Below are 115547 nucleotides of genomic sequence, written 5' to 3' on the forward strand. Positions count from 1 at the left end.
GAGTGCGGCACGTGGGCTGGCACGGCACGGCCCGGTGCGTCGGTCGGGCCGTGCCGGCCCGACAAGCCTCGGCCTAGGCACGGCCGGGCCTGGGCCGTGCCATGCCGGGCGGCCCACATGGCCATCTATACTTCTTAGCTTGATCGATGATCAGATTCGGACCAGAACTGTTTTCTTTTCCTTTTCGTTTTCCTTTTCTTTTCCAAATTCGAGTTTTTCTTTTTCAGTTTTGCTAAAAAAAACAAAATTTGTACAAACTTATTTAAGTAAAATATTTTCAAATGTAAATTTATATATAGTACTCCCTCTGTCACATTATAAGCGTAGTAATGAATTTACGTGTCCAATTTTGATCGTCTGTCTTATTTGAAAACTTTTTGAAAATAACCAAAATAATAAGTCACGCATAAAGTAGTCATGTTTTATCATCTAATAACAACAAAAATACTAATCATGAAAAAAATTTCAAATAAGACGGATAATTAAAATTGGACTCATAAATTCATGGCCGCGCTTATAATGGGATGGAGGAAGTATTATAGTATTAATTATAATGCAACTACACTATATAATAATTGTAACTACAGCGTAGCGTAACTGTATGATGGCTAAAGCCCTGAGCAGCTTGGGCCGAACCAACACATTCTGGCACAACATAAGTGGGCCACATGGAGCTTAATATAATCCCGTGCAGGCCCAGCACAACTAGTTGAGACAAGAGAGATCGTACGACCACCACCTCCGATCCCCTCTCCCGCTCTCACTCCATCTTAGCGGTGCTGGGGGGGGGAGATATCGCTACCACGACCACTAGTAGAAGCGGTGATGATCGCTACCACGCTGATTGAGGATTAGGTGTGTATGTCGTAGCTCGACCACTTGTAGAGATAGTCGGAGGATCGTAATCACGCTGGTAAAGAACCAGGTATGTAATCATATCTCGACCATTTGTAGAAGTGGTGGGATCACTATCACGCTGATCGAGGACTAGGTGTGTAGTCGTACCTCGACCACTCTTAGAGATGCTTGAGTCGGTTACTAGGTGTGCATCTTATGTGATCAGCATGACTTCACATATATTTTTTAACCAAATTATAAGTATATTGGATGTCCGTTCACAATCATACAATCATGATGGACAATCAAGCCGTAAACGATCGCGAGGAGATTGTTCCGTGAAATTACCTACGTGAGGACCGATGGATCGATCAACCAATGCGAACTTGGCCGAAATCACCAGCATTTATATATCGGTGCTAGTGTTGCATGCTTAGATTGGTCGATCGATGATCCGACTCGGACAAGAATTGGTTTTTCTCCTTTTTTTTTTTGGGAGTTTATTAATGACAAGAACTTGATTTATACTAGAAAAAATATCCGTCTATGCAACAAGAAAAACTAATGTTATAACAATAATTATAGTTTATTTTAAAAAAGAGAAAACATATTCTTCACTTATTGGATAACAACTTACAAATTCAAATTGTTTGGCATTTTCATGTATTCCTAAACTGTATGGTTGATTCCCACTAGCCAACATGATTTAAACCATCGAGGTTTTGGATTTTGTCACCCTCTTCCGATAGGAAACTATTTCTCCTGATTACTTTTAGAATATTTCACAAAAAAAATGAATTTAGAAAAAGAATAGATGTGACCAAATTTTGTTTAAGATTTTAAATTAATTCAAACCAAAATTACTGCAATTTCCAAAATATCGATCCTATCTGTGTCTGAGATAGGAATAGGCAAACCGATAGCACGCACACAAGCACACAACATCGGTGGTCTCGTAACCTAATTCTGTCTTAGCTCCTTGGATGGAGCATAGCCGATGGACCTACGTGTACGTGAACTGATCACGGTCAAGTAGTAGTAAAAAAAAAAAAATCAAAGTGAGGGAGAGACGAACATATGTGTGTTCTCTTAGCTTTTCACGGTTGCATGCAATGGGCCCTCCGGTTTGACAGCTCTGAGCTTCGATGCGTCAATGGTCCATAGACCATGTCTATGGCAGCACGAACCATTGCATCCTTAATTCCTTATCGATCTCTCCAGTGGCAGAGTGCTCCATATTCACGAATTTTTTTGAGAATTAATATTATTTTTATGGAAAATCGCAAAAGTAGTGGTCAACCGGGGAAAATCGCGAAAGTAGGTCCCTGTCGAACGGGTGCAGTTCGATAGGGCGCCTATCGAACGGTCAGAGCGCGACTGGCGAGGAGATCGGAAGGCTGCCGTTCGACAGGACCTGTCGAACAGCCCCCGTTCGACAGGCAGGGCTGTCGAACTGCCCCTGTTCGACAGGATATCCGTCGAACTGGCACAGTTCGACAGGGTCGCGTTCTCCATTTATTTGTAATAAGTTATTTTTTTTAATAATTTGTAATTTATTTTAGTGTGTAAGAAAGGAAAATATTTTTGTAATGTTATATGTATATGATTTAGGGTTTTGATAATGTTTGGTCAGAAATTGTAGTATTTATTTGTTGGTTAAAATATTTGAATTATTTAGTTTCATTATTTGTATATTTGAATGATAATTTGTCATGATTCATTCGAAGGGTATGCTACTGAGTAATTATCCGAAGAAGTTTATGAAATAGTACTGATAGTACTAAGTTAATCGTAAAGTGTTTCTCAAATAATACGGACAGAACTTAAATGACTAAAAGTTTAATACAAATAGATAAGTCAAGGACGATCAGTGCCTTTCGCACGCTTGCTAGGTCCTCCCTTCTTCCTACGCCTAATCTGTTCAGTGGGATATGTCAAATTATCAGGGGGGTGCCTATCTCTAGCTGCCTGCTGTGGTGTCACGTCTGGCCCCTGACCGGCCTCCGTCTCCTGCGTCGGCTGTGTGACCTGAGGTGTTGCGTGCCAGTAATCCATCCCTACTTCCCCCTGGGGAGGATCAGTGGAAAAGAAGTCCTCAATGAATGCTGTGCGAGGGGAGTAAGCAGGCATTCAGTGATGCGTCGACGCCGAACCGTACTCATCGTCTGTTTGCACAAGAGGGAGAAACCAAAAAATATGGCGTAGTTAGTAACGATACATATAATTAGAAACTAAAGCGTGTTATTGTTTAAAATGACTTACATGTGTGCTGTGTGTGGCCCTGCTCTGGCGCACGCGGAGTGATATGAAGTCCCCATGCTGGTGTGTTCAACACATTGTCCCCCGTTGGCATGTAAGGGAAGTGTGCCGACCCAGATGCTCCCTGCGAGGGGTGAACATAAGGCGGAGTTTGGAATACCTGCGGACGTGGTGGTGCCGTGCTCGACGTGGGTACCCCTGATCCGGCTGACCCCCTGGTGTACTCCGGTGCTAGGGTGTGCTGAAAGGAAGGACGACCGTGAGATGTGTGGGCCGCTTCGTACCCGCGACGTGAAGAGGATGGACCACTCCGATCCACGCTGGAATGTCAGGGTAGTGGTGGTGATGGCCGTCAGCCCGACGTCTGCACCACATCTGCCGCGCTCCGACAGGAGACACGACGTAGTAGTGCGGCACGGAAGTTGCGAAGGATGCTCGCCACGTCGTCAGGCCTGACGACTGGAGGTCTCGCCTCTCTTCTTTGCAGCAGGGTGTCGGACTCCACGTGAACGTGCTCAACAAATTCCGCCTGTTCCACAAATAATCAAGGCAATTAAAATTATTTAACCAGTTGCACATTTATTAAGAGTATTTAACAAGATGCATATTTGTTAGAAATAATGAACCAGTTGCACATCATTTATAAATACTGAACTAGTTCCACATTTATGTAAGAAAAGGAACTAGTTGAACCAATTGCACATTTATTAGACATACTGAACTACTTGCTAACTTTTTAAAAATATTGAACTAGTTGCTTAAATTCCACAAATAAACACATACCATTGAGTTGTAAGCTGATCTAGGCTGAGGGGTAAAAGTGTCAGTAATCGCTGCCTGGTGGGGGACGGTGCTATCTCCTTGTGGAGGAAAACACCTCCATCGTGTAACACTGCGGTACTAATGAAGGTAAGCTCCATAATAACTCCCATCGTCTGGAGGTGTCTGAAGTGCCAAGTTATCAGCTGCGTGCTCCCACTCTTGTACCGTCAGCTGAACTGTGGTCACAATAACTAGCTCGTAGGAAAGCCCGAGCCCCTTTCTGGAGTACCTGCACAACAATAAATTCACACATCAGAAAAAATGTTGTGCAGTGATTTATTTTAAAAAATGTAGGATTAAACAACTGTGATGTGAACTAACCTATGAAGACTATCAGCCAAAGGACGACCATCTCTCGGAGGGAAGTCCTGATACATGCCCAACTGTTTGAGAACCCTGTGGACATTGTGTGGCTCGACGTGCACGTTCACCATGAGGTGACAAGTCGTCATCCAGAGTTGCATATCTCGCGTGCAAAGATCCGCGAGACCGTGCGGTGCACGATCATTGACATCGTGCTGAGTGTAGGGAGTCCACCGAACACGGTCAGGCGTAAGCTGATCAAAGTCAGCTACAAACTGAGTGTAGACACGACGTGTCGTCCCGCTAACCCACTACGGCTGTAACAAGTAGTAGTTTTCATTAGTCATATAAGGAAAGTTTGTGAACTAGTATTCATAATGATAACATAAACGAATTTAACAAAAAATACCTCACGGTGTGTCCACAAGGATCACATAGTGGGACGATCGTCGATGTCATCAACACCAGACCTGTACATCTCTCGCAAACCGTAGTTTGCGTACGAGTCAAGCTGAGGCCTCCCAATGTCGAAGCGCTCGTGCGCCCACAACATAATTAGCAACGGGCATCCAGGGAGTGAACTTTGCTTGCTGTTCCTCACGCAAGCATCACACAGTCCGGCATATGTCGCCGCAAGTACCGCCGACCCCCAACTGTACTGTGGAATCTCCGCGATAGGTAACTCTGCAATCTGCTCCGCAAAGTGGATGAAGTGCTTGTCCACGGAGTCAGCGTGAGTTCCCGTGAACATCACCCATCCAAACAACCACAACAGGTAAGCGACTAAGTGCCGCTGCACAATCCACTCCTCCTGGTCATCAGGGAAGACATCCTATCGAAACTGATTCAACCAACTTTTCGTAGGCCCGTGCCCATCTGTGAGATCCTCCAGTGCAACAGGCAGCACACCACCAAAACTGGCCAGAAGGTCATCCGCCCATCCAGCATTCACCATTGTTGGGCCAACTGTTGGCCCAGCTATCGGCAGCCCCAACAAATAAGACACATCCTGCAGAGTGGGCACCATCTCTCCAACTGTGAGGTGGAAAGTGTGGGTCTCAGGCCTCCATCTATCCACAAGAGCACTCAGAAGCGCCGCGTCAATGTAGATTCGTTCGGACCTTGCACGTGAAGGCTCGACCAACCGTGCAAACGTCAACAACCCAGCTGCTCTCAGCCTACAACATGACAGGGCACAAGTTATTAATACATGAAAATATAAACACCTTGTATTAGAAAAAACAATATATTTTCACACACCTTGAAACCCAACGAGGATCAATACGCCAATATTGATCCGGTCCTTGCATCTTTAGCACATTGCAGAAAGTTCCTGTACTAAGACGTCGCGATCGATGGTTCCTATCGATCTCCTTGTCTATCAGCTGCCCATCATATTGATCAGCCATACCTGCGGATCGAAAACCATATTAGTACAATGCACGTATGGTAACAGTACAGTAAATGTATGCAACATAATTCAAGTAACAAATTTGCATGCCATTTCAATTTAAAATTACAGTACCAGCACACATAGATACAGATAAGAACAGTTCAGTACATTTCAATTTAAAATTACAAGCCCACGACACATATATTATGATATTACAAGTGCAGTGCAGTTCGAAATTTAAATTACAATTCCAATACAAATACATGACGATATTAAAAGTGCAGTGCAGTTCAAAATGAAAATTACAAGGCCATTACAAATAGATTCGGGTAATAAAAGTGCAAGAAAGTTCAAATTAAAATTACAGATGCACTAAACATAAATTGAACGATAACGATCTTCAAAGTAGGGAGTCCACCAAGGATAATAGCGAACTAAGGATTATTTTTCTTCTTCGACTTCCCCTTTGGAACGCGACGAACATCAGCGCCTGTGGCATCTTGCCCTACATTGTACATGTTGCAATCTTTACGGGAATGGTTCTCCCCGCAAAGAATGCAAGCTTTCTTACGACGAGAACGATCTTTCACTTCAGCTTCATCCATAAGGTTCTTGATCCTGCGCGACTGGCGACGACCCTTAGTATCAACTAATAAATTTGAGTCAGGAACCCAATTGGCTTGCCCTGGAGGAGGACGAGTGAAATCGCACACGGCACGCCAACCACGCAATTCACCACGCCAAGTTGCCTCCCACGATTCCTTTCTAAAGTAGGGAGAAACAAAAATGTTTCCATCAACACCCCCTTTTGCGGAAGCAGCAAGAACATGGGAACATGGCCGATGTAACAGGTAAGGCTTGTTGCAATTGCATTTGCAAGCGTGATACTCTGGCCACAACGTGCATTCCAATGTGATGTCAGTAGTCCCAATGCCGACACCACTCTTGTCACGAAGTCGTATCTCAAATAACAACTCTCTATTCCCAGCAGGCCACACTCTGTGGATTCCTCCCTTCTTACTTTTCTCATCCATGTACTGTGTAATAGCGGGGCTATACTTAACACTGGGTTTGCTGAGGTTCAGACTAGCCATGGAATACCTTTTACAGAGATACTTCTGTGTACCCCTCGTGATGCCCTCTAGGATAGCAACAAGTGGTAGAGGTCGTGTATTCTTCATAACCCAGTTATACACTTCAGCAAGATTTGTTGTCATCACACCATACCTCGATCCATCTGTATCGTACAACAACGACCATTTCTCCCTTGGCTCAAATTCTACCCACTCCGTGAAGCACTTCGTGGCCCTTCCACGCTTCCTGCGCCGAGTAATACTTGGTGCTTCATTAGGAATGGGTTCAAGTTCCTCCGGCTCCTCCTGTCTGGCAACTATAGGTTTTTTCCTAACCTCTTCCATGTGTGTAGTGGTCAAACGATCCAGTTGATCCCATATGGCATCAAACTTTCTTTGTTGATTCTGCTTGCATAACTTCTTGAACAGGTCCATCAATCTCTTACTCCTGAATTGTCTATAAAAATTAGCCCCAAAATGTCGCATGCACCATCTGCTATATAAATCTGGCCATGGCACGGACTGTGTGACATCTTCTTGAAGCTTCTGTATCGCTGATAGCAAACCGGCGTGTCGGTCATGCAGAACACACACATTTGGTCTGTTTTCAACAACACACATTTTAATGTGCCGCAAAAACCATAGCCAGCTTGATGTGTTCTCGCTTTCAACAAATGCAAAAACAACAGGAACGACATGGCTATCCGCGTCGACTCCGATCGCGGTTAGAATTGTTCCTCTGTACTTGCCTGTCATGAAAGTGCCATCAACACAGAGCAAAGGAATGCAATTTCTAAAGGCCTCTATCATGCACCCAAATGACCAGAAAGCCCGACGAAGAACATTCTCCCCATATTCATTCACCTCATCGAGAATAGCCATGTGTGTGCCCGGGTTTCTTGCCTGCATCACCTCCAATAGTGGGGGAAGATTGTGATAAGAATCCTCATAAGTTCCAAACCTCATCTCCAATGCTTTCTGTTTTGCCCTCTGTCACGCCCCGAACTAGTCCCGACCGGAACTAGCCCGTGACGCTCCAAATTAACCTGTTAATCGATACCAGTCCCAGGAAACAGTGCTGGTATCACAGGGAGATAGAATATCACAGCAACAGAGGTCTCTTTATTATAGAGTAGAGGTACAGTCATGTTGGGCTGCGGACAGATCCCGAGCTCACAACTGCATTACAAAAGGGAAACGGAAGCAGGACATGGACCAAACAACACAGGCGTGACTTGGGAACTAGGCAGAAACCCTAAAACTCATCGTAGCCGGCTTGCTCCTGAAAGAACTCCGCATCAGCAGGATCCGCTTCATCTTCTTCAGCAACTGGGGGGAGAATTATTTATATAGAGCAAGGGTGAGTACGGGAGTACTCAGCAAGCCATGGGAATTAAGTGTTTAATGCAGGCTTCAAAGAAAGGCTGATGTTTTTGCAATTGATTTTATTTGAACTCTTTTCTAAAAACAACTAAGTGAGTGCTTCTCAAACGACACGGATGAGACAGTGCGTCTCGTCCGGTCGGAGTTTGTGCAATGTATCAGTCTTTAGGATTGAAGCAAGGTTGGCACCCGGCCAACAGCTTTTCAAACGGCCACCCGGGCCTAGCTGATCCCATCAGCTGCAGATTTTTTTCAAACATCGAACCCCTTTTCACAACAGCAATTTCACAATCAGTAGTCAAACAAAACTACGCTAGGAATCACCTCACATCCGCCCATGACCGTGGGCACGGCTGTTCGAACAATTTGTTAACCTCTGCAGAGGGGGTACACTTTACCCACACGACATTACTAACCCGGATCACCCAGCCCGTGGGGATCAGCCACGTCGGGAGACCTCCAAGCTTTCATGACAAGGCATTTCCAAGCCGACACAGGTTTACCATATGCCGACGAGAGGGGTCCCAGACCAACAACAGGTTAGGTCCCAGACCATACTGTGCCAGGAAGCCCAGGGGTCCTCCCCGACACCACCCCGACGAATCCACATGTCTCTCGGCATCAAGGCTCCCCTGATAAGCTAGTTACTCAGCCAGGGGTGTCCCATTCCACCCATGTGGTCGTACTTGTCTTATGTTTGGATGAAATTCCAAGGAATCGGTCCTTAAGTGCGAGAGCGGGAAACCGTACACCCGGTACGTCCCCCGGTCCGCGGTTTTGGAAATTCATTTAGTTCGCAAGCACCGACCCAGGTGTCGGGTTTTCCAAGTCTTTTGTAAACCCAAGTTTTACCCAAGTTGTTATTCAGATTTAAGTTTGAAGGCGTCCGTCGATACTCGCACAGGGTGCACGAATATTGAGACGCAACTAGGTGGTTACAAGGGGACATGATGTAACAATTAACAAGGGAAGGATCAAATGCAACAAATTAGGTAAGTCCGCCAATCTGCCTTGCAGACGGGACAAACAGATTAAGTGCGATCCTATCAATGCATAATATTTTGCAAGCAATATAATTAAATTTCAAATATAGGCTCAAGATGTTCAAAGGTGGCTTGCCTTGCTCGAGATCTGGAGCTTGATCCTCGAAATCCTCGCACTGCGGGTCTTCGGGCTCCGAAACTACACGCGAAACGGGACAACTCAACAAACGGTGAAAATAAAGCCCTATTAATGACCTCTAAGCGTGCCATTAGATAGATCTCGAGATTTGAGGAATTTTGGAAGTCGAACGGAGTCAAACGGATTTACGGTTGGGAAGATATTGAATTTCTAAGATTATTGGATTTTTGGTCTAAAGGAAAAGGATTTAATTAAATCCTTTTTGAAAAAGAAAAGAAAAGAAAGAAAAGAGGGATGGAAATTAGACTTTTCCTCGGGCGGCTAGGGCGTGGCCCAAGAGAATTAGGGCGGTCCGGCCGAGCTAAATGGGCCGGCCGGCACAAGGCGGCCCAAGACGGTCGCGCGCGCGGGAGGGAGGAGAGAGAGCCGGTGGACCGGGCTCACCGTGCGCGGTCCCGGGTGGGACCCGCTTGTCAGCGGCTCGGCTCACCGTGCGGAGGGAGTATGCGGCGAACGCGCGCGGGCGGGGGAAGGACGCGGTGCACGCGCGCGGTCTGCGGAGGAACGGATGCGGCGGGCCCACGCGCAGCCTCACGGCTCGCGGTGGAACGCGCGCACGGGAGGGGCTAACCGGGGTCGGCCCGACCCGACCTCGGCTGAGCTGGCGCCGACGTGGCGCCTACGTGGCTGCCACGTGGGATGGCGGGAGGAAGACGAAGGCCCGGCCGTGAATGGAAGGCGGGCGGCGGTGGTTTCTCCGGGGCGCCTTGCGACGATGAGGGGCGACGGGGCGTACACCGAGACGACGAGGAAGAAGGAGAGGGAGCGAGCCAACGGCTTGGATTCGCCGGAGGGAGTCCGTCGGCGGCAGATTTCGGCGGCGGCAACCGGCGGAGAGCAAAGGGGAAAACGGCGACGAGGTCACGAGGGGCCAATTCCCAGCGGTGAGAGCATCTACGCGGCCACGGGAATCCGTTGCTAGCGTCGGATTGGGCGGAGCTACACCGAGCGAGGCCGGTGACGAGCGGGTGCTACGGAGCTCGGGCGGCGAGCCACGGCGAGCGACGACAACGGTCGGGGCGGCGCCGGCTAGCTACGGGGAGGCTACTCGTGCTACTACCAAAAACTAAGGGGGGGAGATAGAGAGAGGAGGAAGAACGGAGGGAGGCATCACCGAGATGAGGAGGGGCGCTGTGACGAGAGGCCGACGGCGCGGGAGTGATCTCTCCGGCCTCGGGCCGGGGAAGAGGAAGGAGAGGACGCGCCTGGAGTCCCCTTCCGCGTCCTAGTGCGCACCGGCTCCTCCGGCACACACGCGACGGCTGCGGTCGGCCAGAAGGACGGCAATGGCGCGGGCGAGAAACAGGGAAGATTGGGAGGGGAAAAGGGGAAGGGAGGGCGCCTGGGTTTATAGGGGGCGGCAATGTCGGTTTGGAAACCGACTTTGGCGGTCAAGGCGCGAGCTGGCGCTCCGGCTAGCGGCCAAAACGGCGACAGGAGGGAGGGAGGATGACGCCGGCGGGAGGAAAAGGGGAAAAAGAGGGGGAGAAAGGGGCTTGCCCCCTTGCCGATTTGGGAAAAAGGAGGAGGGGAGCGGGGGCGTCGCGGCAGAGGGAGGAGGGCTCGGCCTCCGTCCCTTGGCGGCTTGCGCGCGGAGTGGCGGGGCCGAGGCGATGACGACGGCGATGACGGCGGGGCGGTTTGAAGCGGTGCGACGACACGGGCGACAGGCGCGGGTTGGCGCGGCAGAGGGTGACGGCGGCGGCGACCAGACGGTCGGCCACCACGGCACGCGCGCGCGGCTTGCAACGGGAGGCGCGGCGGATGGAGTGGCGCGGCTCGGGCACGCGCGCTGGCGTGGCAGGGCAGCGGGGCCGGGCGACGCGGACGGCGCAGAAGGCGCGGCACGGACGGCAACCCCGCGGGCGCGCGCGCGCGAACGACGCGTGGGGAGCGGCAGCGAGGGAGCGGAAAGGAGGGCTCGGCTCGGCGCGGGCGGCTCACGCGCTCGCGCGTGCAGCGCGCGGGCGGAGCGGGGCGGAGGGAGAGGAGGGAGAGAGAGAGCGAGAGAGAGAAAGGGAGAGAGAGAGCGCCGGGAGGGAAGGGAGAGGGCCGGGGGAGAGGGGGAGATGGGCCGAGAGAAATTCGGCCCATCGACCCCGGGGGAGGCAAAATAGACTTTTGCGGAGGAATTTGATTTGGAAGGATTTGGATTCGGATTCGGATTTGAACTCAACGATGGATCGGGGATTGAGATCTTGAGATGGCACGGACACTAGATGACAAGCGAAGAAGCAAATTTCGCAATTAGTGTTTTTAAGAGATAATTTTCCCGCTAGGCGCCACGACGGAACGGGCGCTACACCCTCCAAGCCTTGTCGTACGATATCTCATATCCGTACTCTTTCTCAACGTCATGCATTATGGTGAAAGGGGACAAAGATGTTTTTCTAACCACCTTTGAATATACCATTTGTGCCACAAATGCCGCTGTCAGGTTTTTGTGCACCAGACGGGTATTCTCCAACAAACACATATGTTGCTCAACCCTCGAAGCTACCCATAAAGTGTCATGTTGTGGCTTGTAACCATGCACTCTCCAAGGACATCCACCCTGTATGCACTTCAAGTCATACGTCGTCCTATTTGAAACCTTCACCCTGAACTCACGCTTCTGGACAAATGCCCACCTCTTCACCGCATCTTGTAAGTGACCTTTGTCATGAAACATCTGTCCAACTTTCACCTGCTTACTATCATAACACCAGTGGGCATCTAAACCATCGTTTACCTTCATACGACTCATTGATATGGTCGTCCAATCATCGGGTATGTTAGTTTCGTTGTCCCACAGTGTTGTATCTTCTCCTTCCACTACAAGCGCAAGGTATTCCTCGTTTTCCACTTCCATCTGATCCACTACCGCCTCATTCTCCTCCGCTGCATCAACACGCATAGGCGAATCCGGTTCTTCATCGTCCGAGTCGTTGGCCTCACGATTAGTACCACGAACAAGGACCTCTCCTTATGTATTACCCTCTACTACTTCTTCCCCTCGACCTTGCTCAGTCTGCCAAACATTTTCAGCTTGTCCACCTTCCAACGGAGTTTCTTCCACCACGGCATGACTTGACTCCCCCGATCGATCAACACATGTTGTCTTCTGCACCACTATTGCCAAGCTATAGCCTTTCTCCCTTACTTTACTAACAAACTTCCTCCAACTCCCAGTTGACGCAACCTCCACTACTCTCCACTGCCATCCATGTTGACCCCTCACTGGCCACACGGCATTTATGACAAATTTATCGTGCACTGGATCTACCCCAAACATATTATACAACCACCCTAACACGTCGTTCAAACCCATATGCTCCGGTGCATTCAGACTAGTATCATGGAAGGCATATACAGTTAAATCCACCCCGCTATCACATATTTGTATAGAAGCATCGCCATAATACAGACGAATGGGCATATCACCTGACATCCTGATAAAACATGACAAATAGTCTCACGTTTAATCATTTAATTATTCGATAATTACCCTATTACAACTTATACTACATTGCCGTGTACTAATTTACAACTATTAGTAACAAACAACTAGTTTAATAATCCAAATAAAATATAACACCTTTGTACCTATTTTAACACACAACATATCAATAATATGTACTAACTAAGAACTAATTTAACCGTACAATTACTTAAATACCTCTACCAACATTTAGCAATAACAAATATGTGCTAACCTTGCATACTAACATCGAACAATGCGAAACAATTAACAACTCTTAAACCAATTTTTTATTAAACTTTCATATGCATTGTACTTAGGGATTACTAATGTATACCTTAACTTCACTGCTGGAGGGCGTCGCCAACCCTTTCCTCCCGGCCGGCGCCTCCTCGGCCTCCTCTCCGGCCTGCTATCCCCTCCCCTCGCTCCCTCCGGCGCTCACGGCGACGATGTGGCGACTCTCGGCGGCGGCTGGCGATGTGGTCCTCAAACAAATCGAACTCGCGGCCTGGGTGGACGGGGCTTTAAACCGGCCTGTCGAACGCCCATTGTTCGACAGGGTCGGTGGAGGGCCCTGTCGAACGCCCCCGGTTCGACAGGCCTCGCGGCGCCGGGTGGTGGGCCCTGTCGAACTCCCTCCGTTCGACAGGTGAGCGTGTCGAACGCCAGCCGTTCGACAGGGCTTTGTCGACTGCCCGTCGTTCGATAGGTGCCCTATCGAATTGCACCCGTTCGACAGGGACCTACTTTCGCGATTTTCCCCGGTTGGCCACTACTTTTGCGATTTTCCATAAAAATAATATTAATTCTCAAAAAAATTCCATATTCACAATACAAGACATTGCTATGAGTTTTTTTTTTTAGAACCAGGAATATATTGAATCTTAGAAACAGAGTACATATTTGAGGGTACAATTAGAAGACCTGAAGAGGTATTTTAGTCTTGTGGCATGACATTCCCTATTAGGATAGGCTATATGCGCAATATTTTGGCAACTGTGAGCTAAATCTCTTCTGGTAGAAGACTTAGCTTATTTTGCTAGTTTATCCGCCATCTTCTTAAATTATCTTGAGATCCATCGCACCTAAATCCTGTCAATAGGAACAGAGGAAGTGATTTGCGTCCAAAAAGGTCTAAGACTCCAGTGGCCTGGATCATCCATGAAATTCTTCTTCTTTGCTGTGTCCGCAATAGTAGTATTGTCAGATAGGTAAGTGACACCTGAAAAATTCAAACACATGTCAGTTTCCAAAGAAAGTTGTAAAGCAAGAAGTTCAGCTTGCAGAGCAGAATGAGCTTTGTTTGAACAGGCTTGAATAAACATGGCATTATGATTTTGAGGATTATGAAAAAAAAAAATTCCTATGCCAGTTTGTCCATTGTCCCAGGCTGCATCCAGGTAGCATCTGATTCCATTCGGAATTGTGTCCATCCTCCTTGTGCCTGCCTCTGATTGCTCATTATCCTGCAAGGCAAATTGAGAAGAAATCTGGGAAAAAGATGAAATCAGAGCATCTGCCAGGTAGCTAACTTGAGAGGGTTCCTTGAAGGTACCCTGAAACTTAAAGCCATTTCTGGCTTTCCAAAGTTGCCACATAATGATGAAGAGATTGCTCAAATTAATTCTACTTGGACCATTGTTAACAGTAAAGGCTATAATTAAAGAGAGTCTAGAGCTGGCCTGAAATCTATCAATATCAAAGTGATAACCAGAGATCATCCAAGTAAGTCTACTAAAAGGACATAAGAAGAAAAGGTGAAGATCACTTTCAGGCGTACCACATCTACAACAAGCAGCAGGGATGTCACTTATTCTTTGATTAAGTGTGAGAGAGGAGGGAAGAGCTTCCCTGAGAAATCTCCAAGCAAAGACTTTGACTTTGGGAGGAATGTTCTTGTCTTTCCAGGTGGCCTTAATAAGAGCAAGGGTTTGGGAATCTACCTGTTGAAGATTTTGATTATCCCTTTTGTAGAATTCCCTATAAGCACTTTTTGAGTTACATTCTCCATTCTTTGTGAATCTCCAACATAGTTTATCACTCGAAGTGTCCTGCATCAAGGGGATCTGCAAAATCTTTTGAACAGCTTCCTCTTCAAACTGGGAGTTAAGCTTCAAATTGTCCCTCTCTTTCTCATTATTCCATAAATCTGCAACTTTAACAGGTAATTGACTAGGCATGGGGTTAGTTTTTATAAAATTATAGATATCTTCATTAAGATCACACCATGGTTGATTCCAAGTGGAAATGTTTCCTTCTCCTAGCTGCCAAGTGACAGAATGTCTTAAAACCTTCCTAATGTTTAAAACAGAGCTCCAATAGACAGATTTAGAAATATTTTTTGGAGCATCCCAAAAGGAGGAATTAGGAAAGTATTTACCTTTAAGGATTTGAGCAATTTGTTCCTGTGGGTTTGTGATCAACCTCCAAGCTGAGTTAGAATTAAGCTTTTATTAACAGCTTGTATATCTCTAATACCAAGACCTCCCTTTGAAATGGGCCTGCAAATGTCCTTCCAAGCTCTCAAGCATAAAGGATTTTTGTCATGTCCTTCTCTAACACCTGCCCACCAAAGTTTTCTAATAATAGCTGTGATTTTATTAAGAATATTTTTTAAGAGAAGAATAGTAGCCATATAGTAGACAGGTAAAGAAGCAAAGACAGAGTTAATCAAGGTCAGACGGCATGCATGAGACATATTATTAGCCTTCAAGGTGGTCAGCTTGGCTTTGAATTTATCAATGATGAATTTATAGATAACAAACTTGTTTCTATTGGTGACAAAAAGAGGGTGACCTAAATGTCTAGTGTTGGCATCCATGAGATTGATAGGGAAAATGAGCCTTATAGCCTCTTGAATGTGGGAAGGGGTTTTCTTACTGAACATTATACTGGATTTATCATAATTTGGAGTTTGCACTGAGTTCCTGCAAAAGTTTTCAATGATGTTCTTTATCTGACAAGCTTCTTCAATATTAGCTGTACCTGTAATGATGAGGTCATTTGCATAAAGAAGAGAGTGAATAACAGGTCCAGAATCACTTAGTTTAATGCCATTGATGTGTTGATTATGAAGAACCTTATTGAGTTGATCAGAAAGTTCATTTAAAGCAAGAAAAAAAAGATAAGGAGAAAGAGGACAGCCTTGTCTTATACCCCTGTTAGCATTGAAAGAACCATAAGATTGACCATTAATGATTACAGAAAAAGAAGAGGAACTAATGTAGGATTTAACCAGGTTAATTAAATGATGATGAAAAATCTTTCCTTTGAAGAGCAGAGTCAATAAAATCCCATTCCAATCTATCAAAAGCTTTAGAAAGATCAATTTTAAGCATAAAGGCATTCTGAGAGTAAGAGTTCAGGCAAACATTGGAGCTTCGCTGTTTTGACACTTCTAGTGGATAACAAATGGGCCCATTTGTGTCTATGAAATGTGGGTCCAGTGTCATTTTAGAAAAGATTAGGGGACGATTTTGATGACAAGTTGAGGGGCCTTCGGTGTACTTTTTCCGCACACAATATAACCCTGTTCAGGCCCAACCGTACGACAACCGCCTCCGATCCCCTCTCCTCACTCCTTCTCGGCGGCGAGGCGTCTCCGACGAAAACCCTAGCACGCATCTCTTCCCCTCTTTCCCATGGTGAGTATCCACAACCAAGACCTCGCCGTTTCGATCCGCTCGGATAGTTGCTTCGTCGGCTCGGCTCCAGATCCATCTGACCGATCCTGTGATCCAGCTTGTTCTGCCTTTTGGGTGTTCAGGATAGACCACAGAGCTACGCGGGTTCAGCAAGAAGGGGAGCGGGTATGATTTTAGCAAGTATGTCGAGAGGGAGTTGATGGAGAACTCGATCGCGGCAACAGCATTAAGAATTTTCCTGGAGCTCCGGTGGAGGAGGATGAGGAGGGGGATGGAGTGTACGGCCTGGAGGAGGATGATGATTTTGAGGAGTTCCGGCTGCCGATGAGCCACCGTCCGACGGAGAACCTCGACACGGAGGTGCTGGAGCAGGCCTCCGTCGACACGCAGCTCACCTCCTCCAACGTCGGCTCCAGAAGATGGGTTGGAAGGGCAAAAGGGTTCGGCAAGCAAGGTTTTACTTCCTCTTCACTGTCATCTTGCTTGCTCCTTCTCCATACAGTTACTCGTTGCATCTCGTAACACTCCCTAAAAACATTATCATGTCTTATCTAAACTATAGTAGTACGGAGTATGTCGCAGTCAGGCAGCGAAAACTATATCTGAAGTCAAATTTTCAAAATTTTAAACCTGATTTGAAAACTTTCAACTCGAAATTTTGAATTTTTTAAGTCAAATTTTGAAAACTTTCAACTTTTCATCTCAATTTTGAAAACTTTCAACCCAGATTTGAAAACTTTCAACTCGAGATTTGAAAACTTTCAACTCAGAGTTGAAAACTTCCAACTCAAGATTTGAAAACTTTCATCTCAAATTTCAAAAACTTTCAACCCAGATTTAAAAACTTTCAACTCGAGATTTGAAAACTTTCAAGTCTAAATTTGAAAACTTTCAAGTTAAGATTTAAAAATTTTCAAGTCATGATTTAAAAAGTTATAACACAAAATATTTAAAAGCACTTGTGCTGAAATTTTTAAAAAGAATAATAAAAAAGAGCAAAATGAAAAGAAAAAAATCGCCAAAAAAAAGGAAAAACGCACAGAAAAAATCGCTAAAAAAAAGAGACCCGTGGCAGCGGGTGGAGGGCGCTCGCGCTAGATACGGATCTGGCGCGCGCACCAATTAGCAAAAGCCCATGCATGTAAGGTTGCACTAAGGACGGAGATGGTGACACAATCAAGGTCATTGTTGACAAAGATGTTAGACATTGATGGTGATGCTGCCAAAGCTGTTGAGGAATGACTTGGGAGCGCAATGCGTGGCATGGAGGGGAAAATGCTGCTGTGGTCCACTGGCTCTTGTCTTAGAAGGATGAATATAGTTGGTGAAGAAGGTGATGGTGCTAGCGATGAGGTGGGGTGGACGAACGAAGCAATGGCTAAAAAGTAAAAACAGCATGGAGTAGTTTTTGATTAAAAAAATGATTTCCCTGGTTTGTGGAAACTCAGTTTTCATTATTCATGGGTTTATTTATTTAAAACATGATTAAGGTAAATCAGTTTTATAAAATATGAGATGACAACACCTAATAGAAGAGACTATGGTTCAGAACATCTGATCCATGCTATGTAATTGAATGATGAAAGTTTTGTAATATACATGCAACATTAGTGATGGAGGGGGAAACATTACTTAAAAAAATTAATTATTGGCATATCACACTAGATGTTTGATGAACCATTTGTAACTGAAATGTGAAACATCATTTAAAACAATGCACAATATTAGCCAAACGGAAAGTTATGCATAATCTCTAAAAATAATTAGTGAAAAATAAAAACAAGAGAGTTTAATAGTCGAATGCAGTGAGTGCACCAAATAAAGAAAAGGAAGCAACACAAAGATGTTGAGGCCGCCATGCCTGTGCCACCTCGTTGCGGGGAGGATTGCCGCTGTGACGATCACCTCGTTTTTTATGGCGAGGGGCGAGAGCGAGGATGAAGAGAGGAAAAAATGGCCTGGGCGGCGGCAATCACGGATATTATGGTGGCGGAATTGGTGGAGGTAGCGCGTGCGGGGAAGCAAAATTGGAAGAGATACGTGCATGAGGATTGAGCGGATCTCGTCCGTTCTCCTGACCGTTCCATGAAGTATGATGTCTGTAGGATGTAGGGTAGATCACTTGGTAGATTATAGGGTAGATCACTTGGTGAATTATAGGGTAGAAAGATAGATGTATATCTCCTATCTCTTTCTTATTGACCTTTTTTTTACTTATATGTTAAATTACACTAGTATATTTTTCTAAAGGATTTAAGTAGACAATCAACTGTTTTTACCAAATTCTTCTATGCAGTGAGTACTAGAAAAAAAATACAGTGCATATCTGAAATTTACAGTGTAAGTTTTAAAAGGTGCGCTATAAATGTCCCAATTAGCCCTGGGTGTTGTGTGTGGGTCAGTGGGGATGTCCTGTGCAGCATTCATCAGGGTGTAGAATCTTGGTCATATTTTTTTGACTGAAAACATACACCGTGCAGTAGAACATGCCTCATGCTTACTCATGGATACAACAACACATGTCATTTATTATTATGCTGGTGTCAAGAGTTGACAAACGAATGTCCATGTGTTGCTGCAATCTGTTCCCGTGTTTCTGTTTCATGCACCGAAAAGCGAGAAGTCACCAAGAAAGCCTCATCTGTTGCTTAAGGATTGGCAATCAATACCATCTGCCATGTGTGCTAAGCACGCTGTTAGAGAGGTAGAGAGGGAGGGATTATTTCATTTAGGCATACTTCACCATTCATAAAATCCTTCTGTAGGGAATGCGTGCTATATCGTCCCAATTTGATCCCAAGAAAAGGAATTTGCAGCCAATGGATCGGAAGTACAGCAGAGATTTAGGTAGTTTTGGAAGGGACCGGATACTTCCACAGAAATCAAAATATAACTCCTTAAGTGCGGTGAGGTTCTCCAAGTTGTTGGGTAAGCTGTTCCAATGGCAGGAAGTAAACCCAAGGTAAGCTAGTGAAGTCAAGTGCTCTAGGATCCACTCTCCCCTCAGTTCCACCGAGTGTTCGAGCGCAAGCCATTTCAGTGATGGATATGCCCCTCTTGACAAAAGCTTGGGTACAAGGGACATGTCATCGACGGTTAGCCGAGGAACTGCGTGTGCTTTGCCGGCTACTTTCAAGTCCATAAGGCTGGGACACTTGATGATGGTAAGGTGCTCCAGGCTATCAAGATGGTTCAGGCCTTCCAAGCGAACTAATTGCTTACAGCCACCGATGTAGAGATCCCTAAGCCTCACTAGAGACCTCATTGTCTCAGAAGGTATCTCTGTGAAAGAGTCAATTTGACTTAGTTTCAGGCTACCCAGGACAGTGCATCCTCTCAATGAATCGCGCAGGACAGTGTCTTCGACAGTGCATCCTGTCAAGTGGAGACATTCTAGGGATGCAGGAAACAACCTTTGGTCATCCATGGATGTCACCTCCAAACGCCTGCAGCCGCTGATTTCCAGGCTCTTCAGCATGCCTGGAAGTCTTGGGAGCCTTGTCAGATTGGGAAGAACATTGAGCCTAAGCTTGCGAAGGTCAGTGAAGAGCTTGGCGATCTCAGGGAGAGTTTCCAGGTTGTAACACTCCCTGAGTTCGAGGAATTGCAGGTTACTGACGCCCCCATGTTCCCTTGACAGCCAACTTGGTGTTGTGCGACCCAGGTAGTGGCAGATGTTGAGGCATGTAAGTTGCTCTGGTGGTTGGAGGCCGTCGAGTATCTCCACTTGGAGCTGTAGATCCTTGTCAGCTTTGACATAGGATGCGTGATAAGCATGCCATTCAAGTGACAATGTTGTGAGGCACTTCTTCTCTGTCAGATTGGCTTCTAGAGCTTTCTCCTTGCTCTCAACACTCTCAAGGCCACTGATTTTCAAGCTGCCACGAAGGTTATTTTGCTTCATCAGCTGCTTTAACCGATACGCTTCCTCCTTCCTTACCTTGAAGTGACTTAGCTCTTGCAGTTGCTTTAAATCCTCCACGTAAGGAATTCCCAAATCAACATAAGGAGATGAAATAGACCGCAAGTTAATCAGCTGGCTGCTCATCCTTTTGACATTGGAACAGTTTAAATCTAAATAATATGAAAGAGGGAACTCTAGGTTCTGCAAATGGTAGAGTTTGCCAAATTCTGTTGGCAACTTCACCTGTCTTATATGGGATCCCAAAATGCTGAGAAAACGTAAATGCTTTAAGCCACAGGCTGACTCCGGGACAATCACTCTATCTTGATCCAGATATGTTTGCACCACACGTAACTTCTTCAATTCTTTCAGCATTCGCTCAAGAACTTGTTCTGTTATCCCCCTCGATCCATCAGCGCTAATGATTAATGTCCGGAGTTTCTTCATTTTGTAGATATCATGTTTATACTTCATTGCATTGCTGGAAGTAATAAACAGATGGCGGACATCGGAACGGAACACTTCCACCTCATCCCCCAGAACTCGTAAGCAATCATTTCCGGCAACCATCTCTGCCAATTCGTGCAGCATATCAGGTATAGTAAACCACTCATCGTCACTGTCAGCAAGCTTTCCTTCTGATTTTATAAATGACCATGACTTTAGGTCTTCAAAGTATTTTTCACCTATATCTTCCATTTTCTGTCCATTGCTAGTCTTGATAAACCCTTCAGCCATCCACAGCTTAACCAATGCATTGCGTTTGAACCGGTAGTTCCGTGGAAACATACTACAGTAAGCAAAGCATCGCCGGACCTGTTCGTTAAGTTTCTGGTAGCTCCGCCACTGTTCTTGTATGATGTCAGTACACGGTACTTCATTATCTCTAATTTTTTGCCAAGAGCTGGCATCTAAATTTTTGCATAGCCTGTCTCCTACTCGCCTTGCTGCAACCGGTAATCTTCTTAGCTTATTTGCGATCCCTCTGCCAATCGAATGTAGTTTTTGAAGTTTTTGGCTATCAAGTACTCTCACACCATCAAGTGCATAATGCATGAATAGATCAAGGAAATCATTATCATCCATCTCAGAAATTTCAACGGGGCTCTTGGCACCTAGGGACATGGCTGTAACGCCCCGATTTTCGTTCGGGAATAAAAATCAATTAATAATACATTTTCTAGAAATTAAATAAAAGTTAAATCAACTTAATCAAGTGAATTATTGAGGGAATTAAAAATTTCCTTTAAAAATCATTAGCTGAGAATATTTTGTAATATTCTTTGTGCCCTAAAATACTCTCCGGATTTTTCCGCAAATTTTCGGAGCTCAAGAAATAATTTTAAAGTCACAAAGATCATTTAACCAATTAAATAAAAAGAAAACAAATAAAATTCTCCTTCCTTCCCTTTTGGGCTTGGCCCAAGCCTTCCCCTCCTCTCCCGCGGGCCGCGCGCCTCCTCTCTCTCTCGGCCGGCCCGCGCCTTGCGAAAGTCTGCTTTACGTCCCCCAGTTTCCCTCCTCTCTCTCCATCCGGCCGACAGGTGGGACCGTGGGCCCCACCTGTCAGCTCCTCCTCCTACCTCTCGCCGGCCAACCCCAACCGCCATTGCCGCCCACGTCGCCGCAAAATCCGGCGCCCTCCCGCACCCGAGCTCGCATCCAACGACGTGGGCACGATCCCCTCCACGTCCTCCACCATTTTCCCCGCTCGTCCCACAAAAACCGGCGCCGGCCGAGCCACCACCACCCCCCGTCGGCGCCCCACTTCCCCGCCGGTTGCCGCCCCTCTCGGCCCTGTTTCCGCCGCTCCGACCCTATAAAAACGAACCCCGAAGCATCCTCTCTCTTTTCCTCTCCTCACCCGAGCCAGCCGCGCTCTCTCTCCCCCTCCCCACGCCGCTCCCGCGCACCGCCGCTTTTCGGCGAGCTCCGGCCGCCCGCCACCGCTGCTCCACCCACCGCCGCGCCAATCCGCCACCACCGTCGGCTTCGCGGCGCCGTGCCGCAGCCCGGCCTCTACTCCACTTCCCCTCTCCGCCTCCGGAACACCGCCGCCTCGTGCACCACCGCCTACCGCCTCCGGCCGCCTCTAGCCGCCATCCTCAACCACCTCAAGCCGCGCCACTGCCTCGGTTAGATCCACCACCGCAAGGGCAAGCCCAGCCGCCCATCCATTTTTCCCCTCCACTACCAGAACCACCTCCCCACCACGCCACCCTACCGGCCATTTTTTTTCCGTCTCCGGTCGCCGTTCGCCATCACCCCGGCTGCCGCCGCGACACGCCGGCCGCATTGCCTCCTTCGCCGCGTCCCGCTCTTCCCCGTCCGCCGCCCGGTCGCCGCCTTCCGCCGCCGGGAGCCCCTCCTCATTGTCGACCTGTGGAGCGCCGCCGCCTCCCTCCGCCGGCTGCTCTCGCCGTCGCCGTGCCCCTCGGTGAGCTCCGCCACCTCCCTCTCCCTCACTGCCCCCGTTTCCTCTCGCCGCTTCCCGCGCTGCGCGCCGCAGCTCCCTGCGACGCCCGGCCCGTGTGCCGCCGTCGCTTTGGTCCTGGCCGCCGCCGCCGCCAGCCTTGTGTGCGCGCTGGCCAGGCCGCGCCGCCCGGCCGTCCCCAGCCGTCCGATCGGCCTTGGCCGATCTAGATCGTCGGGTGCGCGGCCGCGTGGCCGATCGCCACCGTGGACTCGGTCCACGGTGGGCCGTGCCGCTGACGTGTGGGGCCTGCCCCCTTTGTGGACGTGGTCCGCGCCTCACCCCTTGCTGACGTCAGCGAGGACCATTTCCTTTGTAAAAATAAATAATAATTGCGCAATAAATCGAGTTTAATTCTAGAAATTCATTTAAATGGCTTAGAACTTCTAAAATTCATACCTAATTCATTCGAACTCCGAATTGAGCCATTCAACTTGCAAAATTCATCTAAAATTAAGCTCTACATGTTTGTTTAGTTTTTATGTACTGTTTTCTTGGTTTTTATTAGAGTTTTTCCTCGTTTTGCGTGCCAGCGTGTAGTTCCCGTCGTTTCGGAAGATCGTGTTCGCAAGGATAAGAGTTCAGAAGATCCAAGTGAAGAAGCAAGGCAAGTCACACATTCCCCTTGAGCATGTTGATCCCAATTTACAAATGTTTTACTGTTTGCAAATAAATATGCATGTTTTGCTAATTACATGGGGTCAGGGTTTTACCTATCTGCTCGCTTGTGCCATGTTTACTTGATATCTGTCCTTTGTCAACCATGGGTAATAAATCGCCTAGCTGGTGTTACTTTGATGACCTAGCTAGAACTATATGCTTAGCCATGCTTAATTACCACTAGCTCAGTCGATGGGATAATTGCAGTATTAGACATTTTAGTATCTTGGTGAGCTGCGTGCTCGAGACATCTGGCCATGCTTCATGGTCGTAATTATTCAACTAAAATGCGACTGAATGGTGGGCTGTGGGTGCATGGTTTTGCTGGTCGCATCCATGGCAGTTAAGGACCGGTTCGCGGGATGCCTTGGAAGAATTTATCGTACTTACCACAAGCCAGCGTGGGCAACGGCTGGGCTTGTAGCGTAGCTTTCCTCTAGCCGACGCATCCAGGCAAGGGTGGGCGTGATGGAGTTTGGATGGGCCCTGCGACGGCCTATGCGGCTTCCGGATTCACCTAGGCACGAGAGGGGACTGCCCGCTGCCTTGCGAGGAGTGGGGGTGAAACCTGAGGTGTGGTGTGCTTGGTTAGAGGGGGTTATGCGAAGGGTCCTGTCACGGCCTCTTTCCGGTATGTCGTGGTGGCATGTCGGCGCACGGAAACGTGTCGTGGGGCTGTGTCTTGTGGGTACAGTTGTACACCTCTGATCAGAGTAAAACTATTCGAATAGCCGTGCCCGCGGTTATGGGCAGTCGACCAGATTCACCGTGATTAGTCTCACACTTAATAAATCGACCCAATACACTGTAGTTTAGGTGGGTTGGTTGGGCCTGTTCAACGTGGTGTAGCGTTGATCAGTGGAGATTTAATGTTACTTTAATTACTCAACAGTTTTACTGTTTTGCTCAATAAAATGTTTTACAACCGCCTTTATGCAAATAGACACAAACCATCCTTGTATCCCCTTGCACGTCTGCATCGTTGGTGTGGCTTGCTGAGTACGGTGGTTGTACTCAGCCTTGCTATTATTCCCCCTTTTCAGAAGTGTAGTGCTTCTGAGCTGAAGATGGAGTTAAAGGACCAAGGCTCAGACCCCAGTTGAGTTTTGCCTGTGGAGTGGAGCTGAAGCCCCGCTAGGATCGTTTTTTTTTTCCGCTGCTGCTTTTGTTTCGGTGTGAGGACTAAGTGCCTCTTCTGTAAGTATTTTACGCTTATTTTACGTTTGGAACTGTATATTACTTGTCGTTTTGTGTACCCTGACTGGTCCTAGACAGGGATTTAATACGCAAAATAGTCTGGAAATTTGGGTTAAATTTCTGGGCGTGACAATGGCTGCATCTTTGGACAAAGCTGTAACTAGGATCTTACTTCCCCGCTTCCCAAAATTCAGTGTATTACGTACTTGGTCCCGTTCTTGCTGAGCAACATCCGACTGGAGACCATCCAGCGCCAGCAAGAACCTTTTGTCTCTCAATTCCGCTTTTAGCTTATTTTCTAGGGCATCAAGATTTTGGTACTTATAGGATGGTCGCCCAATGGCTCCTTCGAGCATCTGTCTGTAAATTTTATCCACACTGAAACTTTGAGAAACATCAACCCACATGACAGGTGAAAAATGGCCATCCTCTTTTTCATACTCACAGACATATTGTGCAAGGATTGTCTTCCCGGATCCAGCAATGCCATAGATGCCAATTGTTGTTGAATAACACGGGTTGTTGCTGGAGCCTGGTTCACCGTCCCCTGCTGCTTCGCGCAACATATTTACTATCTTTGTACGATCTACATCTCTTCCAAATACTCGCCCCGTAGCTGAGGAAGTAGTGCCCGACATCGTCTCCTCGATAGTTGTCTCCGTCATTAATAATTCTCGATTCACAAGCCCGCCCTTAGTTAGTTTTTGTAGCTTCTCTAGGCTTTTCTTCAGCTTACTGGTTGTGTAGCTTCTTCTGGCTTTTCTTCAGCAGCTCACGTAACCATGAGTCGGTATTAGAGGGAGAGCTGACCTGCATTAAGTTTAGGCATGGCAGAGTCATGTAACATGAAACGTGCTTATTGGCCCAAAGGAAAATTTTAGTAGCATATAAGTTTTTTTTTTTTGGACTTGTAGTTTTATGGCTCCTTCAGAACGCATGGATGGGCACATGAATCATTTCTTTCTATATAAGTACAATCCACTAAGTACAGTTATGGCAATAAAGTTCTATAAGTGAGCCATCGGAAGACGACTCACGCGTCGCCTCCTCTCGGGCGACACGGGAGGCGCCCAGCTCGCCGTCGCCCGCCGCTCCCTCCCTTCTCCTCCTTCGCCTCACCGCTGCCCGAGCGGCCGGCAGCAAAGTCGCGCGGCCGCAAGGACGGCGGCGACGGGGCTTCGCTCAGTCTCACCGCACAAGGGCAGGGGGGACTGCCGGCATCGGGAGGCGGAAACCGCCCAGATCCGTGCCGACCGGCTGGACCTGGCGCGGCGGTTGCTGGTGGCGGGGTACTTCGTTCGGGCGGTAGCATTTGGCGGGGGTGGCGGCGGAGTTTGGAGGCGCTGGTGGTGGAGGACGAGGCTGCCAGATCCGTGCCGGATCTGGCGGATCTGGCGGGGAGGCATCCGGCGGCGCCCGACGCTGGCGGGAGGATGTCGGCGTCTGCTGGGGGACGGTGGAGCCGGACGACGATTGGCGACGGGGGCAGCTTCTTGTCCGATGACAGAGGGTGCGGCTAGCGGCGACGGGCGCGACGACGAGGAGGCCGCGACGGTAGCGGAGGGGCACGAGGCCGCGCCTGCAGATCTGGCCACCCGGCGACCAGATCGGGCGGGCGAGCTTGCGGCGGTGGAGGCGGAGCTCGCGGCGAAGGGTCGGCAGCAGCGGGCGAGCGACAGCTGCGACGGGGCTTCGCTCCGTCTCACCGCACAAGGGCAGGGGGTACTGCCGGCGTCGGGAGGAGGAAACCGCCCAGATCCGTGCCGACCGGCCGGACCTGGCGGGGCGGTTGCCGGCGGTGGGGTACTGCGTTCGGGTGGCGACGTTTGGCGGGGGTGGCGGCGGAGTTTGGAGGCGCTGGCGGCGGAGGACGAGGCTGCCAGATCCGTGCCGGATTTGGCGGGGAGGCATCCGGCGGTGCCCGGCGCCGGTGGGAGGATGTCGGCGTTTGCTGGGGGACGGTGGAGCCGGACGATGACTGGTGACAGCGGCAGCTTCTTGTCCAGTGACGGAGGGTGCGGCTGGTAGCGACGGGCGCGACGACGCGGAGGCCGCGACGGTGGCGGAGGGGCACGAGGCCGCGCCTGCGGAGTTGGCCACCCGACGAACAGATCGGGCGGGCGAGCTTGCGGCGGTGGCGGCGGAGCTCGCGGCGATGGGTCGGCGGCAGCGGGTGAGCGACGGCGGCTACGGCGGTGCGCGGCTGGTGATGACGACGACAGCGGTGGCTGAGGCAGCCGCGACAGCGCCCGTGGTGGCCGGCGCGAGGCTCTCGGTGGCGACAGCGGCGCGCGGCTGGTCACGGCAGCAGCGGTGGTTGACGGCGCGGTGGCTATGGTATCTATTACTCTAGCGGGTGAATATCAATTTTCGCAAGCGGGACTAGATTTATGGTATTATCTGTAGCTATTTTTTGCAAATGGTGATTTTTCATAGTCCGACTGGAAAAATAAATGGTGACATTGGGAAAAATCGTTTTTCTGGTAGTGAAAAGTATTTGCAAGTTACTCTAGCGCCATCACCATTGGTGGAGGTTTTGCACATCTCAACATCATATGTCGGAGTTTTACTTAAGATTTTAATTATTTCTATCTAGAAGATTATTCTTCGTTATGAATTTCTAAATAATATTTATTGGCTTTGTGGTTACATGTAAAGCTACACACAATGAATTCGAAAACCTCATCTCATCGTCCCTTATTTAAAATTTGGGTTTATCCAGAAGGACATTTGTCTATCTTTTTCTTCGGACGAGTTTACGGGTCGGACGTCCGATCGGTTTAGAGAAAAATCGGGCGCCGATGTTAGTGCCCGATTTACGTGCAAAACTATTTTAAACTGATTTTTCTCTTAAATTACTTATCCAAATCATGATCCGATTGCACCATTAAATTTGTTACAATTAAATCTTCAAAACAAAACCACACATGGATATATTCCGACGAAAAATTTTTTAAGCTTATTATTGAATTATTTTTAAATGTTGCACGATGTTCCATTAGATATATCGGAATTGTTTCACTAAGTAGATTGAAAATGTTTCACTCGTTTGAATCGGGTGTCGTTTCACCTTATATAAAAACAATGTTTCAGCAAATAGCGAAAGAATGTTTCAATTCACTGCAACATTTGATCCATACATAGTGAAACATTATAAGTACACTAGGTGAAACATTTTTCGGTGGAACAAAAAATGAAATGAATTCTCTTAATAGGGGGTTTCCAAAATATGTGGGTTTTTTTTGTTGCAATGGAATATTTCAGTGCACTGCAACATTAGATCTATACATAGTGAAATATTGTGAGTACACTAGATCGGGGGGAACGCCCGATTGGCTCCACCCCCGTCGGGCTCCCGAGCCCTGTCATTCTCCTTTTTCTTTTCATGCTTTAGAATGCATCACATCCAACAATTTATTTTTATCTATTCGACAACAATGCGTAGGTTGTCTTCTAGCAATAGCCAATAAGGCTTTTGATGGGAATCTATGAGTAAAACAGATGATTGGAAAATATAGGTAAAATACAAAATTAACCACTTGGATAAACCACGTGAATTTTAGGGGAGAATTCTAAAAAATCCCCTTGTCTTGAACCATTCCAAATAAATTTCATATGATTTTTGGAAGTTCTAAATTTCAATCTTTTGTTCCAAACTGATCAAATACTCGGTAGAATATTTACTGTATGATTCAAACACTAAATTTCTTCCAAATGAGCCTTAAAAATTCCTTTCTACGATGTTTTCAAGCAACTTTGTACTAAAGCTTCAGCGTTTAATCTTGAAAATTAAATGAAAAAACAACTGTCACGTGTTTGAACTAACCATGTGCTTAAAAAAATGGCAAAATTTGCAAGCTGGATTTCACCGTCATGTCACAATTAATTACTTATATATTATTCCCATGCATACCCACTCTAGTCTCCAGGCCATTCTGAATACCTAAGCAAAATTGTAAAAATGGTACTCCCTCCGTTTCTAAATATTTGACGCCGTTGACTTTTTTAAATATGTTTGACCGTTTGTCTTATTCAAAAATTTTAAATAATTATTAATTCTTTTCATATCATTTGATTCATTGTTAAATATACTTATATGTATACATATACTTTTACTTATTTCACAAAAGTTTTTGAATAAGACGAACGGTCAAACATGTGATAAAAAGTTAACGGTGTCAAAAATATTTAGAGACGGAAGGAGTACTACTTTTATCTCCCCCAGTCCTGAAACTTCTTGTGGTGAAGGTGGAGGAGGGGGCTAGAAGGTGTAAAGTATACTACCATTGTGGACTAACAAGTTTATCTGAGCAAGGTCCAAAATAGAGTTGCTAATGATGGAACAATCTCCGAATTCAGTTGATATATCTTATCATCCTCAAGCTTGCCGGTCTTTTGCCATTTGATTTGGCCACGTGCCATGGTTAATCTATACTTTCTGTAAAGTTATAACCCACTAACTCTAAAGTTTCACATGCAACCATACCACATCATCACCCACTAACAATAATTACATATTCAACCTCATGCAAACATGCAAGAGCATCCACAATCTATTTAATTCTACAAATTAGCACGCAAGCATATTCAATCACCACATCTCACATCATTTCCACAATAGTTTTACAAATCTCTATTATTTTTATAATATTTAATATATACTTATAAACATGTTCTACATTAAAGTGCGAATTTCATTTGTTTCTTGATAAATATCGATAAGCCCTGAGATTTGATTTTTTTTCTTTTTACTCCTACCTGAATTGTAACGAAAAATAATATTGAAAATTACTTAGTAATTCCCACAGCAAACACGGGGAATCCCCTAGTTTTTAAGATAAATCATGGCCATGGGAATTATGGGCTTGTTTGGTTTAGTGCTCTACGAATACTAGTATTGGTAGTGCAATGTATCAATTCTTTTTTATTATTATACGGATAGTAAATCAGAATTTTTATTATAGTACCAAATTAGTTTTAATATATCTAATATTGAACGTATTTTGATATTTTATTTTTTTATAAATATGGTTAGTAATTTGAATTAGAAGGGGGAAAAAAAGGTCACTTGGTTTGGTTTGCAGCCAAAGCGACAAAGCTGCATGTGGAGGGCGAGGTTAAGGTAATCGTGGATGTCCACGATGTCCTCTGCGTCGTAGAAGGCAGATCTGAGGCTCTGCACCCACTTGTCCAGATACGGCATGGATGTCATGTGTTCCATCTGCCTACGCAGCTGCGGCTCAAGACATGCCACCAGGTTGCGCAGCTGGGCTTCTTGGTCGCAGTTGAGCAGGTCGATGCCTTTGTTCACCGCCTTGGTGGTCATGGGCGACACGATCCATCCGATCGTCCTGATCGCCCACCCAACCGCCACAACCTCCAACGCCATGACGATCGAGACTCAAAGTAAATGCTGCTTGTTGGTTAATTGAACGATCGATCAATATAATCGTCTCTCGTCGACGGAGTTGGAGCACAATGCAAGACTATATATGCTTGGTGCCGGCCGGATTTATGGAACGAGGACCTAGCTATAGCTTAACTCAAGTCAAGTCAACCCCGGCCGGTGCACCATCAGTGAGGCTATCTGTGGAAATTAATCTAAAGGAAAATCAACCCACGTGGGGTTTGGGTTGTTCCCCCACCTTATTTTTTTGAAAAGTACTCATTTTATTATATAGAAAAGACAGAGATTAGGGAAAGAATCCCCAGTACAAATTGATCATACACCAAACCATCCTTTCTAAAGATGAGACAGACTGAACTAAGGGAAACAAATTCCTGATGTAGCCATACAGTGATAATGGATGAGATCGACAGGAGTAGCGGCGTTGCCGTGACGACTACATCCATGGGCCTTCATTGACGTGCACACCGCTTGACAAACCGATAATCCCCTTTGGTTGCCTCCACGGGAACGGCACAAATTGAAGGTTTGTTGTTGAGTCGTAGATTTTGGTGTGAGCTTCACCGGACTTTAACAGTTGATTTCCACGGAGTTTATCATTGAATCTGAGGAGCACTGACTTGCAATCCTGCGAAACAAGATTGCTCGGACGGTCTGCCCTCAACCCGAACGACGAACCCAGCATGGGTACCACTGCATAGAAACATCAAGAAAGAGGTCCCCAAACTCCGGCCAACCTTAGTCAAGAACTAGGATGGCATTGATTGATCTGCTGTCTTTCTACTTCAGCTTGGAGCTCAACAAAGGAGGATGAGGAGAAATTAACCTGGTGGCCAGCTGCAATTCCTTGATGAGCAACTATCATCCCCAGCCCATCTACCAACAGATCATGCAAGCACCAATCCGACCAGCACCAACGCAGCATTCTCGAGAAGCACAGGCTGCCAAATATTTTGTTACCTGCTGTCCTTGAATCCGAGAGCTGTCGCCACCCCAACAAACACCGTCGCCGCCCCAACATCTGGAGGGGGAGAGGCCGGAGACGGAGAGGGTGGGTCATGGTGTCCGGGGACAAGGCAGCCAACGCCGCAACTGTCGTTGCGTGCCGGCCAGATGCAGGGAGGGGGCAGCGCCACCAAACTTGTGCTGGATCTGACAGGTTGAAGAAGTTCCTTTGACCGATCTGCCTTCCCCTCATTGCAACTCCTCCTCTGTTTTTCCAAACTAAACCCTCGGCGACTAAAAGCGACTCCTTCCGTCGCCGGGACGACGGTGCCGAACTCCGGCGATCCATCGACTTGAACAAACGGGAAGAACCCGACGACAGGAAGACCCGACTACGAGAGAAGACCAACACCTAAGCTAATAGATTACTAAAGGGACGAAAATCCCGCCCCCTCCCCTCACGCCGGCGATCGGAGGGTCGCCGGAGATGGAAGGGAAGGGGCCGGGAGAAAAGGGGATTTTTTTTTTCTCCGGAAACGCCTGTTTCAGGTTGTTCCCCCACCTGACACCCAATCCCTCCCTGTGAATCCCCCTCTCGTCCACTTGCGCGGGTGGTTGGTGGGATTATTAGCAGATATTATCCCTGGGTTTGGATAGAGGGGGATTAGAAGGGATCACTACCATTCAAAATAATTCAGAAATGATAAGAAAAAAAATTGATCATGAAAACAGAAAAAAAATCAATGTGCAAAATAATTGTAAAAAGCCCCCAAAAATAGAAAAACGTAGATTTACCACAGACGAATTCTGAAAAATAGTCCAGAATTTTTTTTAAAAAATCATAATTTTGGATAGATTAAATTCTACAAGCAGTAAAACATCCAAAATAATCATATGTTTTCCATAGATATGCTAGTCACAGACAAGAGATTGAGTTGTCATACTAGTATAGCAATAGATTGGAAATTAAGCGCATATATCGTCTTCCACATTCGGCCCTGCATATACTGATCTGTTGAAACAGTACAATTACAGACTCCTAAATCTGCAGTTCTGCTAATTGAATTACCATTCTACTACGAATAACAGTTCTGCAGGCAAACCCCAAAAGAACTGACGAAACTAAAACTAGTTTATCATCAAGCCCTTGAAAACAAACTTTTCCTTGTCTCCGAATTTTTCCCAAAAATAAAGAGAGTTCGGCAACTACCACCATCAGCTTCCAAATCCATCAAAAGTCATGTCTCTTAATCTTAAAAACCTGAAAAACAAACAGGAAACATTATGGACACCTGAATAGTCATATGAAAATTTGTTTGGAAAGTGACAATTATTCTGTGTTAATTTGGAAAACTAAAATAAGAAGTGAGTTATCATCTACAATTCTGGAACAAAAATATTTTTAAGACAAGGAAGAAGGTCAGGCACGATTAAGCCCAGTACATATACTCACAATTTTCAGCTTTTAAGCACTCAACCATACTTGCTATAGAAAACAAGGACTATTTGGACAGATAAAGTACTTACCCTGATATACATCATCTCTACTTGTCTTTGTCTGAACGGACCAGAAAGCCAGCGTCTCATTTTTCATATTGTTCTTCCCTGAAAGGTTAATCCTTGAATATAAGCACAGAACTTGCAATGCCAACAGTTGCAATATCAACACAAATGAGTTATATGTCGATTTGTCCGTACTCCGTAGTTCTGCACTACATATAGTAATAATTGAGCTAGTCAATGATATTCATGTTTTTGTCATATCTGTGAGACCATGGGCAGTGGCAGCACTGCTGAATGTGGTAAATTCATCAGATATATCATATAATTATTAATTATGTTCGTGATAGAGCAGGTAGCTCCTTGGAAAAAGAAAAGTATGCATAATACCTGTTATATTTGTGTTTCTTGGAGTATCAACCAATAATGTAGGACCTGTCCAGCAAAGAGGAAATCGGTCAACTTTAAATATCTATAACTACCTGACAAATTTTCACTCAAGTTTCATTTGCAATTTCCTTTGGAATGTATTACATTACAGAGAGTGCACTTCTAAAGAATTGTTGAATAGGCATTTCACACTTTTCACAGCTATTATCTCACAACATTTCTTCAGCTAAACTGTTAATTTTGTTGATCGAATCATATCAGGTGAACCTTCAATGTTGGAACAAAGCCAACGAAAAAATTGATCTTTGCAAGCAGCAGGACAAGAAGCTGTGCTCTGCACCTCTGCATGAGAGAAGCAACTGGAACAATGACAGGCTAATACTAGCACCTAACACTGAAATGGAGCTGTCTAATTTCACTTGATCCTGTCAACTGTCAGTATACAAAGGGAGATCGTGCAAAATCAGAAAGACTGGTTTGGCTTCTACTCGCTCATCTTAATGATTGGTGGGAGAAAGGACAGACACCGAGCACCAACTAGGTTAGAAATATGACTAATACTTCAATCCATACAGCCACTCAATACATCAACTAGCAACAAATTCATCCACTAGAAAAGTCACAAAATCTTTTCATAGTAGGAAAAGAGGAGATCAAGAATCAGACCTGCTTCTTGATGTCCGGGCTGTTGCCCTCGACCTTGCCCTCTCCCGCAACCGGTGAATCCGAAGCGAGGAAGGAGAGATGGCGAGCGGCGGCGGCTGTAGCGGGATGGAGACCGGCGGTGACCGAGGGCGGGAAGGAGACCAGTGGTGGCTGGAGATATGCTGCTCCCGGACCTCGCGCCGCCTCCAAACCTAGCGCCGTGAGGAGTCGAGGAAGATGAGCGCCGTGTATGCTCGGGAAGAAAAAAATCGTCTCCGAGACGATTTTTCTGTACCGGGGGTTTGGCATGGATCGGGTGGAGAATTTCCCCCACCCCACCTCGGGCCAGGCGAACGCGTACATGCACCACGGAAGAAAATTAGATCTGGCCGGGATGGCACACGGGGATTTCGGCCCATTCCCCCCAAACCTAGCCTATAAGAACGAGGCCTGAGAGATCTATTCTTAAATCATTTGTGTTGATCAGGAAACATGCGTATGGGACAAATTGATGTGTTCGCACTATATTATCTTCCATAGTCGACCTAATTTTTTGCACATTTAATTTTGGGGGGCCATAAACCTGCACGAACGGCGTTCACGAATCAATGAATCATGGGCTAACACTTGAGTAAGAAATTATCGTTGTTCTCAGTCAAATTATTTGACATTTGATTTTGTTTTGTATCCGTGCTAGTTGGTGGCTCACTACTGCTTCCGGTTCAAAATTTTCCTCTCGTTTTGTGAGATTGAGGTGACTAGACTTATGACTAGTAATTATTAAGACCCACTTTTGAATCAAACGGAAGTTGTAGGAATTTTGGAGAATTTTATCCTCATAGGATTATTTTTCTAGTAGATAGCTCCTTGAATAAAAGGAATAGACACAAATGAATCCTATGGAATACCTCTTCCATGCAAGTTTTGGAGGAAATTTAATATGAAGTAGAATCTCATGAAATTTTCTTTTGACTTTTTATCTCTCCTCTAATTCCTGTGTTTTTCTTGTGATCCAATCAAACGACCATTCTTATTATTTTTCTGTGTTTTGCAATGCTTTATTTCAGTGCCCCTTTTAATTGGAGGAAAAATGGAAGAAAAACAAAGAAATTAAAATCGTACACTGTTCATGCCTTTAATTGCTAGGAATGAGTAAAGGAAAAATGTAGGAAACTTTCCTATTCCTATGATTCTGGAGGAAAAATATAGGAAATTTAACATTCACTCTAAGCTAAAGTTCTAGCTATCTCGCTTAGGATCGAGACAAATCTAGTAGCTCATGGTCACTTTTCTATTCAATTAGTGTAGATTAGATATGTATAAGTAAATAACCAACTCAATTAACTCCAATAATACAGACCCATTTACGGTCCAATCAAACACTGTGTTTTCCAATTCTCTGTTTTGCATATGTTTCATATCCTATTTCTTTGTTTTTCCTATTCTTACAATTTTTTCGATCATGCATTTCAAAGGGATCCTCATTATTGTCAAAATCCTAAGTTTTTCCAATCCCACGTTTCAAAAAGGCCCTAAGTTTGAAGATACTAGAAAATTATTATTTATAGATTATTCTAAAAAGTACTTTAATAAAATTGAATATTTATTTATTTAAATATTATAACAAAAAATTATAGTAATATTATCAGTGTCAATGATAAGGCATACCTCCTATACTTTGGTTTATACTATACGGAAATACTATTTACCTAATTATATACGGAAAGGTACCCTTTGATTAGGGAAATGCAGCACATCTAGAAGGAAATTATCTTCCCGAGACAGAAAGTATCAGAGTCCTAGTCGGGAAAGATAAGGTCTCCTTAACTCGTATGTTGTCCTATATCTCCGAGTTAACTTAGAGAAGAAGGTGATCATCGCTATAAACACAAGGCCTCCTCGAGAAGGGAGGGGCATCGAGTTACAAGCTATAGTCAAAGCCACATCAAGATATAAATCCAGAGAAAGCCAATACCCTAGTCGTCAAATAGATCTCGTCGGGCCGTTCTTGACAGGTTCTGGTCAGTCATCTTACTCCATCATTGCATCTGTAGAGATTATGGATACCATATACCCACAATGATTGATTCTCCGACTGGTTACATGGGATAATAAATCATATGGTTAGAATATGTATAGGATAAGACTCGGGTATTGCGTTGTCTTGTGTATCAAGTAAATAACCTGTAATCTTAGTCGGTTATGATTGTAAAGTAGTTATAGAGATTTAAACCGTAAAGATAAAGTCTCTATCTTGTAATCCCAGCTTCTCCAACTATATAAGGAGGGCAGGACGCCTTATTGGGGGGCATAACCACAATTGAGATCGTCAGATCAATACCACAATCAGCGGAATATTTTCCCAGACAGGAGTAAGATATTACTTCTCATTGAGAGGGTCTGAACCTGTATAATTTTTTTTATCTCATAACCCATCTACTTTCCTACTTGTTCGCTACCCCTTTTAGTATTGCTGAAATATAGTTTTGACAGTTGGCGCGCTAGGTAGGGGCAGCGTCAAGTTTTCTCGCCGACTAGTGCGATGGGATCTACATCAGGCATCGACGACTTCGCCTTCCCCCAAGAGCAGGTGTATCGCTTTGGCAGCCTTGACTTCATCACCGACAATTTCGGCAAGATCTCTTTTCTTAGCTCGGATTCAAACCAGTCGGTAGGAGACAACCACTCCACTCCGTTTGGTTTATCAAATACGGCAGAGACCTACCCTAAAGTTTTCTCCCTTGAGTTGGCGTCAAACCACTCGGGTGAGATCATGAAGACCTCACCTTCTTCACCAAGTTCCACTTCAGACGTGTCGGCATACCCTCAAATCACCATGCGACTAATGTGGATGTGGATTTTCATTCCTCAAGAGGACACCCCTTCGTTTTTTTTAAATTACACAGTACAACGCAGATACTCACAACGCACATCCACTCACCCCTATGAACACACGCAAACCCTACCCCTACGAGCATCTTCGAAAACTGAGCCGGCAAATCCATCTTGGAGATTGACGAAATCACCACAGGCGCCTCGCTGTCGACGGGTACATCGCCTACCACTGAAAACACAAAGCCGTTAAATCCTGGAAAATTCGCTCCCACGAGGAGTCCAACCAGGACCTAAGGTGCTACTGAGACTCTTGTAACCACTAAATAGTTATCAAAATATTCGAAAAAAATTGACAACATAGATTTATATGAAATATATCACTCCACAAACATGCAATACCAAATTCAACTTTTATAATTTGTAAAAAAAACTGAAAATAGTTATTGTACATTCTCAGCTTTATTTGTTATTGTACATGCTGCTGCTGCTGCTGATTCGACTCGGACAAGAAATGCTTTTCTTTTCTTTTTTCTTTTCATTTTCCAAATTCGAGTTTTTTTGGAAGTCCACCAAAGTCGAGTTCTGGCGGGAGCCGTGGTCAACGTGGGCCGAACCAACACGTTACGGCCCAATATTAGTGGGCCGCACGGAGCACAATATAAGCCCGTTCAGGCCCAACCGTACGGCAACCACCTCCGATCCCCTCTCCTCACTCCGTCTCGGCGGCGGCGGCGGCGGCGAGGCGTCTCCGACGAAAACCCTAGCATCCCTCCCCCCACCTCGCGTCTGTCTACGAAGCCATGGTGAGTAGCAACCACTCCCACCTCTCCGTTCCGATCTGCTCCAGATCCATCTGACCGATTTCTGTTGTTCAGGAGAGGCGAGATCGCGGCGGCGGAAGCAGCAGCAGGAATCCTCATGGAGCTCCGGTGGAAGAGGAGGAGGAGCTGGAGGATGATTTTGATGAGTTCCGGCTGCCCATGAGCCACCGCCCCACGGAGAACCTCGAGACGGAGGGGCTGGAGCAGGCGTCCGTTGACACGCAGCTCACCTCCTCCAACGTCGGATTCAGGCTGCTCCAGAAGATGGGGTGGAAGGGCAAGGGGCTCGGCAAGAACGAGCAAGGTATAAAACTTCATCTTCTCTACCTCGCTCACTTGCTTTCTCCATCTTGTTTACCTCCATTGCAGTACACCCCTAACTTTTCAAACTACACTGTCAGCAACAGCTTAATGTTTCAACACTTGGCTCTGCCATCTTAAGCTTACCAGTTTCCACAATCCTTATTGAATTCCTTAGTTTTGTAGTTGTGGTTTGTGAGCGTAGTAACTGTCACTACATTTGCATGCATCTCTAATAAAATCTTGTCTTAGGCTAAGTTCAGGTTTAATTTCTTCATGCATAACATATTATGGTATGCATGGCTACGAATGGAGAATAACTGAATTGGCAAGGGATAGGAGATTTAAAGGGATGTTGGCGGTTCTTGCTTCTGTCGTGTTCTAGTTCTAGGTATTCTAGTTCTAGGCTTACGACCCCTCCTAGTACAACGGATCTGGCCAAAGGGCTATCCAGATTCGTGGTACTAGGATGCGACCCCTCCTAGGTTGGCTTCTTTTGGGACAGAGGGAGTATAGCATTAGGTTAAGGTTAGTTGAGCAATTTTATGAGATGATTGACTGCCAATCTGTTATGCTTCATTTTCCGTAATTATCACGTTGTTGTTTGTGAAGGTTGCTCTGTTGGGAGGCACTAGATTGGAATATCTGGTCTTTCAACAGGCTAGTTTTATAGGTGTAAACTAGGAAAATCTATCAATGCAATGACTTGCTGTAGTTCCTATCAATGCAACCTTTTGTTCTTGGTGATGTTACTTTACTCTGTTTTCCTCTATTTTGTTTTGTTGATCAATCCTTGCTCCTTCCTCATTCTTCTCTGAACCTTCCCCCTTTCTCTCTGCACCTTCTGTTTGAGCAGTACAAGACTAGTCATAACTAATCACCATGTCTGTGGCATAACGACTTGACTGAACTATATGATTTAACCTCTTTTGTTAGTTATCCCTTTATGTCTATTCAAAATTTTTAACTATCATTATGTTGAGTTCTCTCTATTTTTCTAACTAGTTACTATCATTGATTAAAAAAAAAACAGTCATCGCTTTAATATTTTCTGCTAAAATTCTGGCACCTTCACGACAATGCCCTTTTCTCTTTAATGTTATATAGGTATAACAGAGCCAATAAAAGCTGGTATCAGAGATGCAAAATTGGGTGTGGGGAAGCAAGAGCAAGATGACTTCTTCACATCAGAAGATAATGTGCAAAGGAGGAAATTAAACATAGAGCTTGAGGAGACTGAAGAACATATAAAGAAGCGCGAGGTGTGCAATCGAACACTGATTCCTTAATATTCTATTTCTTCAGGGTTGATGCTTGCACTTTGAAATCTTATATCTAGCTGTTGGCATTACATATTGATATTTGTATCTTATTCATGCAAGAGTTGCTAGCATCAGCCCTCATGATCCTTGAGCATTTTGGGCATTTTTTATTTGGTGGTTCTTTTTCCTGCTTGGTGCAAATCATGACAATCCAGGTCATAGCAGAACGCGAGCAGAAAATACGTAGTGAGGTCAAGGAGATACAGAAGGTGTTCTTTTGCAGTCTCTGTAACAAGCAGTACAAATTGGCGCATGAATTTGAGTCTCATTTGAGCTCATACGACCACAATCATAGGAAGGTAATGTGTTTACTTGGTGCAGCGAACTTCTCTTCTACTGCCTTTTCTTTTGTGAAGTATGGGTGCACATACATATATTCCCCCTTCACTCTTACATATTAATTGTTCAGGACTATATTTCTGATAAGTTCACTGTGGTTACAACAGAGGTTCAAGGAAATGAAAGAAATGCAAAGCAGCAGCAGCAGCAGCCGTGATGACAGGCAGAAACGTGAGCAGCAACGAGAAGAGAAGGAGCTGGCAAAATTTGCTCAACTGTATCCATCCCATGTTTTAGTCAATAACAATGATAACTCAATGATGTGCTAACTATGAACAAATGTGCTGAATGTTTATTGAACTTGCAATTTCCTTAATGGGACTTCAGTGCTGATGCTCATAGAAAGCAGCAGCAGCAGAAGCAAGAACCATCAGAGAGCTCATCAGAGAGAATTACAATGAAGAACTTGCCTAACCCTTCAAATCAGGATCAGCGTAAAACCTTGAAGTTTGGCTTCTCCAAAATGGCTCCTTCCAAGGTACCCCACATCTGAACAACATATTTTGTTAAACTGATATGACCATTTATGGAAGTAAAGTAGTTGTGTGCTTGCATGGAACTCTGTGAATTTGTTTTATCTTTTCTATATTCTCCATTCTTTTTTCATTGCTCTAGTTTGCCGTTAAGTTGAAACTTTCTTAGGCTTTTTTGTTAAACTGTAATTTCCTCTCAGCATATGTGCTCTTCTAGAAGCTTTTGACACATTAACTTATTTGGCCTAAAGTGAGAATATAATGCATATACTACTATCCTTTCGACATGTCAACCGGGTCGTCTTTGTGGCTTTGTGCACCACCAAACTCCATTATACTGTAGTGTCATGGGAGCTCCAAACGTTAGGTTGTTTTTTTAAGAAAAAAACACTGTTTTATCGGTTATTTTTTGCAGCAGTATCTAATTGTTAACTTGGCTACTCTTTTGCACGGACAGGCTCCAGTTGGCAATGTAAGCAAGAAACCTAAGGTTGCTACAAAAATGTCATCGGTTTTTGGCAATGAAAGTGACGAAGAATCATGATCTTTGCCCGCCCAAGAGTGATTGCACTGAAGGAAATGGTCCTGTAGAAGAGAATTAATTTTGGGAACATGCCATGCCATGATCTTGTCACGCTCTTTAATCCTGATGTGGATGGTGGCATCTCCTGCGTTCTCATATGAACATGAAATGTTGAAATGTTAATTGTATGGAGTCGAGGGTACATTGGAACAGTAACTCAGTTTCCCCTACACATGCTGGATATGGAACTTTTGATTCGTACATTCTGTCTTAAGGGCTCAGACAAAGCCCATGGGACACCTTTGTATTATTGTGTTGGCTTTTATTTAGTACCTTTCAATTCAGACCTGGGATTGCATCTGGGTAACTCGTGGTCTGGATCATGTCTGGCAAAATTTCTAGAAAGCTTGTCCTTGAGGGCACTATTCAACTGTAGCTGGTTCCTTGCCTTGGTGTATGAACAGTTGAACACTTAACGAAACCGCCGGTTGTTTTTCATTGTCTTGTAGTATCTGGAATTAGATTAGTTCCTTTTTTTTTCCTGAAGACAATCTCAGTTTTATGGATAGAATAAAGTTCAGGGTAATCAAAGTGCAAACAGCTTGTTAATGGAGCCCACGATGGAGCAGTTGGCTGGATCCATGGATCTGTGATCCATAGAACAGCTGCATATTACTGCAATGGGCTTCAGAGATCAGATCATCAGAGTTACTCACATACATGTGGATCACCTGCCTGTACTACCTTTACTCCTCACATCTCCACAAGTTAATGCACAGATCTGCTGCTGCTCTGCGCCAACATTTGCAGAGCAAGTCAGTGCGTGCAGTGCAAGCATGTCAGATGCTGATCAGATGCAAACATCACCATGCATTTGTCCTAACAAATAACCCAATCCAATTCAATTATTGGAATTTGTTGTCATTTTCCCTCTCAGAAGTACAGGTTCTGAACCCATTTCTAGAAGAGGTTAGCAGGCTGATCAGATAATCAACAACCATTGGTACAATTTTCATGTCCTCCTTACTTTTATTTCCTTTCCCTTTTCTTCCTTGGATGCATTTTGGTTGGGGATTTGTTGTGAGAAAATTGGTGCCATGCAAACCAGCTGCTAGCTCACCCTGAAGATGCCTCATACCTACCACGGACTCCTCCCTCTTCGCTGTTGCTTTCAGCTCATAAAAATAGGAAGGAAAACCAGACAAAATGGTAGCATGCATGGTTGGCCAGAAAGCTCAAGCATCTTATGTATATCTCACTAGCATTAGCTCTCCCATGTTACCATACCATGCTTGTCACTAGCATGTCAGCATTTCAGAAATAATCTGTATATTCTGTTTTGAAGCAAGCATCGTATTAGTTTCAGCCTAGATGTGATGTAATGCAACTACCTATAGTTCAGTTGGTAATTAAGATGCTAGGTTGCTTTGGTTCATTGGTTGAAGAATAAAGTTTGATCATTGGCGATAATCCACGTAGGGCATGTTTTGTTGCTCTTGTATGAATTCTAAAGGCATCACATCTTATTTAAGTAGTTTACATTTGCAAATATAGTATGCTTGTATTCATGGACAAGGTCACAAGGAGTCCTGACATTTCGTCGCCATGTGGTGTTGCTAACATCTGAATCTTTTCAATCCAAATTATTGCCAAGAAACTCTAATGTTGCATCCAATAACTCCAAATTTGAGAGAAGACACATATATGGTAGATGATCCTGACATTAACTAATCGTAGAGAGAGAGAGAGATTATAGCAAGGAAGAGAAAGGGACATGAGGACATGGATGAAGTGAGAGGGCAGTTAACCTACTTGAGGCAGGTAAGCAACTGAGAATAGCATACTAATTTAGTACTTAGCAACTCCCTCATCCTGTGGTGTGATGGGGAAGCTCAACCTCTCTCCTCTGTATTTTCTTTTCTTTTTGAGAGAGATAGTTTCACTTCTGAAATGATCAGATTTCTTTCAGATTGTAAAAATAATAATAATAATTGCGATCATGGCTAGCTTATGCATCAGTTTTTTCACCAATTGATCTGGAAATCTTCCAATATCTATCAGAAGCGTTATTTTAATATATTAGGCAAACATTCGACACTAGCTGTTGAGACCTTATCTCGTCAACAAATTTCTCACCAGCACACTAATATCTGTCTGAAGGACTTAGCTTCTGAACTCCCCAGCGGTTGCAGTATGTTTTTGAAATATTTATAAATTATGGTTTATTCATGCAAAACGGAGAAAAAATGGTTATTTTACAGGAAAAAAAAGAACATAGTTGGACACAAGCTCATCTGCAAGCAACTCTCCCATTGTACTCAGGAACATGTTCACAAATAATGTGTTGCTCTTCCAATGAGATTGTGGTACCAATCCATGCAAATGTCCCTTACCAGGCTCCAATTGATCACATTGTTCTTATCATGGAACACACAATTTCAGTATGCAACCCAAAAAGAGGGGATCTCTACCCATTCTGGTACTAGCTACTCCACAACACAAGATTGCAGGCCAAACAAACAGCTGTCCTCTGAAACTGTCCCACACTCCTACCACTTGCAAAAAAATGAATCAAGCAGGCAGAAATCATCGAGATCGATCTGGCATTCATGATTCAAGCCCAAGAAATTCAGTTTCTTTCCTGCGATCTTTCGCGGTGGATGGTCGATTTTTCAAACACTTTTGGTGGTCAAATTTTGTGGACCTAGATAGCTAGCTCTCATTGCTGAAGTTAACCAATCAATGAAAATAAAATGGTTGCTGAATTCATTGGTACTTAGTGACAATATACTATGCACTATATATGTACCCCCCCCCCCTTTTTTTTTCTCACATGTTGTTTTCAGAGAAAGTAGTACTGTTTTCTCACCTGTTGGTGGCTAAGCTAACTATGATGTTGGGATGTCTCATGCAAGCCTGTACCTACAAGGAAATGTCAATAGGGGCGATCTTTGCTGGAGAGGACAATACAGTTTATCAATATTCTATATTTCTTCTTTGAAAAGATGTGCGCAAACCATTTTTTTTTCATTTCTGTTTGAGAATATAGAGTAACAATTCTAAATGTTGACAAGTTAACTTTACAATTGGTCCGGTACTTATGATCATATTTACTTAATGACTATGTGTTTCAAAGCAAAAAAAAGAAAAAGAAAAAGAAACATTTACTTCATTGATTTAGTAAACAACAATCGTGGAATCACATTTTTGACTCACCTACCAGGGATCCAATAGTTCTATACTTTTTATGTCTACTTTACATGGTTTTTTATGTGCTGTGAATATATTATTTGCATTCCAAACTTGCAGAAAATTGAAATTGCATGAATTACAAATGCAGATAAAAAATTGATTTTTCAATGGGCCGATTACCATATACTCGTTAGGGTTGAAGAGAAGTTACAATACAGTTTGGGATCAGGTTCCTCTGACACAAAAAGTCATATGACCTTGTCATTGACATATAGACCCGAGGTAACATGTATCCACATGTCAGAAACCAATTCATAATCGTGACTTCAATGATCTACACCTATTTAGAGTTGCTATATTTTTTACATAACTCTATTAGAGTTGGCAATGGATGCACCATCATCTATGATCTACACGCTATGTTGTCCCAGGTAGAATGAGATGGCACCCCAAGTACAATACAATGCGCTGTATATCTTCATTATCTCTGTTAATTTACCACAACACGCATTTCAACAGTCATTACACTGTAGTACTTTGCTGAATGAAAGGATCATGAACTCAAACATTTCACACTATGGTCCAGGGGTATTTTAATAAATGCATCCAACCCCACTACCCTGGTCCTGAGGTTGCATTAATGCCCACTTCTCCATTAATTTTTTTCAGATCCAAATTTCTCACACAATATCCACTGCCATATTAATTAACTACATGGGAACCCACGTGTTGCTGCTGCAGAATTGCGTGAAAATATAGTAGATACAAGTTCTAAAATTTTCTTTCTTATCTACTATACGATTTTTTTCATGTATTTATATATTTTTTACCTTTATAAATTATCCAAAGGTTATAATGATTGGATTGTATGGTGTGTCTTTTGAAGGGATGAAATGCAATTTACACCCTCAACAAATCATCCAAAGGCTAAAAACAATTAAGGAGATGTGAGGAGATGCAATTTACATCCTTGATAAATCATCCAAAGGCTAAAAACAATTAAGGTGATGTGAAGAGATGCAATTTACATCCTTGATAAATCATCCAAAGGCTAAAAATAATTGAGGTGATATGCATTAACTATACTTGGGGGATGGGATGGACTTTATAGATATATATGATTTCTTCTCTCTCTTTTTTTCACAAAAGAAATGTTTAATAGGGTGGAGAGCTGAGCCTTGATATATATCACACCTTCTCCCATGTTGCACTAACTAGGAGAGAAGAAAATTTATTAGTACCACCTCGCTTACCAAGCTAGTATCCCCTCCCCTCCCATGGCGCTCTCCACTCTCCTCCTCCCCTCCTCCTCCTCTTCCTCCTCCAAGACGGCCACTGCCACCGACACCTCCGACCGCCGCCGCCACCACCACCACCACAACCACACCAAGCGCAAGAAGAAGCCGCCGCCGCCGCCGCTCTCACCGACGCCGAGAACGCCGCCGCCTGCAGGGAGTGGAAGCCACCGCGCCATGGCCGCGTCGTCCAAGAAGAGCACCAAGCAGGTCGTCGTCGCGGCCAAGACGACGACCGGCCACCGCCCCAAGAAGGCGGCGGCGGCGCCGACGACGCCGTCTCGTGGTGCGCCGTCGGCGTCGGCCGCGCCGGTGTCGTCGTCGTGGGAGCAGCTGAAGAGCCTGCTGAGCTGCCGGAGCGCGACGGCGGCGGCGCGCGTGCACGACCCCGCCGCGCCGTCGTCCGCGTTGTCGCGGCTCCGCAGCCACGGCGCCGGCGCGTGCGGCGCGTCGCTCTGCGCCATCCGCGACGTGGTCGACGCCGCCAGCTCCGCCTCCGCGGCGTCCACCGCCGCCGCGTCCCTCGACCGCGACACCACCCCGCTCACCCGCTCCTCCCGCCGCGCCCACCGCGCCGCCACCTCCTCCTCCGGCGGCGGCGGCGGCCACCACGCCTCCCTCCGTGGCCTCTCCGGTTGCTACGAGTGCCGCGCCATCAACGTCGAGCCCATGTCAAGGTCTCCTCCTAATCCGATTAATTACTTAATTAAGCTCATAATTAACTTGATTAGCGAATAATAATCTGGTGTTAATTAGGAGGTATCCGAGGCCACGGGAGCTGTGCGCATGCTCGCAGTGTGGGGAGGTGTTCAACAAGGCCGACAGCTTGGAGCACCACCAAGCCATTCGCCATGCTGGTAATTAACTAAATTTTGATGAAAATTTCTACAAATTTCATCAACTTTACATAAACCGTAAACGATATTGATATCAACCATCTCCATTCTAACGAAAAATGACAAACTGAGGTTCATGTTGTGTGAATAGTAGTCAATGCTTTTGGGGTGTAGAACAAGTTAAGATAGTACTCCTAGCTAATCCAAGTTAGTAACACTAATGAGGAGGCATTGAGATCTGCGTGTGTGGGTACTATATATTGCCCAGTCAATATGATTGGTTTACTCATGACAAAATGATGATGGATATTTCCACATAGACACCAATATTGTGATAATTATTATTATAATCTTAGTGGAGTGACAGTGTTATTAGTTTACTAGTTTCTTGGCACATCAAACCATGTGAGATGAGATGAGATGAGAGGAGAGGAGACAAACAGAAAGGAGAAGGAAGATGCTGCTCATCAAAGCTATTAACCCCATCTTTCTTTTCCTCTTTTCCTTTGTCTTTTGTGGGTTACAAGGAAGCTACTGTCTTGTGCACATTAATCATCTTTGGTTAATTATTTTAGTTAAGATTGGATGGCAAAAATACATCAAAAGGTATCTGTGCCTAGCCATCTTTTGCATGCTTGCAGTCGCATCTGCATCTCCATTTGTTGAAGGTAGATGGGTAGAAGCTTTCTGACTACTGATGGCATCTCAATGCATGTAGGATACTGCATGCACATGATTAGTTATTATAAAGATCATTAATTAACAGCAATGACAGTACAGTGCCTGATTAAGACAATGCACCAGAAGCAATAGAATCAATGTAGGAGTACTAGAAAGAACTGCAGAGTGAGATCCCAGTGCTTCTACAACTACAGTAGTTGGGCAAAGTATCCATCCAATCTGCCAATTTATTATATTAGTTGGTAGCACACAGGATCTGCATGCACTTTTGTGTACCCTCACAAACACGAACACACTCACAATTTGTGAAATTAGTACTCTGAAAGGAACACAAAGTTTCAGATTGTTCAGGTGTCGTTTACTCCTTCGGTTCCATTTTAAGTGTAGTTATGAGTTTCGATATCCAATATTTAACTGTTTGTCTTATTTTAAAAAAAATATAAAAAAATTAAAAAAATAAGTCATGCATAAAGTAATATTCATGTTTTATCATCTAATATCAATAAAAGTACTAATAATAAAAAAAAACTTTCAAATAAGAAGGACAATCAAATGTTGGACGAAAAAACTCAAAACTGCACTTAAAATGAGACAGAGGGAGTACTTGCTTGTCCTTTGATGCCTTTATTTTTTTTATGAAGTTTCTAGGGCAGCTATAGCTCCTTATAGAATTTCTCAGCTTTCGAAACACATCAGATTTTCACCCAAGTTTAAGAATATATAGTTATAGAATTCAGAAAATAAATTAAACACCAGAAGCCAGGAATCAAACTTTAAATTCTCAATAGCTTGCTACTCCCCTCGTTCGATATTTGTTTAGAAAATGATCTTTTTTCTGGTACGAACAAGCTACTTAGCAGAATCTCAAGCTTCCAAATAGATGCAGAACATGCATAGCTGATTATACAGCTTTAAACTGCCATGGGCCATGGCAGCCACTAAGGTTAGTTAAGTGATCGATGTGCTTGCATGAACATGTACATCATCCTCTTGAACTGTTTAGGTCAATTGAAGTGTCCTATCACATGACAGTGCTGCACTATTTGCAATGCCATTATTGTTGTTGATGCGGCCGAGATGAAGTACTGATCTCCTGAATTTCAGTGCCTTGATTGCACACTGTCTGCTATGATAACTGTGAGCTTAGCTTGCACATGCTGATGCACTCACTGCATTTAATGCACTTAGCTAGCTAGCTGTGCGTGGTTAATCTCTCCACTAATTACATTACATTACGGTAGATCCAATTAATTAGCTTGCTCCCTGGAGGATTAGCGAGTGATTAATTTTGGAGTGCATGCAATGCATATGCAGTGTCGGAGCTGGGGCCGGAGGACTCGGGGCGAAACATCGTGGAGATAATCTTCAAGTCGAGCTGGCAGAAGCGCGACCGTCCGATCTGCCAGATCGACCGCATCCTCAAGGTGCACAACGCGGCGCGCACCGTGGCGCGCTTCGAGGCCTACCGCGACGCCGTCCGCACCCGCTGCCGCGCCACCGCCGCCCGCGCCGCCGCCGACGGCAACGAGCTCCTCCGCTTCCACCCCGCCGCCCTCGCCTGCCCGCTCGGCCTCAACGGCGCCACCTCGCTCTGCGACGACGACGACGCCTGCGGCGTGTGCGCGGCGATCCGGCACGGGTTCGCGCCGTGGGCGGGCGCGCACCCGCTCGGCGTGCGCACCACGGCGAGCAGCGGCCGCGCGCACGACTGCGGCGCGGCGGCGGCGGCGGCGCAGCAGGCGGGCGGGTGCCGGGCAATGCTGGTGTGCCGCGTAATCGCCGGCCGTGTCCGCCGGAACGACGACGATGGCGGTGCGGAGGAGGAGGAGGGAGCGTTCGACTCGGTGGCCGGCGACGAGGCGGCGAGCAGCGTGTACGGCAACCTGGAGGAGCTGTTCGTGGCGAACCCAAGGGCCATACTGCCGTGCTTCGTCGTCATCTACCGTGTTGTCCCCGAGTGAAGCAGCAAACAACACTCAAAATCAATTAATTGTATCAACCTTTTGTATTAGCATAATCGTCCAGCAATTTCAACATCATATAAATGTATAAATTAAATGCATTTTGAGGGAGAGATGAACTTAATTTTTGTCTAGTTGCTGTTCCAGTGTAGTATCTGTTTGTATTGTAGTGTTGTATATATGGACAAATAATTAAGCCACTTGATTAGACAAATCTTCGATCTACACGCTTCTTCAACTAATCATTCATTCAGGTTGATGCTTCTTCATTCGATGTACGTTTAATCATAGATTCATACTATGTCGTCGTATTATTCCAATTTGCAACTATTATTTGCCAAGATACGTATACGTAATCCAATACCATTTGACGCATCAACTAATTGGTGAAGGTATAACTTTGACATCATATGTTCATATGTACATGAAATTTCTTTTGTGATTGCATTAGTTGGGCAATGCACATCACCATCTTGTTTGCTTAACTAGTCACTTAACAGTATTGGTGGACCTAGCTTAGCTTCTTCTCAACTGTGATGCATGATCAGATCAATCAGACATGTATCCATGGATTCATGCAGATCGAGAGACAGATAGAATCTCACCTTTGCAAGATGTGATGCATGCATGCATATATGGATGTGGGTACGTTTGCTGCTAACTTTTGACCAAATTTTATCATCTGTCATATGTTAAAAAAGTCAACCACACATGGTTGTCTTCACCTTTTCCATGTTGGATCAGATCAATGATTGCTAGAGGTTAATTTTTGTGGTGACTTGACTTGCAAATTTACTTGTACGGTTAGTTCATTCTCACTCTTTCATACTAAGCATGTGTTTCGATTCTAACTTTTTTCTTCAAATTAACTTCCAACTTTTCCGTCACATCAAATGTTTGGCCACATGCATGGAGTATTAAATATGGAAAAAAAAACTAATTGTACAGTTTGCATGTAAATTGCGAGACGAATCTTTTGAGCCTAATTACGCCATGATTAGCCATAAGTGCTACAGTAACCCACATTTGCTAATGACAGATTAATTAGGCTCAAAAGATTCGTCTCGCAGTTTACAGTCGGAATCTATAATTTGTTTTGTTATTAGTCTACGTTTAATACTTCAAATATGTGTCCGTATACGTAAAAAAAAATTGGCACCGAACTAAACACGGCCTAAGTTATTTTAGGGCTTCTACAAATTGTAGAGAACAATTTGAGGATTCAATTCCTATAGGATTTGAGTACTTCATTCATTCAGTTTGGAGGAATTGGTACTATGAATTTGCATTCCTGCATTCAGAATAAGCCCTTAGGTTTGTACTAAATCAAATGCAAATTTTGCTATAGGATACTCAAAGTTTGTGACATTTGCTGTGAGACACCCAAAGAACATGTATCTTCTTGTGGACATTGCAAAAATATGGTAATTAGCTGCTAGACACCTGATGCATTATTTTATTATTTCCGGTGAAAACAGAGAGAAAAAGAGCATTGAAAGTACCGAAATGCCCTTGGACATTGTTCTTCTTCGGCGCGGTGGCGCCGCCGCCGCCTCCGCCTGTGTAGTGAGAGTGAGGGGAGGGGAGATGGGGAGAGTGGAGAGGATAAGGCTATTACTTAAAATTTTGTGGCTCTTTTAGATCTTCTATGGGCTACATTTTGAGATTTAATATACACCCTTCGGCACCCCACGGGTGAAATGCCTCACCTGTCCCCTCCCCACAAAAATGCGGGCCCCCGGCCCCACCTCCCCCGCGGGTCAAAAACTGAACCCGCCCCCGCCCCCGTAGGGGACCCGGCCCCACGGGGGAAATTGCCATCCCTAGCTGAGACAAATCCTTGAGCTCCGAAAATCGTGGATGTTACATGAGAAGGGGTTGCCATTGATAATCAGCAATTACTTTACTATGTCAAAACGCTTGTTTGTTAAACTTAAATGGGTCTCATTTAGTTAATGTGACACGATTATCAAAGTTTGATTGCTCACTAGGATTAGAAAGTCAACGTCCCGCAATGATGATACTTGAAAGTTGAAATTAACCAAACAGAAGGCAAAAGTCAAAGATCCCTAGCTAGTAGCTCTCCAATTCACCTAGAGCTATAGTGGAGTAGTTGCTAACTGAAAATAAGTCGTCATCTTTGCTTTTAAATTCTTCCCTAAATTTATAACACATTTTCATCTGTTTTATTTGTTTTCCTTTAAAAAAAAACTCATTTCTTTCAATGTAGCATAAATAAAGAGCAACTAATTAATTGATTTGAGTTATTTTCTTATCACATCCTTTTGATTCTTTATTATTTCTTTTGAACCTTTTATTTTTTCATTTCAAAAGTAAACTATTCCAAAACTTATTTCTAATCCAAACCTTTTGGTCACACCACCCCACTTAGGTGAAACAACACTGTCACGCCATGATGGGTTGCACATGGTATTGTTGTCTCGCCATGCCAAAAGGTTCATGTTTAGAAATAAGTTTTGGAAGAGTTTATTTTTTTAAAATCCATCCTTGTATGATTAAAGCGACTTGCATTTACAAGTATACCATCAGGACATGATGAGATCCATCTCTGAATGTTCTAATTAACCTTGTGAGTTTTTTATTAGACTAGATTTTGCCAGAGTGGGTCAATGTCTTAATACATGCATGATCATTATGTTGTCAATGTTCTATGCTGTTGCCTTCCTAGCTATGCCCATTTTAATTATACTCCCAATCTAAGTTGTACCATGTTATTGAGCCGGCCTGTGACACGTGATCTATCTCAAATATTTTCGGTGAAAGCTTCATGAAGTTGTCAGTGTGTTAACTATTAGGTGAAATATGTAGAAGATGCATTGTCGTGTTCTCGGTTAGCACTGCCAAACATGAAGACATGGCTAAGTTTCAAATGGAATCATGTGCGCTATTGTTTCCACTTGATGCAGTTTTGACAAATAGTATTAATTAAACGTGCCATTTGCGTCATGCATATGCTTGCAAATTAACTATATATCTTTAATATAATATTTTTATATTAATTGATATGTATGAGCTAGCTAGAGCCTAGCTAGAGTAGTATATATCTAGGCTTAGCATTTCTGATGGTGTCTTCAACTATATATATCATGTTATATTAATTATACACATGTCCTCTTTTGAGTTGGTATACATGCTGTATTTGTTAAATATTACTCAAGGGGGCTTGTTATTTTGTACAGTTTTGTTACACAATAGTGTGAGGTTCCTTCTCTCTTCTAAAATAGAACTACAATTATGATATGTTAATTATTCCGATTCTAGCTAATCTTATTTATTTTTCTTTGTGTCTCTTAACATTTTTTAACCAATGATATGATATTATTTCCCTCTTCTTTAGAAAACATAAAAAGAGCTTATTTCATACATTTCTGCATTTATCTTTAGAACCAAAGCAATCTTTAGAGAAAAGCCCAGGGGTACTCCGGCCAGTTCCACATGGTGGTGAGCTAGCCGGCCTGAGTTCGAAGACTCATCCCTTCTATTTATTTGATATTAGGTCCTTCCTAATATTCGCATTTTTTTCCCAAAGCAATCTTTATAGTTCCACATGGGAGTTTAACAATTACAACAAAAAGTTTATTCAATAGTACCACCATATATAGTTTGTATAATCTCGCTGCACTCTCATGTTTGCATTTTACTCTAGCGATCTTCTCAATCCTTTGCAAACTTTTTTGAGGGTATTCCTTTCCAAACTTAAACAAATTAACATTTATGCATGAATTTGTACATACATACATACATACATACATACATACATACATACATACATACAAACACACATACAGATATATATATATATATATATATATATATATATATATATATATATATATATATATATATATATATATATATGTATGTATGTATAAAAGTTGTTTTATTTTGGGACGAAGGAAGTAGATGTTTAACAATGGCATTGGACACACAATGTAAATTTAACAGCTCAGCGAGCAACATAGGCTGCTGCGTGGGGCCCACCCGCAAAGAAAAAGGTAAATAATGTCGGTTCACCTGCTCCTTGTCCAACTCATGATCCTGCATGCTTTTGTCTTGCCGTACATATATACTAGTAGGACACATGCATCGATCAGTATTTTTAAATACGTTCTGTAACACAATTAATCGTAATGCGTATATGGATCAGATGGATCTCTAACTAATGCAACAAATGGCTGGCAAAACTGTGCGAATTTGCTCAAATCAGATCACCTAGCTTTCCTGTAATCTCCTAGCAAGACTAGGATTTGCATTGCATCAACCATCACTTATGAAAGAAAATGCAGGGTGCAGCCTACATGTTGCCAAGCTTCTCGACCTGCTGCTTCTACTCGTATAACTAATGGCTTCTCTAGCAAGATCCAATGTTTCCTGCAAAGCAAGGATGTAGAACTGGATGTAATTTGAAGCCTGTTTTGGATATAGTTGAATCAAAGGAAATTGTCCCTTCTGAAACTAGAAGGAAATTAAGGTGCTACTGTGTCACCATTATTTTTTAAGTCCAAGTTCTTTAATCTCCTGTATCTTGAATTAATTGTAGCTACAAAATTAGGATAAACAGGGAAAAATGAAGACTGGAAATCTAGTTTGAGGTTTTCTTGAGTAAGCACTGAATTGGAAAAAGGACTGTATTTTTGCTCTTGTATTTCGCTAGTTATGGATTGTATTTTTAATAGGTGCAGCTGTCTGCCAAAATGGGCCTAATGTGTGTATTCATACAGGCCCAGCAAACACTAACACCTGGGATACACCCCAAATCTTACTGCATGCCACTCTCCACTGCAATATTGCAGAAGGTTTCACTTCAAAACAGAGTATCATATCACTGCACAAGTACAAAACACAATTACTAATGGTGACTGCTAATTTGGTTGAAATGCATCTTAATTCATTGATCAAATCAGTCAGACCTGAGGCTTAAAAAAAATCTTGTGCTTCTCCCTTTGCACATTTTGAAGCAGAGAATAAACTAACAAAAGAAATGCGGATTTGATAAGGAGTGTTTGTTAAAGAAAATTTACACAGGCATATCATGTGTTGACTGTGGAGTGCAGAGCAAAATATACAATACCTTCAAAATGACAGAGCAACTAATACATACATTTGCAGCATAGAAAATATATGTCACACTCACAATCATCATCATTGTTTCTGTTCATACAAGTGAAGTAATTAGGAGTACAAACTCGGTCAGTCCACATATGCTGACAAATCACACGAACACACACACACCCACAAACAAGTGCACAACAGCAACTCGGCTGCACGAGGATCACCCAATGGATCTTCTCATGCCGCTGAAGCTGATGATTTATTCGTCGACCTCTAGGAAGCACACCACACCAGAACGGTGCTAGAGATCAAAGTTTTCACATATACATGTATGATCATCTATCCAGAAAGATGAAGCATACGTAGTAATCCGATGGATGGATCGGTCGAACAAGCAGATCGACTAACCGGCCAAACGGAAAGCAAGCATGTATGGAGAAAATAACTTAGCAGATAGATGCAGAGCTCACACACCAGCTGGCAGCTGAGCATCCATTTATTAATTTTCACACAGAACAAAAGAAGCAGAAATGAACAGAATCCAAGCTAGTAACAAGCAGATGACGAGCGTCTGGATGCCGGCCGGAGATGTACTTACTCATCATGCATTAGATATTGTTGCCGTTGCAAATGATATGATGAAATGAGCGAGCACTTTGAACACCAGCCCCAAATAAGGACATATATAATAGAGATAGAGCTGAAGAACTTGATGAGCCACTGGATGAGGGAAAGGGAATGATACGTAGATGATTACAGTATCAAATATGTAGTGTATGGACGTATATATCGATCACCTGAATTTAAGAAGAAAAGAAAGCACGCCAAGTCAGACAAAATTAAAAAAAAAAGGGAAAAGCTCGATCATATATATATATATATATATATGATGGAGTAACTAAAGTACTGAGCTATATAAGTTTCTACGTATGTATGTATGTGCGCGCAAGGAATGATACCCAAGTAACAATCATGTATGCACACAGACATATGTACATACCTGAGCATGGAACCTCTGGGCAGTTTCTTCTTGTAGTAGCGTGAGTGGGTGGGCACATAGAGGGAAGGATGGTGTCCGTTCTCCAACCCATCCCACTGCAGGCCATCCCACCATTCCTTCTCGCAATCCACCTTGGGCTTGCGGGTACTGTCAAGACCAACAGCCGGTAGGCGGGTGAGGCTCCAGCAGCCTCGGATTTTGATGGTCTCGAGCTTGGGGGCCACAATCCTATGCCCGCAGATGCGTTGCAGAGAGGGCAGCTCGTGCAGGTGGATGTGCTTCAGCTCTTGAAATTTTATAGTTTTTAGAAGCTCTTGATTATTATCATCCACTCGGAAGACATCCTTGAGGTCACCACAACACACGATCTCAAGGGTTTCCAACGCACAGTATGCATAGGAAGGACTGTTGTCATATAAGGGAAGCACATATATCAACCTGGGGCAGCAATTTAGGTGTAGCACTTTCAACCAGAATGACGAATCTGCAGGCTCAAAATGTATCTGGCCCGTTGTGCTCCAGTCCCAGATGTGGCGCGCCCTTGCTAGTTGGGATGCCCAGAATGTCTTTAGGTACCAGAAAATGCTGTTACTACCAGTACTAGGTGGAGTGAATACAACGCCTTCAATGTTAGGGCATCTCTCCACTCTGCACCACTCTAGGTTATACCATCTCCGTGCCTCATTTGAATGGCTTGTGATACTTGCGACAGACAAGCTGTCATGCACGTGCAGGCCTGAAGCTCTTTCACAGATGGAACCTGGCAAAGATGGCGACGACAATGGTTTCGTCTGCATCCTCTTATCATCTTGTAAGCTAATGTAGTGAGAGGTGCTGCCCTCCGATTTACATGGCCACATCCAGTTGCCGTTCATGGTTGCTTGTAGTTGCAAGTGCTGGATCGTGGAGTCGACATCCGCATATAACTTCTTGTGGTCAGCAGTTGGTCGTCGGCTTTTGGTTGACATCAACCAACGTTGTTCAGCCCTGCTAATGGCAATGGGCCTTCTCTTGCTTATTGTTCCGCCTAATTCAGAACTATCAGTAGTAGCAGTAGCAACACTAGCAGGAGGGGATGAGATCTCGATGCATGGTGCATCCAAGGGATATTTTGTATCATTTAGCGAGCGAAGGAGTCTTCTGTCCCTCACTGAAATATACCATTTAAATTCAACGGGTGAGAATGATGATGATTCAACTACACCTGTAGCATGACCAAGTTCAGTGCTACTAGTGTCGATGTGCAGAACCTCCAATGATACATCTTGTTTTGGCCATAGTATTGCACGAAGCTCCTTGCATCCAAGCAGTAGGAGCTCCTTGAGAGACCAGTTGCCTCGCATTGAACGTAGGTCGAGGGTTTTAATACAAGTGCCTGAGACGTCGAGTTGCTTGAGCCTCTCAAACACTCCTCTCAAAAGCACACTCTTCAACTGGGTGCATCCTCGGAAGGAGATGCTCTCTATCTTGGCTGTGACATCAACATCATTGTCATTGCTGCTGCTAGAGAAGCTAAATGACTCGAGTGATGGCGGTAGGTCATGAGGGTCAATTCGCGTCAACTCAAAACAACCATCCAGAATGATTGTCTTGATGATTTTGCAGCTAGACAGGTTCGGGAATAATGTTACTGCTACTTGATCTTGCTGCAATACTTGTGACTGATGTTGAACTTCAGTTATTGGTTCGGTCGCGACTTGGAGCTTGACAAGGTTGAGTAGCCCAAGGGGCTTGGTGCTGCTTCCGACACCAGTACTAGAATTGTTGTCATCACGGAGTAGATGGCTTATGCTCCAATGCTTGACCCCCTTCACATTTAGCTCCCTAAGCTCAACCATTAGATCTTGTGCCTCTACTGATAGCAGCCAATACCAGTCTGTGTAACTCAGGTCAAGCACCCATAGCTTCTGGAAACATGCTCCACTGCTAATACTAGTCTCCTTTTCAGTGTCTCCAGCACTAGTACTATTTGGTGATGAGCCTGAGCAGAGCTTGTCTTTGTCTTTGCAACGGTCAAGTAGGAGGAATCTTAGGCTGCTACAACCGAGGAAGGGTGGAGATGTAAAACTGAATGTACACTGGGAGAGATTTATCACACGCAGCCTGTCTACAGATGAATGTTGGAACATTCTGGCCTCCAGTGATTCTTTACAGCTTGTAGTTGCTTCCTTGTTGCTGTGAGATGTAGCCCAGAAGAATGATGCCTTTACAGAATCACAAGGCACTTGTAGTGGATCTAGTTTTTCCTTATTATTATTCAGACTATCATCCCAATCCAATCTCAGGTTGGTATGCAAAGCTTGGGCAATCTCCCATGCTGACGTATTACCAACGGATCGTATGATCCCGCTGCATACCCAGTAGTTAGCCGCGTGGGTGGCCCAGTCAATGCCATGGTTTCCATCTAACAGCCTCACCACCTTGTAGTACATGATGCACTCCTTGACAATCTCAGGGCTCATGCCAGGTTTTGGGACACCAGTGGACCTAGCAACCTCCTCAGCCTCTTCATGCAGCAGGGGTTGATCATCCATAGGATCAGCAAACATAGCGACATCGCTCGGTCCGGCAACCATGTGCACATCGCCTGTGATCATCCAAGGCCCAAACCTGACCTGGGATGTCCACAGTACCCTTTTGCCTGAGAGTCCCATATTTATAGGAACACCGCACTCCTGCACATCTATGTGCGGTATCACTCCTCTGGCACCGTGGTCCACGCCGTCGAGATCATCCTCCTTGTCACGCTGATCAAACATGGCCATCACCGACCGAGGAAGCTCCAGCTCCTGGGCGATGGCCTTCTGCAGGGCCCTCTTGCTCTGCCACAGAGAGCAATCGACGTGGATGATCTTGTCCAACCTCAGCTTCAGCTTCAGCTTCTCCGGTGACGACGATCTCAGTCGTTTGGCCACCTCTTTGAGGACGGCCGATGACCCCAATCCTCTGCAGGCCTCAAAATAGATCACCGTACTTCTGTTGTTGCTCGTATCGTCCAGGAAATCGATTATCTTCTTTGCTGCTTCATCGATGCTGCCTGCTACGATCCTCGTCCACTGCAATTAATAAGTACTAATTAATAATATAATTAATCAGACAAACCTAGCTAAGCTTCGCCTTCTACTGTATATATGCTTGCTGTTTTTTGGTACGTAGAGATACACCAATTATATATCGTTTTCTCTGAGCGTTGAGCTAGCTAGTTAAATTCGGTACTACATATACAGGGAGTGTCTTTACAACTTTTGACAGTTTTTGGGTGGAAAACTTTCAAATTAATGATACGTACTATAGTATAGTTAATTAGCTAGTGTTAAGGTTTAATCTCGTTGTTGTTTAAGTGATCTTTTGGTTTGAGTTATATATACTAAGTCTCGTGTGCGTGTGTGCTAGGAGCACGACAGTGCGTGCATGTGTGAGTTAATTAGTGTGATATCAGTGAAAGCCATGAGTTGTATGTAAGTGCCTGCATGCAGTAGATGTGTCAAGTAAAGTGAGTCTCGTGGCGTGAAGTGTGTCAGTAGATATTATACTTAAAGAACATTTGATGATGAATCAAGTCACAATAAAATAAATGATAATTACATAATTTTTTTTGAATAAGACAAATGGTCAAACGATGGATAAAAAAGTCAACGGCGTCATAAATTAAAATACGGAGGTAGTAATTAGCAAGTGTGCATGTGTGTCCATGCAGCTGAAAGTTTAGTTTGGGTCGTGGAGTTAGATATGGGCAAGTTTGTTATATATGGCCTGCGTGGGGGTGTGTGGCTATATAAGCTAGTAAATATATTTTGAGTTATGTACTATAAGTCATATATATGTAATCGAAAATACAAAAAGATTTTGCCGGACTTCTATTTGAAAACCAGTGAAGTTATAGAGAAGACCACCAAACTGAATAAATTAATGACACTCCTGGGTCTAAATTAAAATATACCCCATATATATGTAATGAATTAATGAAAGTGTGTTTGAACAAATTAATAGCATCCAAATTGGATGCATACATGCCTGCCTAGCTAATATATACTTTTCTCCGTTTCATATTATAAGACTTTCTAACATTGCCAATATTCATATATATGCTAATAAATCTAGACATATATTCATTAGCATTTATATATATGAATGTGAGCAATGCTAGAAAGTCTTATAATATGAAACAGAGGGAATGCCAAATTTTGCATGCATGGTCGCTGAATAATTTCCATTCAAAATGAAAAGAGAAAAAAATATAATGGCACATTGGCACGGAGTGAAATATATACCTCATCCGCTGGCATGATGAGTCGATCTGTTGCCTGGATCTCTTGCTAGCTAGCTGGATCTTCAATTGTTGAATTACAGTCTAGGCGAGCAGCTCCATCATATCTTGATCAGTCGATGTTCTTTGAATCGCACGTACGTTACAAAATCTAGAATATGTTCTTTTAATTTAATTAATCAATGATTCTATATGAATATAAATTGATGATATAAAACTAAATACAAATTAGCTGGAGTATATTGAAACATGCATTCAAGAATGTCCCTTGCTAGCTCGTTGAAAACCAAAACTCCAGAGAGATATATAAGACTCTTATATATCACTGTGTTGATTATTTGTACATATATAAAACTATGGATGTTGAGAAAGCAAGCTGCATTCATGTAGCTTACCTTGATCACGATGTTGAGAAAACTGGGCGGCCGGGAGTGAACAAACTAAGCCATGCTTGCACGCATCATGGGAGCATACAAAATGAAACGATCGAAGAACTGAATGCAAGATGATGTTTGGGGAGAGCTGATGGAGCTAGCAGAAGCCTACATAGAATGCGTGCATTACATGCTTGGTCGTTTGCTTTGGTAATGTGCTTTTCGGCAAAAGTGTCCCAAATCGATATACTATCTCCCAAGCTGTGCGCTCCATCAATAATCATCAGATTCGTTGCTTGGACTGCCACTGATCGCTGCTGGGCCCTCCTTAATTAAAGAGCATGCATAAAGAAAAAGATATAAAGCGAAAGGAGTGTTGTTTGCTTCATCTAAGCTAATATGCCTGTCAGTCCAGGCCTCCAGGGTGACCCAAGCTATTCTGAGCGAAAGCAATTGTATCCCTGTTTATCCTAAAGATAAAATGCCCTTTTATATATAAAAATACCAGTAGAAACCGCCTCATCACTGTAACTTCCTTTAGAGAACGAATCATCGATACGGTAAATTAAGGCCGGGCTATCGGTCGTGTTATGAAAATAGATGCACAACGGAGACATGGAAAACCCTTGCGGGAAAAAACCACGGGCACCGACCGGCAATGATCATTATAGAGGAATCGGATACAAACGCAGGGGATACATTGGGCTGTCGCACCCTCTCCGTGCGGCTTACAAGTGATATATATAGGAGAAATCTAGGAGTCCTAATAGGAAACTAATCCTATAAAGTAGAGTCCTATTACATAACTAATCCGAATATATTGTGGGCCCAAAATTCAGATCACATATTTAACAATCTCCACCTTGAGACGAATTTCCCTTGTAGCATAAAAATCTTCAACCTCTAAACAACCTCATGATGATAAAATCAATGTGCGCCAAATAGTCACTTGGACTATAATCCATAACACCCTTGATCCAGAAGAGGTAGACCATACTTCAAACTCGCCATTGGGAACAAATCCTGAATCTGCTGGTATGACATCGTGGAACCCAGCAGAGACGCGAAACTGATGCACAAACTTCAAACTCGCCATGGGAATAACATCCTGAATCTGCTGGTATTAATTTCTGGAATCCTAACAGAAACGCAAAACGCTGTGCATAAAACAAAGTACTTAGATCTCCTTATTAACCTTCCGGTGTGTTAGGCATGATGGTAGCAAAATTCGCCGGACAATTTGATCACCTTGTGATCTAGACAGGAGCGAGGCTCCCTCTCGACGACTTGAATGTGTTGCCTTTTTTTTTCCTCTCCGGTGTACAGCAATACTTGCTTCTCCTCCTCGATGGCTACGCCAACTTGCATCTTCACTTGCCATAACGAGAATATTGCATCTCAATCCAGGAGCGGTAGATTAAACTTCAAACTCGCCTTGGGAATAAAATCCTGAATCTGCTGGTATAAATTGTGAAACCCTAGCAAAAACGCGAAACGCTCTAGGTGCATTAAATAAAACGAAGTATTTGATCTCCGTATAGAACCTCCTGGTAGACTTGGCTTTGTGAACATAGCAATTGAATGTGAATTTGAATTCACCTGAACAGAACCGGAGCATTGCCACTGAATTGATTCCCTGGTACGAAGGGCGTGTGCACGCAGCAATTTCCAACCGTGAAATAAATTCACGTGAACAGAACCGAGGCAAGGCTGCTGAATGGACGTGCTGGTAGATGGCTCGGTATGGACATCAGATGACACCGACTGCTGCTTCCTCGACGCGTGCGGCTGCGTAGGCGTGGACGACGGCTGCTGCATTGCCTTTTTCTCCTCGCACAGAAAACACCCACTCCGCGTCGGACAATGATCACTGTAGAGAAATTGGATACAAACGCAGGGGATACATTGGGCTGTCGCACCCTCCTCGTGCAGCTTACAAGGGATATATATAGAAGAAATTTAGGACTCCTAATAGGAAACTAATCCTATAAACTAATCCGAATATATTGTGAGCCCAAAATTCGGATCACATATTTAACAGGTCGAGGTGGCCCATTGAATAGGGCCCACAATTTTTGGGCCTCCAAATTAAGTATATAGTATTAATTTCATTAAGTATATATTTCTATATACTATTCATTAAGTATATAGTATATATATATTTATAGGCATTAAGTATAGTATTTAATCAGATAAAAGCACATCAAATCCATTACGTATAGAAGTTGTGCTTAATCATTGGTTCGTAGCTCTCCGAGTCTCCCGTTGGTTAGTCTCCCTAATTAGATCACTAGTAATATGAGTGGTAATGCCACGATGATATTTGAAATGCAAACCAAACATAAATGTGTCATGGTCAGGATTACGTACGTATCGTCGCAGAGGCACGCCGGCTCAGCAGGACGCGGCAGCAGGGAGCGCAGCGCGTCGCGCCTGATCAGCCGCGCCGGACGGCAACAGTTCTATCCGCTTGCAAATTAGATAAAGTTTGTTAGCTCTTTTCCTTAATTACCAGTTTGTTAGCTATTTCTTATAGTAATTTGGTTACCAATTGTAAGCCTATTAAGAGGTAGCATTCGGATGAATAAAGCAAGCAAATTCAATCTACAATTCTCATCTCCGATTCTCTGTTTTCTCATCTCCTGTTGCTGCCGCCACGGGTCGATGTTCGACCAAGCTTCCATGTCCTCGCCCTCCGATAACCCACTGATATCCCATTAGATTATGCGCAGGGGCTCATGACAAAATGTAATATAACCGAGCTTGAATAAGATATATTTAAGATTGATGAAAAATGAACGATATCGATACCAATGCTTTGCCTAAAGAAGGCTTGAACCTATCGATGCCATGCGACATCAAATTGCATGCTGCTATGCAACACCTTAAAATTTTCGAATCTATAACAGAAAAACAAAATTTGAAATAATTAAAAAAACTTTTCTAAAATATCATCTTACCGGTATTTTATTGGGTTTTCCTTTTCTTCTTCTCAAAAGGCCAGTGCTGAAATCTATTCGAAAGTTAATTTAAGGGCAATTAAATTCACATTCTCAAGTCAAACATGAAATTCAAAGGCAAAAGGTGTACTGTGTTTTTGATAATAAAGAAGATAGTAGGCTCTGTGTGGACTGCAAACTGCAAAGCAAAATATACAACCCCTTCCAAATAACGGAGCAACTGATATACTCTCCCCATCTTCCAAAATGTCTGGTTTGCCCTGACGACGCAGCCGCGCCTTTCCCAACCCGTAATGGCGGCGAACCCTACGCCGTGATGCCGCGCGGCTCGTGGCCGGGCTCGATCTCAACTGCCTTTACGCAATCGCTGGTGATGGCGATGAACGGACCTCGACAGCGACGAACCCTAATATTGACGGTAGCTCTCCTAGGCAACGTACGGTGACGAAACCTCATCAGTCCACAGCGACGAAGCCCAGCGGAAATGGCGTGCCTCTCCCGGGCGACGACGACGAACCTCTAGCGATGCATCTAATCAAGAAGCTCAAGAATAAAGAAAGGTTGCGCCGATAACCTCAAGAATCTCGATCGTTGGCTGGAATTGTAGTCGATTTTACACACACAATGAAAGAACTAGCACAAGAAATATCTTTCTGATTTAGAGTACTCTGATACTCTTTCTGAATGTACGTACAGAATAAAGAGTATATGTGCCGAGTACTGATTTTTCTTTTTTGGAATTAGAGTACTCAGAAAGTCAGAAGCTTTGATTGATTTTTTCTGAATTGGAGTACATGGAAATCTTGATTCGATTTCCTGAATTGAAGTACTCAGAAACCTTGGAGTAATTGGACTGGAGTATTGACTATTGAGAGACCTTGATTGATGTTTGAAAGGAGTCCAAAAGTACATGGTATTTTCAGTTTAGCTTCAGTATATTCAAAAGCACATGATGCTCATGAAGCATCAGATATTTGAATATAACTTCATTATTTTCAGATTTCTCATATATATAACCAGTAGTTTCAGTATATCTTTACCTATTATAAAACTTTAAGATGTTTTTGCCAACTTTTTTCGTACATTGTCCTGGGAGCGGTCCAATTTCCTCCCCGTACGCGAAACGGACAACTCTAGGGTTTGCTATATGGCTTAATTCCGAGGTTGATACGATGCGATTTTGCTCTAATTCTAGAAAAAACGGAAAGAGGAGATAAGCATCAAAACCCCTCAATCAATTTTGGATTAGCTCTATGGATGCGGACAGATTTCACGGAGGGGACAGTTTCCGGCGGTGTTGGGAAGCTGTGGAATCGAACGGAGGTAGGGGACGACCTGTAGCACTGGGACCCATGCGACAGTGAGAGGAGAAGGGACGCTGATTAAACTTTGTGGTTGCTTGATGGGCTGGATGCGCGCTTGCAGGCAAAGGTGAAAGGGAGGAGAAGTCAGGTTAATGGGCCGGCTCGGCTACGGGCTAAAGAAAGAATGGGCTCAAAATGGCCCAGGGAGAAAGGAGGGTTTTCATTAAAATAAATGCTAAAATAATGTTTTAATTATTAAAATTAGCAATGGTGCTCTGAAAATACTGAAAAAATTTCACATAGTGTAATTAATCGTGGAGAGTTTAATAAAAATTAAATCCAGCTATAGTTTATTTGGAAAATTTTATTTTCCACATTTACCTTGATTTTTACGAGCCTTTTTTCTTCAACATCGTATACATGTATACATGTATAGTTGCGATTTTATATTTTAATTAATTACATAATATAAATATTTCTTAACCTTTTCTTAAATTTCTCATGTTTTTTCCTATTGCAGCGCACGGGCATTTTTCTAGTTCAAATATTAAGTATAAGAGATAATCCCTTATATGCCACTGAAAATTGGTCTAATCCCTTATATGCCACTGAAAATTGACTCTTCCCTTATATGCCATTTGTAACACCCTGAAAATTCGACAAATAAAACGAAACTCAAAATTGAGTACTTTCAAAAACTTTTAAATAAATTTGCATCATGCCGATGTTGTTGGTTCTTTTGTTGTGCATCATGATGGATGTTACGGTCATTATTGCTTGCCAAACTATAAAATGTCGCAAATGAAAATTAAGCTAAAGCTATACAACTAAGTAATAGTTATAAAATTATGATATTTATTATGAACCCTACATATAATGGAGTGTTTCACTGGAATAATTAAGTTGATATTTATAACTTGCATTGAGGCTCTCATGGAATAAAATTTACTCGCATAAAATAATTAGTCATGTAAATAAATTGAGTTCTATATATAAAAAGGGCTTATATGAGTACTCGATTCAATATTTAGACCGATATTGCACCAAGTCTCACAGTGCCTTCATGGAGTAAGAATTAATTAAATAGATTAAACTTATCTATATGCAATACTTTGCCATACAAATAAACTCGACCAATGTGCTAATGTATTATTAAAGGTCACATTGGAATATTTAATTAATTTTTAAGGAATATCAAAGCCTAGAAGTTATATTGGATAATTTTTGGATAATATAATGGAAAGCAAATTCATTTGGGAACTAATGAATAACAAAATAAATATTCAAATCAAACATTTGAATTCTCAAATACAAAATATATAGAGCTACATTTCATTCAAATTCCTATCCAAGTCACTTTTACAGATTAGCCCCCTTACTCTCTTCCTTTATCTTCTCCTTCCTTTTCTTTTGCTACTGTTCATGGGCCACCAGGTGGTCGACCAGAGACCTAGCCCGACCGAGCCGCCGAATCCACGCGCAAAAGCTGAGCCGCCACGAACGCGCCGTCGCCATCGCGCGTCACCCCTAGCCCTAGCCAACTACTACCTTAGCTCCCATGTGCACGCATCGCCATGGCCACGTCCGCCACCATGCGGATGCCGGCGGGTAAGAACGGAGCCTTCCTCTCCAGCTAGGGCCGGCTAGAACACACAGTATAGACAGAACCTTAATGGAGAAGGAATCTAGACAGCCATTGAGTGCACCAGCTGCCGATCCTATCCTCCACGCCATCCTGGCCTATCCCCAAGCCAAGCCCCCATAAAAACTTCATCCCTATCTGCCTTTTCCTCGAATACATTTCATCGAACACCTTGTGTGCATGCTTCATCATCACCGGTTGGAGCCGAAGCCGGCGTAGCTGACCGCGGGAACCGTGGCTCGGGCCGCCTCTACTTCCTCTGCTGCCTTGGATCAACGTCGGGAACCACGCATCGAACACCTGCAAGCGTCGCCGCTAGCCGCCCCTGTTTCGTCCGCACTGAGCTGCGCGCCGCCGAACTTCGCCATCCCGCTGTCTCTCGGTAAAACCTCACTCCTATAGCTCCTCCTAGTCTAGTACGGAGTAGAAGCTAAATCCCCCACCAGTTTTGGCGATTAGCGCCCTTCGGCGTGCCGTCCCGGCCGCCGCTTCGCCATCGGCGGGCTCGCCGTGGGTAGGTCACCTCGAGCACTCTCCTTCCCACCTAGCTAGCAAAACGGAATCACCATAAGCTGTACAAGCTCTTGCGCCAAACTAATTGGTTAGAGACCTCGCCATTTGCCGAGTCCCCTTGCACCCTAGAGCTCGGCCATGGCGGCCATGCCGCGCCGCCCTGTGCTGTGGCCGCCGGCGGGAGGTCGCCGGACCCTCCTCCGCGCCTCCCCTGACCGCCGCCGGGTCGCCCTCGTCCGGGCTGGGCCGCACGCGCTGCGCCTCTGCTCTGCTCGATGGCCGGCGCGAGGTAGAAGACGATGGGGAAAAAGGAAAAGAACAAGAGAGAGAGATTATGACATGTGGGACCCACATCTACTTAGCGCACAGTAATTCTCTTCCAATGATGATTATACCTGTCCATGACGCGTGGGTCCGGATGATTAGAAATTTAATTAAAACCAATATTAAGTTTACTCTCCATGACAAGCTGGACCCACTGGTAATTAAAACAGCCGGTTTGGCCCTAGTCAACCTGGGCTGGTCCCACGTGTCAGCCAATGTATCTTATGGATAATGCCATGACTAAAAATAAATCAATTATGAACAGTATCATTTCACAATTATTGGAATTAATTCAAATTTGAATCTTTAAACAAGTATAACTCACTCATTTTAGCTCGGATTTGAATGAAACTTGAACCTAAATTCATATAAAATCAAGATCTAGCTGATGGAATAACTTTTGCTATTTATTTTTGTACTGTTGAATTTTGGTGATTTAATTTGAATTCTAGTTGAATTCAAATCGAATCTTTCGCACGTACATATAGATTCCGAGGGAGTGGTTGAGTTAACTGCAGAACAGGGACATCAAATCTGTGAGCAAGGCAAGTTATCACTAATCTTTGAGCATGTTGGACCTATTGCGAACTTATTTTGATTTAAATAAAGTTTGCATGCTATTTATATGTGAATGTCCTACTTTGTTATATGCCATACCTTTGATATTGATTATCCATATAACCTTTGTAATCCATGATATCGTGTGTCTTTAGTCAATATTTGACAAATGCTTAGCCCATGCTAATTTAGATCCATGCATATTCATATTTATCAAAATGCTTTATGCTTGGGCAATTACCTTAATTAGGGAAGGTAATTGACATACGGCATGTGGAGACATGAGCGCCACATTGCCATGATAATGATGAGATGATTTGTGAAAGAAAATTAAACTAAACAAATGTTTTCGACTGGGGCGGCTGGAGGACTTGGGTGGTGTCCGATAAAGGCTAGTGCCGTCCCTGGTCAGTTAAGTACCGAGCCATGAAGTTAAGCATGAAACGATCCTAGTACAGCCGTACTTCTCGAATGGGTATAGACCTAGTGGAGTAGATAGCCAAGCGGAGGCAGTACCCCTGCATAGTGGTTTCACTTAGGTGTGTGGACGAACAAGCAGTCTGCTGGCGGATACCCGATACGGATGGCCAGAGACTGACTTGTCAAGACTACAAGACTACAAGGAGATACCCAAAAGAGGACAGCATGGATTGGGTTCAACTACAGGATGCAATGTTAGGCTTTCGTGAGTTTTCCCCCTAGGGAGCGCCAGAACTCCTCTCACTGCTAGAAATTTATGACGCCTAGAGTGCATGAGGACTCAAGTTCATGGAGCGGGTATTGCCAAAGTGAGGTTGTTGAAAGGCTTTGCCGTGGCAAGTCTCATTCGTTGGGATGTAGGCTCATGTGTTGGGCAAGTCGCGTAGTACGGGTAAAGTGTACATCCACTACAGTGTAAGTAAACCAATCTATTCGAATAGCCGTGCTCGCGGTTATTGAGCACCGGGACATGTATTACACTTGGCTAGACTCTAAACACTTAAAATGATGGGTGGGATATGCATAATGATTTTTAGACTGGTGGATCAACTTCTCGAGAGGCGAGAAGGGGTAGACCCCAGAAAACTATGACAACTAGTGGCGGGAAGCTATCCTTGGGAACACAATGGATGGTGGACAGAACCGTCGCTGTATAATGAACTACGGAGATAAAATTTGATCAGTTATGCTAGGTCTTAGGCTTGTGAAAAGAATTGCAAAATTGGCTTTATGCAAATAAACCATTAGCCTTTCATTGAATATCCTCTATCATATGCATCGTTGTTGTGGTGGCTTGCTGAGTACGGTTGGTACTCACTCTTGCTATTTACAAATTCCATCAGAAGCCGGTGATGAAGTCTCGGATGACCCATATGCTTACTACCAGGAGGGTGAAGAAGATGGTGGCGCTTAGTAGGTCTTAGTTACGGTCGTCGCCTGTGGCAATGGCGTCGCCGCTGCCTTGATTCCGCTGCTTATCTATTTCTCCTTTTGGGATGTATTCCGGACCGTTTGGTCCTATGTTCTAGACTATGCCTGCGGGCCTATGATGTAATAATTCGCGCTAGACAATCTATGTATGCGCACTTGATATTTCAGCAATGTAATCGTGAGTACCAGACTACTTGATCTAGGGAAATGGTACTATTCACACGAGTGATTCCTGCTATAAAAACGGGGGTCTACACCATTGGTCCAAATTTGCACACCCTCTCATGCCACTTCCGTCGGTTGACCGTGTGTTGACCGTTAACTCTCAAGTAAAAAAAGACATATTTGTCCTCTCTGAGTTGTTAGGCATGCCCTATACTCAGAAGGGTAAATACGGCTTTTTTCCTTAAGAGTTAACGGTCAACGCACGGTCAACTGACGGGAGTGGCATAAAAGGGTGCGTAATTTTGGACCAATGGCATATAAGAGAAGAGCCAATTTTCAGAGGCATATAAAGGTTCAGACCACTTTTTAGTGGCATATAAGGGATTCTCTCTAAGTATAATTCAGATTATTCCAATTTTCATCACGAAAAATTCAGATTGTCATTGTTCCAACTGTCATTATAGAAAAGTTCAGATTGTTCAGATGAACAATCTAATCTGTCATTCAGAGCAATGCAATGGCAATTGGCACTTGTTTAGACATTCATATTGTCATTTAGAACAAAGAAAACATCTGTTAATCAAACTGACATTTAGACTCCATCTGAACAAAGCATGATCCATCAGAACAAAGAAAACATTGTAATCCATTATTCCAATTGGCATTACAGACACAATACCAATTTTACTGACACGATACAAATTTGTCATGTTGACAATGATTCTACCGGCTCTACGCTAGAATTTCTTGATGGAATTCAAATTTGTCATGCTCAAATGGCAAATTTCTACCCCAAAACAAAGACTTTTCCTAACTGTAGAGTGCCTGGAGTGTCATCGACATAATGTCACCGCCTTGGATCACCACACGTTGGATGTGGCTCGCCAGGACATCAGAATCCAGTGTGGTTATCAGGAGGTTGACTTGGTCTGAATTTCTTAATCTACGAACAAGACTAAGCTGAGAAAGATGCATCTTGAAACAATAAGCTAATTTCTGCTGGAGTAGAACTACAATTCACAACTAGAGAATCATCAATGGATTTCCTGTAAGAAATTTACCTCATGTTAAGAAGACCTCATATCTGAAACATCTCTGGAGCTGGAGTATCAAAATTCACAGCTTGCAGTGTCATTTAACCGAAGAAAGGTGTACTCTGTTTCCCTTATGTGTGAGCTATCAAAACTATTTGTACTCTATTTGAACTTACGGTGAACAAAATTCACAAGCACGAGATCCAACATCCATCTGATTCATCACGATGTCAGTTTATTGCAGGTACAAAGAGGATGGTACTGTAAAACAAAATTCAGAGTTCAGAGCCAGCAGGAGTATCAACTTCAGAGAAAATAAAACATGAGAACAAAATTCACAATGCAGGAGAGTGAACCTTGGTGATGCACAACGATGCCAGGTTCGTCGATGCCAAGATGATGCTTACCAGCCCCATATCACTGGGTTATCTGAAACAGCAACAGGATAATCAACCTCCCATCACCATGGTAAGTTGAAGAATTTTTGAGATTTAGAATGTCGAGAGGAGGATTCTTGGGTGTGTTCGGCCGCCATGGCGAAGAGAGGCCGGTGGTGTGGATCCTTTCCCCATCTGTCGCCTTGTCCATAGCCTCCTCCGTCTTCTCAGATTCCAACCTGGTCGGGGATGGCGATGACGAAATGGACCCTCATCCGTTGTGCTGTTGTTGTGCACGAGCAGGGTTTGCAAGTTCGGTTGCCATAGAAATTTCGGTGGTTGCCGAGAATTTGAGACTTTCGTGATTTTCGGACCGAAATTATTTAAATTTTTAACATATTTTGACTGAATTTGAACAAATTTTGACAAATTTTGCAAATATTTGACAAAAAGCCAAAAATTCGGGGAAGATTTGTGCTTGCCGGTGGGGGCCGAAAATTACCAAAATTTCAAACCATGTGCATGAGTTGGAAGAACAAGGAAGAGAGGTGGCTCCGCCGTGAGATCGAGCAACGGAGGAGGCGGGGACGAAGGCAACGCACGAGAGGCGGAGATGACAGCGGTGGAAGGAAGGCGGGGGAGCAGAGGAGGAAACGGTGGCGAGAGAGAGGAGGCGGCGGTGGCGGGGAGAAGGGCAACGATGGAACTTTGCAGTCGCACGAAGGAAGAATTGAACTTCGGCATGGATAAAATGGAAAAAAAATGAGAACTGAAAATCTGCTTAGGGGTTTCCTTGTGTAAGCAATGAATTGGAAAAGGACAGGGCGTTCTTGTGTTTTGCTGGTTAAGGACTGTATTTTAAAAGGTGCAGATTGTCTACCAAAATGGTCCTAATGTGTGTATCATAGAGGCCCAGCACAACACCTGGGGATACACAGAATAGCATGCCCCAATGCTTACTGCATGTCATCTGTATATCCTTATACTGCAACATGGCAGAAGGTTTTCACTACAAAACAGAGTATTATATCACTGCACAAGTACAAAACCCAATTACTAATGGTGACTGCTAATCAAGTTGAAATACATCTTAATTCATTGACCAGATCAGTCGACCTGAGGATTGAGAAAATATTGTGCTTCTCCCTTTGCACATGTAAAAAAGAGTTTCTTTAGAGCACACCATACTACCTTATATTAGTGGGTTAGAGGGCTAATCCAACAGTTTGGATCCATCCTATACTTACCCTCAAAAAATAAAGAAAAGATTCATCCTATACTAATGAAATTTCCACAAGTAGTACAGATTAGTACGCAGTAGTATGAAGGAATTATGGGAAAAATAAAACAATGGCTTATATGTTATTTGTTTGGTTCACTTTAAGATTAGTGCACTGAACCGTTAGGAAACGATAAGCAAGCAAACGATATAAAAACAATAGATCAATCACAGAAGACACGAGATTTAACGCGGAAAATCCTCTCAAAACAGGAGAGAAAAAACCACGAGCGTCGGCCAGCAAAATATCTTCACTATATCGGGGTGAGGTTACAACGTCGCACGGCGGCTTACAAGAGGTATATATATAAGGTGGAACCCTAAAAGGAATGACGACGTTCCGCCTACGTTCCGGCCCAGCCTCTGGCTTCTACTGGGCCTCCGCTTCGCTCCGGTAGAAGATGACCTTTATTAAGTGCAAATTAATTTGGATCACTAACTCAACGTAATCTACCCCTACCCCTACCGATTCGTTCGATGAATCCCCAAATCCCAATCGACCCGATCGGGATGCCGTCGCCGCCCCGTGCTCCCTCCCACAAAATTTAATTAAAACTGATCCACCAGAGTGGCCAAGTATGTACGCTTCATCGAAGACAAAAAAGCACATTCAGATCTCCGTGCTTATATTAGTGCAAGCATTAGTAATCAACAGATCAGAATGCAACAATAGCAATGCCAAACCACTCAATTCCTAATCTCGCATACATGATGAAACCACACTGAACGTTTGCCTTTCACAATAGATTAGAAATTGTGTGGTGCTAGTTGATCAACTAATAAATTATTAGTAGTAGCACATAATAGAGAGATTACTAAGGACCATTAAACATTATATGCATGATCCACCAAATCTAGTGAAATGTTAAGGCCCTCTTTGTTTAGGCTTAGGCTTATTGGCCTAGACTTTTAAGTCAGCTTATTGGCTTATATGATTTATAAGCCAGTGGATTTAATGTCCTAAGTTTAGTGGTGGAGTCATACATCTATCTCATATAAGCCAAAAAAGCTTCTCCAACCTAGCTTTTGGCTTAATAGTGTTAGAGTGGCTTATGGCTTCAAAAAAGCCAAATAAAAAAGCTGCTTGTTTGTTTTGGCTTAGACTTTTCGACTTATAAGTTGGCTTATAAGTCTTAACAAAGAGGGCCTAAATATACTGGGAGTGTTCTACGCATCACCAAATCATTCATAGTACTTGCAGCTACAGATAAATTCATCAGAGTCTGTGCCTCAGCACGAAGCGTCCTCCATTCAGGAGTCAGGACTGGAATCCTCGCAGCGACGAAGAACAAACGAGATAGAAAAAAAAATGCCGATTGGATTTCCCTTGGTGGCATTGGTGGGAAATCTTTTTAAGTAACCAAATCAATTAGTATAAAAATAACCACACAAATAAACGGCTGGATTTCGTCTCTATCACTAGCATGGTGTACTGTAAAAGGACTCATAAGGAAAAGAGTAAAAGCTAACCATAAAAGGCAAAAGGTGTACCGTATTTTTCATAAAGAAAATACTAGGCGTCTATGTGGACTGCAGACTGCATAGCAAAATATACAACCCCTTCCAAATAACAGAGCAACAGGTATATATGTTTGCTGCATAGACAATGTCACACTCACAATCCTTAGCATCATTGTTTCTGTTCATACAAGTGAAGTAATTAGGAGTACAAACTTAGGTCAGTCCATAAATGCTGACAAATCACACGAACACACACGCACCCACAAACAAGTGCACAACAGCAACTCGACTGCATGAGGATCACCCAATGGATCTTCTCATGCCGCTGAAGCTGATGATTTATTCGTCGACCTCTAGGAAGCACACCACACCAGAACAGTGCTAGAGATCAAAGTTTTCACATATACATGTATGATCATCTATCCAGAAAGATGAAGCATACGTAGTAATCCGATGGATGGATCGGTCGAACAAGCAGATCGACTAACCGGCCAAACGGAAAGCAAGCATGTATGGAGAAAATAACTTAGCAGATAGATGCAGAGCTCACACACCAGCTGGCAGCTGAGCATCCATTTATTAATTTTCACACAAAACAAAAGAAGCATAAATGAACAGAATCCAAGCTAGTAACAAGCAGATGACGAGCGTCTGGATGCCGGCCAGAGATGTACTTACTCATCATGCATTAGATATTGATGCCGTTGCAAATGATATGATGAAATGAGCAAGCACTTTGAACACTAGCCCCAAATAAGGACATATATAATAGAGATAGAGCTGAAGAACTTGATGAGCCACTGGATGAGGGAAAGGGAATGATACGTAGATGATTACAGTATCATATATGTAGTGTATGGACGTATATATCGATCACCTGAATTTAAGAAGAAAAGAAAGCACGCCAAGTCAGACAAAATTAAAAAAAAAGGGAAAAGATCGATCATATATATATATATATATATATATATATATATATGATGGAGTAACTAAAGTACTGAGCTATATAAGTTTCTACGTATGTATGTATGTGCGCGCAAGGACTGATACCCAAGTAATAATCATGTATGCACACAGACATATGTACATACCTGAGCATGGAACCTCTGGGCAGTTTCTTCTTGTAGTAGCGTGAGTGGGTGGGCACATAGAGGGAAGGATGGTGTCCGTTCTCCAACCCATCCCACTGCAGGCCATCCCACCATTCCTTCTCGCAATCCACCTTGGGCTTGCGGGTACTGTCAAGCCCAACAGCCGGTAGGCTGGTGAGGCTCCAGCAGCCTCGGATTTTGATGGTCTCGAGCTTGGGCGCCACAATCCTATGCCCGCAGATGCGTTGCAGAGAGGGCAGCTCGTGCAGGTGGATGTGCTTCAGCTCTGAGAATTCTATAGTTGCCACCAGAAGCTCTTGATTATTATCATACACTCGGAGGACATACTTGAGGTCACCACAACACACGATCTCAAGGGTTTCCAACCAACGGTATGCATAGGAAGCTCTGTTGTCATTTATGGAAAACACATATATCAACCTGGGGCAGCAATCTAGGTGTAGCACTTGCAGGTTGAATGGAACTGGCCCCTTGTGCAGCAGGCCCCTTTTGCCCCAGTCCCAGATGTGGCGTGCCCTTGCTAGTTGGGTTGCCCAGAATGTCTTCAGGTACAAGAAAGTTATGCCACCAACAGGACTAGGTGGAGTGAAAACAACACCTTCAATGTTAGGGCATCTCTCCACTCTGCACCACTCTAGATTATTCCATCTCCGTGCCCCATTTGAATGGCTTGTGATACTTGCGATAGACAAGCTGTCATGCACGTGCAGGCCTGAAGCTCTTTCACAGATGGAACCTGGCAAAGATGGCGACGATAATGGTTTCGTCTGCATCCTCTTATCATCTTGTAAGCTAATGTAGTGAGAGGTGCTGCCCTCCTGTTTATAAGGCCACATCCAGTTGCCATTCATGGTTGCTTGTAGTTGCAAGTGCTGGATCGTGGAGTTGACATCCGCATATAACTTCTTGTTGTCAGCAGCTGGTCGTCGGCTTTTGGTCGACATCAACCAACGTTGTTCAGCCCTGCTAACGGCAATGGGCCTTCTCTTGCTTATTGTTCCGCCTAATTCAGAACCATCAGTAGTAGCAGTAGCAACACTAGCAGGAGGGGATGAGATCTCGATGCATGGTGCATCCAAGGGATATTTTGTATCATTTAGCGAGCGAAGGAGCCTTCTGTCCCTCACTGAAATATACCATTTAAATTCAACAGGTGAGAATGATGATGATTCTTCTACACCTGTAGCATGATCAAGTTCTGTGCTACTAGTGTCGATGTGCAGAACCTCCAATGATACATCTTGTTTTGGCCATAGTATTGCACGAAGCTCCTTGCATCCAAGCAGAAATAGCTCCTTGAGAGACCCGTTGCCTCGCATTGCATGTAGGTCGAGGGTTTTAATACAAGTTTCTGACACGTCCAGCTGCTTGAGCCTTTGAAATAGTCCTCTCAATAACAAACTCTTCAACTGGGTGCATCCCCGAAAGGAGATGCTCTCTATCTTGGCTGAGACATGAACATCATTGTCATTGCTGCTGCTGGAGAAGCTAAATGACTCGAGTGATGGTGGCAGGACGTGAGGGTCAATTCGCTTCAACTCAAAACAACCATCAAGAATGATCGTCTTTACGATTTTGCAGCTAGATAGGTTCGGGAATAATGTTGCTGCTACCTGATCTTCCTTCCATACTTGTGACTGATGTTGATCTTCAGTTATTGGTTCGGTTGTGACTTGGAGCTTGACAAGGCTGAGCAGCCAAGGCTTGCGGCTGCTGCTTCGGGTACTATTACTAGCGTCATCATCATCAAGGCGATGGAGTAGATGGCTTATGCTCCAATGCTTGATTCCCTTCACATTCAACTCCCTGAGCTCAACCATTAAATCTAGGGCCTCAACCGATAAGAGCCAATACCAGTCTGTGAAACTCAAGTCCAGCACCCACAGCTTCCGAAAACAAGCTCTAGTATCTCCGGTATCCGTTGTCATCGTCAGCGTTGAGTCCGTCCTGCTGCTGTTTTGGTCTTTGCAATGGTCAAGTAGGAGGAATCTTAGGCTGCTGCAAGAGAGGAAGGGTGGAGATGCAAAACTGAAGGTACATTCAAAGAGATGTATCACACGTAGCCAGCTTGCAGATGGATGTTGGAACATTTTGGCCTCCAGTGATTTCTGTCTACAACAAGCTGTAGTTGCGTCGACATTGTTATTGCCAGCAGCATCACATGTCCAGAAGAAGGACGACTCGCCCACAAAATCAGAAGGCAGTCGTAGGGCTCTCTGTATTCTTTTCGCACAAGTTGGGTTGCTGTTGTAATCGTCTATGGTCAAAAACTCCAAGATCAAGTTATTATAAAGAGCTTGGGCTATCTCCCATGGCGATGAGCTATGACAACTTGTACTACTAGTGGTGTCTGAGGTTTGTATGATTCCACTGCATACCCAATAGTTAGCTGCGTGGGTATCCCAGTGTTGGGTGTAGTCCACATGTTGTTGTCTTAGCATCAACTGATACATGATGCACTTCTTGACAAGCTCGGTGCTCATGCCAGCAGATTGAGGGACACCGGTGTACCTGGCAACCTCCTCTGCCTCTTGATGCAAAAGCATTCCAAATAAGATTACAAAACTATATTCATCGCCTGCGGTTGGATAAGCATATATAGCGACATCACTCAGCCCAGCAAGCTTATCCCGATCCTCCTTGCTTACGTTATCCATGTCCAAGTCGGTAATCCGAAAGCTGCTTCGGGAGGTCCACAACACCGTTTTGTTCAAGATTCCTGTTATTACAGGGACACCACACTCCTGTAGATCAATGTAGCTGCCGCTCCCATTGTGGAAGATCACCAGGAATGTGTGGTTTACCAGGTCGCTCAAGATTGTCTGTGTGACAAGTGGAACCACCCCTCTCATGCCCTGATCCACCCCACTGAAATCATCCTCCTCGTCGTGCTGGTCGAACAAGGCCATCAGCGACCGAGGAAGCTGCAGCTCCTGGGCGATGGCCTTCTGCAGGGCCCTCTTGCTCTGCCACACCGAGCAATCAACGTGGATCATCTTCTCCCACCTTCTTCTTCCTGGCGATGGCGATGGCCTCATCGTCAGTCTTTTGGCGACTGCTCTAAGGACGGCTGAAGCCCCCAGTCCACCCCAGCCATGGAAATACATCACATTCCCCTTGCTTGTATCCTCCAGCAATTCAATTACCCTGCCTGCTGCTTCATCGATGCTGCCTGCTATGATCCTGGTCCACTGCAATAATTAATCATTCATTAATACCACTAATTAATTCAAACCTGCCCTAGAACTAGAGAGCTTCTCGGTCGGTGATTCCGCGATCAATACAGGCAAAGCTGAATTAGCTAGTTTTAATTATTTTCATTAGTATATTTATTCCCTCCGTCACAATGAAACAAGTTCACAGTGTGGAGATTATGGATATCCCATATCTACACGGCGATGATATTTGGACTGAATATAGGATACCGAATATAGATAGAATATCTTATTTGTATCTCGGGTTTGTTTCTCAACTTGTGCATCAAGGAAACACCTTGAGACTTAGTCGGTTACGACTGTATTTTATCTGTATCTACATATTCCGTTAGGGATATAGATTGTCTTTTGTAACACGGACTCCTTCCCATATATAAGGGGGGTCCGGGTGCCTCTAGGGGCATATGTTGATTTTCTCCAAATCATACAATCAATAACACACTCGGCGGATTCATCCCCGGACAGGAGTAGGGTATTACTTCTTGAATAAGAAGGCCTGAACCTGTATAAATCCTTTGTCTTCAAACCCATACACTTTTCCAGCTTGATAGCCACCCCCTTTTATTATTGCCGAAATCTAGTTTCGACAGTTGGCGCGCCAGGTAGGGGCCGCGTCAAGCTTTTCGCCGATCAGTGCAATGGGTCCTGTCTCCGGCATCGACGACCTCGTCTTCCCACCCGGGCAGACGTTTCGGTTCGGCAGCCTCGACTTCGTCACCAACAACTTCGGCAAGATCTCTCTCCTTGACTCGGAGTCGGACCAGTCGGGAGAGAACCAGATTTCGGCCCCGTTTGGACTCCCAAACGCGGCTGAAAGTTACTTCAAGACCATCTCAATCGAGTCGGCTTCAAACCACTCGGGCGAGATCGCATCTTCACCAACCTCACCAGATCAAGACGAGGGGGCTTACCCACCGATCCTGATGAAGCTCCCCGACGATTTGGCGGCCGTCTCCATCACGACAGCATCTCCATCCCGTAGGCCTAGGCGGAAGTCGGCTTCAACACCGATTTCGCCTAGCTTCAGGGAAGTCGGCGTCATCCTCCAACCACTCGGCACGGTTTCGACGGATCAGCTGGACGGCCACTACAGCTCTCCCACCGTCCACTCGCGCCCCACCGACATCGTGGAGTACGACGAGTTTACCTCTCGCTACAACGACCCGGATCTCGACGACTTCGACGGAAGCCTAGATGACAACTACACTCCTCTCTACTTCGGCGTCTTCATGGCCAATAACGAGACGGAGGAGCAACGCCAAGCCCGGGAGAACGAAGCGCGTCACGAGACTGAGCGTCGCCGACTGGAGGAGGAGCATCAAGCACAAGAACAAGAACGGCTACGGCGTGAGCAGCAGGAGCGTGAGCGGACCGCGAAGGAGGCTGAGGATCGACGGCAGCGAGCTTTAGAAGCAGGGCGCCGAGCGCGTGATCTCATCGGCCAACAAGATGTTGAAGGGACACCGGTTTTCCGCACCCCCCAACAGAATGCGGTTGCCGCGATCACCCTCCTCGACACCCTCCTCAGGGAAAACGAGCTCAATCAATCTGATCACGTTGTCAACATCTTGAACCAGACGAAGACCATGATTGCGGCTTCGGTCCCAGTTAACTCCGAAAGCGTCCACACGCCGACTGGCAGCCGAGTCCCCCACTTCTGATCTCATGACTACCGTCATCCAAGCCTCAGCATCACCGGCGCAGGATCCAATCGCAGGAGCAGGGGTCACGACGAGCGGTCCGTTCACTCGCCTCCCGATCATCATAGAGAGTGCCGAGTGGAACGACCTCGCTCACCACCTCGTCGCCGCCCCATCGATCTTCGCGACACAATCATACAGCGCCGAGCAGCTCGAGGCTATCATCACTCGCCGGACCGCCACGACGACGACCTTGACGGAGTAGCAGCCTTCACCGACGACCTGCGTCGAGTGGATTGGCCAGCCGGCTTCAAGCCGACTGGAATAGAGAAGTACGACGGTACCACTAACCCAGAATCGTGGCTTACCGTCTACGGTCTCGCAATCCGCGCAGCAGGAGGAGACAGCAAGGCCATGGCGAACTATTTACCAGTGGCTTTAGCGGATTCCGCCCGATCTTGGCTCCATGGATTGCCCCGTGGTACAATTGGATCTTGGGCTGAATTACGCGACCACTTCATCGCCAACTTCCAAGGCACCTTCGAGCGTCCCGGCACACAATACGACCTCTACAACGTTATTCAGAAGTCCGGAGAATCCCTTCGAGATTACATCCGGCGATTTTCTGAACTACGTAACAAGATCTCCGATATCACCGACGACGTTATCATCGCCGCATTCACCAAAGGGATTCGCCACGAAGAATTGGTCGGCAAGTTCGGGCGTAAGCCACCCAGGACAGTCAAGCTTATGTTTGAAAAAGCCAACGAGTACGCTAAAGCTGAAGACGCCGTCACCGCATCAAAACAGTCGGGTCCCAGTTGGAAGCCAAAAAAGGATACGCCGGCTTCGGGAGGAGGTGGAAGTAACAATCATAAAGACCGCAAGCGTAAGCCTGCGGAACTTGTTGCAACCGCCAGTCACTCTTCTCGACAGCGTTCGCGCGTCAACACGTTCGACAAGATCATGAACTCCCAACGCCCGCACCATCCTAACTCCAACCACGTGGCCAAAGATTGTTTCGTCTACAAGCAATTCGCGGATCAATACACTAAGACTACGCGGAAGAACCCCGACGAAGAACAAAGCACGTCGAGGAAGAAGGACGACGGCGACACCCCGGCAGGATTTCAAGACCACCGCAAGGAGCTTAACCATATCTTCGGTGGCCCCCTGGCTTATGAGTCTAAAAGGAAGCAAAAGTTGACCGAACGGGAGATCAATGCTGTTCAGCCCGACACGCCCCAATATCTTCGATGGTCAGAGATTGCAATCAAGTTTGACCGCTCGGATCATCCTGACCGAGTGGTCCACCCGGGGCGGTACCCCCTGGTACTAGATCCAGTGGTCCGTAATGTCAAGCTTCGCAGAACCCTCATCGATGGTGGCAGTGCACTCAATATCCTCTTCGCCAAGACCTTGGATGATATGCAGATTCCTCGCTCCGAGCTAAAACCAAGCAATGCGCCTTTTCACGGAGTAATCCCAGGACTATCCGCAACTCCACTCGGCCAGATCACCCTCCCGGTCACTTTTGGCACTCGGGAAAACTTCCGCACAGAGAATATCAGCTTTGAAGTCGCCGATTTCGAGACTGCATACCATGCCATACTCGGACGCCCGGCGTTAGCCAAGTTCATGGCCGTCCCGCACTACACTTACATGATGATGAAGATGCCTGGTCCCCGAGGAGTTCTATCCCTACGGAGCGACATCAAGCAAGCCGTCACATGCGACAAGGAGAGTTGCGACATGGCCCAAACCCGCGAGATGGCGTCTGCCCGAGAGGATATCCGACTGGCTGCAGCCACGGCGAGCGAAGGAGAAGTGCCAGCTACCAAGACTTCAAAAAGTGCAGAAAGCGAGGCCAAGACTAAGAAGATTCCCCTAGATCCTTCTGATCCTACTAAAACTGCTGTAATAGGCGCCGAGTTAGATTGTAAATAGGAAAGCGCGCTCATCACCTTTCTTCAGAACAATAAAGATATATTTGCTTGGAAACCATCTGATATGCCCGGTATTCCTAGAGAGGTGATTGAGCACTCCTTACATGTCAAAGAAGATGCCAAGCCTATCAAACAACGACTCCGCCGATTCGCACAAGACAGGAAGGACGCGATCAAGGAGGAATTAACCAAGCTGTTAGCAGCAGGCTTCATCAAAGAAGTCCTTCATCCCGACTGGCTGGCAAACCCGGTTCTAGTTCGGAAGAAAACGGGGCAATGGCGCATGTGTGTTGATTATACTGACCTCAACAAATCTTGCCCTAAGGATCCTTTTGGGTTGCCTCGCATTGACCAGGTAGTCGACTCGACCGCCGGCTGTGAGCTTCTCAGTTTTTTGGACTGCTATTCGGGGTATCATCAGATCCGACTGAAGGAATCCGACTGTTTGAAAACTTCATTCATCACGCCCTTTGGAGCATACTGCTACGTCACCATGCCGTTCGGACTAAAAAACGCAGGAGCAACTTATCAACGTATGATCCAGAGATGCTTCTCAACGCAGATCGGTCGCAACGTTGAAGCCTATGTGGATGACGTAGTCGTCAAGACCAAGCAAAAGGATGATTTGATCTCGGATCTAGAAGAAACCTTCGCGAGCATCCGCGCTTTCAGGATGAAATTAAACCCTGAAAAGTGCACCTTTGGAGTACCGTCAGGGAAGCTGCTTGGTTTTATGGTGTCTCATAGGGGCATCCAAGCCAACCCGGAGAAAGTTACCGCTATCCTCAACATGAAACCGCCAAGTACCCAGAAAGATGTTCAGAAGCTGACTGGATGCATGGCGGCGCTCAGCCGATTTGTTTCAAGACTTGGCGAGCGGGGGATGCCCTTCTTTAAGCTACTGAAGAAAACAGATGATTTCCAGTGGGGACCCGAAGCACAGAAGGCCTTCGAAGATTTCAAGAAACTCCTCACCGAACCACCAGTCCTAGCTTCACCACATCCGCAGGAGCCGTTGTTGCTGTATGTATCAGCCACCTCCCAGGTTGTGAGCTCAGTCTTGGTCGTTGAGCGCGAGGAAGAAGGCCATGTCCAGAAAGTCCAGCGACCGATTTACTTTGTCAGCGAAGTCCTAGCCGACTCCAAAACGAGGTACCCTCAGGTTCAGAAGCTGTTATATGGTATTCTAATCACTACCAGGAAGCTATCTCACTACTTTCAAGGTCACTCGGTAACGGTGGTCACATCATTTCCACTCGGTGATATACTGCACAACCGCGAAGCAAACGGACGGATTGCAAAATGGGCTTTGGAGTTGATGTCTTTGGACATATCATTCAAGCCCCGAATTTCAATCAAGTCCCAAGCGTTAGCTGATTTTGTCGCCGAATGGACCGAGTGCCAGGAGGATACCCCCGCGGAGAAGATGGAGCACTGGACCATGCATTTTGACAGGTCAAAAAGACTTTCGGGCACTGGAGCAGGAGTGGTTTTGATTTCCCCAACTGGAGAAAGATTAAGTTATGTGCTTTGGATACATTTTTCGGCATCCCACAACGTCGCCGAGTATGAGGCCCTCCTTCACGGACTGCGGATTGCAATTTCCCTAGGGATAAAGCGTCTAATAGTTCGAGGTGATTCACAGTTGGTTGTCAACCAGGTTATGAAAGAGTGGTCCTGCCTTGACGACAATATGATGGCATATCGACAAGAGGTACGCAAATTGGAAGACAAGTTCGATGGACTCGAGCTCAGTCACGTTCTTCGACACAACAATGAAGCCGCTGACAGACTTGCCAACTTTGGATCCAAGCGCGAGGTGGCGCCCTCTGATGTTTTCGTCGAACACCTTTATACGCCGACAGTACCTCCCAAAGATACTACTCAAGTCGCGGGCACTCATGACGTAGCTATGGTTGAAGCCGACTGGCGAGAGCCCCTCATACGATTTTTGACTTCTCAAGAACTCCCCCAAGACAAAGATGAAGCCGAGCGGATTTCAAGGCGGAGCAAACTTTATGTTATGCATGAAGCTGAGTTATACAAGAAAAGCCCTTCAGGAATTCTGCAACGCTGCGTATCTTTAGAGGAAGGGAGACAATTGTTGAACGACATACATTCCGGGATATGCGGAAACCATGCTGCTGCACGCACCATTGTCGGCAAAGCTTACCGGCAGGTTTTTTCTGGCCTACTGCAGTGTCCGACGCCGACAAGATTGTGCGCACATGCGAAGGTTGCCAATTTTTCGCCAGACAAATTCATCTACCAGCTCAAGAGTTGCAGACCATCCCGCTGTCTTGGCCGTTTGCGGTTTGGGGGCTCGACATGGTTGGCCCGTTTAAAAAGGCAGTCGGCGGTTACACGCATCTCTTTGTGGCCATTGATAAATTTTCCAAGTGGATTGAAGCTAAACCGGTTGCCACAATAACAGCAGATAACGCTCGAGACTTCTTCATCAACATTGTACATAGATTTGGAGTGCCCAATCGGATCATCACGGATAATGGCACACAATTCACTGGCGGAGTTTTTAAAGACTTTTGTGAGGACTTTGGAATTAAGATTTGCTATGCCTCAGTGGCACACCCCATGAGCAATGGACAGGTGGAGCGAGCCAATGCAGCTCGAGGCTATCATCACTCGCCGGACCGCCACGACGACGACCTTGACGGAGTAGCAGCCTTCACCGACGACCTGCGTCGAGTGGATTGGCCAGCCGGCTTCAAGCCGACTGGAATAGAGAAGTACGACGGTACCACTAACCCAGAATCGTGGCTTACCGTCTACGGTCTCGCAATCCGCGCAGCAGGAGGAGACAGCAAGGCCATGGCGAACTATTTACCAGTGGCTTTAGCGGATTCCGCCCGATCTTGGCTCCATGGATTGCCCCGTGGTACAATTGGATCTTGGGCTGAATTACGCGACCACTTCATCGCCAACTTCCAAGGCACCTTCGAGCGTCCCGGCACACAATACGACCTCTACAACGTTATTCAGAAGTCCGGAGAATCCCTTCGAGATTACATCCGGCGATTTTCTGAACAACGTAACAAGATCTCCGATATCACCGACGACGTTATCATCGCCGCATTCACCAAAGGGATTCGCCACGAAGAATTGGTCGGCAAGTTCGGGCGTAAGCCACCCAGGACAGTCAAGCTTATGTTTGAAAAAGCCAACGAGTACGCTAAAGCTGAAGACGCCGTCACCGCATCAAAACAGTCGGGTCCCAGTTGGAAGCCAAAAAAGGATACGCCGGCTTCGGGAGGAGGTGGAAGTAACAATCATAAAGACCGCAAGCGTAAGCCTGCGGAACTTGTTGCAACCGCCAGTCACTCTTCTCGACAGCGTTCGCGCGTCAACACGTTCGACAAGATCATGAACTCCCAACGCCCGCACCATCCTAACTCCAACCACGTGGCCAAAGATTGTTTCGTCTACAAGCAATTCGCGGATCAATACACTAAGACTACGCGGAAGAACCCCGACGAAGAACAAAGCACGTCGAGGAAGAAGGACGACGGCGACACCCCGGCAGGATTTCAAGACCACCGCAAGGAGCTTAACCATATCTTCGGTGGCCCCCTGGCTTATGAGTCTAAAAGGAAGCAAAAGTTGACCGAACGGGAGATCAATGCTGTTCAGCCCGACACGCCCCAATATCTTCGATGGTCAGAGATTGCAATCAAGTTTGACCGCTCGGATCATCCTGACCGAGTGGTCCACCCGGGGCGGTACCCCCTGGTACTAGATCCAGTGGTCCGTAATGTCAAGCTTCGCAGAACCCTCATCGATGGTGGCAGTGCACTCAATATCCTCTTCGCCAAGACCTTGGATGATATGCAGATTCCTCGCTCCGAGCTAAAACCAAGCAATGCGCCTTTTCACGGAGTAATCCCAGGACTATCCGCAACTCCACTCGGCCAGATCACCCTCCCGGTCACTTTTGGCACTCGGGAAAACTTCCGCACAGAGAATATCAGCTTTGAAGTCGCCGATTTCGAGACTGCATACCATGCCATACTCGGACGCCCGGCGTTAGCCAAGTTCATGGCCGTCCCGCACTACACTTACATGATGATGAAGATGCCTGGTCCCCGAGGAGTTCTATCCCTACGGAGCGACATCAAGCAAGCCGTCACATGCGACAAGGAGAGTTGCGACATGGCCCAAACCCGCGAGATGGCGTCTGCCCGAGAGGATATCCGACTGGCTGCAGCCACGGCGAGCGAAGGAGAAGTGCCAGCTACCAAGACTTCAAAAAGTGCAGAAAGCGAGGCCAAGACTAAGAAGATTCCCCTAGATCCTTCTGATCCTACTAAAACTGCTGTAATAGGCGCCGAGTTAGATTGTAAATAGGAAAGCGCGCTCATCACCTTTCTTCAGAACAATAAAGATATATTTGCTTGGAAACCATCTGATATGCCCGGTATTCCTAGAGAGGTGATTGAGCACTCCTTACATGTCAAAGAAGATGCCAAGCCTATCAAACAACGACTCCGCCGATTCGCACAAGACAGGAAGGACGCGATCAAGGAGGAATTAACCAAGCTGTTAGCAGCAGGCTTCATCAAAGAAGTCCTTCATCCCGACTGGCTGGCAAACCCGGTTCTAGTTCGGAAGAAAACGGGGCAATGGCGCATGTGTGTTGATTATACTGACCTCAACAAATCTTGCCCTAAGGATCCTTTTGGGTTGCCTCGCATTGACCAGGTAGTCGACTCGACCGCCGGCTGTGAGCTTCTCAGTTTTTTGGACTGCTATTCGGGGTATCATCAGATCCGACTGAAGGAATCCGACTGTTTGAAAACTTCATTCATCACGCCCTTTGGAGCATACTGCTACGTCACCATGCCGTTCGGACTAAAAAAGGCAGGAGCAACTTATCAACGTATGATCCAGAGATGCTTCTCAACGCAGATCGGTCGCAACGTTGAAGCCTATGTGGATGACGTAGTCGTCAAGACCAAGCAAAAGGATGATTTGATCTCGGATCTAGAAGAAACCTTCGCGAGCATCCGCGCTTTCAGGATGAAATTAAACCCTGAAAAGTGCACCTTTGGAGTACCGTCAGGGAAACTGCTTGGTTTTATGGTGTCTCATAGGGGCATCCAAGCCAACCCGGAGAAAGTTACCGCTATCCTCAACATGAAACCGCCAAGTACCCAGAAAGATGTTCAGAAGCTGACTGGATGCATGGCGGCGCTCAGCCGATTTGTTTCAAGACTTGGCGAGCGGGGGATGCCCTTCTTTAAGCTACTGAAGAAAACAGATGATTTCCAGTGGGGACCCGAAGCACAGAAGGCCTTCGAAGATTTCAAGAAACTCCTCACCGAGCCGCTAGTCTTAGCCTCACCACACCCGCAGGAGCCGTTGTTGCTGTATGTAGCAGCCACCTCCCAGGTTGTGAGCACAGTCTTGGTCGTTGAGCGCGAGGAAGAAGGCCATGTCCAGAAAGTCCAGCGACCGATTTACTTTGTCAGCGAGGTCCTAGCCGACTCCAAAATGAGGTACCCTCAGGTTCAGAAGCTGTTATATGGTATTTTAATCACTACCAGGAAGCTATCTCACTACTTTCAAGGTCACTCGGTAACGGTGGTCACATCATTTCCACTCGGTGATATACTGCACAACCGCGAAGCAAACGGACGGATTGCAAAGTGGGCTTTGGAGTTGATGTCTTTGGACATATCATTCAAGCCCCGAATTTCAATCAAGTCCCAAGCGTTAGCTGATTTTGTCGCCGAATGGACCGAGTGCCAGGAGGATACCCCCGCGGAGAAGATGGAGCACTGGACCATGCATTTTGACGGGTCAAAAAGACTTTCGGGCACTGGAGCAGGAGTGGTTCTAATTTCACCAACTGGAGAAAGATTAAGCTATGTACTTTGGATACATTTTTCGGCGTCCCACAACGTCGCCGAGTATGAGGCCCTCCTTCATGGGCTCCGGATTGCAATTTCCCTAGGGATAAAGCGTCTAATAGTTCGAGGCGATTCACAGTTGGTTGTCAACCAAGTTATGAAAGAGTGGTCCTGCCTTGACGACAACATGATGGCATATCGACAGGAGGTACGCAAATTAGAAGACAAGTTCGATGGACTCGAGCTCAGTCATGTTCTTCGACACAACAATGAAGCCGCTGACAGACTTGCCAACTTTGGATCCAAGCGCGAGGTGGTGCCCTCTGATGTTTTCGTCGAACACCTTTACACGCCGACAGTACCTCCCAAAGATACTACTCAAGTCGCGGGCACTCATGACGTAGCTATGGTTGAAGCCGACTGGCGAGAGCCCCTCATACGATTTTTGACTTCTCAAGAACTCCCCCAAGACAAAGATGAAGCCGAGCGGATTTCAAGGCGGAGCAAACTTTATGTTATGCATGAAGCTGAGTTATACAAGAAAAGCCCTTCAGGAATTCTGCAACGCTGCGTATCTTTAGAGGAAGGGAGACAATTGCTGAAAGACATACATTCTGGGATATGCGGAAACCATGCTGCTGCACGCACCATTGTCGGCAAAGCTTACCGGCAGGGTTTTTTCTGGCCTACTGCAGTGTCCGACGCCGACAAAATTGTGCGCACATGCGAAGGTTGCCAATTTTTCGCCAGACAAATTCATCTACCAGCTCAAGAGTTGCAGACCATCCCGCTGTCTTGGCCGTTTGCGGTTTGGGGGCTCGACATGGTTTGCTCGTTTAAAAAGGCAGTCGGCGGTTACACGCATCTCTTTGTGGCCATTGATAAATTTTCCAAGTGGATTGAAGCTAAACCGGTTGCCACAATAACAGCAAATAACGCTCGAGACTTCTTCATCAACATTGTACATAGATTTGGAGTGCCCAATCGGATCATCACTGATAATGGCACACAATTCACTGGCGGAGTTTTTAAAGACTTTTGTGAGGACTTTGGAATTAAGATTTGCTATGCCTCAGTGGCACACCCCATGAGCAATGGACAGGTGGAGCGAGCCAATGGCATGATACTTCAAGGGATTAAAGCGCGTGTTTTTGACCGGCTAAAACCCTATGCCGGCAAATGGGTGACACAGCTGCCATCAGTACTTTGGTCTTTGCGAACTACACCCAGTCGGGCCACAGGCCAGTCACCTTTCTTCCTTGTCTATGGGGCAGAAGCAATGTTGCCGAGTGAAGTTGAATTCGAGTCTTTGCGCTTTCGAAATTTCCGTGAAGAACGCTACGAAGAAGACCGAGTGGATGATTTGCACCGATTGGAAGAAGTCCGCGAGGCAGCTTTAATTCGGTCGGCTCGATACTTACAAGGGTTGCGGCATTATCATAATCGCAATGTTCGATCCCGTGCTTTTTTAGTCGGTGACCTGGTTTTGAGGAAAATTCAAACTACACGAGATCGGCACAAGTTATCTCCTCTATGGGAAGGGCCATTTATCATCTCTGAAGTCACCCGACCAGGTTCTTATCGACTCAAGCGCGAAGACGGTACTATCGTCGACAATTCTTGGAACATTGAACATCTTCGTCGTTTCTACGCTTAAGCTTATCATTGTACTTCCCTATCTTGACTATCAACATCAAGTTTTCTTCTTGACGTTGTCAGTCGGGGGCTATCATCATAATAATGGAGTGTGATTTTTTATCAATTTAATTTGCTTACTTGGTCTATCATTGCCTTGTTTGGTTTTTTCTACTTAGTCTGCGAGGACTGAAAGTTTTTAATAGCTTCTTTGGGTTTTAGGCTCAACAAAGCTCGATAAAAGCATTTAAGAAATCAAAGACTTGGCTAGAACTATCAAGCACAGCATAAATACACCAGTATTGTACAAATTAAGCCTCCATTTGTTACATTCATACTCAGTCAGAATCAGTTCTTTCATCGTCAGAGTTATTGTTGCTCGGCTGAAGGTCGTTGTTGCGGAATTGATCTACAACGTCACTTGCAATCTTGTCAGCCGCATTTTGAGCATTACTGATAAGATCAAGAGCTGCTTCTTCGCTTGTCCCGTCTGCAAAGCCATCAATGGAGTCAATTTCAATCCTCGGGTACAAGGATTTGGTCATCGCTAATGCCATACTAGCTCCCATACTCCCAGCTTTCTTGATGTTCTTGAAATACACATCCGGAGCAACTCTCAGCTTGTCAAAGATTTCGGTTGCGTCGAGTGCACTCGGACCACTGTTATTGAGGAACATGGCTTGGACGAGTGGTGTAGCGACATTGGCGACTTCATCTCTTGCTCCTTCAAGCCTCTTGATCTTACCAACCAGGACGTCGAATTGAGCTTGGGATTTGATTTTGCGGTCTGCAAAACACATTTATGATAAGAATTTGTTGCATTAAAAAGAGATAAGTTCAGATCGTCAGCCGGCAGCACCTTCAACTTCCTTTAAGGCCGAGTCCCTTTGCGCAGCCAGTTCTACCTTGTCTCTCTCCAGGGCTTCAATTTGCTTCTCCATTTGAGCCATCCTGGCGGCTTGCGCTGTTTGAAATCCAAATGGTTGAGGATACGGTTATGACGGCCTGAATCAATGGGACAGATCTAGAGATTACCTTTTGATGAACCACTCAGCTCGTAGTTTGAATCCTGGAGTTGAGCGATTCGGTCCCTTAACTCTTTCTCCGTTTTCTTGGCATGCTCCTTGGCCTCGTGTAGCTGGCCCCTAACGGCTTCAAGAGTTCCCAAATGAGGAACCAACTTTTCTAAGGTTGTGGTCTTGGCCTCATTGCGAAGATGGATTCTCTGCACGGTGGTTCATGGATTAGTTTTGCTAACGAGAGAACAAAGTTATCAAAGGCAGTCACCCGGAAGACTTACATTCACAATGCGAGTAGCTTCTCCAAGTGCTTTCTTCAGCTGGCACACTTCCTCATCTTCTTTTTGGCGATTTATGACGATGCCGGAAACTTGAGAGTTCTCGTCCCACCATTTGAGTAAGATAGGAGGACGAGAGTCATTAGCAGCCTTTATGCGGAGAATTTCTTCTTCGTCGCCGCCTAATGGACCTGATGTATTCCCAAGACATTAGACGAACAAGCTGGAGTTATTCAGAACGGCATCACTTGAAAAGATGAGTTACCTGAGGATGTGCCTAGCTGAGCGTGAGGTGATCCTTGCTCTTTATCCGGAGACCCAATCACCGAGTCATTACCAGCCTCTGGTCCTTGAGAAGTTGTCGCCTGCGCTTCAGCTTCAGGAATCTCTTGATTTAGACCTACATCCGACTGGTTTCCAGTCGGGGGCTCTTGGGTTGTTGCAGTTTCAGTTGCTGCCGACTGGTTTCCAGTCGGCGGCTGGTCACTCGGATTGGCCTTGTCATCCGAAGCATGGGCGCCAGTCGGCTGGCTTTCGGCAGTTGGCTGGCTTTCGGCAGTCGGCTGGCTTTCGGCAGTCGGCTCAGCATCTTTGGATAAATTTGGCTCTGTCGCAGCCGGATCAGGATCTTTTCCAGTTGGATCTATGTCGGATGGTTTCCTGCAAAGTGTCCTTTCGATATTCAGCGTAATTTCTGTGAGAGAAGCATGTCAAAGGGAGATGGTACCGAGAGGTTTATACCTGGAAGATGTTCTAATCTTTGGCATTTGACGGCCAGCCAGTTTTTTCTTGGGCATGGTACGCTTTGGGAGTTTATTAGGCGAGCCCTTGTCCCCAGATTTGTTGTCGTCGCCTTCATCGTTGTCGAGCACCAGTTTTCTCTTGCGAAAACCTGTCTGTCCAGTCGGATTGGAGGTTTGAGGTTGTGGATCTGGTCTGATTGTTGGCCCTCCACTTCCCTGAACGGTGTGCTGGCGAGGAGACCGGCGCTGAGTGATTGGGGGATCAGATTTCATCAATACATATTCCTGAATAAGATGCCTCCACGGTTAGTTAACTCAACATGAAGATAAGATTATGTTTTGATCATGGGTTGAGGATTTCAGATGCATACCTGCGGAGGCGGATTGAATGCGTTATATGGCACAACTGGCAGCTGATGTGAGTAGCTGACGACAATAGCATTTGAGAAGATTTTATACATTCTCTCCTTCATGATTTTAAAATCCAGAGAGTCTGGTTCTTCACGATTGGGGTCATGCTTGCCGTCAAACTCGAATGCTGTACGGGATCTTTCTTTAATTGGTGCCAACCGGCATTTGATGAAATGCCGAGTAATCTGCTCTCCCTGTAAGCCTTGTTCTTTGAGTTTTAGCATGCGATCCATCAACTTCAAGGCTTGGGCAGCTTCATCCCCGATTGGAAGAGAGTTCCAAGTATCTTGATACACTGGAGGAAGACAAGAGTACTCGGGAAGAGCAGGCTCAGGATTCTGAACATAAAACCAGTTTGCATGCCATCCTTTGTTTGAGGTCTTGAAGGGCATGGAGAAATACTTCTGGCTCAGCGTCCCCCTCAGCTGAAATCCTGCCCCTCCGACTACACACGGCTTACTCTTGTTCGGCTGGGGCTTAAGAAAAAAGATTCGGCGGAACAGAGCGAAGTGGGGTTTAATTCCCAAGAAGGCTTCACAAACATGGACGAAATTGGCGATGTGGACTATGGAATTTGGGTTTAGGTGATGCAAGCTGATTTCATAGAAGTTTAATATCCCGCGGAAAAATTTCGAGGTCGGAAGAGCAAAGCCGCCATAGAAGAAATGGGAGAAAACTACAACCTCGTGTGTATCGGGGGACGGAAAAGCCTCACCGCACGCTGGCCGCCACCCGATGATCTCCTTGGCAGGGAGAACGCCGTGCGCCACCATCTCCTTCAGGTTCTCCTCCGTCACGTCGGATGGCGCCCATTGGCCTTCAAAGCTTTCTTTCTCTTCCGCCATCGATTTTACTCGAATGCGCTGATTTGATTCGAGGGATGGCTAGGGAGAGGTGAGGGATTGAGGCGGTGGAGCACGGGAAGGATTTTGATGAACTTTTCGAAGGTGGATTCGAGTGGATTGGTGAACCCTAGTTTGCCGGCGCAGCTCTGTACTGTAGCAGGGAGTGGGCAAAATGGCGAGAGTTCCGGCGGGGAAGACGAAGTGACGCTTGGATCACGGGATTTTTTGTTAAGGGTATTGGAGGTGCAAATGGGCTTAGGCCTGAACAGTACCTCAGCCCAATACATTTGACAGCGTGGCCCATTGTGTTCCTTAGGGACTTAGGCATTTTTGCTTTGGCAATTTATGCGCACAATAGTGTTGCCCGATGCTGATAGAATCCTTTTACGCGGTCATATAATTCTTTGGAATTATTGCGATGCAAATTAAAAGGTGCCCGACAGAAAGGCGTTATGCTGTTTTTGTAAGCTTTTTTAGGCTACAAAAGCTGTCTGGGTTAACTTGGAATGACTTGTTTTTACCATAGTCCTTTCCTTGGTATGTTATATGCCTGTTTTCATTATGGTGAATAGTCATAGCCTAGGCTATTAGACTTATTCGTTACCATAATTTATATAATACTTGGTGGGTAATCTTTAGAGTTTTTATTCGGATGCCTGTCAAGTGTGTTCATTCGTGAACCTTTTTGAGTGTTAACCACTCGGATTCCTTTTATTATGGCTAAAAAGCAGTCGGCAAGAATGCCTCTTTAGGCGCCGCGTATGCTTTTGTCGTATGATGCATGAATGTGCTATTATTTTATTCTCAACTATATGTTTAGTTTGTTAACTAATCACATAGTTGGGGGCTACACCTAATTAGGTGCATCTATTCGATGCACCATATTCTTTATCTTTTCGCCCTTTACAGTCTTCGTCTTCGCCACTCGGCAGGCCTTGGCATAAAAAGTTTGAAGCACTCAGATTATTATCTTTGAGAAGGCTATGATGGTTGACTGCAAAGGTCTCGGGGGCTACTGTGGAGATTATGGATATCCCATATCTACACGGCGATGATATTTGGACTGAATATAGGATACCGAATATAGATAGAATATCTTATTTGTATCTCGGGTTTGTTTCTCAACTTGTACATCAAGGAAACACCTTGAGACTTAGTCGGTTACGACTGTATTTTATCTGTATCTACATATTCCGTTAGGGATATAGATTGTCTTTTGTAACACGGACTCCTTCCCATATATAAGGGGGGTCCGGGTGCCTCTAGGGGCATATGTTGATTTTCTCTAAATCATACAATCAATAACACACTCGGCGGATTCATCCCCGGACAGGAGTAGGGTATTACTTCTTGAATAAGAAGGCCTGAACCTGTATAAATCCTTTGTCTTCAAACCCATACACTTTTCCAGCTTGATAGCCACCCCCTTTTATTATTGCCGAAATCTAGTTTCGACACATAGCTAAACAAACACACTAAAATCTTTTATCACAAATAAAATTCTAAAGAAACGCCCAGTTTTCTCGGTGGTGTATTTATTAATTACAATAGAATAAAGTGTAATAGACCACAAAAAGGTAGAGTGCAAACCGGCATATATATAATGTTACGAATAAAGTTATTAATTACACTATATATATTTGTGGAGATTATGGATATCCCATATCTACACGGCGATACTATTTGGGCTGGATATAGGATACCGAATATGTATGGAATATCTTATTTGTATCTCGGGTTTGTTTCTTAACTTGTACAACAAGGAAACACCTTGAGACTTAGTCGGTCACGGCTGTATTTAATCTATATCTGTGTATTCCGTTAGGGATATTGATTATCTTTTGTAACCCGGACTCCTTCCCATATATAAGGGGGGTCCGGGCGCCTCTAGGGGCAGAGGTTGATTTTCCCTAAATCATACAATCAATAATACACTCGGCGGATTCATCCCCGGACAGGAGTAGGGTATTACTTCTTTTATAAGAAGGCCTGAACCTGTATAAATCCTTGGTCTCCAAACCCATACACTTTCCTAGCTTGATAGCCACCCCCTTTTATTATTGCCGAAATCTAGTTTCGACAGTTAGCGCGCCAGGTAGGGGAGGCGTCAAGCTTTTCGCCGATCAGTGCAATGGGTCCTTTCTCCGGCATCGACGACCTCGTCTTCCCACCCGGGCAGACGTTTCGGTTCGGCAGCCTCGACTTCGTCACCGACAACTTCGGCAAGATTTCTCTCTTTGACTCGGAATCGGACCAGTCGGGAGAGAACCGGATCTCAGTCCCGTTTGGATTCCCAAACGCGGCTGAAACCTACTTCAAGACCATCTCAATCGAGTCGGCTTCAAACCACTCGGCTGAGATCGCATCTTCTCCAACGACACCAGATCAAGATGATGGGGCTTACCCACCAGTCCTGATGAAGCTCCCCGACGATTTAGCGGCCGTCTCCACCGCGACAGCGTCTTCATCCCGTAGGCCTAGGCGGAAGTCGGTTTCAACACCGATTTCGCCTAGCTTCAGGGAAGTCGGCGTCATCCTCCAACCACTCGGCACGGTTTCGACGGATCAGCTAGATGACCATTACAGCTCTCCCACCGTCGACTCGCGCCCCACCGACATCGTGGAGTACGATGAGTTTAGCTCTCGCTACCACGACCCGGATCTCGACGACTTCGACGGAAGCCTAGATGACAACTACACCCCTCTCTACTTTGGCGTTTTCATGGCCAATAACGAGACGGAGGAGCAACGCCAAGCCCGGGAGACCGAAGAACGTCGCCGACTGGAGGAGGAGCATCAAGCACAAGAACAAGAACGGCTACGGCGTGAGCAGCAGGACCGTGAGCGGATCGCCAAGGAGGCTGAAGATCGACGTCAGCGAGCTTTGGAAGCAGGGCGCCGAGCGCGTGATCTCATTGGACAACAAGACGTCGAAGGGACACCGGTTTTCCGCACCCCTCAACAGAATGCGGTTGCCGCGATCACCCTTCTCGACACCCTCCTCAACCAAAGCGAGCTAAATCGTTCCGACCACGTCGTCAACATCTTGAACCAGACGAAGACCATGATCGCGGCTTCGGTCCCAGTTAACTCCGAAAGCGTCCACACGCCGACTGGCAGCCGAGTCCCCCACTTCCGATCTCATGACTACCGTCATCCAAGCCTCAGCATCACCGGTCCACCCGGGGCGGTACCCCCTGGTACTAGACCCAGTGGTCCGTAATGTCAAGCTTCGCAGAACCCTCATTGACGGTGGCAGCGCACTCAACATCCTTTTCGCCAAGACCTTGGATGATATGCAGATTCCTCGCTCCGAGCTGAAACCAAGCAATGCGCCTTTTCACGGAGTAATTCCAGGATTATCCGCAACTCCACTCGGCCAGATCACCCTCCCGGTCACTTTTGGTACTCGGGAAAACTTTCGCACAGAGAATATCAGCTTCGAAGTCGCCGATTTCGAGACAGCTTACCATGCCATACTCGGACGCCCGGCGTTAGCCAAGTTCATGGCCGTCCCGCACTACACTTACATGATGATGAAGATGCCTGGTCCCCGAGGAGTGCTATCCCTACGGAGCGACATCAAGCAAGCCGTCACATGCGACAAGGAGAGTTGCGACATGGCCCAAACTCGCGAGATGGCGTCTGCCCGAGAGGACATCCGACTGGCTGCGGCCACGGCGAGCGAAGGAGAAATACCTGCCACCAAGACTTCAAAAAGTGGAGAAAGCGAAGCCAAGACTAAGAAGATTCCCCTAGATCCCTCTGACTCTACTAAAACTGCTGTAATAGGGGCCGAGTTAGATTGTAAATAGGAAAGCGCGCTCATCACCTTTCTTCAGAATAATAAAGATATCTTTGCGTGGAAACCATCGGATATGCCCGGTATTCCTAGAGAGGTGATTGAGCACTCCTTACATGTCAAAGAAGATGCCAAGCCGATCAAACAACGACTCCGCCGATTCGCACAAGACAGGAAGGACGCAATCAAGGAGGAATTAACCAAGCTGTTAGCAGCAGGCTTCATCAAAGAAGTTCTTCATCCCGATTGGCTGGCGAACCCGGTTCTAGTTCGGAAGAAAACAGGGCAATGGCGCATGTGTGTTGATTATACCGACCTCAACAAGTCTTGCCCCAAAGATCCTTTTGGGTTGCCTCGCATTGACCAGGTAGTTGACTCAACCGCCGGCTGTGAGCTTCTCAGTTTTTTGGACTGCTACTCGGGGTATCATCAGATCCAACTGAAGGAATCCGACTGCTTGAAGACTTCATTCATCACGCCTTTTGGGGCATACTGCTACGTCACCATGCCGTTCGGACTAAAAAACGCAGGAGCAACTTATCAACGTATGATCCAAAGATGCTTCTCAACGCAGATCGGCCGCAACGTTGAAGCCTATGTGGATGATGTAGTCGTCAAGACCAAGCAAAAGGATGATTTGATCTCGGATCTAGAAGAAACCTTTGCGAGCATCCGTGCTTTCAGGATGAAATTGAACCCTGAAAAGTGCACCTTCGGAGTACCGTCAGGGAAGCTGCTTGGCTTTATGGTGTCTCATAGGGGCATCCAAGCCAACCCGGAGAAAGTTACTGCTATCCTCAACATGAAACCGCCAAGTACCCAGAAAGATGTTCAGAAGCTGACTGGATGCATGGCGGCGCTCAGCCGATTTGTTTCACGACTTGGCGAGCGGGGGATGCCCTTCTTTAAGCTGCTGAAGAAAACAGATAGCTTCCGGTGGGGACCCGAAGCACAGAAGGCCTTCGAAGATTTCAAAAAACTCCTCACCGAGCCGCCAGTCTTAGCCTCACCACACCCGCAGGAGCCGTTGTTACTGTACGTATCAGCCACCTCCCAGGTTGTGAGCACAGTCTTGGTCGTTGAGCGCGAGGAAGAAGGCCATGTCCAGAAAGTCCAGCGACCGATTTACTTTGTCAGCGAGGTCCTAGCCGACTCCAAAACGAGGTACCCTCAGGTTCAAAAGCTGTTATATGGTATTCTAATTACTACCAGGAAGCTATCTCACTACTTTCAAGGTCACTCGGTAACGGTGGTCACATCATTTCCACTCGGTGATATACTGCACAACCGCGAAGCGAACGGACGTATTGCTAAGTGGGCTTTGGAGTTGATGTCTTTGGACATATCATTCAAGCCCCGAATTTCAATCAAGTCCCAAGCGTTAGCTGATTTTGTCGCCGAATGGACCGAGTGCCAGGAGGATACCCCCGCGGAGAACATGGAGCATTGGACCATGCATTTTGACGGATCCAAACGACTTTCGGGCACCGGAGCAGGAGTGGTTTTGATTTCCCCAACTGGAGAAAGATTAAGCTATGTACTTTGGATACATTTTTCGGCGTCCCACAATGTCGCCGAGTATGAGGCCCTCCTTCATGGACTACGGATTGCAATTTCCCTAGGGATAAAGCGTCTAATAGTTCGAGGTGATTCACAGCTGGTTGTCAACCAAGTTATGAAAGAGTGGTCCTGCCTTGACGACAATATGATGGCATATCGACAAGAGGTGCGCAAATTGGAAGACAAGTTCGATGGACTCGAGCTCAGTCACGTTCTTCGACACAACAATGAAGCCGCCGACAGACTTGCCAATTTTGGATCCTAGCGCGAGACGGCGCCCTCAGATGTTTTCGTCGAACACCTTTACACACCGACCGTACCTCATAAAGATACTATTCAAGATGCGGACACTCATGACGTGGCTATGGTTGAAGCCGACTGGCGAGAGCCCTTCATACGATTTTTAATTTCTCAAGAACTCCCTCAAGATAAAGATGAAGCCGAGCGGATTTCAAGGCGGAGCAAACTTTATGTTATGCATGAATCTGAGCTATACAAGAAAAGCCCTTCAGGAATTCTGCAACGCTGCGTATCTTTAGAGGAAGGGAGACAATTGCTGAAAGATATACATTCTGGGATTTGCGGAAACCATGCCGCTGCACGCACCATTGTCGGCAAAGCTTACCGGCAGGGTTTTTTCTGGCCTACTGCAGTGTCCGACGCCGACAAGATTGTGCGCACGTGCGAAGGTTGCCAATTTTTCGCCAGACAAATTCATCTACCAGCTCAAGAGTTGCAGACTATCCCGCTGTCTTGGCCGTTTGCGGTTTGGGGGCTTGACATGGTTGGCCCGTTTAAAAAGGCAGTCGGCGGTTACACGCATCTCTTTGTGGCCATTGACAAATTCTCCAAGTGGATTGAAGCTAAACCGGTTGTCACAATCACAGCAGATAATGCTCGAGACTTCTTCATCAACATTGTGCATAGATTTGGAGTGCCCAATCGGATAATCACTGATAATGGCACACAATTCACTGGCGGAGTTTTTAAAGACTTTTGTGAGGACTTTGGAATTAAGATTTGCTACGCCTCAGTGGCACACCCCATGAGCAATGGACAGGTGGAGCGAGCTAATGGCATGATACTTCAAGGGATTAAAGCGCGTGTCTTTGACCGGCTAAAACCCTATGCCGGCAAATGGGTACAACAGCTGCCATCGGTACTTTGGTCTTTGCGAACTACACCCAGTCGGGCCACAGGCCAGTCACCTTTTTTCCTTGTCTATGGGGCAGAAGCAATGTTGCCAAGTGAAGTTGAATTCGAGTCTTTGCGCTTTCGAAATTTCCGTGAAGATCGCTACGAAGAGGACCGAGTGGATGACTTGCACCGATTGGAAGAAGTCCGCGAAGCAGCTTTGATTCGGTCGGCTCGATATTTACAAGGGTTGCGGCGCTATCATAATCGCAATGTTCGATCTCGTGCCTTTTTAGTCGGTGATCTGGTTTTGAGGAAAATTCAAACTACACGAGATCGGCACAAGTTATCTCCTCTATGGGAAGGGCCATTTATTATCTCTGAAGTCACCCGGCCAGGTTCTTATCGACTCAAGCGCGAAGACGGTACTCTTGTCGACAACTCTTGGAACATCGAACATCTTCATCGTTTCTATGCTTAAGCTTATCATTGTATTTCCCTATCTTGACTGTCAACATCAAGTTTTCTTCTTGCCGCTGTCAGTCGGGGGCTATCATCATAATAATGGAGTGTGATTTTTTATCAATTCAGTTTGCTTACTTGGTTTATCATTGCCTTGTTTGGTTTTTCTACTCAGTTTGCGAGGACTGAAAGTTTTTTAATAGCTTCTTTGGGTTTTAGGCTCAACAAAGCTTAACAAAAACTTTTAAGAAATCAAAAACTTGGCAAGAATCATCAAGCACAGCATAAATACACCAGTATTGTACAAATTGAGCCTCCATGCATTACATTCATGATCAGTCAGAATCAGTCATTTCATCATCAGAGTCATTGTTACTCGGTTGGAGGTCGTTGTTGCGGAATTGCTCTACGACATCACTTGCAATTTTGTCAGCCGCATTTTGTGCACTGCTGATAAGATCAAGAGCAGCTTCTTCACTTGTCCCGTTTGCAAAGCCATCAATGGTGTCAACTTCAATTCTCGGGTACAAGGATTTTGTCATCGCCAAGGCCATGCTAGCTCCCATACTTCCAGCTTTCTTGATATTCTTGAAATATACATCCGGAGCAACACTCAGCTTGTCGAATATTTCGGTTGCGTCGAGTGCACTCGGACCACTGTTATTGAGGAACATAGCTTGGATGAGTGGTGCAGCGACATTGGCGACTTCATCTCTTGCTCCTTCAAGCCTCTTGATCTTACCAACCAGGACATCCAATTGAGCTTGAGACTTGATTTTACGGTCTACACAACACATTTATAATAAGAATCTACTGCATTAAAAAGAGGAAAGTTCAGATCATCAGCCGGCAGTACCTTCAACTTCTTTCAAGGCTGAGTCCCTTTCTGCAGCCAACTCTGCTTTGTCTTTTTTCAAGGCTTCAATCTGTTTCTCCATCTGAGCCATTCTGGTGGCTTGCGCTGTTTGAAATCCAAGTGTTTGAGGATGCAATTATGACAGCATAAATCAATGGAACAGATCTGGATGATTACCTTTTGATGAACCACTTAGCTCGAAGTTTGAATCCTGGAGCTGGGCAATTCGGTCCCTTAACTCCTTCTCTGTCTTTTTGGCGCACTCCTTGGCCTCATGCAGCTGGTCCCTAACTGCTTCTAGAGTTCCCAAATGAGGAACCAGCTTTTCCAAAGTTGTAGTCTTAGCCTCATTGCGAAGATGGATTCTCTGCATGATGGATCATGGTTCAGTTCTACTAAAGAGAGAACAAAGTTATTAAAGGCAGTCACCCGGAAGATTTACATTCACAATGCGAGTGGCTTCTCCAAGTGCTTTCTTCAGCTGGCACACTTCCTCATCTTCTTTTTGACGATTTATAACGATGCCGGCAACTTGCGAGTTCTCGTCCCACCATTTGAGCAAGATAGGAGGACGGGAGTCATCAACCGCCTTTATGCGAGGAATTATTTCTTCGTCATCGCCTATTGTTCCTGATGTATTTCCAAGACAATTAGACGAGTAAGCTTAAGTTATTTAAATCGGCATCACTTGAGAAGATGTGTTACCTGAGGATGTTCCTGGCTGAACATGAGGTGGTCCTTGTTCTTTATTTAGAGACCCAATCATTGAGTCCTTACCAGCCTCTGGTTCTTGGGAAGTTGTCGTTTGCGCTTCAACTTCCGGGATTTCTTCATCGGAACCTACATCCGACTGGTTTCCAGTCGGGGGCTCTTGTGTTGTTGCAGTTTCAGCTGTTGCCGACTGGTCTCCAGTTGGCGGCTGGTCACTCGGATCGGCTTTGTCATCCGAAGCATGGGCGCCAGCCGGCTGGCTTTCGGCAGTCGGCTGGTTTTCGGCAGACGGCTCAGTGTCTTTGGATAAATTTGGCTCTGTCACAGCCGGATCAGGATCTTTTCCAGTTGGATCTATGTCGGACGGTTTCCTGCAAAGCGTCCTTTCGATACTCAGCATAATTTCTATAAGGGAAGCATGCCGAAACAAGATGGTACCGAGAAGTTTATACCTGGAAGATGTTCTAATCTTTGGCATTTGACGGCCAGCCAGTTTTTTCCTGGGCATGGTATGCTTTGGGAGTTTGTTGGGCGTGCCCTTGTCCCCAGATTTGTTGCTGTCATCGCCCTCATCGTCATTAAGCACCAGTTTTCTCTTGCGAGGACCTGTCTGACCAGCCGGTTTGGAGGTTTGAGGTTGTGGGTCTGACCTGATTGTCGGCCCTCCACTTCCCTGAATGGTGTGCTGGCGAGGAGATCGGCGCTGAGCAATTGGGGGATCAGATTTCATCAATACGTAATCCTGAATGAGATGCCTCCATGGTTAGTTAACTCAACATGAAGACAAGATACTATTTTGGTCGTAAGTTGATGATTTCAGATACATACCTGCGGAGGCGGATTGAATGCATTATATGGCACAACTGGCAGCTGGTGTGAGTAGCTAACGACAATGGCATTTGAGAAGATTTTATACATTCTCTCCTTCATGATTTTGAAATCCAGAGAGTCTGGTTCTTCGCGATTAGGATCGTGCTTGCCGTCAAACTCAAAAGCTGTACGGGATCTTTCTTTAATTGGCGCCAGTCGGCATTTAATGAAATGCCGAGTGATCTGCTCTCCTTGCAAGCCTTGTTCTTTGAGTTTTAACATGCGATCCAACAATTCCAAGGCTTGGGCAGCTTCATCTCCGATTGGAAGAGAGTTCCAAGTATCTTGGTACACCGGGGGAAGACAAGAGTATTCGGGAAGAGCAGGCTTAGGATTCTGAACATAAAACCAGTTCGCATGCCATCCTTTGTTTGAAGTCTTGAAGGGCATAGAGAAATACTTTTGGCTCAGAGTTCCCCTCAGCTGGAATCCTGCCCCCCCGACTACACATGGCTTACTCTTGTTTGGTTGGGGTTTGAGGAAGAAGATCCGGCGAAACAGGGCAAAGTGAGGCTTGATTCCCAAAAAGGCTTCACAAACATGGACGAAATTGGCGATGTGCACTATGGAATTTGGGTTTAGGTGATGCAAGCTGATTCCATAGAAGTTCAAGATCCCGCGGAAAAATTTCGAGGTCGGAAGAGCGAAGCCGCCGTAGAAGAAATGCGAGAAGACCACAATCTCGTGTGTATCGGGGGTCGGAAAAATCTCACCGTACGCTGGCCGCCACCCGATGATCTCCTTAGCAGGGAGAACGCCGTGCGCCACCATCTCCTTCAGGTTCTCTTCCGTTACGTCAGACGGCGCCCATTGGCTTTCGAAGCTTTCTCTCTCTTCCGCCATCGAGTTTCCTCAAATGCGCTGATTTGATTCGAGGGATGGCTTGGGAGAGGTGAGGAATTGAGGCGGTGGATCACGGGAAGGAATTTGATCACTTTTTGAAGGTGGATTTGGGTGGATTGGTGAACCCTAGTTCGCCGGCGCAGTTCTGCACTGTAGCAAGGAGTGGGGAAAATGGCGAGAGTTCCGGCGGGGAAGACGAAGCGTCGCTTGGATCTCGGATTTCTTGTTAAGGGTATCGGAGGTGCAAATGGGCCTAGGCCTGAACAGTACTTCAGCCCAATACTTTTAACAGCGTGGCCCATTGTGTTCCTTAGGGACTTAGGCATATTTTGCTTTGGCAATATTATGCTCACAATAGTGTTGCCCGATGCTGATAAAATCCTTTTTATGCGGTCATATAATTCTTTGGAATTATTGCAATGCAAATTAAAAGGTGCCCGACAGAAAGGTGTTATACCGCTTTTTTGTTAGCTTTATTAGGCTACAAAAGCTGTCTGGGTTAATCTGGAATGACTTGTTTTTATCATAGTCACTTCCTTGGTATGTTATATACCTATTTTCATTATGGTAAATAGTCATAGCCTAGGCTATTAGACTTATTCATTACCATAATTTTTTATAATACTTGGTGGGTGATCTTTAGAGTTTTATACTCGGATGCCTGTCCAGTGTGTTCATTCGTGAACCTTTTAGAGTGTAAACCACTCGGACTCTTTTTGTTATGGCTAAAAAGCAGTCGGCTAGAATGTCTCTTTAGGCGCCGCGTATGCTTTTGCCATCTGATGCGTGGTAGTGCTATTATTTTGTTCTCAACTATATGTTTAGTTTGTTAACTAATCACATAGTTGGGGGCTACACCTAATTAGGTGCATCTATTCGATGCACCATATTCTTTATCTTTTCGCCCTTTACAGTCTTCGTCTTCGCTACTCGGTGGGCCTTGGCATGAATAATCTGAAGCACTCGGATTGCTATCTTTGAGAAGGCTACGATGGTTGACTGCAAAGGTCTCGGGGGCTACTGTGGAGATTATGGATATCCCATATCTACACGGCGATACTATTTGGGCTGGATATAGGATACCGAATATGTATGGAATATCTTATTTGTATCTCGGGTTTGTTTCTTAACTTGTACAACAAGGAAACACCTTGAGACTTAGTCGGTCACGGCTGTATTTAATCTATATCTGTGTATTCCGTTAGGGATATTGATTATCTTTTGTAACCCGGACTCCTTCCCATATATAAGGGGGGTCCGGGCGCCTCTAGGGGCAGAGGTTGATTTTCCCTAAATCATACAATCAATAATACACTCGGCGGATTCATCCCCGGACAGGAGTAGGGTATTACTTCTTTTATAAGAAGGCCTGAACCTGTATAAATCCTTGGTCTCCAAACCCATACACTTTCCTAGCTTGATAGCCACCCCCTTTTATTATTGCCGAAATCTAGTTTCGACAATATTTTTTCTCTCTGCAACTAGCCAAACATAGCATTGAATTTTGAACAGGTGGAGTGTGAGAAATTTTACGGTTCTTGACCAATTACTTGTTATTATCAAAAGTTTACACTAAAATTATTTCTTTTATACATTGAGATACATAATACTTGATGTGCCAAAATTTATAGTATAAAATATGGTACCTCATGTTATGTTCTAAGGTTGGTAAAATTATCCTTTTTGCAATTTATTTCTTCCACAAATAGAAGAAGTTTGCTCCGAGAGGATTGTTTGCAAATGAGATGTTAGAAAAAAAAACACTTCTAAAGCCAAATATGACAATGAAAGCGTGTTTCAAAAAATTGCGTCCAAATTGGAAATCTAAAATAGCAGTAAAGTGTCTTGTTTAATTCACGTGCGTGGTCGTGAAATAACTTTCATTCAAAAATAAAAACAATATCACCGATCTGATTTAATTACCTCCTTCGCTGGTGGCATGTTGAGTTGATCTGCGTAGCCCGGCTCTCTTCAATTAGTGTTGAATTGCGGGCAGCTTCATCGATCATATAATCTCAATCGATCTTCTTTCAGTTGATTAAACGCTCCTTAATTAGAAATGGATCGACAGCAGAGAATACATATATATGTTGAAGCAAGCCCTGTAATTAATTAACCCATGATATATAGATGCCTGATGGATCGATTTCTCCAGCCCACTCCTGATGCATCAACACACACACATAGGGGGAGAGAGAGAGAGCGCAATTAAACTGCACGATATGATGTAGCTAGTTTACCTTAATCACGATGTTTGCCGACAGAGATCGAGTACATGGGGATTAGCTAAGCCATTGTTGGTGCGAGGGCGAGCATAAATTGAAACGATCAAACTGGATGCAATATGATCGATAGATCGATGTTCTGGGCTAGAGCTAGCAGAAGCCTTGTAAAAACGTACTGTCGTCTAGAAGCCTTCGTCGATCTATTATTCCTTGCGTACGATCGATATGTTTGCTTTAGTATTTTTCTTTGCTTTGCATTTGCTGCAAAGCCGCAAATCGATATGCTATATGTACGTCCTAAGCTGTACCTGAATGCATCATCTGAGAGGATGAATGCATCTCAGATCTGAGAGGAGGTACAATAGCAGACTGTAAGCCAGCTATAAACATATATATTTTAAAGAGATAAAAAAGTAGAGAGAAGCAGTGGGCTACAGATCTGTAGAAGCTGTAGCACGGACTTCAAGACATAATATATGCTTCTATGACAGGTGGGATCACATATTAATAGTATTGTAAATAATTGTTGTATAAATCGACTATTAAATTGGCTATAGATAATTTGGAGTTAGTAGTTGGCTAATCGTCGGATTCTTTGCTTCGCCTCCTTGATTAAAGTGCAAAAAGCAAAAGATAAAGCAAAAGGGATGTACGTCGTCAATCCAGGATACAAAAGCAACTGTGTCTTGTTAACCCCAAGGTTAGAATGTGATACCCTATACTCCCTCAGTTTCATTTTAGTTGACGTTTTGGACAATGATACGGTCTACAAGATATATCTTTGATCTTATTTTTCTATTATAATATATACAATAAATAAATGCATGTTTACTTTTATTATAGTGCTTTGAAAGAAAAATTTATATATGTTATTCAATTTTCTTTAAATTAAATATTTTTAAAGTTATTGATGGTCAAAGTTATAAAAGTTTGGCCTCAACCTTATTCAAAACGTCAATTAATATAGAACCGGAGGGAGTATAGGGTTAACTATCTCATAATGCATAAACATTTCGGGGTAACTTAAATTACAAAATTTCAAACATAATTCCACAAACAATTAAATAAATCATGAATTTTGACATTTTTTTCTAAATTCGATAGAATACATTCTCCCTTGGAGTTAAACTAAATTTAAAACTTTGATTGGCATGTAGGCTACCTAAGCCACCATAGTTCAACCCCCCCCCCCCCAAAAAAAAAAAGGAAAAAACAGGTTTGCTAATCTAGCACCAGTACAAGATGGGTATTCGCAGGCAGAAAAAAATGATTTTTCATGGGCGCCCAGCCGCCCCGCTTACAATTATAAGGCATGCGAAAATCATGTGGTCGACGTTGAAGTTGTTGTCGCTATCCCTAAGAAGCCAGGGAGGTTCCACCACCACCGGAGTTCACGGGGTCCCAGCAGCTGGATCTAGCCTTCTCACTGTCGTCTTGCATGCCCCTCGGCAGCAAGATCGGCGGTGTGCGGCGGCGGGAAGGAGGCAGCCCGTGCCCCTCGGCAACCGGAGGCGGCATGCGGCGGCGGGACGGAGGTGGTCCGCGCCACTCGGCGGTGGTAGGCGAAGTGCGGCGGCGTGCGGCAACGGGACGGAGGCAGTCCGCGCCCCTTGGCAGCGGGAGGTGGCGTGCGGTGGCGGGACAGAGGTGGCCCGCGTCGGATCTGGAGGTGCGACGGCATCGGCGGCCAGCGGATCCATCTCTCCCCCTCCCTCCCACTTTGTGATTTGTTTGAGATACGTTCTTGTTCATGCAAGAGTTCATTTGTTGCTATGATAATTGGTGTGAGATTTTGTGTCGCTCTTGTTCATCTGTTGATGTGGAATCTGTTCATCATTTGTTTGTTATTCATGTGGGTTCATGTGGGAGTTAATCGGCTAGAGCCGGCTGGCTTTTTTTTTTTTTTGCTCGTTGATTCCATATTGGTGTCGGTTTTTAAAATGACATTGGTGCCGGTAATCAGTGCCGCCTTCATGGTGCTGGTTGGGAAAACCGGCATCTAAGGGGTCTTCCCAACCGGCACCGAAGTGCATTTCTCTAGTAGTGAACCACCATCCCAGTACCCCGATCTACCGCCACCCGCCGCAGCAGACATGAAGCATGATGGCTTGGATCTGCCCACTGGCGGCGGCATCGAGAGAGGTAATAGCCACCATCCAGATCTGACCTCCCCGATGGTGGATCTAGCCTTCACTCCAACAGATCTAGGGCCACAACGTTGTTGTAAACAACCCACATAGATGTTCGTTCACCACAGATCCTGAGCTCAGCCCATTATTTGCCACCACCACCCTGTCCTTGCCGCAGTCGCCATTGTTGTCGCTGGTCCCAAGCTCTGGCCCTCGTTCGATAATGCCGACCCACCCCTTCCCCTTCACTGCTCATCCAATGCCATGTGTTCGAAGTCGCCGTTGCCAAGCCAAGGCAAGCCGTGTGGTTGCTTCTACACGAGGAGAAACGGTGGCAAGTGAAGGATAAGGAGAGCTCGTGTGTGGATCTAGTGAGACAGAGAAGATAGGAGAGGGAGAGAATGAGTGGTTCTCGATAGAGGAGCCGTGGAGGAGAGTTTAAGACTTAGGTTGTGTTCTTCCCCCATTTTTCCCAACTCACCTCCATCGTGTTCCGCGTGTACGCTTTTCAAACCGCTAAACAATATGTATTTTGCAAAAAGTTTCTATACGAAAGTTGCTTTAAAGAATCATATTAATCTATTTTTCAAAAAAAATAGTAAATACCTAATTAATCGTAAGAAAATACATCGCTCCATTTTGCGTGCGCGGAAGGTGAATTCTCAACCTCACCTCCCGAACACAGCCATAGTAGCTTTTTAGTGCGGTAGCAAGTGGTCGGTTGTCAATTTTTCAGGCGGTGCTCCTAACAGTTTGCCTACACAGATATGATTTTTGCGGACGAAAACCTAAGACCTGAGGGCCACCTATATAAAAATTTGATTTTTTTTGCATGCGAGCTAGCTGTAAAAAAACACTTAATATATTTTTACAAGTATATTTTTTTAAGTCCGCCTGTAATAGTGGGTGTTGTCTAAAATGGTTTTTTATATTGTGTTACATGCGTTGATTTGGGGATTATATGATTTTTTGGTTATGTTTTCGGTTCTTTTTCCCTTCTTGACGTATACAAGGTCTATGCTCATGAAATATTGGGTATTGAAGTGCATATGAGCTTTAAGTTGATTTGTTTAGTTTGGAGAGGATCCCTTGTGTCATGGCATATGTTAGTACCGCTGCATTCAGAAGTACACATATGCCACAAATGAACAACAGCACAGCTGTTTTATACAAAAGTAGAGGGAAATTGCAACGCCATTGAAACGACTAGGCTGATTAACTCAAAACGGAAAACGGAGCGATAGATTAACGCATGATTAATTAAGTTTAAGTTATAAAAAACTTGAAAAATAAATTAATATGATTTTTTTAAGCAACTTTCCTATAAAAACTTTTTACAAAACACACACCATTTAATGGTTTGAAAAGCGTGCGCGCCGAAAGAGCAGAAAACGAGAGAGATGAATTAGGAACTCATATACATAGCCAATAGACTAGGAGCAAAGTTTCGGTTTAAAAAAGCAAAAAGAACATATTTTACAAAACTCATATCTACAAATTAAAATAGGGGAAAGAATACAATTGCCCTTCCATATATATATATATATATATATATATATATATATATATATATATATATATATGAAAATGCAGATTTGCACTCGGATTCATATGTACCTACAATCTACACCGTTGATGTGTTTCAAGATTCGTGCTGCAAAATGTATCTAACCTTAACTAAATGAATGCTTACTATAGGGAGAAAAGATAATTAGGAGTAGATTGGTTCACAATATGTATAACATGTATGTTGCATTTTAATATATATATATATATATATATATCCAAAAATTGATAATGTTAGCCTAGCAGATAAGTTCTCTTTTTTCCTCGTCTCCTGGGCATGCTAATGGGCCAAACCGGCCGTTTGCTCGACAAACGTAGGCAAGGGCCACGGAATTAAGAGCCTAACTGTGCTTGCTTCACCGGTTTCAAGAGAGTTGTCCTAAATGTGGCCCAATATTGATGGAACAACATAAATTCCTCTTTTTTGAGATGGATTCTGTAGACGCCACCTGTTTATTGCATGTCAACTAAATGGTTATTAAAAAATTCAAAAATAATAATAATATAGATTAATATGTAATATATCATTCCACAAACTTGCAAGTTTAAATTTCAACTTCTACCAATTGTAAGAAAAATAACAAATTTAACTATAAATATACGTATAGTAATTTGAGTTTTGTTTGTTATTTTTCTTACAATTTGTAGAAGTTGAATTTTAACTTTAATATTTGTGAAGTGATATATTACGTATTGATCTATCTTGTTAATTGTTTTTAAATTTTTTTCATAACCATTTAAATGACATGTAATAAATGGATGGACATCCATCCGGGTGATTAAAACAGTTCCCATCTTTTCTTTTCAACTGTAAAAGCGGTCGTCGTTCTCCTCTTCTCCCACCATCACACTTCTTCCATCACGTGAAAAATCCATGTTGCCTTAAAAAATTACCCACCCAAAAAAAAGTTTCCATGTGAAAAATCAACCTACCAGAAAAATCAATCGAATAGATAAAAAAAATGTCACGCCCCGAACTAGTCCCGACCGGAACTAGCCTGTGACGCTCCAAGTTAATATGGAGTGAGAGTGAGGGGAGGGGAGATGGGGAGAGTGGAGAGGATAAGGCTATTACTTAAAATTTTGTGGCTCTTTTAGATCTTCTATGGGTTACATTTTGAGATTTAATATACACCCTTCGGCACCCCACGGGTGAAATGCCTCACCTGTCCCCTCCCCACAAAAATGCGGGCCCCCGGCCCCACATCCCCCGCGGGTCAAAAACTGAACCCGCCCCCGCCCCCGTAGGGGACCCGGCCCCACGGGGGAAATTGCTGTCGAAACTAGATTTCGGCAATAATAAAAGGGGGTGGCTATCAAGCTAGGAAAGTGTATGGGTTTGGAGACAAAAGATTTATACAGGTTCAGGCCTTCTTATAAAAGAAGTAATACCCTACTCCTATCCGGGGATGAATCCGCCGAGTGTATTATTGATTGTATGATTCGGGAAAAATCAGCATATGCCCCTAGAGGCGCCCGGACCCCCCTTATATATGGGGAAGGAGTCCGGGTTACAAAAGATAATCTATATCCCTAACGGAATACGAAAATATAAGTAAGATACAGTCGTAACCGACTAAGTCTCAGGGTGTTTCCTTGATACACAAGTTAAGAAACAAACCCGAAATACAGATAAGATATTCTATCTACATTAGGTATCCTGTACCCAGTTCGAATACCATCGCCGTGTAGATATGGGATACCCATAATCTCCACAGTAGCCCCCGAGTCCTTTGCAGTCGACCATCGTAGCCCTCTCAAAGATGATAATCCGAGTACTTCAAACTCTTCAAGCCAAAACCTGCCGAGTGGACTGTAAAGGGCGAAAAGATAAAGAATATGGTGCATCGAATAGATGCACCTAATTAGGTGTAGCCCCCAACTATGTGATTAGTTAACAAACTAAACATATAGTTGAAAGACAAAATAATAACACAATTGTGCATTATATGACAAAAGCGTACGCGGTGCCTAAATAAGCATGCTAGCCGACTGCTTTTTAACCACAATAAAAGAAATCCGAGTGGTTTACACTCTAAAAGGTTCACGAATGAACACACTCGACAGGCATCCGAATATAAAAACTCTAAAGATTACCCATCAAGTATTATAAAGATTATGGTAATAAATAAGTCAAATAGCCTAGGCCATGACTATTTACCATGAAAACAGGCATATAACACGCCAAGGAAATAACTATAATAAAAACAAGTCATTCCTAGTTAACCCAAACAGCTTTTGTAGCCTAAAAAAGCTTGCAAAAACAGCATAACGCCTTTCTGTCGGGCACCTTTTTAATTTGCATTGCAATAATTCCAAAGAATTATATGACCGCATAAAAAGGATTTGATCAGCATTGGGCAACACTGTTGTGCGCATAATATTGCCAAAGCAAAATATGCCTAAGTCCCTAAGGAACACAATGGGCCACGCTGTTAAAAGTATTGGGCTGAAGTACTGTTCAGGCCTAGGCCCATTAGCACCTCCGATACCCTTAACTGAAAAATCCGATATCCAAGCGGCGCTTCGTCTTCCCCGCCGGAACTCTCGCCATTTTCCCCACTCCCTGCTACAGTGCAAAGCTGCGCCGGCGAACTAGGGTTCACAACTCCGGCCAAATCCACCTCCGAAAAGTGCATCAAAATCCTTCCCGTGATCCACCGCCTCAATCCCTCACCTCTCCCAAGCCATCCCTCGAATCAAATCAGCACATTTGAGTGAAACCGATGGCGGAAGAGAGAGAAAGCTTCGAAGGCCAATGGGCGTCATCCGACGTAACGGAGGAGAATCTTAAGGAGATGGTGGAGCACGGCGTTCTCCCTGCCAAGGAGATCATCGGGTGGCGACCAGCGCACGGTGAGGCTTTCCCGTCTCCGGATACTCATGAGATTGTGGTCTTCTCGCATTTCTTCTACGGCGGCTTTGCTCTTCCGACCTCAAAATTTTTCCGCGGGATCTTGAATTTCTATGGAATCAGCTTGCATCACCTAAACCCGAATTCCATAGTGCATATCGCCAATTTCGTCCATGCTTGTGAAGCCTTTTTGGGGATCAAACCTCACTTTGCCCTATTCCGCCGGATCTTCTTCCTCAAGCCCCAACCAAACAAGAACAAACCGTGTGTAGTCGGGGGGGCAGGATTCCAACTAAGGGGAACTCTGAGCCAAAAATATTTCTCGATGCCCTTCAAGACTTCGAACAAAGGATGGCATGCAAACTGGTTCTATGTTCAGAATCCCGAGCCTGCTCTTCCCGGGTACTCTTGTCTTCCTCCAGTGTACCAAGATACTTGGAACTCTCTTCCAATCGGAGATGAAGCAGTACAAGCCTTGGAGTTGTTGGATCGTATGTTAAATCTTAAAGAACAAGGCTTACAGGGAGAGCAGATCACTCGGCACTTCATCAAATGCCGACTGGCGCCAATCAAGGAAAGATCCCGCACAGCATTCGAGTTCGACGGCAAACATGATCCCAACCGTGAAGAACCGGATTCCCTGGATTTCAAAATCATGAAGGAGAGGATGTATAAAATCTTCTCAAATGCAATTGTGGTCAGCTACTCTCATCAACTGCCAGTTGTGCCATATAATGCATTCAATCCGCCTCCACAGGTATGCATCGGAAACCCTCAAACCGTGATCAGAACATAATTTTATCTTCATGCTGAGTTGACTAACTATGGAAGCATCTTGTTCAGGAATATGCATTGATGAAGTCAGATCCACCAGTCACTCAGCGCCGGTCTCCTCGCCAACACACCGCTCAGGGAGGTGGAGGGCCAACGATCAGACCAGATCCGCAACCTCAGACCTCCAAATTGACTGGTCAAACAGGTCCTCGCAAGAGAAAGCTGGTACTTGATGATGATGAAGGCGACGATGATAAATCTGGGGATAAGGGCTCGCCTAATAAACCCCCAAAGCGCACCATGCCCAGGAAAAAACTGGCTGGCCGTGCAATGCCAAAGATCAGAACATCTTCCAGGTATTAGATCTCTCGGTATGATTTCCGCTTCGGCATGTTTTCCGATGAAGATAATGCTAAATACTGAAAGAACACTCTGCAGGAAACCATCTGATATAGATCCATCTGGAAAAGACCCCGATCCTGCCATGACAGAGCAAAATATATCCAAGGACCCCGAGCCGACTGCTGAAAACCAGCCGATCGCTGAAAGCCAGCCGACTGGCGCCCATGCTTCGGGCGATAGGGCCAATCCGAGTGACCTGCCGCCGACTGGAAACCAGTCGGCAACAACTGAAACGGCAACAACTCAAGAGCCCCCGACTGGAAACCAGTCGGACGCAGGCCCTGATCAAGAGATCCCCGAAGTAGAAGCGCAGACGACGACTTCGCAAGGACCAGAAGCTGGTAACGACTCGATAGCTGGGTCTTCAGGTAAAGAACAAAGATCACCTCACGCTCAGCTAGGTACATCTTCAGGTTAGTTGTCTTCTCAAACAATGGCGATTTAAATAACCTCAGTGTATCCGTCTAATGTCTTGGAAACACATCAGGACCATCAGGTGATGACGGAGAAGAAATCCCTCGCATAAAGGCGACCGACGACTCTCGTCCTCCTATCTTGATCAAATGGTGGGACGAGAACTCACAAGCCGCCGGCATAGTCATAAACCGTCAAAAAGAAGATGAAGAAGTGTGCCAGCTGAAGAAAGCGCTCGGAGAAGCCACTCGTATTGTAAATGTAAGTCTTCCGAGTGACGTCCTTCGGTAACTTTGTTTTCTTTTTAGCAGAACTGAACCCTGATCCATCATGCAGAGAATCCATCTTCGCAATGAGGCCAAGACTACAACTTTGGAAAAGCTGGTTCCTCATTTGGGAACTCTAGAAGCAGTTAGGGACCAGCTGCATGAGGCCAAGGAGTGCGCCAAAAAAACAGAGAAAGAGTTAAGGGACCGAATCGCCCAGCTCCAGGACGCAAACTTCGAACTAAGTGGTTCATCAAAAGGTAATCATCCAGATCTGTTCCATTGATTTATGCTGTCATAATTGCATCCTCAACCATCTGGATTTCAAACAGCGCAAGCCGCCAGGATGGAACAGATGGCGAAGCAAATTGAAGCCCTGGAGAGAGACAAGACAGAACTGGCTGCGCAAAGGGACTCATCCTTGAAGGAAGTCGAAGGTAACGCCAGCTAACAATCTGAGCTTCTCTCCTTATAATGCAACAGATGCTCATCATAAATGTGTTTTGCAGATCGCAAGATCAAATCTCAAGCTCAGTTTGACGTCCTGGTTGGTAAGATCAAGAGGCTTGAAGGAGCAAGGGATAACGTCGCCAATGCCGCTGCACCAATTATCCAAGCCATGTTCCTCAATAATGGTGGTCCGAGTGCACTCGACGCAACCGAAATATTTGACAAGCTGAGTGTTGCTCCGGAAGTATATTTCAAGAATATCAAGAAAGCTGGAAGTATGGGAGCTGGCATGGCCTTGGCGATGACAAAATCCTTGTACCCGAGAATTGAAGTCGACACCATTGATGGATTTGCAGACGGGACAAGTGAAGAAGCTGCCCTTGATCTTATCAGCAGTGCGCAAAATGCAGCTGACAAAATTGCGAGTGATGTTGTAGAGCAATTTCGCAACAACGACCTCCAACCGAGTAATGAAGACTCTGATGATGAAAGGACTGATTCTGACTGAGTTTGAATGTAATACATGGAGGCTCAATTTGTACAATACTGGTGTATTTATGCTGTGCTTGATGATTCTTGCGAAGTTTTTTGATTTCTTAAAAGTTTTTGCTAAGCTTTGTTGAGCCTAAAACCCAAAGAAGCTATTAAAAACTTTCAGTCCTCGCAAACTAAGTAGAAAAACCAAACAAGGCAATGATAAACCAGGTAAGCAAACTGAATTGATAAAAAATCACACTCCATTATTATGATGATAGCCCCCGACTGACAACTTCAAGGAGAAAACTTGATGTTTGACAGTCAAAATAGGAAAATATAATGATAAAGTTAAGCGTAGAAACGACGAAGATGTTCAATGTTCCAAGAGTTGTCGACGAGAGTGCCGTCTTCGCGCTTGAGTCGATATGAACCTGGCCGGGTAACTTCAGAGATAATAAATGGCCCTTCCCATAGAGGAGATAACTTGTGCCGATCTCGCGTGGTTTGAATTTTCCGTAAAACCAGGTCGCCGACTAGAAAGGCACGAGATCGAACATTGCGATTATGATAACGTCGCAACCCTTGTAAGTACCGAGCTGACTGAATTAAAGCTGCTTCGCGGACCTCTTCCAATCGGTGCAAGTCATCCACTCGATCTTCTTCGTAGCGTTCTTCACGGAAATTACGAAAGCGCAAAGACTCAAATTCGACTTCACTCGGCAACATTGCCTCTGCCCCGTAGACAAGGAAAAAAGGTGACTGGCCTGTGGCCCGACTGGGAGTAGTTCGTAAGGACCAAAGTACCGATGGCAGTTGTTGCACCCATTTGCCGGCATAGGGTTTTAGCCGGTCAAAGACACGCGCTTTAATCCCTTGAAGTATCATGCCATTAGCTCGCTCCACCTGTCCATTGCTCATTGGGTGTGCAACTGAGGCATAGCAAATCTTGATTCCAAAGTCTTCACAAAAGTCTTTGAAAACTCCGCCGGTGAATTGTGTGCCATTATCGGTGATGATCCGATTGGGTACTCCGAATCTGTGCACAATGTTGATGAAGAAATCGCGAGCATTATCTGCTGTAATCGTGACAACAGGCTTAGCTTCGATCCACTTGGAAAATTTGTCAATGGCCACGAAGAGGTGCGTGTAACCGCCGACTGCCTTTTTAAACGGGCCAACCATGTCGAGCCCCCAAACCGCAAACGGCCAAGACAGCGGGATAGTCTGCAACTCTTGAGCTGGTAGATGAATTTGTCTGGCAAAAAATTGGCAACCTTCACATGTGCGCACAATTTTGTCGGCGTCGGACACTGCAGTAGGCCAGAAAAAACCCTGCCGGTAAGCTTTGCCAACAATGGTGCGCGCTGCAGCATGGTTTCCGCATATCCCAGAATGTATGTCTTTCAGCAATTGTCTCCCTTCCTCTAAAGATACGCAGCGTTGCAGAATTCCTGAAGGGCTTCTCTTGTATAGCTCGGATTCATGCATAACATAAAGTTTGCTCCGCCTTGAAATCCGCTCGGCCTCATCTTTGTCTTGAGGGAGTTCTTGAGAAGTCAAAAATCGTATGAGGGGCTCTCGCCAGTCGGCTTCAACCATAGCTATGTCATGAGTGTCCGCAACTTGAGTAGCATCTTTGTGAGGTACTGTCGGCGAATAAAGGTGTTCGACGAAAACATCAGATGGCGCTGCCTCGCGCTTGGATCCAAAGTTCGCAAGTCTATCGGCAGCTTCATTGTTGTGTCGAAGAACATGGCTGAGCTCAAGTCCATCGAACTTATCCTCTAGTTTGCGTACCTCTTGTCGATATGCCATCATGTTGTCGTCAATGCAGGACCACTCTTTCATAACTTGGTTAACAACCAGCTGTGAATCACCTCGAACAATTAGACGCTTTATCCCTAGGGAAATCGCAATCCGTAGCCCATGAAGGAGCGCCTCATACTCGGCGACGTTGTGAGACGCCGAAAAATGTATCCAAAGTACATAACTTAGTCTTTCTCCAGTCGGGGAAATTAAAACCACTCCAGCTCCAGTGCCTGAAAGTCTTTTTGACCCGTCAAAATGCATGGTCCAGTGCTCTATTTTCTCCACGGGGGTATCCTCTTGGCACTCGGTCCACTCGGCGACAAAATCAGCTAACGCTTGAGACTTGATTGAAGTGCGGGGCTTGAATGATATGTCCAAAGACATCAACTCCAAAGCCCACTTAGCAATCCGCCCATTTGCTTCGCGGTTGTGCAGTACATCGCCGAGTGGAAATGATGTGACCACCGTTACCGAGTGACCTTGAAAGTAATGAGACAGCTTCCTGGTAGTAATTAAAATACCATATAACAGCTTCTGAACCTGAGGGTACCTCGTTTTGGAGTCGGTCAGGACCTCGCTGACGAAGTAGATTGGTCGCTGAACTTTCTGGACATGGCCTTCTTCCTCACGCTCGACAACCAAGACTGTGCTCACGACCTGGGAGGTGGCTGATACATACAGCAACAACGGCTCCTGCGGGTGTGGTGAAGCTAAGACCGGTGGCTTGGTGAGGAGTTGCTTGAAATCTTCGAAAGCCTTCTGTGCTTCGGGTCCCCATTGGAAATTATCTGTTTTCTTCAGTAGCTTGAAGAAGGGCATCCCCCGCTCGCCAAGTCTTGAAACGAATCGGCTGAGCGCCGCCATGCATCCAGTCAGCTTCTGAACATCTTTCTGGGTGCTTGGCGGTTTCATGTTGAGGATAGCAGTAACTTTCTCCGGGTTGGCTTGGATGCCCCTATGAGACACCATAAAACCAAGCAGCTTCCCTGACGGTACTCCGAAGGTGCACTTTTCAGGATTCAATTTCATCCTGAAAGCACGGATGCTTGCAAAGGTTTCTTCTAGATCCGAGATCAAATCATCCTTTTGCTTGGTCTTGACGACTACATCATCCACATAGGCTTCAACGTTGCGGCCGATCTGCGTTGAGAAGCATCTTTGGATCATACGTTGATAAGTTGCTCCTGCGTTTTTTAATCCAAACGGCATGGTGACGTAGCAGTATGCCCCAAAGGGCGTGATGAATGAAGTCTTCAAGCAGTCGGATTCCTTCAGTCGGATCTGATGATACCCCGAGTAGCAATCCAGAAAACTGAGAAGCTCGCAGCCGGCGGTTGAGTCAACTACCTGGTCAATGCGAGGCAACCCGAAAGGATCTTTTGGGCAAGATTTGTTAAGGTCAGTGTAATCGACACACATGCGCCATTGCCCTG

The 115547-nt window shown here is 45.1% G+C and overlaps 6 protein-coding genes and 4 long non-coding RNA genes across 16 annotated transcripts; 4 read left to right on the plus strand and 6 right to left on the minus strand.

The window, feature by feature from the left end:
* Positions 1-16267: 16267 nt before the first annotated feature.
* Positions 16268-34441, plus strand: LOC136356121 (uncharacterized). 4 transcript variants are annotated; one of them, XR_010740839.1, is made up of 6 exons: positions 16268-16359; positions 16457-16813; positions 19125-20613; positions 20718-20859; positions 23270-23343; positions 24440-25037. It is a non-coding gene; the product is annotated as an uncharacterized lncRNA (long non-coding RNA). The 4 variants fall into 4 exon arrangements; XR_010740841.1 differs by lacking the exons at positions 19125-20613; positions 23270-23343; positions 24440-25037 and adding exons at positions 33097-33376; positions 33477-34441; XR_010740838.1 differs by lacking the exon at positions 19125-20613.
* On the minus strand, positions 30196-31357 carry LOC4334942 (uncharacterized). The gene has a single exon (XM_015778814.3). It carries the CDS (start codon positions 31292-31294, stop codon positions 30743-30745), a length of 552 nt encoding a protein of 183 aa, XP_015634300.1. The 5' UTR covers positions 31295-31357; the 3' UTR covers positions 30196-30742.
* On the minus strand, positions 31821-33649 carry LOC107280550 (uncharacterized). The gene is made up of 4 exons (XR_010740842.1): positions 33502-33649; positions 32836-32880; positions 32473-32550; positions 31821-32206 (listed from the first exon to the last, which is right to left on the minus strand). It is a non-coding gene; the product is annotated as an uncharacterized lncRNA (long non-coding RNA).
* A 2561-nt stretch (positions 34442-37002) lies between the features above and the next one.
* LOC4334943 (uncharacterized) lies at positions 37003-40591 on the plus strand. The gene is made up of 7 exons (XM_015778090.3): positions 37003-37118; positions 37191-37440; positions 38544-38698; positions 38914-39057; positions 39205-39314; positions 39425-39575; positions 40028-40591. Exons 1-7 carry the CDS (start codon positions 37116-37118, stop codon positions 40112-40114), a joined length of 900 nt encoding a protein of 299 aa, XP_015633576.1. The 5' UTR covers positions 37003-37115; the 3' UTR covers positions 40115-40591.
* Positions 40592-44294: 3703 nt separating this feature from the next.
* LOC4334944 (uncharacterized) lies at positions 44295-48283 on the plus strand. The gene is made up of 3 exons (XM_015778813.3): positions 44295-45257; positions 45337-45437; positions 47412-48283. The coding sequence occupies exons 1-3, from the start codon at positions 44563-44565 to the stop codon at positions 48056-48058; spliced, it is 1443 nt and encodes a 480-aa protein (XP_015634299.1). The 5' UTR covers positions 44295-44562; the 3' UTR covers positions 48059-48283.
* A 4920-nt stretch (positions 48284-53203) lies between these two features.
* LOC9269285 (uncharacterized) lies at positions 53204-59039 on the minus strand. Its single transcript, XM_026024552.2, has 4 exons — positions 58794-59039; positions 58403-58549; positions 54132-57187; positions 53204-53928 (listed from the first exon to the last, which is right to left on the minus strand). Exons 2-4 carry the CDS (start codon positions 58415-58417, stop codon positions 53925-53927), a joined length of 3075 nt encoding a protein of 1024 aa, XP_025880337.1. The 5' UTR covers positions 58418-58549; positions 58794-59039; the 3' UTR covers positions 53204-53924.
* A 5790-nt stretch (positions 59040-64829) lies between these two features.
* Positions 64830-67685, plus strand: LOC136356116 (uncharacterized). Its single transcript, XR_010740830.1, has 2 exons — positions 64830-65060; positions 67396-67685. It is a non-coding gene; the product is annotated as an uncharacterized lncRNA (long non-coding RNA).
* A 427-nt stretch (positions 67686-68112) lies between these two features.
* Positions 68113-71435, minus strand: LOC136356117 (uncharacterized). The gene is made up of 3 exons (XR_010740831.1): positions 69039-71435; positions 68710-68943; positions 68113-68591 (listed from the first exon to the last, which is right to left on the minus strand). It is a non-coding gene; the product is annotated as an uncharacterized lncRNA (long non-coding RNA).
* A 492-nt stretch (positions 71436-71927) lies between these two features.
* Positions 71928-103229, minus strand: LOC107279837 (uncharacterized). 4 transcript variants are annotated; one of them, XM_066309654.1, is made up of 8 exons: positions 102989-103229; positions 99864-102850; positions 99488-99777; positions 99030-99406; positions 98767-98954; positions 98502-98691; positions 98325-98429; positions 97696-98252 (listed from the first exon to the last, which is right to left on the minus strand). In XM_066309654.1, exons 2-8 carry the CDS (start codon positions 100746-100748, stop codon positions 97804-97806), a joined length of 2484 nt encoding a protein of 827 aa, XP_066165751.1. In that variant the 5' UTR covers positions 100749-102850; positions 102989-103229; the 3' UTR covers positions 97696-97803. The 4 variants fall into 4 exon arrangements, with proteins under 4 accessions (XP_066165749.1, XP_066165752.1, XP_066165750.1 ...); XM_066309655.1 differs by having other exon boundaries at positions 97695-98252; positions 99030-99777; positions 102672-102850; XM_066309653.1 differs by having other exon boundaries at positions 97695-98252; positions 99030-99777.
* Positions 87511-96378, minus strand: LOC136355992 (uncharacterized). The gene is made up of 6 exons (XM_066309311.1): positions 89253-96378; positions 88777-89171; positions 88515-88702; positions 88250-88439; positions 88074-88178; positions 87511-88001 (listed from the first exon to the last, which is right to left on the minus strand). The coding sequence occupies exons 1-6, from the start codon at positions 89525-89527 to the stop codon at positions 87553-87555; spliced, it is 1602 nt and encodes a 533-aa protein (XP_066165408.1). The 5' UTR covers positions 89528-96378; the 3' UTR covers positions 87511-87552.
* Positions 103230-115547: the final 12318 nt, after the last annotated feature.

This window comes from Oryza sativa, chromosome 4, assembly GCF_034140825.1.
Source record: "Oryza sativa Japonica Group chromosome 4, ASM3414082v1".
Lineage (NCBI taxonomy): Eukaryota > Viridiplantae > Streptophyta > Magnoliopsida > Poales > Poaceae > Oryza > Oryza sativa.

Coding starts and splice junctions, on each gene's coding strand:
- LOC4334942 (XM_015778814.3), bottom strand. CDS start 31,294: ATGGATCGCCGGAGTTCGGCACCGTCGTCCCGGCGACGGAAGGAGTCG.
- LOC4334943 (XM_015778090.3), top strand. Junction 38,699..38,913: donor AACATATAAAGAAGCGCGAG/GTGTGCAATCGA, acceptor ATGACAATCCAG/GTCATAGCAGAACGCGAGCA. Junction 39,576..40,027: donor CCAAAATGGCTCCTTCCAAG/GTACCCCACATC, acceptor TTGCACGGACAG/GCTCCAGTTGGCAATGTAAG.
- LOC4334944 (XM_015778813.3), top strand. CDS start 44,563: ATGGCGCTCTCCACTCTCCTCCTCCCCTCCTCCTCCTCTTCCTCCTCC. Junction 45,258..45,336: donor AACGTCGAGCCCATGTCAAG/GTCTCCTCCTAA, acceptor GGTGTTAATTAG/GAGGTATCCGAGGCCACGGG. Junction 45,438..47,411: donor CCAAGCCATTCGCCATGCTG/GTAATTAACTAA, acceptor ATGCATATGCAG/TGTCGGAGCTGGGGCCGGAG.
- LOC136355992 (XM_066309311.1), bottom strand. CDS start 89,527: ATGAAATCTGATCCCCCAATCACTCAGCGCCGGTCTCCTCGCCAGCAC. Junction 88,440..88,514: donor AAGCTACTCGCATTGTGAAT/GTAAGTCTTCCG, acceptor ACCACCGTGCAG/AGAATCCATCTTCGCAATGA. Junction 88,002..88,073: donor GGCCTTAAAGGAAGTTGAAG/GTGCTGCCGGCT, acceptor TGTGTTTTGCAG/ACCGCAAAATCAAATCCCAA.